This window comes from Boleophthalmus pectinirostris, unplaced genomic scaffold, assembly GCF_026225935.1.
Source record: "Boleophthalmus pectinirostris isolate CB_2022bp ecotype Guang Dong unplaced genomic scaffold, ASM2622593v1 HiC_scaffold_16, whole genome shotgun sequence".
NCBI classification, from domain to species: Eukaryota; Metazoa; Chordata; class Actinopteri; order Gobiiformes; family Gobiidae; genus Boleophthalmus; species Boleophthalmus pectinirostris.
Genome location: NW_026571095.1, coordinates 4,109,276 through 4,253,454, shown reverse-complemented (window position 1 = coordinate 4,253,454; position 144,179 = coordinate 4,109,276). Strand labels below are relative to the sequence as shown.

Sequence of the window (144,179 nt, the reverse complement as noted above, 5' to 3'; positions counted from 1 at the left end):
CACCGAAGTACATCTCTACAACTCTTAGCGCCATATGAACCATCACACTCTGAGGACCTCAAAGACTGGCCTGCTGAATCCCGGTGTGAGATACTATGTTGACCCCCATAGTATATTGACCCCAGGGTCAACATACCGCTATAGTAAAGTGACCCCCCCTGTAGGATTTTGACTCCCCTTACTTTTTTCTTTAGTAGTTACTTATATGATCATTATTTCTCATGTCATTGACTTTTATTATATATTGCTACATATTCACTTTCTTTTAAGGTATTTTAAGGAATGTTTTGATGGAGTCACTTGAAAGTATCTCACTATAATAAACATATTGGGGGGTCAGATTACTATAGTCATAGGATTTTGACCTCCTTTATATATAATAGATCATTGTCAATATTCAACTAACATTATTTTTTTACTTTACATCACAATAACTATAATATATAATATATATATATTGGGGGGTTAAAAATGTCAATGTTTTAATTAGCAGATATAGTATTAATATTCAAACTTTTCTATAGAATTCAAGTTTTTAATTAATAAAATATAGATTTTCATAGGGGGGTCAACATACCATAACAGGATTCTGACCTCGGGGTCACAATCCTATACCACACCAGTCTAGCCCCAGTCTAGCCCCAGTCTAGCCCCAGTCTAGCCCCAGTCTAGCCCCAGTCTAGCCCCAGTCTAGCCCCAGTCTAGCCCCAGTCTAGCCCCAGTCTAGCCCCAGTCTCCTGCTGCTGCCCAGAATCAGGTCTAAACGTGGGGAGTCAGAGTTTCAGTTTTATGCAGCTAAAATGAACCGTTTTGAGCCTGGATTTAAAAACTATCACAGTAGAGGCTTAAAAGTTTTTACTCTGCTCTGTTGGATTTTTTTTTTTTTTTTTTATTGTATTGTGAGTTTAATATCTTTCTTATCCTGTAAAGCACTTTCATTTACTTTGTGTATGAATTGTGCTATACAAAAAAAAGAACAAGAGAGATAAGATAATTGTACTTGTAATTGAGTATAAGTTATCTACTCAATAACATTTACTATTTGTATGTATTTTCTACCTTGACTATCACTCACCTCTTGGGCTTGACGTCTTTCTTTGGTTTCTTTTCGTGGGCGGGGTTTGCTCTGATGGCGGCGTGTGCTTTTTTGTACATTTCTTCAACCTGGTAACAGAAAAACTTGATGAGTTTTATGGGAAATCAATAGAATCAATCGAGACTTTGTAGAACTGCTGCCTCTCTCAGTCCCGTCTTGAAAACAACAGTAGCATCAGCCAAGATTTAGCTCAGCGTGCTTTCAGTCATCATCAAGAAGCAGATATTTAAGGAGATTAAGAAAACCACAACACTCATGAACGCTAACAGTCAAGTCTGGACACAGATTTCTTTATGTTTACTACTTTATACAACTTTTTGGTGCATTGTGTAACTTTTTTGGTGGAAGGTCTGTCAAATCCTCTTCTCCATGAAGATGATATTGCTCTGTCTGGAATGTTTCACAGTAGGATTTAAACCTTTCTAGCTTCATGGAGACCAAACCAGACCAAGTTACAAGTTTATTTTTGGTATTTTTGACACATAAAACCACCTGTAATTGAATAAATGTAGGGTAGAAATGATTAATGTCATACTGTGAAAAATTTCAGGCAGAGGAATGACATCTCCATAGAAACAAGCAGGTGACAGACCCCCAACCAAAAAGTTACATAGTGCACCTTTAACTCATGCAAGATATATGGAATTATGTAGAAAAGAAAAAGTGAAATAACTCAACACATTTTTAAATATGTAATTTATATTCAAAACCTCAAAGTAAAACTGGTTTTCACTTCAGCTGGGCAATGTCAGGGTGAAGAAAAGCCAATTGTGAAAAGCAAGGGTCAAAGCAAAGGGTGGCCATTTTTAAATATCTGAAACCTAAAATATAAAAAAAGTTGTATTATTATTACCGTGTTTTTTTTTTCTCTCTTTGTTATTAGCTAGTAGCTTATGTCTCTAAACAATTTCCCTTGTGGATCCATAAAGTTCATCTAAGTGCATTTATTTTGAGTTTCTCTTGTTTACTACAGTCCATACGTGTCCAATCATAGTTTTGATGCTTTCATTGAGAATCTAGAATTAAATCATCAATGAGGAGCATAGTGCACAGACAGTCAAAAGTTTGGATAGACTGTTTTCATGGTTTCTTTATTCAAACTCGTGTTAAACAGGCTGTCAAGAACCGAACACCTCAAGCAAAATGCAAATACAACTAAAATGTCCCCACTGCACCTTTTGAAGTAATGTTGTGTTACAGTGCTTGTGTATCGCTGCGTTTCACATGACATCACAGCATTCTATAGGCCAATATTTACAGATGGGAGCAGGCAGCTAAAATCAGTATTGTTCATCTGCGGATTTGTCTTGGATCTAGTCAATAATAGAAATGATCAGGTTCCATTTTGGGGAATTTACTTTTGATATTTCAGATTCTTGAATAGGATGACGTCATATTCCAAGATGGAGGCAAGGGCCAGATTTTCCTATTGATCACATTATACTTTGTCATGAAATATCCAAAAAGGAAATTCAGACGATTTTTCATATAACTTTCATATGATAAATAAAATTTAAATTTGCTATTCAGTTTCCTGTTTTGGTATCACAATTTTTTATTTATTTGATTTCATATTTTTTCATTCTAGTACATCTTATAGTTCCAAAAAGCTGTAACTCACCATTCCGTAACCCTTTTTTTATCTTAACCTAATGTAAAACACTTCATCATGCATCATTTTTTTCTTGTGTGCATGATCTTGAGGCAATTTTATCTCTCAAGATCTTGTCCCATCCCTACAACGTCATTTTGCATTTTAACCATTTTAAATTTTAGTTGCCCACATCTGTATTGATTAATATTGGCCTATAGAATGCTACCAAACTACCAACAGACTCGTACCGTGTCTGGCGTGATTCCGTTCTTGATGAAGCGAGAGAACTGCTTCTTGTAGGCCTCCTCGTCCTCCTCCATCAGGTATGACATGTAGTCAGCCACGTTCATGCCCAAGATGTGCTTTCTGTGAACCTCGGCGTCAAACTCTTTGCTCTCGGTGTCGTAACCAGGGAAACGCTTCATACTGAAACACACAAGAAAGACACAATGTAGGTTTGCCATTAATGACCTGTTCCATTTTAAATCTGCCTTCTATAATTCATAACAAAGATGGTTATTTGGTAGTTTCTCAATATCATCAAAAGTGAGAAATTTGTTGTTTTTATTTTTACACTCCAGCTAGTACTGGTTTGTTAGGGGTTGATAAGGATAATTCTTAAGTTTTTATTTCACCAGTAGATGGCAGATGTGAAACCTTTGCCATCTAACGAGAATTACAACTACAGCTCTCTGGAATTTCCCCGGTGTTTTTTATGATGTTGGTCAGGAGGGCCATGTGTTTTTAGGCTGACGTGAACCAAAGTATCAACTATAGTTTCTTCTAAATGAACCTTGCAATTGTAATAAAGTGGATATATCTGCGGTTTCAATTTTCTGTTTAAAAGGTGATATTTTGGAGGACATTTGACCATAAAAAAAAGTTTGTTTTGATTTGTCAATTGCTATGGTAACTTTTTTCCACTCTGAAATGCATGGATAGCTCTGCAACCCATTAGGCTGCCAATTAGCCATTCTAGTCCAATAAATTCCACTCCTTTCATTAGTGCACATGCCTGGTTTTCTTTTGGCTTCTCTCAGTCCCGTCTTGAAAACAACAATAACATCAGAGTTCAGTGTGTTCTCAATCATCACCAAGAAGCAGAACCAGGACTGTCAGCGTAAATGCTACATTGAATTATTTAATACACGACAGATGGAACAAATGTGTAAAGGGGTCAGGATTTATCATGGACACTTTTTCTTTGTCTAAGCAAATGATCAATTTTTTGTTACATTTGTGTACTTTTCCAAGCCCAAATGCTTTCTAAAATTCCTCAATTTTTCCAAAACCAGTAGACAAGTACAGAAAAATTAAGTTCCTACTAGTGATTCTAATAAGTTCTAATAACTAATGTGTCTTATTTTTATGTTTTTATTATTTATTGTTCTTTGATTTGACTAGTTTTATTCTCTCAATGAGGACTAGTGGAGTTAAATAGAGCTTATTTTATATTTCTATTGGATATGCTGTGTGTATTTCACAGCACTTTGAAAAATTTTGTTTATGAAATATATTATAGAAATAAGTGGATTTGCTGTCTTATGTCTCATTGTTTCATGTAAATTAACAATACAGTACATAGAGAACATTTTTGGTGGTAATCCTACTTAAGGGTTATAGTGTTAGTGGCATAATGGCATTAAATATTATCATCTATATATCTTTATTTTCTTCTGTATATGGTACTTTCAGGCCTGTCATAACAAATACTAGATCACTAAACACATGACAGATTGGATAATACTTTTTCGGGGTCGATATTAATCATAGGTACTTTTTTTTCTTGCACTAGTGGAAAAATATTGGTTATTTTTCTGTAGTACGATGTGAACAATACTGTAAATTAAAAGGTGCACTATAACTTCTCGGTTGGGGCTCTGTCACCTTGTTTCTATGGATATGTCATTGCTCTACTTCAAATGTTCCACAATATGATATTAAAGAGCTCTGCCTTACATTTATTAAAATTACAGGTGGTTTTATAGCTCAACAATACTTAGAAAAACTGAGTGGGGTCGCCTCTCCTCAGATCTGACCTGTAACTTGGTCTGGTTTTGGGTTCCATGAAGATAGAAAGGTTTAATACCATACTGTGAAACATTCCAGACAAAGCAATAACATCTCATTGAAGAAAAGTATTTGACAAACCCTCTAATAGAAAAGTTGCACAATGTACCTTAAGAATATTTTTGAGGTGATAAATTTGCTTTATCATTTTGGTTTCAGCATTATTGATGTCGTCTATATTTACTGCAAATTCTGTTATGACCCAGCAGAACTCGACCCAGCCCCAGCCCCCTCTCTCGCTCCTCTGTCTGTGCACTGACCTGTGTGGGATGGCCAGGCCTCCGTCGACTGCCCCCTTCAGGGCTCCAAACACCTTGTTTCCGGTGGTGGTGCGGGCGAGTCCTGCGTCCAGGTAACATGTGAAGGCTCCAGGCTGCCCATCCACACTCTCCACGTTAAACTCGTCTCCCGTCACCTCCACCTGGCCCTCGTACACCTGGTCCATGCCGAACTTGTGCAGGAGCTACAGACAGAGGGAACGTGGTAAGAAATAAAGATCGTCTGCAGAAGAAAAAATTGTCAGCATTATATGTAAAGCTGAACTTTAAATAAGCATTAAGCAATCTTAAATACGAAAAACAAAACTAGTTAATTTTAAACAATTTGGTCCAAAGTTATTCCTCATTCCAATGATTCACCCTGATGAGTTCAAAAGTAGAATTTTGCAGTCACCTCACTGCTAACAACGTTAAATTGAATACCCTGAAACTTACTTTGCATTTGTGCTATAAGTTGATTATCTTAAAGATTTTTTTTTTCTGGGACAATCATTCAAAAATGTAAATACAAGTGTGTATCTTGATTTGACAAGACTATGTAGGAGTTGGCAGGTTCATTCTATCGTCAAGCAAAGAGACTGCTTGACTGGAAAAATAAACGCTCTCTCATCTCACTAGGAGCTACTTAATTTGGTAATGACAGTCAGTTAAGCGCAGTGCATGTTTGTTTGCTTGCTCATCTTCCTGTCCCCAGTTCCTTTTGCTTCTCTCAGTCCCGTCTTGAAAACACAAATAGCATCAGCGAGGGCAAACGAAGGACCAACTCCATTTTGCTCAGTGTGTTTCAATCATCACTGAAAAGCAGGAACCAGGCACAGACCTCTTCTAGTTTAAATATGACATTCACATATACGTTTTACTACATCTACGAATACTCACCCTCCGGGCCAGCAGCAGCCCTGTGCAGTAGGCAGCCGCGTAGTTTGTCAGTCCCACTGTGATCCCATATTTGGCCAGTTCATGGGAGTAGGCTGCGCACACGATCTGGTCTCCTTCAATCTTTGCATAGGCAATCTACAGGTAAAAAAAAAAAAAAGACAAGTCAGGACTACACTGGGAATGGAGGGCTAGATTGAAACTAATAACTAAATCCCTAATCAACTTTTTTGCTACTGAACTCTGTATATGGTGTTTTCTGTGGTTCAGACTTTTTTTGTGTGGCAATTTTAGGTGCAAAAAGTAGGTCAAATCTGGTAAAAAATAGTCTTAAAACTGAGTGCATGTTGCCTCAAGTGGCCAGTGCTATTTCAAGTACTATGCAACATCACTCAGGACTGTCTGGATCACAGCCAGGGTGCTTTTATGACAAACACCAGGCTGTGGGGGCGGAGTTAAAGTGTGGCTATCTCTTAGACCAATCGCACTGCTCCTTATACTTCCAGACCCAGCCCCTCCTCTCTCTTACTCTCCTTTTTAGGCTTGAAGGCACTGCCCAGTTTAGCAGTTCTAGTTGAAACGTGGTTGAGGGAGGAGTTAAGTTGTTTAGTCTCACTTTAAAGAGAGGGAGTAGTTGAATGGGTCATGTTACAAGTGTCCACTCGGGGCACACTGACCTGACAGCAGATGTCTCGGTTGGAGAACCTCACGATCATGCGGTACTTGGGGGTGTTGTACTTGTTCTTGTCTTGCACCACGAGGCGTTTGCGAGCGAAGAAGTCGGTTTTACCCTCTGCAAGAAGATCATGTGTTATAGAATAGTCTCATGTGTAAACAAGGCTGTGAAATTATTATTGGAGATATGGTTTTTGAACAGAATTAGTTTTAGAATTCTGATGAGAGGTATTCATCAATAGTCTCAAATCAATCTTTTAATCTGACAGAAGTTGACCGCATCAGCGCACAAGAGCTGTTTTTTTTAAAATCTTTGCTTAGTTTATGCAAATTAGCGATGCGGTTTGAAGTTTCGTTTCTGTGAGAGTTGCGCAAAACTGAATTAAACACATCATAAACTAAAACGGGCTGATGTGGCTCTAGAGTGGTTACGGTTTATATGTCGTGAAGTTGAATTTATTTATGCAGATTAGTAGTGCAGATAGTAATAATAATGATGATAATTTTAATTTAAAAACATTAATGATTAATCGATAATCGATCGTTAATTCTTCCAATGATTGATTAAGAAAATTTCATCGAATGCCCACCCCTACTAAACACTTTGCTATGACTAGTATACTCTTGCTACACTGAGAGCATACTAAAGACAGCTGATAACATTAAATGAATCTGATAGGCGCTGGAACGCTCGTGTGTAAAGCAGCCTGGTTAAAGGTGCCATATGAAACTTTTGGAGGAATGAGCCACTTGCTTCCTTTTCCTGTAATCTGTAATAATTTGCTCAAACATCGTTGATAAACATGCAAGGTTGGCATTCCGTATATCTGAGCTGTAACTTCATCCGGTGGCGTCACTTGCTTCTTTCCATGTATATTGATTAAGTTTTAACTGTAAAACATTCTCAACTATGAAATGACAGATAAGCAGGTAGTGGACCCTACACAAGAGAAGTTACAAAGTTTATTAAAGACGAATTTGGTAAGGTTAGGTTACTGGAAAGTGTACGTCATTCAGTTTGAACTCAAATTCCAATTCTGACTACAGTTGGAACTTGGATACAAAATTCCAGGCAACGGAGCAGATTAGATAGAAGAAGTGTAAATAGGCTGCCCTGTACAGAGCAATAAAAAAACAGCCAAGTTCTGAAACACTGCTGAAGGTCAAATGTTTATTTAATTTAAGAGTCAGTTTAATCCACTTGTCCCCCTTTTTTACTGAGGACAGGTAGAGTAATTGTGCAGTCCAATTTTAGATTTGTCTTAATCCTAGTTTTGACCTGGACTATAACTGGTTTGGACTTGGTCTAGATCTGGTGGTACTTGGATTTTTTCTTTGGTAGAACTTGTGAACATAGAGTAGCGAACCACAGTAAATAAGATCCTACTAACACTATATACAAGAAAGCCATCTGTTCAGGACAGTTGTCAGTTTAATAGTAAATTTTGCATTAGATCTTATGTAAAAATATCTCACCCCTTCTTCTTCTGAATTTCACCTCATATCTCTTGAAGTACGACTTGTTTTTCACCACTTTTACGAAGCCCTGCAAGAAACCCAGAGCAGTGATCAATCAATGTCAGCTTTAAATAGCAAAAACTATAACACAACCACATTTACGTAATATTATCCGAGCTCTTTCATATGCATAAATTCTTGTCACTGTGCATGTTTTAACAGGACTTCCAAACGTGTTATACTTTTATTGGTGTTGGTTTCATCAGCCATTGAAGCGCCACGCTGGAGGCAAAGCAGACGCCGGTACAGAGCGGGAATTATCCGCGTCCATCCGTCATTATAACTGGACAAAATGAGCTATCAAGGTCCAGTACTAATCCACACACATCGTCTACGTGTATTACATTTCTATTGATGTTTTTACGTACCATTTTAGGGGAGTTTTGGGGCTCTTTCTTGCTGAATCTGCCTGCTTCTGCTGCTTCCGTTCACAAAGCTTGAGGATGTGCTGTTATAGTGTATCAGTGACAGTGGAGCGCCCTCTCCCGGTCAGGCGGAGAACACACGCCTGAAGTTCTGCAACGTGGACAACAGAGGGCGACATTCACCAGGTAAACTAATTTGTAATAGGCATGACTTGTGCCATCAAAAAACACCTCAAAGACAGAGAGAACAGCTTGTAGCAGCGTTGTGGACATATTAAACATTTCTGTAGCTGACGTTATGTGATTTGAGTCAATTTAAAGATCATATATTACACAAAGTGGATTGTTGTGAGCTTTAAGCAGTGTTATAATGTTGTTACCTTCTCAAAAACATGCCCATAGTTGTGTTTTGTTTCATTCCCACCTGTTTGAGTAATCCTGGATTATTAGTCTGTCTACATCTTCAAAGTTCAAAATGTTCTGTTCCACCTTGTGATGTCATGAAGTGTGAAGTTCAGTAGACACTGGTCTGAATTTCATCCAATGATTCTGATAAAAGTGTATGGAGTTAAAATCCTAGTGAAGCACTTTCTGTATTAGCATATGACATCACAAGGTGGAGCTGTGTGTTTTCAGTCTGAGAGAAGAACTCAGTCTAAATATGCAGGGTTTGAGTATTAAATGTGTGAATGAAACAAAACAAACTTCCAGGTATGTTTTTTTTATAGCAAACTATATACCCTTTAAACAAATATGTGTTACTTACCTTTATTTAAATGCTTTTAATAACTTTAATATACTGTACTTTAATACTTTTAAGGTAGTTGCATGTGTATTCTCAAGGATCCCCATACCCCTCTTTGAGAAAAATAATAATAATTGAAGAATTCGAAAAAGATGGAATGACAGTGAAATTAGTTTAAATCAGCTGTTTCTGATCTGTCTATAGTAATAATAATTTAAAAAAATTTAAAAAGAGTTTCGCCTATCTTACAATTTTGAATTTTCAAAAGCAATCAAGTGTTGTGAAGCTGGTGTGATGGTTCTGATGTGAGGTAGACCTGTTTGACTGTCAGTATATAGTTCTCTATTTTTATCCCATATCAGGTCATAGCTTTACATTTGCATTATGAGTAGGCTACAGAATAGATTTACATTATTAAATCAACAATGTTTACATAGTGACAAACTGGAGTTGACTCATGAGGAAATCTATCAAATGTCAAATAATGATACAAACAGATGATACAGATATTTTCAGTTAGTGGGATAGATGGACCTTGTGTCAGTGCACTGAATCACAAGCATTATTTACATTTTAAACATCCAAAAATGGACTAACTATTCCAGCGTTGCCATCCTGCACAGGTCATGTTTCACTCTGGCCACTAGGATGCTCAGCTGAATCCTGCTGACTGTTTCACACTCTGGAACAATGGGAGAATTCAAGGAGCTCCTGAGAGCACAACTCAGTGATAAGCCTCTTGCAAACTTCCCTTTTGAATGAGAGAGATGGAGGGGTTTAGAACAATTTTCTAACAGTCAATTATTGTATTCATTAAAGGAAAAAAAAATCTGCAATGTTTTTCAGCCCCTGTGATTTTTTTCCCTTTTTTTCCTATACAAAAAATATAAGGTAGCTCTTAACATGAAAACTACCACTACATGACATCACAGGGTGGAACAGAGCATTTGGAGCTTTGGAGATGTAGACAGACTAATAACACAAGATCACTCAAACTTGTGTGAATGAAACAAAACACAAGTCCAGGTCTGTTTTTCACAAGGTAACAGCATCTTAAAGTTACTCTGCGTAACTTCTAAGATGTTTGCTTGTCTCCATGGAGATGTTATTTCTTTACATCCCACATAATGACATTAAACATCTCCCTTGGATTTGTCCAGTTACAGCTGTTTTATAGCTCAACGATACCTTAAAAAACCTTCAAAATACCTTAAGAAACATGAATTCTCATCAATATCGCCATGGAGACAAGCAGGCGGCAAACCCCCTACCAGAAAAGTTACACAGTGCAGCTTTAACTTGGCTTAAAGCTTACATGAGTCAAGTTTGTGTGTTGTTTTTTTTTTACTAAAGCTTTCTTCAAATGAGGAAACCGAATCAAACTCTCTTCAAATGGAGAAACTGCTGAGTCACTCCTGGCGTGAGTATTCTAGTTGTGAAATCAGTTCTAGAGAAATTCAGTGAAGAGGATGAGGAGTGGTGCACCAAACAGTGACTTTAAATTTTCTTATCAGGGCCTTGAACATCTGCACGAGTGACTGAGATGGATTTTATCTGACAAACCGAGTGAAAAGCAGAAGGCGCAGTTCCTGTTTTAACTCATCAAATATTCACATGTAGTCGCACTGATACACGATTGTGGCCCTGTACACAAATTAGCATAAGTATAACAAGTGTTCGGATTGGAAATAGAATAAAGATGCATTGTTGCTGTCAGTGGGCTTGCCTCTCCACAGATCTGTAACGTCAACATCTTCACTGACTTGCAAAAAGAGGTAAAGAAATCAAAATATGCTGTGTGTGAGTGTGTGATGGTGAAAATAAGTAGCAAGAAGATTTAAAAGAAGCAGAGTTAGGAAGATTTAGGCCTGTGCAGACCGGACTGGCCACACCACCTGTTTGTCTCGATGGAGATGTTACAGCTGTGCCTGGAATCGTCTTCAGAATGGTATCAAATGTTTGCCTGCATGATATCTCTGAATCTTTTTTATACCAGTGATATGCATTGGTATGTTTAATGCCATATTGTGGAGCATTCCAGATAAAGCAATAACATACATCTCCATGGAGACAAGTAGGAAAAATTGGTCATCTTTAATTCCAAATAATGTCATAAGCTTGAGGCACTATTTATTTTAAATTTTTTTAATTCCACTAAGTATTTTTTATACCCTTACATTTCTGAGAAACCGAAAGGACTCGCCCTTTTTTTGGCAAGAACGGAAGGTCAGCTGATTAGTTCAGTTAAACAAGTCCCTCTGAAATAACAGTACAGTCCCAGGCCAACGAGCATCTGCCAAGTCTCACCTTTTTGTTGAAAATCAAACTCCTAAACAGGACCATGAGCGCTCGGACTGATCACAGACTCTGCAAAATGTGCTGTTTAAATCCATATTTGTATCTTAAAACCTCTGGCTGTGTTTGCTTGTGCCACCATACAAACTGCTAAACATTCAGCCATAGACATGGATGCAGAACACTCCAGTGTGATGTCACTGTAAAATACGAATATAGCTTCAGCGTAACATCTTGGTATAGCGCTGAAACATCTGAACAAACCCAGTGAAGATGAACTTTAAAAACACAGAGGAGCACTTCCTGAGTAAAACACAACTGTAGGTTTATTTTTCATTAAAGATACTGTGTAATATTTCGAGTGGAGAGTCCATCTCCATGGAAATATTACTTTGTCTAGAATGTCCCACTGTATAGATTAAACCTAGTGTGAGTGAGGCAAAAAGGTTACAGCACTAAGCTACATTACAGCTCAGATCTGTGGAGAGGCGCCCAGATTCACAGAAGGAATTGTTTTATTTTTGAGCAACAGAAACACCCGTGATGAATAAATGCTAGATGGAGATGTTTAATGTCATATCCTGGAACATTCCAGGGAAACCAATAACATCTTCATGGCGACAAGCATTTGATGGACCAGACTGTAAACATTGTATACTATATATCTGTGAACATTTGATATTATATATCTGTAAACATTGTGTACTGTATATCAGTTTCTAATTCATCCTTAATTGGAGTAATTTGGCCTTTGTGCTTCTCCCCAAAATTTTACACAATCAAATGTTAGAATGTGAACAAAAGGCAGTGCAGCAGAGTGACTAATCCCTAGTGTCGGGGTTAGAGTTTAAGTTCACGGTGAGGCCAGAGAAGTGAAAGGAGGTGAACTTCTGAGTAAAACGCCCATTATTGATGACTAAAGGTTCAAAAATAAACTTCATGCTCATGGTATAGCTGTCAACCACATCAGAACATCGGATAGCCAAAAAATGTTCTTGAGAATAGGCCTTCTGTTAGTCTACTTCAAAATAAAGTAACTGAAGTGGGCCTAGAGAAGTACACAGCAGTGGAGTGTTAAAATTGACTCTCACAGAATCAATTTTAACATTTTCTCCAATCTGTACTAGAGTTAATTTAACACTTTTGGAAACATTAAGTAACACTGGACCAAAGTTCCTATTTAACAGCAAAATCAAGAGTTAGATTAACAAGAGTAAACGGATAACACTTTGTAGGGTTATCCTGATTTAGTTAAACAACACAGAGGTGTTTTATTTTTATACTTTTAGTTAATTTAAGATTAAATTATGTACAAAACTGGTTCAAACTGGTCTTCTCTCGCGAGAGTTTGAAGTGGGTGGAAGGAGCAAATTAACACAAGAGGAAGTTGGATTAACTTCAACCATATCAACTTAAGCAAATAACCCCAACTCGAACCCCCATTTAATTTTCAAATAGTTAAAATAACACTTTTTGTGTTAAAAACAACTCAAATTGAAATTTTAACCCTACACAGTTTGCTGTGTAGCCTACATCTTTGGGAAGCTGTGTTAACAGTCCCAGGCCTTCAGTTCTAATTAGTTTTGTGTGCTTTAAATTATTTTGGTGGCCGTCCTGATTCCTGCTGTGGGAGCCCTGGTCTGTGATTGGTGGAGTACTTTTACACCTGGCCAATCCTGCCTCACCTGCAGACTCCTCCCCTTGTTTAAGGAGATTGCAGCAGCTGTTCAGGGCTGCTGGTCTTGGTGGTCAGGCTGTTTTTTTGTGTTTGTCTAGTTCTGTAGCCAAGTTCTGTTTTGTGCCTTTTTTATATCATTTTTTTGTGTTTGTGGGTTTATGTGGTTTACTTTGGGGCACTTGTGTTTTAGTTTTGTGCGTCCCTTAGTTTAACCTCGTTTTTGTTTAAGCCTGTGTGACCCGTTTTGTGGCACAAAACAGTAATTCTGTTGTTTTGTTTCTTAGTTTAGGTAATTTTCTGTATATATTTTAGTTTGTTTTGTTATTTAAAAAAAAAATTTTCTATACCTACATTAAAAATACATTATATTTATAAAATACATTATATTGTAATGTAGCCAGTCCATTACATGGGCCTAGGGCTAATTAACAGGTGAGGAAACAAAGTTTTAGAAATGTTTATTGAATAATTGAGTGCAGATTGAAATTACCTGTAAAAAGAAAAGGAAATAAGTAAAAGGAATAAGTGCATTTAAATCTAAGTAATTGTGTTAAGTGAATTGTACTTACCCTCTGGTGTGGTCTGTCTCAGGTGCTCCGGCCAAAAGAGTCCCCGGGGAGCCGGAGCACCTTAAGAAGGTTCCGGGCAAGCCAACCATGATGTTTGGAGGAGGGGAGCTCAGATTTTTTAACTTTTTCTATTTAGTATTTTAGATCATTAAACACTGCTAATTTAAATAAAGATATATATATTTTTTTAGTTACTGTAATTGAATATTTTTTGGGCACTGTTTTGATAGTTAACTTTTAAATATTAAATATAAAAGGTATTGGAGTGTACCTAGTCGTTAAAGTGGGCTCACCCAATTAGGACAGGGCCTTTAAAAGAAGCCAGCCTCACCTTGTTCAGGGAGAGGTGCTGTGTGAGCGCAGGTGACTGCCATGCCTGGTTTTAACCCTTTTTTTTTTTTTTTTTTTTTTTTTTTTTTTTTGGACTTTTGTAAATAGTTTTCTATCTTTTTGTCTGGAATAAATGCACTGGGATCTGCACTATAAATCAGCTCAACTTGACTCTGTTCCTCTAAAACCGCTAAGATTGACACCAGGCTATTACAATATATATTAAATACATTATTTAATTTATTCCATTATCCATTTTAGGTGTTTTTGTTATTTCCCTCATCCCAACAAGCTGGATCATAACAAGCTGTCTTGAGGTAAAAATAAGTGTCTGAACGCGAATTCTGGTATGATTTGAAGTTAATGTAAGTATTGAAAATGTTTTTTAAAGAATTTCTGTTGGGGTCAATAAAGTATCTATCAGTCTATAATGAAAAATGTCAAATCAGTTTTGCTAGCATTCTTTAAAAAAAAAACTACGAAGCAAATTGTTTGTTTTAAAGCCACAGTATGTTTGTTTATTTAATGAGACAGAGCACAATTTTTACCTGAACCTTAACAGGAGAGATGTTTGTACCAGGTTGTAGCATCAGTGCTCATTTCCATCTGTCGTCCCTGGGCAGGATCATTGATTGATTGATTGTATTTAACTGACCTTGACTATCAACTGTTCTTCCTGGAGACCTGTAGCATGTTTTGTGTTGATGGGGGAAACCAGAGTGCCATCAAGACTTGGGGAGAAACATGCAAACTCCACACAGAAAGGCTCGGGCGACCCGGGGATCGAACCCGGAAACCTTCTTGCTGTGAGGCATGAGTCCACTCAGTCACCATGCCGTAACTTTTAGTCAAAACTTTGGTTATAATATTCAGTCATATAACGTCTCACCTCCACAAAATGACATAGTGTGAACCTTTAAAATTGCTACATTCTTGTCTCCATGGAAATGTTTTTGTTTTGTCTGGAATGTTCCACAGTACAGGCATATTACAGCTCTCGGTTACATTATAATTCTGTGGAGAGGCGCCCCTATTCACAGAAGGAACGATTGTATTTTTAAGCAATAAACCCATCAAGAATCTCGGCCTTCCGGTCATCGCGCAATGCATACTGGGAAGGATTTTCCGAAAAAGTGAGCATCAAACCTCCATGTTTGTTTTCCCAGTGGGATGTGTCTATTGTCAAAGTCGATCTTTTCAAGTCTTTTGAACCATATCACTTTTGTTTCTGATTCTGATATTTTCATATTTTAGTTTTGGGATTCAGACATCGTAATTGTGTGGTTGTTGGATTCTAACAGCAGAAAACGGCTCAAGAAATTTGTTTGCGAACTCCATAAATGCAAAAGGGAATCAGATGTGTGTGACTGCAAACCTCTGTTCAAACTGTTTCCCTTCCCAACGGAATTGAAAAATAGTGAAAGGTGAAGGTGATGGGCAAGATTGATCCACGGGAAGGAGGAAAAAGGAAACCTTTGTCTGCCTAAGAAATCATCCTGAGTTTGCAGAGAACATTTTGTATGTGGAGCGACATCAAAGCAAAATCCCGTTTGTTAAGTGAGAGGTGCAGAAGACAAACAGGCTGAGCTTGCAGTTTCTTGTTCTTGTGGTTTTACAGAAATATTAAGTCTTGGTCGCTTTGCAGTGGAAGTTGTTTCTTGGTGAACAGCTGGTGCCATTTGCTTTGGTGTTGACTTTTAAAATTTGTAACTGAGGTTGAGTGAGGGATTGGGATTCTGCTTTGTTGTCGCTCCACCTACAAAATGTTCTCTGCAAACTCAGGATGATTTAGGCAATCAAATGTTTCCTTTTTCTTCCTTCCCGTGGATCAATCCTGCCCATCATCTTCACCTTTCACTATTTTTCAATTCCGCTGGGAAGGAAAACAGTTTGAACAGTTTGCAGTCACACACATCTGATTCCCTTTTGCATTTATGAAGTTCGCAAACAAATTTCTCGAGCCGTTTTCCACTGTTAGGATCCAACAACCACACAATTACAATGTCCAAATCCCAAAACTAAAATATGACAATATCAGAACCAGCCACAAAGGTGATATGGTTCAAAAGACTTGAAAAGATCAACTTTGTCAATAGACACATCCCACTGGGAAAACAAACATGGCAGTTTGATGGTCACTTTCTAGGACAATATTTCCCAGTATTCATTGAGCAATGACCGGAAGTCCGAGATTCTTGATGCGTCTATAGAAACTAGCCTGATTTATCAGCCAGTTTCACTTCATAGAATCCGTGTGACCTTGCAGTGTTAGAATTCGTTTGCTCGAGAGTAGGTGGGTACTTTTTTAATTTAACCAGTCGCTACTATTTGTTTGTGACGTATGTAACGCCCCACTAACGGGGTTAACTGGTATATTAAGCTTTTCCCAAATCCTGTAGGAAGAAGGACAATAACGTCTTTCCCCTTGATAAAATTCACCAAACATTCTCTTTGTTCCAGCTTTAAATCCTTGATCTTGGGAATCATTAACAACACAGAATGTCTGACTCTTCACTGATTGGCTGGTGCCTGAACTCACACTTCCAGGGTTTTTGCGAACCGTCTAGTGTATTCTGATTCCTGACCTAGTCGCTGGAGAGAAATTGAGTGGCGGCACTAGGTGGCACCAGCCTGACTAAATAGAAACACCCATAGTGAATAAATGTGAAATGGATATATTTAAAGTCATATTATGGAACATTCCAGGGAAACCTATAACACTTCTGTGGAGACAATCTGGTAGCTGACTTTCCACCAGAAACACTGCACAGTGCACCTTTGAGCTACCACAGACACACACACACCATTTTAAGATCTGTTTTTGATTTGATGCAAGATTAAGAATAGGCCTTTGTAGCAAAAATTAATCTGAGTTCTGCTAAGTCTTTGTTCCTCTTGACAGAAGGAAGACGGCGGTGGTGTGAGAGGAACTTCAGTTTGTCACTTGGCGGCCACTGTCTCACAGGCGTCACAGTCACAGCTCCGTCTCACAACAGCTTTCACACCAGCTCACATGAGAAGAGCAAAAACTGTCAGCCACTTAAGAGCTTTTAGGAGTTTGCTGCAATAAAAAGTCTGTAAAATGTAACTCAGATGCAAAACTAGATACACATTTGTAGAAACGCAGCTGCAGTCTTTATTCAGGACAATGTGAGAATAATGGACAGTGGAACCTTTCAACCTTTTTGGTCATATAATAAACACTGAGTTGATAGATGGAAGATAGATGGATTCAATAAATGTAAAAAAAAAAAATCATATTTTACTGTATCTGCCTTTGTTTGGGAATGGGAGCTATTGCACTGAAGTGACATTGTAAAATCAACAGTTTTTAAATTCAAACTAATAAAAAATTATAAGAGTTGCAGATGTGAAAAGTGATAGCAATAATTTCATTAGTCACTATATTAGTCACTCATTAGTCACTCATTTAGCCTTAAAGGTTCACTGCACAACTTTTTTTGGTGTAATGTTCACCACCTGACTGTCTCCATGGACATGCTATTGCTTTGATTTATTCATTACAGATCTTTCTATTGCTAAAAATACAACAACTCCTTCTGTGAATCACTACACGGCTCTTTGTTGTGAGGATGCTTGCAGCTACGTCAGCTCCAATTGGGCACTACAGTTTTCTAACTTTTTTCTTTGACTTTTGACTTTAAATTTTTTTTATTAAGTCATTTTAAATTTCCTAGTGAGCCAGAGTGTTGGAGACGTGTGGAGACACTTTTTGAAATATTCCATCCAGTCCTTGTATTTGCAGAGGTCACTGGTGCTAAGCTAGTGCATGTCAATGGCCATAGTTAGCCTGCCACTAAAAATAGTCTTACCCACTCCACAAAACACCCAAAACAAATCTATTATTACACCAGCCTGTCCATGGGAATGTCTGTACAGATGGAATAATTTTAGAAGTAAAAACAACTTTGCATTTGAAGGATTTCTGTCTGAGCAGCAGCAGTGAGTTGTACTTCCTGATCGAAAGCTCGGCAGCGGCAGACTGATGTCACCTGGCACCTGTCTTACCAGATCTATAATAGTTTGTTTACTTGCAGCTGCCATAGCGACACATAGAGCACATGAAGGAGTCTGTTCCAGATATGGCCACTGTGACAAAGTGGGCCTTTGTCCCATTTTAAACTACATTTGTTTAATTTTGCATTTTGTCATTCTCAGTATCCCAATACAGTTACAATAATTCGTGGTTCTTATTATCTTATCTTATTCTTATTATTATCACATTAGAAATTGTTCATTTAAATATACTTTATTTGTTAATTCATTTCAATTTTCATTCATCATACTCACCTGCAGCTCCACATGGTTCAGACAAAAGAGGGAGCGTGCCTCATGTCGGCCATTTTGAAAACCTTGGAGGAGGTCGGGGGCTGGACCATGTGGAGGGGAGAACTGGTTTAAGTTCTGTTTCATTATTTTTTTGTGTGTATATTTAACAGTCATGGACAGTCTGATGTAATAGTAGATTTGTTTCGGGTGTTTTGTGGAGTGGGTAAGTCTGTTTTTAGTGGAAGGAGAACTATGGTCATTGACATGCACTAGCCTAGCACCAGTGACCTCTGCAAATACAAGGACTGGATGGAATATTTCAAAAAGTGTCTCCACACGTCTCCAACACTCAGGACCTCATTTCCTAGTGAGCCAATGTCCAAAATTCCGAGCTGTCCCTTTAAAATGTCCAGATTGTACCATAATGATCCACGGGTGTCATAGATTATAACTACATCAAGCACAATAGATCTTCTTTAAAGCTAATTAAGGTGGAGTTGTTATGAAGTGGTACCGTTAAAAGATAGATGTGTGTTCAACCTTTGACCTTTAGTGTTTGCTGGCTCGGGCTCCCTGCACAATGAGCAGGAAGCCCAGTGGTTTTGAGCGGCGCGGGTCTGGATGAGGCTGAGGGAGTTAGAGGGAGATTTACAGCCTCCAGAAACAGCCCCCAGCACACAGCTCGTGATTTATGGAGTGTTTACAGCACAAATCCAAGCATTTGTTTAGCCCCTATCACACCTGCTTCCCTTTTCACACTTTGGAGTGCAGCTCTCAGAAATGACATCCAACATCAAGATAGCAGATGATATAGTTTTAGTTTTAAATGTTTACAAAAATATGATTTATTGTACAGTTTAACAGTTATGGATGTTTAACTGGATTTCATCTTTATCATTCACTTTTCAACTCTGACCTGCGACCTGACTGAAAAGGTAGAGGTTAGAGTTGGTAGAGTAGGTTTGAGCCACCGTTCCTCCACATCAAGAGGAGCCAGCAGTGAGGACCCGGGTATCTGTTCTGGATGTTGAACACCGCTCCAGGAAGGTCCTCCAGAGTCCCAACAATCCGTGTGTCATTCATTCATTCCTTTTTTCAATATAAAACCCAAAATAATGGACGGAGACTAGGACTGGACCAGGACTGAGACTGGGACTGAGATCGGGACCAGACCGGGGCTGGACCAGGACTGAAGCCGGAACCAGACCAGGACCAGGCCGTGATTGAGACTGGGACTGAGACCGGGACCTAAGATCGGGACCAGACCAGGACTGAAAATGGTTTAGTCCTGGTTTAGTCCTGTTTTAGTCCTGGTTTAGTCCTGTTTTAGTCCTGGGAAACGGGAAACGTTATCCGTTTTTTCCATTATTCATTGAAACACAAAATCGAAAACTGAAAAAATGAATCGTTGGAGACAAATAATGTAGAAAACTGTTTTCTTTTTTCATTTTCTTATTTTTGCTTTTATATTGAAACACGAATGAATGAATGGCACACGGATTCCAGACTAGTGTTGTCATGACACTAAAATTTCAAACTTAATAAGGAATAAACTTGATACGATGATAATAAATTACACTTTTTAATAGACAATATAATGTTATCTTCAGCATTAAACCATGTTACTTTCTTTATGTGGTCTTATATGTGTCCTCAGTGGTCCAGAAGGTTCCGTCGTGGTCCATGGGTGTATACTAGTCTATGTGCTCTTATACTTGTTCTGATACAGCTCAAAATTATACTAAAAGCAATACAAGAACCCTGTACATGTGACTTTTTTAGTATTGATACCAGCTCAAAAGAATATCTAGTTTCGATTCTAGTTTTAGTATTGATTACCATCTGATTTGCGATACTTTTGACAGCTCTACTGCCAAGAGCCCTATCAGAAGACTGTTTACTTTAGGGCTTCCTGGGTTCACCTTATCAATCACGAGCCGTTAGTTTAACTGCAGACACTAAATTGTACTCTCCCGCTCCTGAACAATGGCTGAGTGGTTTAGGGACCCTCTTAGTGAAAGCAGAAGCCCTCACTAAATCATTAGAAAGCATTGTGTGTGGAGACTGGCTCTGCGGCTTCAGATTGAAGCTGGGAGGCTGTGGCCAAACGGAGGAACAGTGGCTGATCAGATTGTGGCCGTAGGGGGCAGGAGGGCGTATCTCGGGGGGGAGGGGCGTGGGGGCAGCGTTGTCAGGATGCGGTCGGGGCCCCTGAAGAGGAACGAGTGAGGGGATGAGATAAAGCCACATGTGGTTAGTACTGGAACGCCACAGACAGGAGATGGACAGTGTGAACGCGAAACAGGAGAAGAAGAAGGCAGTCGGTTTAGCCACAAGTCATTTTATGAGTACTGGACAGGATTCAGTCTGAGATTTTATCAGGGTCTATTAAAATTAAATGTTGTTTCGGAGGGGAGTGGGTCTAACGCCTGGATAATGAAAAGTAATTGAAATTATTGTAGCTATTCACTCTTTAGTTAGGGTTGTCAAAAGTACAGAAAATCCCATACTAAACCAGGGGTGTCAAACTCATTTTGGTCCGGGGGCCGTATCCGACCTACAACCTACAAAACTCATGGCATATAAACCCCAAAAATAACAATAAGTTCAAATATTTACGCAGAGAAACGCAAATCTATTACAGAAATCTTTTTTAACTGATGAAATCTTTCTTTTACAAAATATTATAATATTATGAACAACCTGAAACTTTAAGAAAAATGCAATTTCAACACAAAGTTTTGACATGAACACATAGAATTTAGTCATGCTTTCTTTTTGCTCCTGAAACTTGGCGTCTTTTAGCCTGCACAAGTTCATCAATATCAAGCACCATGTCCTGACGAGCTGCTGTCTTCAGAATGTCATTCAAGTGTTTGTGTGTTTTGCTTTTAGCGCAGCTTTGTTTTATTAATGTTTTATTTTTATTTTTTTTATTTCATTCATAAAGCATAAAAAGACATCAACAGTGTCACAACAACAGACACACAAGAAATGCAGAGCAGAAAGAAGAAAAAATCTTATGTTATCTGCCCCCCTTTCCTTTTTCAAGACAATACATCAACACCGGTGGTTACTAAACATTCCATATCAGTTCAGGCACAATTACTGATCAATTGCAAACAGTAATCTTCATTATTATACACAACAACTTAGTTTTCTTTTTCATACAGACACACTGCATTCGATTTTATATGTTTTTTAAATGTCATCATTGTACTTGATTCTTTTATTTCTTTGTCAAGACTATTACATAAGTTAACTCCTTTCACAGCGACACTTCGCTCCATAACCTTGGTTCTGAATCTGGGTTTTTTAAACATGTAGGTTCCTTTTAAATTGTAGTGACTTGTTTTCATCTCAAACAGTCTTGAATATTTACAGGTAACACTCTGCACTTTGCTTTATACATGACTTTGAGGATACTTAAGTCAACAATATCCTGCATTTTCAACACTTTAACAACTATGTTCATTACTGAGAAAACCTGCTCACAAAGGTAGTAACTGTAAATCTATTATTTCTAGTTGCATGTCTGCGGGCACATCAGAGGTTTTGACTGTGAATGGTGTGCGAAAAATTGCAAATTCTGTCTTCAGATTTTAAAATATAATTAAAATATTTTAGAATATTGTAGAAAATCAGCCGAGGGCCAGATTAAAGGTCTTGGAGAGCCGGATCTAGCCCCCGGGCCGTATGTTTGACACCCCTGTACTAAACAATACTAAGACTACAGAAACTAGATACTCATTTGAGCAGGTATCGATACTAAAACACTCCTATTCCTGAATAGATTTAGAATGATGTTGAGCTGTATCAGAACAAGTAGAAGAGCACATAGACTATTAGACACCATGGACACTGTGGAACCTACCGGACCACCGAGGGATGACGCACATATAAGACCACATGAGAATAGAAAAGAAAATACTATGACTTAGTGTTGAAAATCGCATTCTATTGTCTAAATCCGTCTGTCTTGTTTTGTGTTTTTGATCCAGTTGACCTGAGTACAGCCGTAGTGATGAAGAAGGCCTAGAATCATCAGCTTTCTCCTTGTCTACAGGAATTATTCAAGCAGGAGAGTCAGTATAACCTTAGAAGAATAGGCATCTTTAAAATGAAGATAAGAACTAAGAAAAAAACTAACTATTTCTGATCGAGGGGTGAGTTTCTGGAACAACTTGAGTGATGATTTTAAAAAGTCTAACACTATAAGCCTTTAAAAAGAGTATAAAGCATCCTGTTTTGCTCTGGAATGAATAAATAATGCATCCAGTTTAGTTTGTTTTCTTTTATATTTTGTCTCTTATATTTGTAAGTTGTAAGTGAAATTGTAAATGCAAACTTCCTGTTCATACGCTGCTTTTCTTTCTTGGAATTCTGTCATTGTTTAAGAGGGTTTGGTGTTAGAAGTACTTTTTACTTCAGCCTAAACAGTTTCTGTCATGATCTATGGGGTCGTAGTCTATGTTTTGTTTTGTTTTGTAGTGCTGCAAAATGACTGAATAAACTACTACTACTAAATGTGTTTTTTAATGATCATTGTGGTATCAGAATCAGCACTGAGTATCGAGTTTGTTCCTTAGTATCGACATTGAGTTTTCAATTTTAGTATCGTGACATTTAGAATACAGCTCTGTGTATACTTTATAAAACAAATATGAACTGGTTTTAACTTATTCATTATTAAATATTAAATCTATTGTAGATGATAAAGATGAGTTAACTTGGACTCAGAGTTGTTCAATGAAAACTAATTCAAGGACTTCACATTAAGTTGAACTTCGAAAGAGTGACAAGAATTATGCAAGAATAATCTGTCAAATAGACTCTGAGTCAGTGATGGGAAGAATGCCAGTAGTCTCAAAATGTATTTAGTCACAGAACACTCAACATCAACTTTAAAATGTATTTTGTAATGTATTCCGTGACGTGCTGCAATGAGTGTACTGGGTTCTGAAAACTTAGAATACTACTGCACAGAGATGTATTTAAAGGTGTATTGTGTAACTTTTCTGATGGGTGGTTTGTCAGACGCTTTTCTCCATGGAGATGTTATTTCTTTGTCTGGAATGTTTCAGAGTATGGCATTAAACTTTTCTATCTTCATGGAGCTCTTAAGAATGCCCCTGTGACCTTTCAGCGTCTGATGAATGAGGTTGTTGGGGATAAACCCGGCAAACTCTGTACAGTTTGAAGTCTAAATGACATGATCAAATACTGTAATGTGTTTATGCGATTTTAGTTTAGTAACTGAATACCACTAAATAAAAAGGAACTGTACCAGAATACAGTTACTCAAAATTAGTTTTCAGAAGATGTATATTTGGTACATGTGTTCAGTGGTGGAACGTAACAAAATAAAAGTAATAAAGTACTGCACTTAATTATAAATTGTAGGTATCTGTACTTTACTTGAGTCCATTTTAAAGTTGATACTTTTTACTTTCACTTCACTTCTCTCTTTATTAAACTAAATACATTAAAATTACATGAAAAGTACACTCGTTGATCTAAATACTGCAGTAGACATGTTTAAGGCACATAACAATCTGCTCCCTCAGAGTATCCAAGACATGTTCAAACCCAGAGAGAGTGAGTACAATCTGAGAGGATCAGGCCTTTTTCAGAAAGCTCATGTGAGGACCAGCCTGAAAATGTGTCTCCATCAGAGGTGTTCATCTGTGGAATAGTCTTGATGAAACTTTGAAAGGCTCTAAAACAATTTACACATTTAAAAAAAAAAGAAAAAAAAGACTAAAATTACAGAGAAATAGAGAAATACAATAAATCATATTTTACCCCATCAGAATAAATAATAAATGTAACCCCCAATTATACTTATATATTTAAGTGTATATTATAAACCTGGGGTGTCAAACATATGGCCCGGAAGCCAGATCCGGACCTCCAAGACCTTTAATCTGGCCCTCGGCTGATTTTCTACTAAAATATTTTTATTATATTTTCTATTAAAATATTGGTAATTTTCTGTGGTGTTTATCACAGCAGCGTCTCCAGCGCCTCTGTACGTGGCCCCTCCCACCAGAGCAGCACAAATGAAGACTTGTCTCTTTCCAAACGCTCTTAAAGGACGATCGTTTTGACTGTCGACCGTGACACCCTCATCAGAAAAATGTCTAACATGAGAAAAGTGGAGCCGAGTGCAGGATTTTACAACAAAAATTGACTTATTCTTATTTACAAACAAATTCATGTTAAAACATTGTGTTGAAATTGTATTTTTCTTAAAGTTTCAGATTGGTCATAATATTATAATATTTTGTAAAAGAAAGAGTTCATCAATTTAAAAATATTTCTGTAATAGATTTGTGTTTCTCTGCACAAATATTTGAACTTATTGTTATTTTTGGAGTATATATACATGAGTTTTCTGATCCGGCCCCTTTGGGATCAAAGTAGGTTGGATACGGCCCCCGGACTAAAATGAGTTTGACACCCCTGTTATAAACCAATAGTTATAAATATTAACATGTACAGGGTCTGTGTGTGTGTGTGTGTGTGTGTGTGTGTATGGGGGGTGTTGTTTTCTGTAAATAGTTCTGCCATCTTGTGTCCTGTTCTATTTGTTAATAGGCTTTGGCAAAACAAGTGTTAAACTTCAGCCTAAACCCCTTCGGTCTATAAAATAACCTTATTGATATGTTTGATTGTATGTATGATTGATATTAACTGCATTTTTTTTTTTTGTTAAACCATTGTTATATGATGTATGATTTTGTTAATTGACCGAAGAAAATAAACTACTACTACTACTACTACTTCACAACATTTGAGAGCAGGTCTGCTACAGGTTCTACTCCACTACATTTCTGAACTGAGTTGAAAAGTACAAGTATGCATGTAAAAGCTTCTGTCGATGGCCCTGCTTGTGTCTCTAAACTGCTGTTGTTGTTCTATTCTAGTTTGAAGAAACAGCAAAATCTTACAGTGGATGAATAATTTCACCTCTACTTGTAAATCGGACCAGAGTCAGGCTACTTCTTTGTTTCCTTTGACAAAGACTGAGGTTGATCTGCGCTACACTGTAACTTCTCATACATGTGGTGAGCTGTACAGATTAATTATAACTCAGTGGTTTTTCTGATTAGTGGAGGCCGAGGTTTAGAGAAATACAAGACCTGACCAAACAAGGCTACATTTTGACACAGGTAACTTTATTTAAATCAGACAGAAGCAGCCTGCAGAGAATGGAGGCCTCAGATGTGACATGGTTGTGTTTAAGGTAGTTTAGGGTTAACTTTAGAGCTGCTGTGTTTGCATTAATCTGTATGTGTTTCCTGTTTGGACCCGGGGTTTACACATTTCATCGCTCTACCCAGATAAGGCTGTGAGAAGTTGCATTAATTCTATGAAAATCACACTAATTATAATGTCAGTTACTGTAATCCTTCCAAAATCTGTTATCTGTTTTAACAGTTGAAAACCGTGCATAATTAAGAACATTATAAAGCACTCAGTCCATTCTCCACTCACTTTTGAAGCTGTAGTCTACATAATCATTGTAACTGAGTGAATGTTTTGATCTTCTGGCAATATTCAAGCACAGTTTTCTATATTTAAACAAAAACATTTGACAGTACATTCCCCTTTTTACTAATTGTACCTATCAAATTGTTTTACAAAAGACATTTGAGTAGAGTGACCAGATTTTCCCAAGCAAAAACTGAGACACCCCTGATTTGTGGTGGTTGGTAATAATCAAATTGTGAAACGAGTGCATAATTAATGAGAATTGTTCAACACTCGGCCCATTCATGACTAACGTGAGTCAGTATAGTCACATTTTCTTTGTGTTTTGGTCATTTTTAAGCAGCTTTTCTGTATTTTACCAGAACAAGTGACAATTTATGCCTCTTTTTACTGTTGGCAGGGATCAAACAGGTCCAAAATAGGGACACTGGGACATTTCTTGTATAAAACTGAGACAAATCACTGATTTTGGATAAATCTGCTGGAACAGGGGACACACTGGGACTGTCTTGGGTAAATAGGAACGTTTGGTCACCTTACATTTTGGACTTTTCTTGTACAAAACTGAACTAAATGGAAGGAAGTGCTCCACTGTGTTTTTAAACTCCACACACCTTCATTACAGTCATTTGGATAGTTTCAGTCATAGTATTTCCAATTTCTACAGAACAAAAGCTAAAAGATACAGAAGTTGTTAACTTGAAAACTACCTCTTCATGACATCACAGGGTGGAAGAGAGCATTCTGAGTTTTAGAGATGTAAACAGACTAATAATAAAGAGTTACTCAAACATGTGTGAATGAAACAAAACACAACTCCAGCTCTGTTTTTGTTTTTTTTGGAGGTAACAGTATTATAGCATGATTTAAAGTCAATTTTGCATTTATATAGGACCTTTAATGTACTGCTTAACACTGGTGACGCTAACTGTAGGCACTGCTCTGTCTGAAGTTCTGTTACTCAAGTTAGACTTTAACCTGAGCTTCATTTCAACACAGCCTGACCAGAAAGAGCTGACTGATTTGGAACTACAGTAGGTGAGATGATTTGTGCTATTAAAAGATTCTCACAGAAAAGGCAGGCAGAAATTAGCGTTTGTCAACAGTTTTGCAACGTGAGAGACAATGTGCCAGTGTAAGAGATTAGGTCAACTTTTCAGTTTTTTTCAGCTAGTGTTACTCAAACCTTGACTGGTTTGTTAAAAGAAAACCAAATGACTCTTAGTAAAGTTACAGCAGTACAATATTTCGCTCAACAACTAATCTAGGAATTGAGATTAGAAATTTGAATACGCTGCATCTCTTTACATATGGCGACTAATGGCTCTAGCTATATACTGAGAAAACAAGATTCTTTATTTAGCAGATTGTTTTGTAAGATGTTTAATCATCAATAAAAAAGTGATGAAATTCTATTCCAATGTGTTGTGCAAAAGGAAGTGATCATCTCACAAGTCTCAAAGCTTTCGAAGAACTGGTAGAGAATATGAAAATTTGCAGCTGAAGTCGTCAACATTTGCTGGGGGTGTGAGGCTAACTGGAAGCACTGCTCTGTCTGAGGCTCTGCTAAACTGTAATCTGAGTTTTGGTTTAATACAATTTGGTCACGGTCACCTTTTGCTGAAAATCAAACTCCTAAACAGGATCACTCGTACTGATCACAGGCTCCTGAAAGTGTGTTATTTAAATCTTAATGGTTGTATAGAGGATTTTTTGAGGGAAAAGAAATACAGCGACAGTCCTTTTTCAAATGTTGTGCATGCGTGACAGTACCTTCCTCCTCCACAGCTCACTCAGTAGAAACACCCCCTCCTTACTCTAGAAATCACACTTGTTTACAGCCAGTGTGTGTTCAGAATTACCGTTGAAGTGACTTGTCTAGAAATAATTTAGTGACTGACATATCCATTTTTAAACCCTTTTTTTGCTTCGTTCGCACAGTCACTGGAAGAGATCTCCAAGAATCACCTCAGTTTGGCTTCGCTCCTTTTCCCCTTCTCTTCTTCTTTCAGCGACTTCTTTTGCGGCGAACTGGTCATGGATTCTCTTCCGCCATCGCAACAAACTTTGTGCAAACTGCAAGGAAACGACAGTTTAAAAAAGCTTCTAAAAAACGCTGCATAAACCATATAATCCTCACGCTCTGACGAGTCAGTTACACTAGAAACGTAGGGAGTTTGATTGACCACCTAACAGCCAATAGAAAATGAGGGAGCCTCCTTTTCTATTGGCTGATGTTTATCTGGCCTCACTACGTCCTGAGTTGATAGATTTTCATTCTTTTTTTTTTGGTCATCATAATTACAAGGCTGCTGCGTCTCTGTAATGGTATTTTAAACTTTCACTGACAATTTGAAACAAAACAAAAATCTTCCATACAACCTTTAAAGCATTTGTGTAGTGTTCGTGCTAAAGTGTCCATGGTAACTGCTTAACATTCCACCGTAGACATACGTGCAGAACACCCCCAGAGTGAAGTCACTGCAAAGTATCAATAGGCACAGAGCAGAGGTGTAACATGAGCGAGCAGAGGATAGAGGAGACCAGAGAGGAGCCTGTGGTGACTGCTCTACTCACAAACACACGCACACACACACGCAAATACACACAAAAACACACACACAAACACACACACATGTATAAGTATGTCCGCACTATCTGTGTTCCTGTTGAAGTGGCGCAGCTGACTCATACAAGCAGCGTTCACACGTGCAGCTAAATCAATACGTACCGACTTTGCTTTGGCCTTGAACCTGCTTAAATCTTTGTCTTGATTTGAACATGTTGGGACCTGTCTGATTTGAAAACATGAAGTTATTTTTGTGTATGACTTAGTATTATGTAATATGTATAAGGGTGTCGAAAATGAACATACTAACCGATACTGAGACTAGTTTCGAAACTAAACAATCATTTGAGCAGGTATTGGTACTGAAAAAGTCCCATTAACATTACAAAAATTTAGAATGATGTTGAGCTGTAACAGAACAAGTAGAAGAAGAGCACATGGACGAGTATACACCCATGGACCAACATGAACCTACTGGACCACTGAAGGATTAGAAGGTTGGCACATGGTAAAGGCAAAGGAGACATTAAAATTGGACAACTGGACAAACATTTTTTGATCAAATATGTTTCACAGCTGCTTCTTCATTCTGGTCAGATGGTGGTGGACACTGGTCAGATGGTGGTGGACTCTGGTCAGACACAGGTGGACGCTGGTGGACACTGGTCAGACACTGGTCAGACGCTGGTGGGCATTGGTCAGATGGTGGTGGACCCTGGTCAAACGCTGGTGTACCCTGGTCAGATGCTGGTGGACACTGGTCAGACACTGGTGGACACTGGTCAGACGCAGGTGTACACTGGTCAAACGCTGGTAGACACTAGTCAGATGCTGGTAGACACTGGTCAGACGCAGGTGGGCACTGGTCAGATGCTGGTGGGCACTGGTCAGACGCAGGTGGACACTGGTCAGATGCAGGTGGACACTGGTCAGACGCTGGTAGACACTAGTCAGACGCTGGTGGACACTGGTCAGACGCAGGTGGGCACTGGTCAGACAGTGGTGGACCTTGGTCAGACGCAGGTGGGCACTGGTCAGACGCTGGTGGGCACTGGTCAGACACAGGTGGACACTGGTCAGATGCAGGTGGACACTGGTCAGACGAAGGTGGGCACTGGTCAGACGCTGGTGGGCACTGGTCAGACACAGGTGGACACTGGTCAGATGCAGGTGGACACTGGTCAGACGAAGGTGGGCACTGGTCAGACACAAGTGGACACTGCCTTCTATCTGCCTGAAGGGAGGAGCTACACTGAAACTACTCTAAAACTAACACCATACTTGTTTACACTTTCTGTACATTAGTCTAGGTCCCCTGTGTTTAATTAATCATCAACTTTGGAAATACCACACTTTGCACATTACTTTGCTCCTCTCTAGGCTTCACACAACAGTGTCTGCCCACGAGCACGAGCACAGACACAGAGAAAAGGCCTCAAGAACCACCGTCCATATTTATTTTATGTTTTTACTGGTATGGATGTGAGAATGTGTTTATATTTATTCATTTTTACTGCTGCGGTTTTGCTTTGTTAAAGTTTTGTTTTATTTTGTACAACGACAATAAAATGAATAATCTAATCTTATTTGATGTTTTGTCTGATTATGTCTCATTATTATTATGAAATTATAATATTTTTATTTCTACTTAAAGGCGCTATATCAAACTTTTACTATCTTAAAAACCTGAAAAACAGAACTAGTTCATTGTAAACAGTTTGCAGTGCTCCAAAGTTATTCCTCACTTTATGATTTCAGAACGTCCTGAAGTTTCTAAGCACTTTTCACAACTTTTGGAGACGAGAGTGTAATTGTCATGATGGTAAACCTAACAACAATAGCATACTAATGTGCACATATAACATGCACAGAGTAGATATATTTTGATCTCAAGACCTACTTATACTATATATCTGTACTAGGGCAGAGTAATATTATGTTATTTTTGTGTTAAACATGTGTGAAGGAAACAAAACACAACTCCAGGTCTGTTTTTGATGAGGAAACAACATTAGATCAGAAAATTGTGTAATATGGTCCTCTTTGTCCTGACCACTCTTTGGCGAGTGAAGACCCCGTCCATTCTGTTCACATCTGTTTCTTATCACAAAGTTAGTTTCCATTCTGACATTTGTCCATGCGTGGAGCTCGTGTGTATTTGATGAAGTGAAGTGGGTGTAAGAGAAGCTGTCTATCCGCAGGCTGTTGAGCTCTGAGATCATCTTACACCTGCAGCTCTGGACCAGTCTCCTCAGCTACAGCCTCTAACAATGGACTAGAGGCAATTTTGAGCCTCGGTTTTAGGTTTTGTCACAAGCAGGGTTGCCAAGAAAAATCAAAAATCGGACACCAATCGATACTAAAACCAATATCGAAACTGGATACTCATTTAAGCATATCGATTCTACAAAAGTCACATTCACAGGACAGAAGTTAATCTTTTCCTGAATAGTTTTAGGTCTCGTCTAGTAGTATTAAGGTTAAGGTAAAGGTCAAAGGTCTTATATTACACAAAATTGGTTCTTGTGAGATTTAATCCATGTTAGAATGTTATTAAGTCGTTAAAAACATATTTGAGTTGTATTTTGTTTCATTCACACGTGTTTGAGTAATCCTGCATTATTAACTTGTCATAGGAATGTAACGATTTCCAAATCTCATGGTCCGATATTTTCACGATACACATCTCACGGTACGATATTTATTGCGAGGTTAACAAAATTGTCTTACTTAATTGTCTTAATTGACTTAACCCAAAGAACTAAGACTTAAAAGTGTTAGAACTGTTATTTCTTTATGTGGTCTGCACCTAAATGGAGCAAAGGATCATGGTCTATGTAGTTCCCTCTGTTTTTTTAGTTATTGCTGCACCGTAACTCTTAATTTAAGCAAAGAAAATTGTGATTCAATATATTGTGATATTATTGACAGACTTTTGACAATACAATATCACGATATCTTGGTTATTTTTAGTCTATCAACATCTCCAGCGCTCATTATTGTCCTCATAGAAAATGTGTCCACTGATTTTAATGGGACACTATTTTTTTCAGGGGTTCCACCATGTTCTTGTTGCCATGGAGATGTTATTTATTTGTAGAGAATGCTCCACACACAGGCTTTAAACTAAACTGATTTATCTGGTGTTAATTCAGTTCAATCCGATGTTTTATTGCAAAAAAACCCCCAAAAAAACAACTATTTAGGCTCGTCTCTCCACAGATCTGACCTTCAGTTTGTCTCTGTGGAGATAGATACTTCTAGCCTACTATGCAGATTGGTTTTGCGTGGTGATTTTCAGGGCAACTCAAATCTGTTTTACATAGTTTGAATATACCGTGTGACATTCTTGGCAAAGCAAGAAAGTGCAAAGAAAAGTACGCCTACATCTTTGCTGCACGCTACAATGCTGTTACTTCCTCAAAAACATACCTAAAGTTATGTTTTGTTTCGTTCACACATTTATTATTGGTCTTTCTATGCCTCCACAAGCTCGAAATGCTTTGTTCCACCTTGTGATGTCATATAGCTGCAAGTTTTACCTCTAGGTCAGTGGAGACTGGTCATTTCAGGGCTCAGATCACCCAAATGATTGTAGTGAAGGTGAATTTGGAGTTTAAAAACACAGTGGAGAGAAGAACTCATCCTAAATTATGTGAGATTTGCAGTGTCAGGGAGTAACAGATTACATGTACCAGAGTAATAATAATATAATCAGAGTACAAATTATGAGTATGAGTATGACTGTATCCCCCCCCAGTCTAAACCAGGTCTAAACCAGGTCTAAAACAGGTCTAAACCAGGTCTAAAACAGGTCTAAACCAGGACTAAAACCAGGTCTAAACTAGGATTAAACCAGGATTAAACCAGGACTAAACCAGGACTAAACCAGGACTAAATCATGCTGTGCGGACGTGTCTCCTCCTCTTCTATCAATAATATTTTTAATTTGGTTAAGTAAAGACTGGGCTTTTTATTTTCTTTTATCAGACAAAACATCTTATGTTGCAATGTCTTGGCTTCTTTACAGCAAATCAAGTAATCCAAAGTATTTAGATTACATTACTCACTTTAAGTAATTTAATGGACTACGTTACAAACTACTTTTTGGTGTGTGTAATCTGTAATCTGTAGGGGAATACATTTTAAAAGTCACCTTCCCAACACTGGAGATTTGTGGGTTAAACATGTGAGAATGAAACAAAACACAACTCCAGGTGTGTTTGTGATGAGGAAACATTATAAATCATCAGAAAATAGAGTCATATGGCCCTTTAATTTCATCACAGTTACTCATAGGCCTGTTTAATATATCAGTCCTGATTTTGGTAGCATGATTTCTGCTTGCTTTAAGTCTTGCCCTGAAGATAAACAGTAGCAGAGATCAGCCATACTCTAAAACCACTGCAGACTTCCTCTTTTTCGCTCCTTCAATTTAACTGCTCAGAGGCATGACGGGACAGTCCTCCGCAGAGTCCCGAGCAGCTCCCCGTGTCTTTACGCAGCGTCACCTGAGAACCAAAGACACCTGTTCAGCGGCACGGCCTTCTGCGCATGCGTAATAGCGCGCCGTGAATGCCATAAACCTGCCGCTGGCGTGGAGCGGGGTCATTACGCACGGGACAGCGCCTTGGAGAGGGTTTAAAAGAGTTTACGTTACGAATTTACGAGCTGAGTCCGAGCCATGCCGAGGTCTTTCCTGGTCAAGAGTAAGCGCGCGCACAGCTACCACCGGCCGCGCGCACTGGACGAGCCGTGTAACGGACTGGACACGATCCTGGCGCACGTCAAAGAAGGTAAGAACGCGTTATAGACTCAATGTGAGGGTTAAAAAGTTAATATTTTGTTCCGTTTTATTCTGAAAATCTCTAATTACTGGGCCTAAACCACATGAAACAAAATATATCTTATAAACTTGTCTTAAAAGTTAGGATTCATCAACTAGAAAACGTCAAGGCTATTCACAAGTTTGCCAGAGCCCTTTAAAGATGCACTACGTAACTTCTCTGCTGGAGACTCCAAAATATAGCATTCAGCTTAAAGATAAAGGAGCAACTTTTAAAGGCCAAAAGGTTAGGTTTTCTTTGGTGTTGCATGAATTGCTTGAATGCAAAGTGATGTGAGTCAGCTCTTCTAAAGTTGCTGTTTCAAAGTTGAAGTCTGATGAAGTCACTAAGAAGTTGACGCATCAATCAACCTCTGCTACACTACCCTGGATACTCGCTTGTATGTTATATTTTTAATGACATTTTAATAAAACCTTCAGAAATGTTCAAAAACTGATTTTTAGCTGCAGAATTAGACCCAAAACACACAACGTAGGTCTTAAACTAGATATTAAAAAGTAAAGAAAAGTACGATGTGACTTTCTGCACACTTTTTCAGTTTGACATTTAGTTTATGTTTTATTAAAGCGCTCACATTTGTAACGGGGTGCTTACTTTTCAAAATATGACTGACAAACCAGATGAAGAATGCCATAAGAGTAGAGCCGTTTATGATTTCTGAGATTTTCTAAATAATCCTACATGTAATTTGTGTTTACTATTAATACACTGCAAAACACAAAATCTAGTCACGTTAAGTTGACTTGAATTAAGAAAGTTTCATCATGATTTTAATCAATTTCACTTGACGAGTAAAATGATCTGCCAATGGAGCTTGACTTTTTGTACTTAAAATAAGAAACAAAATCAAATGTTGCTTGAATTAAGAAAAACACACTTACTCCACTGGTCGATCCTTTTACATGTCAAGTTGAATCGACTCAAATAAAGTAAAATGTTCTTAATTTAAGTCATTTTAACTTACCTAGATATTGTTTTTTCCAGTGTATGAGTGATTATTGCAATCAATATGCCAAACATGCACAAATATCGGACCGATTATATGTTGTTTATGGTAATTATCAAATAGTATGCTTGGTTTTTATCACGTAGAAGGTTATACTTTGGTGTAGTGTCCAGTGTTGGGAAGTTTGCTTTTAAAATATATTCCCCTACAGATTACAGATTACAGACCCCAAAATGTACTTTGTAACATAATTCATTAAATTACTTAAAGTGAGTAACGTAATCTGAATACTTTGGATTACTTGATTTGCTGTAGAGAAGCAAAGACATTGTAACATAAGATGTTTTGTCTGATAAAACAAAATAAAAAGCCCAGACTTCAGTGAACTGTATTAAAAATATTATTGATAGAAGACGAGGAGACACGTTCACGCAACATGGTTTAGTCCTGTTAAATCCTGTTTTAGTCCTGTTTTAGTCCTGATTTAGTCCTGATATAGTCCTGGCTTAGTCCTGGTTTTTGTCCTGGTTTAGTCCTGGTTTAGATCTAGTTTAGACCTGGTTTAGTTTCCAGCAATGAGTGGAATTACAAAAAAATAAATAAAAATGACCAATTACCAATTACTACTCATGGAAACAGTAACTGTAACCGAATACAGTTCCTCATAATTTGTACTCTGATTATAGAACTGCGGTACATGTAATCTGTTACTCCCCAACACTGGTAGTATTGACAGGATTCTAAAATTTCTTTCATTCTTCTCTTTCTTTAGACAGTAGAATGTGAATTACAGAAAGGAATGGTAGTACTTTCTTTTATATTCCCGTGTGTGTAATCCTTCAGTGGTCCAGGTAGGTTCCATAGTGGTCCATTGGCAGTGTTGGGGAGTAACGGATTACATATACCGCCGTTACGTAATCAGAGTACAAATTTTGAGTAACTGTATTCCGTTACAGTTACTGTTTCAATGAGTGGTAATTGGATTACAGTTACTTTGCTGAAATAAGTGGATTACAAGGCGGTATTTTCCTGTTTTCACATTTTGTGCTACATCCCATTTATTTATTTTTTATTTCGGTAATTCCACTCATTGTTGGAAACCCAAACAGAACGCGACAGTAAGAGCGATGTAAACGTCATGTTAACGTTGGCGGTGTCAGTCACACAGTGGAAGCAGCAGTGCATTGGTTAAAACGCATTTGTGTCTTGGAAATTCTTCTCCCGATGTGAGATATATATAAAAAAACAAATATAAAATCGCCTACAACTTAAATGTGAAACAGGAGCTACTGGCACTGGTGAAAACAACCTGCATAGACTCATGATGTCTGCACTACTGTCCTATAATGACCTGCCACATGAGGGGACGCGCACACAAACACACACAAACACACACCAACACACACCTTCATCATCGTCATCAACCTGAGAACTCGCGGACCACGTCTCCTTCTGTAGTTACAGCGTGGACACCACCGTCTCGTGCGCCGCGTGTGGACCGTGTTTTCTCGCGTAAACCGCGCTTCCTCCTGTGCGCCTCTAAACCAGAACTAACACCAGGACTAAACCAGGACTAACCCAGGACTAAACCAGGACTAACCAGGACTAAACCAGGACTAAACCAAGACTAACCCAGGACTAAACCAGGACTAAAGCAGGACTAAAGCAGGACTGAACCAGGTTTAAACTAGGACTTAACCACGACTAAACCAGAACTAAAGACCTGGTCTAGACCTGGTCTAGACCTGGTCTAAACCAGGTCTAAAATCAGGAGTAAACCAGGTCTAAAAATCAGGACTAAACCAGGACTAAACAACATGACACCTAACAGTAGGTTGACATAATTTAAGGTGATCTCATATAAAAAATAATTTCTCTATCAATAATATTTTTTAATCTGGTGAAGGAAAAACTGAGCTTGTTTCTGTCTTTTAACAGACAAAACCTCTTATATTAAGATCTCATGGTCTTTGTTTCTCTACAGAAAACAGTTGCTTATTCATGGAGACTTGGGCTCAGACAATTTGAAGACAACAAACAAGAATTTTCAGGATGTGGTTGCTACATTCATGTCGTTTAAAAAACATGACAATATCAAGTAATCCAAAGTAATCAGATTACGTTACTCACTTTAAGTAATTTAATGGATTACGTTACAAACTACATTTTGGGGTGTGTAATCTGTAATCTGTAGGGGATTACATTTTAAAAGTCACCTTCCCAACACTGTCCATTGGTGTTTACTAGTCTATGTGCTCTTATACTTGTTCTGATACAGTTCAACATCATTCTATAAGCAATTCAACTATTCAGGAATGATTCACTTGTGTCTGGATTGTGACTTATTAGTATCGACACTTGCTCAAATGATGATGAAATATCTGATTTTCCTTACTTTTCATAACCCATTTTGTTGTATACTACATACTGTGGAATTTGAAAATGCATTTTATAACAGGGGTGTCCAGCCTTTTTCCTCCGGTGAGCTACTTTTACAAAACGAAAATGCCAGAGAGCTACTGGTTTTAGTGATCACAAGGATCTGAGCAGATATAAGAGCCACATTAAGCCCTAGATGAGGTACAGTTAGATACTTATAAAAATAAACCTTTATCCTTTTATTAGTGTACAAAGTTTGGCATCAAAATGATACATGTACAAAAGTAAAAAGCATTTAATTTATCAAATTTGAGTTATTCAGCACAATATGTATAATTCAGAAATCCTTTGGCGAGCTGCTTGGAAGAGGGTGGAGAGATACTGATAGTTCCCGAGCTACAGGTTGGAGACTCCTGCTTTATAACTTTGAGCACCCTATTGAGTTAGAAGCAGTGTTGGGGCGTAACGGATTACATGTATCGGCGTTAGAGTACAAATAATGAATAACTGTATTCAGTTACAGTTACTGTTTCAGTGAGTGGTAATTGGACTTTACTTTGTTGAAGTAAATGGATTACACGGTGGTATGTTCCTGTTTTCACATTTTGGACTAAAACCAGGACTAAACCAGGATTAACCAGGACTAAACCAGAACTAAAACCAGGACTAAACCAAGACTAAAACCAGGACTAAAACAGTACTAAACCCAGGTCTAAACCAGGACTAAACCAGGACTAAGCCAGGACTAAAACCAGGACTAAACCAAGACTAAACCAGAACTAAACCAGAACTAAAACCAGGACTAAACCAGGACTAAACCAGGACTAAAGTATTCAGATTACATTACTCACTTTAAGTAATTTAATGTATTACATTACAAAGTACATTTTGGGGTATGTAATGTGTAATCTGTAGGGGAATACATTTTAAAAGTCACCTTCCCAACACTGGTTATAAGTGCAGTGTTGTATAGATCAGTGTTTCTCAAACTGTGGTAAGCGAGCTCTTTCAGGTGGTACTTGGAAAAATCTTCAGTTTTGGACTTGGCTAAATTCATTTTATTCACTTTTTCTTTTTCCTCATTCAGATAATTCTTGTTTAGAACTACAGTGGAGATTCTGTAGTCCACTTTTAGATCTGGTTTAGTCCTGGATCAGACCTGGAATAGTCCTGCTGCAGACCTGGTTTAGATCTGGTGGTACTTGGAAAGCCAGTTATTTTCTTTATTGGTACTTGGTGTACTTGGTATAGATAACGTCATGATATCCTGTCCTGTGTTTTTTTTGGTGCAGAGTCTCGGTGTCCCATGGGTGCCCTGTTCCACCAGCCCCCTCTCACCCCAGGCTCAGAGTCCTGCAGCCCTCACAGCTGTGAGCCCTCTCTGGACTGTGACCTTTGGAGACCCCCCTCTCCCTCCTCATCTCCAGGTACTACACTGCACACACACACACACACACTCACATGCACACACACACTCACATGCACACGCACACGCACACACACACACACACACTCACACACACGCATGCACACACACACACACAGAGTTGGTTAGAGTAGCCAAAAATTGTAAGAAAGTGCACAGAGTTCCAAGAAATTGCTCAAGTAAAATTTCAGGAAGCTTCTGCTCAAGTGAGAGTAACTTAAAGAGTCTGCAGGGACAAAAGATCTGATTTATAATTTGAAGTTAATGTCACCGGAAGAACAAAACATTAACCCTCCTGCACCCCAAGGAACATTTTTGTTCATCCAAACTTTTCTGTCTTGCATAACTTTGGTTATATTGCACCAAATAGCACCAAAATTGGCCAGTTTGTGTATTTTGTGATATATTTTTAATTTGTGTGTTTTCTTTCAAGGTCACATTAATTGAACAGTCTATAAACAAAATACTCACACCCATGATCCTTTGGTACATTTTTGTCCCATTGACTTCCATTTAAAATGCCTTTTTTACTGGCATAACTGTGCTAGTGTATTTTTATTTTTTGATTTATTTTTCATTGAAAAGCCTTCAAATTTGTTTTTGTTTTAGTGTCTTTTTTAATTTTTTGATATTTTCTTTTTATTGTGTATCTTACATTACACGGAAGTCCAGAGATGTGGATATTTGAGGTTAAAAAAATATTGTTTTGTTCTAAATGAGCCCCCAGCCTCTGATAATCCCAACACAAACAAATTAAAATGAGTTGAAAGATACAGAAAAAAATCTAATTAATTTATTATTATTATTTTTTTTTTTTATGCACAGAATTCGATACTTTTGCTGTCAAAAATGGCATTTAAGTGGTTAACATTTCAAAATATGATATAATATTTGGTATGTATGATTAGAGAAGAAGTAAATGAAGACACTGATATAAAAAAGTTGGACAAAAATCTGTACTGCATAAAAATAGTGTGGTATTCTTTTCCAGTGTACATTTTTGTCACAAAGGAGCTCAGGTGTGATTATTTTAAGGGGAGCACAAGGGTTAAATAATGCACAAAATCTGGTATTTTAAAAATGAGCAAACTAAATCATAATTGTCACTTGTAGACTTACTCACAGTGGGAAGGATAACTACAGCTTTTACTCACCTTTACCCTGGGATCAACTGTGCTGTGTAGTAGTGGATACCTATTATACCAATACCAATTATTATTAAAATGTATAGAACAGAAATGTGAAACTTTCTTCTACTGTTAGAAGAACTAGATTGAACTGTTATTTTGACTGAGACACAAGCATAAACAATCAAACTGAATCCTAACTTCTGAAGCCAATTCGCAGCACTTTATGTTTGCATATACAGTAACTTTACGGCATTATAAATATGAAATCATTTTAGTGGAGAAATCTCCCTTCACCTCTTGACTCTCACCTCTCCAGACTCAGAAAGCTGCTCTCTTGTGGCGGCAGATGAAGGCCCCCTCCCCTCCTCTCTGTTCCCCTGCTCCTGGACCTTCTCTGGGTCAAACCTCAGTCACTTCATGGGCAGATCGTACCACCCGCGGTTCTCACAGGGGGGTGCTGTCGTGGACTATTCCATCGAGAGGGGCCCGTACCAGGACTACACGCCCAGGGCCTTCCCGTCAGCAGAGGTCAAAACAGAGGAGGAGTTCACCGAATCTCACGGCACCTACAAATGCATCAAGTGCTGTAAGGTCAGTGTCGCTATGAAAGTATTTAACCAGAGAGGAGAGAGGGAAGAAGGAGAGAGAAAGGAGAGGAGAGAGAGGAGAGGGAAGGGGTGCATGTTTTTGATGAGATAACAACATATTAACATGGCCAGAAGCTCACAAGACTAAAGTTTGTCTCATCTTTAAAGGTTCACTATGTAACTTTTCTGTCCTCATGACGTTAGTGATTTGCCAGGAATGTTCCGCAGTATGAGACTGAAATGATCTATCTTGTATTTATCCAATTACAGGCGTTTTTATTTCCAAAAAAAGTAATAATAAATACATTAGATAAACATGCATTCTCACTTTTAGCGGGCTCACCTCTTCACAGATCTGACCTGTGACTTCATTGGATTCATCTGTTTGTCTCTATGGAAATAGATATGTGAAATGTCATAAGGTTAGGGCGACGTGACCAGGCGTCCCTGTTTACCCGGGACAGTCTCACTTTTGAGCCTGTGTCCCCACTCCCAGCAGATTTATCCAAAACCAATGATTTGTCTCAGTTTTATACAAGAAATGTTCCAGTGTCCCTATTTTGGGCCAATCTGATCCCTGTCAAAAGTAAAAAGAGACATAAATTGTCATGTGTTTAGGTCAAATACAGAAAAACTGCTTAAAAATGATCAAAACAGAAAGAAAATGTGACATGTTACATATGAATGGGCCAAGTGCAGAACAATTTTCCTTAATTACGTGGCCGTTTTTATTATTACCAACCACCACAAATCGGGGGTGTCCCAGTTTTTGATTATGAAAATCTGCTCACCCCACATAATGTGGACCATTCAGACACACCAATAACATCTAATCTATCAAAAGTAATAAATCATCTGCATGGCGCAATAGTTCTATGGAAAAGTAACATGTAGTGCACCAAGAGTTCATAAAAGTACTGACAGTTACAGCTGATGTCATCAACGTGAGGGTGTGACGCTAACTGTAGACACTGCTCTGTTTGGAGCTCTGTCAGATTTTAAGCTTTATTTTAACACAATCAGACCAAAGACCCGACTGAGCTGATTTGTGCCGTTAAACAAGTTTCTCACACCTAAAATTATAGTCACAAGTTATTGAGCATTAACCAACAGTTTTTCAGTTAGTCGCTCTAACCTTTCTGTGAACCCTCAGCCCTCACACTCTCAGCACTCACACTGATCACACCTCCTGAAAATGTCTCCTTTAAATACACTTTTTCTTGAGTTTTCAGACAATTTTTTAACTTTTTTGGCAGTATTTGCTAATGTGTGCTTCGTGTCTCCATGGTAACTGCTGAACATTCCACTATAGAGATACATGTAGGCCTCTCCGGCATGATGACACTGCAAAACATAAATCCACCATATTTTCACACATGAGACTAAATGTGACTTGTATGACATGGCGGTTGTGTTGTGTGTAGGTGTTCTCGACCCCTCACGGGCTGGAGGTGCACGTGCGGCGTTCCCACAGCGGCTCGCGTCCGTTTGAATGCAGCGTCTGTGGGAAAACATTCGGACACGCTGTGAGTCTGGACCAGCACAGAGCCGTACACTCGCAGGTAACCCTCCACTGCGCTGTCATCTGATCTGTGAACAGCTGTAAGCTCTGTCATTGTGTTACCAATGTCTCCACACAGAACTGGGAAAACATTCAAACTCATGACATGGACTGTGCAAAAAGTCTGCAAAAAAACAAAAAGCTTGGGCACGTTTTCATTGATGTCTCTTGTTTATTTCTAATTTCTATCATTATTTATATTGTAGATTCTTGCTGAAGGCATCAAAACTATGAATGAACACATATGGAACAACAGATAAACTTAGAATATCTGGTTTAGTTTTTTTTTGGTTTAAATAACACGCTTTGCTTTGTTCACTGGTTTGCACTCTTGACATTTCTTGACCCTGACAAGGCACATCTCTGTTCATCATGAAGTTCAAAGATGGAATACTAAATATACAGATATATTAAAAAATATGTAGAATATATAAAACATTTTCTTTGTTGCACACTTACACACATGTTTTATCATTATCATAAATTTAACTCTTCTGTATGTAGAAAGTATGAATGAGAAGGGATTTCAACTTTTGACTGGTAATAATATAATGTCATTTGAGCTTTTATTTTTAATTCAAGCAGAATTCTTCCTTGTTTTTGTCTGTCTGGTTCCTGACCATGCTGTCCCTGTTTGTATCCTGTAGGAGCGCAGTTTTAGTTGTAAAATCTGTGGGAAAAGCTTCAAGCGCTCGTCCACTCTGTCCACTCACCTGCTCATCCACTCAGACACCAGGCCCTACCCCTGCCAGTTCTGCGGGAAGAGGTTCCACCAGAAGTCCGACATGAAGAAACACACCTTCATCCACACTGGTGAGAGTCCAACAGCTACAAAACATGATCGAGCAAATCAGAGGCTACTACTGTATTTTCCGGGCTATTAGACACGCTCTTAAGCCTCTAACCGCATCAAAAAACGACTGGCGCCCCGCAATCCAGAGCGCCCTATACACGAATCCACTCAGGTGTTCCAGCACAACTTCAGTAAACTACAAAGCCGCACCACCCGCAGCGCACGCAAACACACTCATCACTCCACGCCGACGAGGAACAGAACGGAGGAACGAACCGAAAAAGCGAGTGCAATGTGCCACTTCTAGACACATCTGAACAACTGAGTCACTGTGAACACGCCGACAATCCGTTGGTCCCAGACAGCACCCTCCCTACACGCCACAACTGAACAAAGCCCAGAGTCACCGTGAACGCCACAAACAAACAAAACCACTCACCCATCACACTGTTGTGTTTCCTTTAAAGTCCAGTGTGGTTTATTTGTGAAAAAGTTTGAAAATAGACCATTTAATGACAGTGCGTCTTATAATCCAGAGCACCTAATAGTGCGGAAAATACGGTACTTACACCTCACAACAACAAGGTTCCAGGTTCCTGAGTTGCCCAGGTAAAATCCTCCTGCTAAAGTAATCCTGACTCCTGACCAAGCCTGGCTCAAGATCTAGAGATGGGTCCCCAAGGGTTGCACTTGTTCCCTCTGTTCCTGACATGTAGCCCCAGCGGCACTGAAAGATGCAAATTGCTAATTTTCCAGCAGGGACAATAAAGTATACATTGAACTTAAATAGAAAATATAAGAGTTCAAATATAATACAGACACAGAGTAACTGTGACCACGTAAATACTCATCTTGGAATGACTTCCTAGATGATCAAAGTGGTTAAGTTTTAAGCATTAAGTTGCATTGTTGTATATCACAATTTTGCAACAATAAATGCCTATAGTATAAAGCTGAGAAAGAGGACAGGTCAGAGGAGAGGAGGACAAGACTAAATGTGTGAATGTCACATTATTCTACCATAATGTAAGCCATATTCTGTTTAAGGAAAGATAGTAGTAATAGTATATTTATCTAATCCCTCATGAGGCAAATTCATTTTCTGCATTTGACCCATCCTTCAAACAGTGCTTCTATGGCATCTCCTCTGGGACCCATCTCCAGATCTTGAGCTAGTCTTGGTCAGGACTACCTTAGCCGGAGGATTTTACCTGCTGTGGCTGTTTTAGGTTGATGGGAGAAACAATTATTTACCAGGAAGTCACACTCAAACCCTTCCTGCCGCCATACCCCTAGTTAGTTTATTAGTTAGTTTTATGACCAACTCTTTCTAATGCATTCTGTTTAATGGCACTACTGACCTGTATTACCCTTTTTTATTGCAGGGGAAAAGCCTCACAAGTGTCAGGTCTGTGGAAAGGCGTTCAGTCAGAGCTCAAACCTGATCACTCACAGCAGGAAACACACGGGCTTCAAACCGTTCGGCTGTGACCTCTGTGGAAAAGGCTTCCAGAGAAAAGTGGACTTGAGGAGGCACAAGGAGACCCAGCACGCCCACAAGTGAGCCACCTGAAGCCACCCAGAGCCACCCAGAGCCCCCAAAAGACTCCCCAAACCAGCCCCTTCAAATGATTTATAGACAAAATGGTAAAATAAAAACACCAGGACCAAAAGACCAGCCTGACAAGAGCAGAAACAAAATTCAGATTCTGTTTCATAGATAGTGAATTGGAGCCAGAGTCGATGGAGCCAGAAGAGTGCCCGTGCTCACTTCCTATTTGAAATGCAGTGGGCTAGCAGAGGAGCCATGTCCATGTATAAACACAGTTTATGTAGCACGCTCCCAAGTGACCCGGACTCAAAACTGGACTCATATTTAATGACCAAAGCTTGGATGTATTCTAATAACTTAATATTTAAGGAGTGTTGACACTTTTTGCACTATGTTTGTATATATATTTTTGTGAATACTTTTACTTTTACTTATTCTGATTAAATAAACTAATGTGAGTTGAATGTGTCCATTGAAAGTACACAGTACACAGTACACAGTACACAGTACACAGCACTGCTCATTGGTGGAGGACTAAGAAATAAAAGGTGATTTTTCGTAGTAACTGGAGTAACTGTCTGGTTGAGACATGTCATTTATAATTTGAAAAATATTTTATTATTTACAAAATCTGGCTTTTGTCACTTGGAGACTTGCTCACAGTGGAAAAAGTAACCAAAATCTTGACTTAGGTAATAGTACTTTTAAACATATATCAAACATATTACTCGAGTAGAAGTAAATGTGCAGTATCTGAAAACTTCAATCTCAACTTCAACTTCAAAATCATCTGACGCTAGAGCAAGATTTTAAAACAGCCATAAACTGGTTGAATGTTAAGTAACAAACCCAATCTAATTAATGCAAATACATACACATTTGTGTGTAATGTTTCCTCATCACAAACAGACCTGGAGTTGTGTTTAGTTTCATTCACACAAACCCTGCAGGTTTGAGAGTTTTCTCTCAAATAAAAACACTCTGTTCACCTTGTGATGTAATATGGTTCTACAGGAAGTGTGCCTCTGTGTTTTTAAACTCAACTTAAAATTTTCAGCCTTGGAACTGACATCTCTACTAAACTAAAGATAAAAAAGGAGCTGTTCACTTGAAAACTCCTACTACGTGACATCACAACAGAGCAGAACAGAGCATTCTGAGCTTTGGAGATGTAGACAGACTAATAATAAAGAGTTACTCAAACATGTGAATGAAACAAACTCAACACAACTCCAGGTCTGTTTTTGAGGAGGTAACAACATCCTAACATGGCTTAGAGATCACAAGAGTCAGTTAAGCATTAGAATAAACAAGATCTCATAACTTCTTGCTAATTAGTGTTCTCGTGTTCTTGCTAAGTGAGAGTTCTTAGTCTGATCTGAACCCAATGGCCTTGTTCAGTCTGAAAAAGAGAAGCAGTACAGTCATCAATCACATCCCTGTTTTTAACTCAACAAAATTATCAACTTTTGCACAGACATCGGGCACCATCTGTTCACCGGCCATAACATTATCAGACTACACGGCGTTACGGGGCTGTAAAGGGCCATATTTAGGAAGTACTCTCAAATACTTGTACACTTTTATGATACTGCATAGAGTCTGGGTGTGATTTATTTGGGCTATGGCTTTAAAACAGGGAGGATCTGATTTGGACAAGGCCTCACAGATTGTGTACACATGGCTGGCTCCCACATGTCAGCACATAGAGTACTGCATGCTCTAAAGAGTGGGCAAATAAGGAAAAGTAAACAACAGTTGTTACTGAACTCTGATAAAAAAAAAAAAAAAAAAAAGTTAGTCAGAGTTTCATACTTTGATGAGTTAATGTTTAATTTATGTTAGGATTTTGGTATTTTTATTTATATATTTTTTTCACTAGCACATTGTTTTGTTTTGTTTTTTTTTTACACATATTTAGATATATTCAGTTCTGATTTGGTTTAAAACATTACTGTCCTCTTTAACCCTCTCCAGGCAGGTGTTGCAGATTTGCAACAGCTAAATTCCAATTACCTACTTACTCTAAATCCATATTTTATGAGCTTTTTTTTACTCAGGAGCCTTTTCTCCCATCCATGCTGATAAACGTGGGTGATGCAGACTGTGCAAAAATGGTTACACACAAACGGCCTGTCAGAAGTGCAAAATACTTTTTTTGTTTACAAAGGATAAAAAAGTCAGGATTGTATATTACTACCCCATATTATAATTTTCCCCAAATATCAGATTTTTCCTGATACTAAAAATTTATTTGAGCCTGAGAGGGTTAAAGCCCACTGTGCATCTTTTTTTAAACTTGCGTCCTTACTCTGAGCGCGCTTGCATCTCCACAAACCTAATTGGCCTGGAGGAGGGACTCTTCCTGCTTGTCTTCATCTAAATATTATTTTTTTTAGCCATTATAATCGTCTACAACATGGCATGATAAAGGGTCAATCTTACAAAAAAGTCCTCCACACAAAGTAAAAGAATGCAGCTGATTTTATTGTAACCAAAATCAGTTCTCATATTGTCTATTAAACATTTGAAAAGCAGAGTCAGGACTGTGATCCAGGGTCTAACTGTGTGTGTGGTTTGAACAGGAGCACTAGTCTAAGAAGGTCCTCCTCGCTCAGGCCCAGCTCCTCCATCAAAGTGCTCAGATACTGCACCGAGGACGGCTGCTCCAACGCCCTACGAACCACCGGGGACACTTCAGATAACCTGCAAGAACATAAGATACAACAGAGTTAGATAGTGTACTAAAAAAATAAATAAAAATCGAACTTGATTCTAATACTAAAAAATAGCAATACCAATTTTGATACCGTGCGTTCTTCAGACAATAGGACGTGATTTTTAACATTAATTCATAGAACTTTCTTTTATATTCCCATGTGGCCTTATATCAATATAATCCCTAAGTGGTTCCATCTTATACTTGTTCTGCTCATAGACTGGATAAAGAAGTGGACTAAGGGAGACTTACGCTACCAACAGCTTTAAGCTCCAGTCAAATGAAGCTCACGAGGTTAGCAGTTAAAATAGATGAATTTGGAGCCAATATTAAATTGAATCCATATTAGGAAAAGGAATTTATTGCTAAAAAAGTGAAATAAAAACACCAGGATCATGTAAAAGTTAATACAAACATTTTAAAACAAAATGACAAGGCTCCCGGCAGCAGTTACAGAGAGAGGGGCCACAATTTTTCAATGTGAATTGTCCCATGAACACTATTTGGAACGTGGTGGTTATATACAGTCTATGGTTCTGATACATTCTAAAGCTATTCAGGAAAGATTCATTTCTGTCCTGTAGTCAATGAGACATTAAGGTACTCTCAATTCTGCTCCTCTCCTCTCTGGTCCTCTCCCCCATCCTCTGGTCCTCTCCCCCATCCTGGTCCTCTCCCCATCCTCTGGTCTCTCCCCATCCTCTGGTCCTCTCCCCATCCTCTGTCCTCTCCCCCATCTCTGGTCCTCTCCCCCATCTCTGGTCCTCTCCCTCTCCCATCCTCTGGTCCTCTCCCCATCCTCTGGTCCTCTCTCCCATCCTCTGGTCCTCTCCCCCATCCTCTGGTCCTCTCCCCCATCTCTCTGGTCCTCTCCCTCTCCCCATCCTCTGGTCCTCTTCCCATCCTCTGGTCCTCTCCCCCATCCTCTGGTCCTCTCCCCCATCTTCTGGTCCTCTCCCCTCTCCCCCATCCTCTGGTCCTCTTCCCCATCCTCTGGTCCTCTCCCCCATTCTCTGATCTTTCCCCCATCCTCTGGTCCTCTTCCCCATCCTCTGGTCCTCTCCCCCATTCTCTGATCTTCTCCCCCATCCTCTGGTCTTCTCCCCTATTCTCTGGTCCTCTCCCCCATTCTCTGGTCTTCTCCACCATCCTCTGGCCCTCTTCTCCAACCTCTGGTCCTCTCCCCCATCCTCTGGCCCTCTCTCCCATCCTCTGGTCCTCTCCCCCATCCTCTGGTCCTCTCCCCCATCTTCTGGTCCTCTCCCCTCTCCCCCATCCTCTGGTCCTCTTCCCCATCCTCTGGTCCTCTCCCCCATTCTCTGGTCCTCTCCCCCATCCTCTGGTCCTCTTCCCCATCCTCTGGTCCTCTTCCCCATCCTCTGGTCCTCTCCCCCATTCTCTGGTCTTCTCCCCTATTCTCTGGTCTTCTCCACCATCCTCTGGCCCTCTTCTCCAACCTCTGACCCTCATCCCTTTCCTCTGGTCCTCATCCCCATCCTCTGCTCCTCTCCCCTCTGGCCCACTCCCTTATCCTCTGCTCCTCTCCCCTCTGCTCCTCTCCCCTCTGCTCCTCTCCCCTCTGCTCCTCTCCCCTCTGGCCCTCTCCCCTCTGGCCCTCTCCCCTCTGGCCCTCTCCCCTCTGGCCCTCTCCCCTCTGGCCCTCTCCCCTCTGGCCCACTCCCTTATCCTCTGCTCCTTTCCCCTTGTCGTCCGGCCCTCTCCCCCTCTAGCTCTCTCCAACCCTTTAGTTCTCTCCCTCCTGTGGCCTTGTCCCAGTGTCCAGTGTCCAGTTCAGTTGGGGCTAGGGTTGCACAGGGTCCATGCATTATTGAGACTCCACACAAAAGGAGGCCAGAGAGACTACAGCTGCCACTCGCCTACAGATAAGATGCACAGCTAATTATTAATGAGGAGGAGCCACAGAGCTGAATCAGACCAGCTCCAGTCAAATCTGAGGGCACATGGATTCAAGGCTGTAGAAATATTGTGAATATACTGTTAATGTCTTTAGAAAAAGAACAAATATGGTGAGGCTGACCAGATATTGCAAATTACTACTATTTTTTAATAACATTCTAAAACATCTTTTGAATGCTCCTGAGCTGTATAAGAGCACATGGACTAGTAGACACTCATGGACCACTGTGGAACAAGTGAAAGATTACTCAGATATAAGGACATATGGGAATATAAAAGAAAGTACTATGATTTAATGCTGAAAATCACATGCTATTGTCCAAAGAATAAATCATTATTATTGTGATATCAGAATCGGTATTGAGTATTGAGTTTGTTTCTTTGTATCAAAATAGAGTTTGAAATGATAGTATCCAGACAGCACTAGTGCTTGTACATGTGTTAACATCAATAAAGTTAAATCCAATCTAATCTTAAATAAACAAATATAAAGTGGTATGATGATAGGGTCCACAGGCATTCTGTATCCTACTAGAGCTGTCAAAGTCCAGCTTTAACTGTCGAGTAAAATAAAAGAATCCACCATTGTTAAAACTGTTGTGGATGAAATTCCACAATAGCTGTTTATACTAAACTTTTGGCCAGTTTTGTTTCTTATTGCAGAGTTATTACATTGATAGTCTTGATGAAAATGATAAGTCCTGTTAATAACATTACAACAATGCAGTGTTTAGAGCATCTTATTCTGAAAAAGAAAACAGAGGCATCCGCACAGAGCAGAGCAGCAAATCTAACATGTTTTCATGAGTTACACTTTGTTGTAGTCACGATATTAATATTTCAAACTTGATTTCAAACTTTGAAAATGTCAAAGATGAATAGACTCAATGCTCAATACTGATTCTGATCCCATTATGATATTAAAAAACTTTATTTAGACAATAACATTTTATTTTCAACGTTAAATCATATACTTTCTTTTATTTTCCCATGTGGTCTTATATGTGTGTAATCCCTCAGTGGTCCAGTAGGTTCCATGTTGGTCCATGAGTGTATATTAGTCTATGTGCTCTTCTACTTGTTCTGATACAGCTCAACATCATTCTAAAGACATTCAGGAAAGGTTCATTTCTGTCTCGTCAATGTGACTTTTTTAGCATCAATACCTGCTCTAATGAATATCTAGTTTCGATACTCATTTTATTATCGATTAGCATCTGATTTTCCATACTTTTATCAACCCTGCAGTACTTTGTTTATCTTAAGTGAGGACTTGCCAACACAGCCTGTATAAAGTCATGTGTGTGGAGAGTGTGTGGACAGAGAGGGCGTTATAACAGGCACACGGATCTCCTCCTGCTACAATCAGGAGCCAGATAAGAGCCATGCGGATCTGAGTCCAATAGCCCTGAGTCCATATGGCAGCCCTCAAACAAAAGCTCACACTACAATCAAACTGGGGAGAAGGAAACCAACAAAGAGACTGCAGACTGAAGCCAGGCCCACAGTGATTGAGCCAGCGTGGTTTGGAACATGACACCCACTGATGCTCATTGAAATTCTATTGTAAACTTTGTGATTTTGACCCAAACTGAACTAAAGTGGTAAATATTTTATATGCAGGAAGCAGATGGACATAATTGTAGCATATGTTGAGTTTTTACTGGTTAAAAGGTGCACTAGGTAACTTTTCAGGGTGATGGTGTGCCCTTGAATGCTTGCCAACAGTTACCAATTCTAATTAATCTCTATCTTAGTTCAAGTGCATAGATCTACAGTAAAAATCTGCCCCACTGAAACTATTTGGAGGTACTGCTGCATTAAAACCTGACTGTCTTAAGGGCGATGTTGTTGCTTTACCTGGAATGTTCCACAGTATGGCATTAAACTTGTCTATCTCCATGGAAACATAAATAAAATGCCATAAATAAAATGATAATTTATTTTCTATCACAATGACAACAAAAACCTGTAACTTGGCCAGCGTTAGGCCAGGTTACATGCCAGATCTGTGTAGAGGCCGCCCCACTTACTATGAAAATTCATGTTTTTCAGGTCATTTTTATAGAAATCGCTGTTAGTGAATAAATTTAAGATGGAGAAGTCAAATGAATTCTTGCAGCCTCAGCACCTCTGTAGCTCCATGTGCAGACTGAGCACCGTACCTGAGTGTGCCATCTTTATGTGTAACAATAGAGTGTATTACCATCTTTATTTTTTACTCTTTGTTATTATATTATATTAGGGATGTAACAATAACCAAAATATAGTGATATCGGGTCATCAAAGTTCTCACAATAATATCATGGACCGTCAAAATATATTGAATAAATCTCTTTGCTTAAATGAAGAGTTATGGTGCAGCAACATAAAGACCGAGAACTACATAGACCATGATCCTTTGCTCCATTTCATTGCAGATGTCATGAAGAAATAACAGTTCTAACACTTTTAAGTCTTAGTTCTTTGGATTAAGTCTTGTCAAGGCATTTTAAGAGGAAAAATCAGCATATTATTGTTCACCTGTCTGTTCCTGTGAGATGTATATATCGAGAAAATATCATACAGAGAGATTTGGATATTGTTACATCCCTAATCATGAGCCTCCCCTTCATATCATGAGCTTTTCCGTGATATCTCAATAAATATCGTACCATGAGGTTCATACCGTGACAATATCGTATCGTGAGACTTGGATATTGTTACATCCCTATATTATATTGTGATGTCTGAGCTGTGTCCAAATAATTTCCCTTGTGGATCAATAAAGTCTAAGTCTAAATGAGTTCAGATACAGAGATTTACAGTAAAAACCTGTTGCACTGAAACTATATGGGCGCACTGAACGTACATTTGCATATCTATTGTTTATTATTATTGTAAATACAAAAATACTTGCTTCCACCGCTCTCTGGTCAGAGTCTGCATTTTGTTATAGTGTGACTGTATTTGTGTCTAAAAAAATTACTAAAATAAACAAATATAAAGTCTGTCAAATCTGGCTTTAAATGTCAAATAAGATCATAAAATCCACCATTTTAAAACTATTGTGGGCCAAATTTCCACCACAGTTTTTAATACTATACTCTGGGCCAGTTTTGTTCCATATTGCAGAGTTATTACGTAGATAATCCTGGTGAAAACTATAAACTCTGTTAATTACATCACAACAATTAGAATGTTCAGTGTTCAATAGACTGTATAAAGAATATATATATATATATACAGTCCATCATGTGTGTGACTTACAGATGGAGCAGCACCACGGCGATGAGGCTCCACTCTGGGCTCTTGTGAACGATGTTTCTGTTGGTGAACCTGGCAACACAACACAACAGAATGCTCCGTCACTGCTCACGAACACTGGATCCCTGTTACACTCTGTACACTCTGAGGCCTGCTACATGATCTGTGAGGTTTACAGCTTCTCAAAAACAATCCCAGGAAACACTGTGGCTCTCAGTCCATCATTGATTTAAGAAGTGCTCTGAGGAAAACACACACACACACCTATACACAAGCTAAAGAGGCGAAAGTAGCATTAAAATCTTACACGCTGAAAATTAACAAAAAGACAGACCAACGGGCAGGTGATATTGACAAAAACGTAACAGTCCCAGTAACAATCTATTATGTAAATCCAACAGAAATGTGTTTAAATGTGTCTTGTTTAGGTATCAGACCAATGTTAAATGACACTAAAATTACCCACAAAAGTAAAGAAAATAGAAATGATTTTATACCTTATTTAGAATTTTACCCTATTTGATATTATTATTTGATGTCAATGTTTTGAGTTGTTGAGATGTTTTAAGTTCAAAACAACATTCACAGCATGAATTATTTGATGTGCCTTTGTGTAATTTTGGCCTCTAGATGGCAGCAGTGCACAGCTGTGGTGAATGTAATGCAGTAGTTTCTGACCTGAAAGTTCGGACCAGGTTGTTGAGGTCTGTGGAGATGATGCTCATCGTGAGACCAAGAGGACCAACAATGTTCTTAAGGCTGAGGAAACAAAAAAACAGAAATTATTTAAAGGTGCATTGTGTAACTTTTCTGGTGGAGGGTCATGGAGACGTTATTGATTTTTCTGGAAAGTTTCACAGTATGACATTAAACCTTTCTATCTTCATGGAGACCAAACCAGACCATGTTATAAGTCAGATCTGTGGAGAGTCAACCCCGCTCACAAATTTAATAATTGAATAAATGTAAGGTAGAGCTGTTTTTTTTTTATGTCATACTGTGGAACATTCCAGGCAAAGCAGTGACATATAAGGTGACAGACCCCCCATTTGAAGAAAATAATAAATCAACCCCACTTATTGGCCCAGAGCTTCTCGCCCTTTGGTTTCTCTGCATTTTTAACAATCTGTATCACATTGGCATCGGTCAAGAAAAAAACAAATATTAAAAATAAGTTAAAAAGTCCACATAGTTTTACCTGGCGCTGAGTTTCTCTACAGTGATCTTCTTCTGAATGACGTGCTGCGCTTTAGAGTCCACCAGGGGGAGTATGGGCTCTTTAACAGGCTCAGTGGACTCCTTTTGAACACAGACAATAATAACATGTGAGGAATACAGTGAAATCATTTGATTTTCAGAATTAGTCTTTTATTACAATTTAAGGTGACTTTTAAAGGGCCCATATTATGCCATTTTCTGAGCTATGTTATAGTGTTTCTTCAACAAAAACAGACCTGGAGTTGTGTTTTGTTTTTCATTCATGCATGTTTAACTCATGAAACCAGCATATTTAGGCTGAGCTCTTCTCATTCAGTTCTTCTCAAACTGAAAACACTCTGTTGCACATTGTGATGTCATGTGGTAATACAGGAAGTGCTCCACTGTGTTTTAAACTCCACACATCTTCACTGGAATCATTTGGATGATTTCAGCCCTGGAACTGCCCGTCTCTACTGAACTGAAGGTAAAAAGCAGCTGTTAACTTGAAACCTACTACTTTGTGACATCACAAGGTAGAACAGACTAATAATAAAGGGTTACTCAAACATGTGTGACTGAAACAAAACACAACTCCTGGGATGTTTTTAAGGAGGTAACAACATTCTATAATGCCTTAAAGCTCACAAGAGTAAATTTTGCGTAATGCGCTTTAATGTTTGAATGTGGATACACTGTTCTTTATACTCCAAAACCTCTTTCAGTCTTTCCTTTAGTCCTCCAGGAACTGCACAGTTTTGCAGTTATTTGAAATGTGGTTGTGAGCAAAGTTTAGAGTTTAAATTTAAGTTTAAATAGAAATTCAAATCAATTACCAGCTTTCTCTGCTCATCTTCTTCATGCAGCCAGGTGCCTTTATAAAACTCCTTCACTTTCAGCTTCATCTGCTCCGCCTCCCTCTTCAGCTCTTCATAGTCCGGAGCTGCTGCGGTTACCGTGGTTACCCCTGTTGCGTTTAGCTCCGCCTCCTCTTCATCATCGATATCATCCTCATCCAGCTCCTCTTCCTCCTTCCCTTCCTCTTCCACTTTTCCGAATGACATTCCCACTGAACGCTCGGATCCGTACAGAAATTCCAGTGTCTCATCCGTCCCCCATTCTTTAAGTGTTTTCATCAAGTATTCTAAAAGGTTTTGACGAATCGAATCAGGTTTTGTTTCGTGTTGTTTGAGCAAATTTCTTAAAGCGTCTGCTCCTTTTTTACTCATCCCAACTTGAGTTATATTTAATTTTGTATTGTCGCTATTTTGGGTTGGAATGTTTTCTTCCTTGCTTTCGATGTTGGAATTTTCCTCCTTAGAATTGATTTGGGATTCGGAATTATTCTCAGGCAAGCTACACAAATTTAACTGCTTTGTAGCTTCGTCCAGTGTCACCTCATTGCCATTTATTTCCCGTTTACCATTTTCTTTAAATTTCTCCTCACAGGCCACTGTACTTTGCATACTTTCATCATTGCGTTTAGGCAGATCACCCCAGTGCACCTTGGGACCAGTTTTCTTGGAGACCACACTTGAGACAAAGTCCAGCTCATTTTCACTATCTCCAGATTCAGATTCTTCAGGTTTTGAACTGGATTTGAGAGGTTCTGTTTGGGTGGAGACTGGGTTTTCGATGTCGTCTTCTTGCAAAGGTCTCTCCGAAAGTTTGACTTCTTCACCAGAGCTCCCACTAAACACAAATGGTTAATGGTGTATTGTGTAGCTTTTCTGGTGAAGGGTCTGTCAAATGCTTTTCTTCACTGCTCTGTTTGGAATGTTTCACAATATGGCATTAAATCTTTCCATCTGCATGGAAACCAAACCAGACCAAGTTACAGGCCAGATCTGTGGAGAGGCGACCCCGCTCACAGTCAAAATGCCTTTTTTTGTGGATGGTTTTGAGCTATAAAACCACCGGTAATTGAACAAATGTAACCTAGATCTTTTTAATGTCATATTGTGGCACATTCTAAGCGGAGCAATGACAAACAAGAATGTGACGGACCCCCAACCAAAAAGTTACACAGTGCATATTTAAATTGCAAGATATAAAACTGTACATGAGGCGTGTTTTTAAATATTGTACTTACGTGTCTCCTTTCTTCATTAACGTTATTTTGGATGGGCTGTGGAAAGAAAAGTAGTATTGAAACTAGATACTCCTTTGAGCAGGTATTGATACTAAGAAAGTCACATTCACAGGACAGAAATGAACCGTTACTGAATAGCTTTAAATTAGAGTGATCTTGAGGTATATCAGAACAAGTATAACAGCACATAGACTAGTATACACACCCATGGACCACTATGGAACTAATCTGGACCACTACTACAATACTAATACTACAATTTAATGTTAAAAATCACATTCTTTTGTTTAAATAAAGAGTGTTTTTATTATTATCATTGTGGTATCAGAATCAGTATTGAGTATCGAGTCTATTCCTATTCTGAAATAGAGTTTGAAATTTTAGCATCAAGGGGCAACCCAAAATAAAGCTTTCTGGGTGCATATTTTGTGTGCCTGTTCATAAATTAGACTCACCTCTCATGTTTCCGCAGCCAAAAGGGCGTCTTTGAAATTTGCACCTCAAACTGCTTAGACGCTTTATAGCAGAAATTACTGCAATACAACTATAGGAAAACAAACATATTTTAATGAATCAACCCACAAGAAATATTTCTTGTAATAAGGTGCAACCATGTAACTTTTTGGTTGGGGGTTCATCATCTGATTGTTTCTATGGATATGCGATTGCTCTGGCTGGAATGTTCCACAGTATGACATTAAACAGCTCTACGTTACACATTTATTCAATCACAGGTGTTTTATAGCTCAAAAATACCTAGAAAAGCAGCATTCTGATTGTGAGCGAGGACACCTCTCTACAGATCTGACCTGTAACTTGGTCTGTTTTAATCTCCATGAAGATAAAACGTTTTAATGCCATACTGTGGAACATTCCAGACAAAGGAATAACATCTCAGTGGAGAAAAGCATTTGACGGACCCTCCACCAGAAAAGTTACATAATGCACCTTTAATGTCCACTTATGTCCACTTACTTTGCGTTCTGTGATGTCATACACCTTATTGGTCTTGGTGGAGATTCTGTACTGTTGAGTTGGGATCTTTCCGAGTTTATTCGGACAAACGGGATAGCCGCACAGTTTGGCAATGGACCTCTCCTCTGTTGTGTCTTTATAATTGGCAGGAGTAATGAACCGTGCCTGAATAAATAAAAACAAATGACCAAAAAAATAACCAAACCCAAAAGCTTGAGAATACTGCAGAGATATTGTCGTGATAAACATACACAATCTGTAAGAAAGTCTTCAGTCACACTCTCCTCCAGGAGGCGCTCTACGATCTGCAGAGCCCTTTTTTCAAGTTCAAGCTTCTCACGCAGAGCTTCTTTTATGGCCTCCCTCCTTGGACAATAAACACAAAACAATTCATTCACAAAATTTCCAAATATTGCTTAAAATAATGTTGTGATTGTGTAAACTTCATAATGATTAGGGATGTATTCTTATGGTAGTCGACTAAGGACATATCCTGATGATTAATTGGTCGACTAAAAAGGAGGCGTGGCAAAAGCTCTCAAAACCATTATGTATCTCTATGTATCTAACCCAAACTGCACTCACAAGACTACACCTGCACTGGAGTTCAAGGTGTGCAGGAAAAAATACTAGGAAGCACTGTATTCATATAAAGACAGACTGAACTTGTGAATCATGAGTTTAATCTTATTTATATATAAATAAATACTCTAAAAATAACTCGCTCTCACTACTTCTCCTTCCTGCAGTTGTCCAATATAAATCCTTAATATCAAAATAAAATGATTAGTTGGCTGATACAAATCTTGGTCGACTAAGACTCCATTGATTGATTAATTAACTAAAAGACTAACATCCTACAGCCCTAATAATAATATCAAAGAGTGAATTCACTGAGGCATTACCTTCTTGCTTCCTCCTCAGCGCTCAAAGCTTTTGACTTTTTTGCACCTTTGAAAAGAAAAGCATTAACAAACATTATTCATTCACTTACTACTGGGGTTGTTAAAAGTATTGAAAATCAAATAGTAATCAATACTAAAATAAGTACCGAAACTGACTAATCATTTGGGCAGGTATCGATACTAAAAAGTCCCATTCACAGGACAGAAATTAACCTTTCCTGAACAGCTTTAGAATGATGTTGAGCTGTATCAGAACATGTATAAGAGCACATTGACTAGTATACACCCATGGACCACTATGGAACCTACCTGGACAACTGAGGGATTACATACATATAAAACCACATGGGAATAGAAAAGAAAGTATTATGATTTAATGTTGAAAATAAAGAGTTTGTTTTTTCATTGTGGTATTGGAATCAGTATTGAGTATCGAATCTATAACTTAGTATCAAAATGGAGCTTTTGTATCATACTCCTTCAACCCCTCTGACCACCACGAGTATCAGTCACACACATAGTAATACAAGGTGACTGTGAGTGTGGTGTAATGCCAAAGGACACAAATTTAATAACATTCAATTTAATTTTTGAAAAGAAAACAAATATTTTGTCCACATTTAGCTGACATACAATTCCTAAACTCATTCAAAAATAGCCAATTTCATTCAACTTCTACATAGGGGTAGGTGACCACAATTTCAAAATCAAAAACTGGAACACTGTCGATTTGAGTTGGTTGATAATTGTTGAAAATGCGTAATTACAGAGAATTGCTCTGCACTTGACCCTTTTATGACTTACTCAAAACTAACATGAGTCAGTATAGTCACAGTTTCTTTGTGCTTTTCTATGTTTCACAGATAAATGTCCATGAATTTACTGTTGGCAGGGATCAGTTTGGTCAAAAATAGTGACACCTGGGACATTTCTTGTATAAAACTGGGCCAAATCTCTGGTTTTGAATAAATCTGCTGGGACAGGGGACACAGGGCTCAAAACTGGGACTGGGAAGATTTCAAAACTTATATCGGGTTATTCATCTTGTTTTCAGATTTATTATATACTTATTAGTTTTGAATTGGCTGTATAATCTTAAAAATTGTCACATATATTTCTTTCATGACTCAGAAAATGTCAGAAGATCTTAAATTTAGGCAATACATGTTTAAAAGAAGCTACAATCCATTTATCACTGTTTTCTTCTGCAGCACTTCACTTGTTTTTAGATTCAGTCATACAGATTTGCTTGATATTCGAGGATGTTTATCTAAAACTAAGCCTCCATCAACTTATTTGCAGCCCATGAACACTTATCACAGACTGCTTCATTCTAGTCCAGAGGTCGTTTATTTTAAGATAACTTGTCAAGTAAGATGATCCCGCTGCATGGACAGAAAATTTCACTACTTTTAAGCCATTTTCTGATAGATTTAAGTGTTTATATCAAATTTTGGCCAAGTTTTTTTGCAGTGTAGGAACATCTGGTCACACTTCTACATCCTCAGAGGTTTTCCTGTAAGTGCCGCTATACAAAACAAGCATTTTCTACTTCGAAATAAGTTGATAAGGCAAATACACGCAATAAGACACACTTTGATAGCCGATCGTACCCTTTTTAGATGTTTTTAAGATGCCAGAAGCGGGTTCCTTGTCCTCTCTCTCCTCCATGCTGTTTCTGTTTATGTCTATTAACGGAAGCACTTCAACTTTGACCCGTGACGTTTTAACTACGGCAAACCAAAATAGACAATCTTCACACACCGGGCAGACACGGCGTGCTTATTTCCTTCCAAGAGTCTTAACATTAAATTAGTGACGATTCAAGTCCAGTTCATGTATATTTTTTCAGTTATAAACATCTCAAAACAGTGTTCATCTTTAGCAAAAAATCTTAGCGTTGTGAGTCTTAAAAAGGTAAATTTAGCTTAACGGCTAAGCAAATTGCTAACGCGATTCATTCATTTTGCTTTGTTTACATCGCGTTTTTATGGCAATAATTTTAACGTTCAAGCTACAATTGATACCAGCCTTTAGGTAATGCATGTTAACTCTATGAAGCTGTATATAAGAGCAGATCATTTAGAAATACGAGTGTTTTGATTGTGCAAACGGGACGAAAGTATTAAAAATGGCTTTGGAGCAGCTCAGTGAAGTGGTGCAAAGATGTGTAAGTTATTTCACTTGTTCCTTACCTATATAATAATAGTAAAAATCAACTAATAACATCAAGATGACAGCGGAGTTTTGTGGAAAAGTCTAAGAAATAATGACTAAAATGTATGATGGCTTATTGAAATCAGCTTTAATTTAGTCAGAATAGACATAACATTAGAAAGACTAAACTATTTTTAAGGATATCATACCATATGATGTGAATGTAAGGAATGAAAAGTAAATGGTTAGATTGTGGTAGGTAGGGAATACATTCATGTCACAGCTTAAATAAGGACCACGCCCCATCACTGACAAGAGGGGCCATCAAATCAGCATGCAAATTGTTATTATTACTGTATGTATTAATGAAGTGTTTCGTTCTTTGATACTTTTGAGATATGTTTTACAGCCCTATTTTGATATAAAGGTGCATAGTGTAACTTTTTTGGTGGAGGGGCCATCAAATGCTTTTCTTCATGGAGATGTTATTGTGTTGTCTGGAATGTTTCAGAGTATCATCTTAAAAATGTTTATCTTCATGGAGACCAAATCAGACCAAGTTACAATCAGATCTGTGGAGAGACAACACCGCTCAGTCTTGTACTTGTTTTTCTATGTATTTTTGAGTTATAAAAAAAACCACCTGCAATTGAATAAATGTAAGGGGGATTTGTTTAATTTCATATTGCTGAACATTTGAAGCAGAATAATGACATATCCATAGAAACAAGCAAGTGACATACCCCAAACCAAAAAGTTACACAGTGCACCCTTAACTTAAGTGGTGCATCAGCAAAGATGTCATAGCACACCATTAAAACATGTTTGCTACATTCAGAATTCTAGTCTTATCTTCTCAATTCCAGCAAGACCTCCCCGAAAACTCCTACACCTCTGAGGACTATGATGTGTTCAATGTCGCGGGACGGACCTGTATCGAGGAGGGCAACAGTCTGCAGCTGCTCAGCATTGTGCTTGATGAAAAGAACCAGGTGCACATTCATATGCATTTATTTAAAGATAGTTATGTTGTCATACTGAAATAAAAAAACATCCTTTAGACAACAGAATGTGATTTTTAAACATTAAATCATAGTATTTTTTTTTATATTACTGTGTGCCCTTTATATCTGTGTATCTGTCCATGGGTGTATACTAGCCTATGTCCTCTTGTACTTGTTCTGATAGCTCAGGATCATTCTAAAGCTATTCAGGAAAGGTTCATTTCTGTCCAGTTGATGTGACATATTTATCAATACTTGTTCAAATGAGTGTCTAGTTTCAATACTAATTTTAGTATTGATTAGTGTCTGATTTTTAATGCTTTTGACCCTAAAGATAGTGTTGGAATTGAATTAGTTTAACCATTAATCTCTGTTCTTTTTCAGGAAATAGTGCGATGCATGGGCTGGAACCTGTTACCACCTCTGATACAGGTTTTACTGAAGAAAGAAGACAAAGATCTCCCTCACTGTCTGGCTATTTTCAACCACCTAATTGAGGTTTATCAAGCAAATAACAAAATATGTACAATATATGGAGGAATGATTTTAGACTGAATGTGGTGGTGTTTTTTTTAGTTATGTCAGCCTAAAGAGCTGTTGATTGGTTTGTTGGAGCAGCTGGAGCACGATGACCCAGACACCATCGCAGAGAGCCTCCATCTGCTGCTTACACCTCTGCAGAAAGGTAATTGGATACAACTTAAGATAGCCCCTAGAATATGATGAAATTTATTTATTTTTTCCTATTATTCTGACAACTAAAAACTAATCAGAACAATTTAATCCCCAACTATCAATAAGATTTTTTTAAATCTCTTGAACTACAGCTTTAAAATTTGGGAATGTTTAGTATCAGTACAGGTGATTCTGTATGGTGGGTATACGTTGTACACAGCCCCACTTGCTTTCATAGGTGTATCTTCATAAAAAAACAGAACTTATTGTGTGAATAATTTATATTATCCTAAACCTCTTAAAGGTGCATTGTGTAACTTTTCTGGTGAAGGGTCTGTCAAATGCTTTTCTCCGTGGGCATGTTATTTCTTTGTCTGAAATGTTTCACAGTATGGCATTAAACCTTTCTATCTTCATGGAGACCAAACCAGACGAAGTTACAGGTCAGAACTATAGAGGCAACCCCACTCACAGTCAATAAATGTAAGGGAGAGCTACAGAATTTAAACTCATACTGTGGAACACTGCAAGCAGAGCAATGACATATTCATAGACACACACTGGTAACAGACCCCCAACCCAAAAATGACATAGTCCAACTTTAAAGCCGTATTCAACATATTACAGGGACAGTTCGGAATTTTGGACATAGGACCTCATTTCCTAGTGAGCCAGAGTACTGGAGCTGCATGGAAGACACTTTTTGAAATAATCCATCCAGTCCTTGTATTTGCAGAGGTCACTAGTGCTAGGATAGCGCAAGTCAATGGTCATAGTTCTCCTGCCACTAAAAACAGTCTTACCCACTCCACAAAACACCAGAAACAAATCTATTATTACACCAGACTGTCCATGTAAATGTCTGTGTCAATAGAATAATTTTAGAAGTAAAGCCAACCTTGTGTTTGAAGGATTTATGTCTGAGCAGCAGCAGTGAATTGTACTTCCTGATAGAAATTTTGGCAGTGGCGGACTAATATCACCTAGCACCTGTCTTACTGGCTCTAAAATTGTTGAACTGCAGCTGCCATAGCGACACATAGAGCACAGGAAGAAGCCTGTTCCAGTTATGGCCACATTCATATCAGCACAACTAACTAGAGCAGAGTAAAATTCCGCTGCTGCTGAGAAAATAGTCCCTCAGCATGCGGCAATTCAAGCGATGCAAGGTTAGTTTTACTTCTAAAATTATTCTATTGACACAGACATTCACATTGACAGTCTGACATAATACTAGATTTGCCTTGTGTGTTTTGTAGAGTGAGTAAGTGTTTTTAGTTGCAGGATAACAGTGGCCATTGACATGCACTAGCCTAGCACGAGCGACCTCTGCAAATACAACAACTGGATGGAATATTTCAAAAAGTGTCTCCACACATCTACAGTACTCTGGCTCACTAGGAAATGAGACCCTATGTCCAAAATTCTGAACTGTCCCTTTAATCTAATATAATTTTTTCATCATGTTATAATGTATTTGTCTATTTTGTCGCTCAGTGCTGTTGCGCCTGGGTGTGCGTAAGGCCTCCTCTCTGGGCATGGCTCTGTCCTCAGTGTTGGAGCAGCTGTGTAAACTGCCTGTGCCCGGGACCGTAGAGCAGGAACAGGACGATGTGTTCTCCCTTTGCCGATGCTGCTCTGAGCTCAGTGCTTTCATTCAGCCCTTTGTGGAGGAGGTCCAGCGGAACCACACCAGGGGGAAAGACAGAGCACAGAAGGTGGGAGACCTGCCCCAGAAAGAGGACGAGCTGAGGGCTGAACTGCTCAAGTTGTAAGTGTCGGAACATATCAGTATTTATATTAGGTCTCCAACAACTGTAAATGCCTAAATATATAGTTAAAGGTGCATTGGGTAACTTTTGTGGTGGAAGGTCCATCTCCTGCTTGTCTTCATGGAAATGTTATTGCTTTGTCTAGAACAGGGTCTCCAACCTTTTTCCTCAGGTGAGCTACCTTTACAAAACAAAATAGCCAGAGAGCAACTAATGTTAGCAGTCACAAGAAAATGAGAAAGTAGAAGAGCTATGGCAAGCCTTTAATGGAGTACAGTTAGATACCTAAAAACATTAACCTTTATCCATTTTTTAGCACACAAATTAGGAATCAAAATGATACATTTACAATGGTAAATAATCAGATTTTAGTTATTAATAATTCAGAAATCCCTTGGCGAGCTACTTGGAAGGGGGTGGAGCGCTACTGGTAGTTCCTGAGCAACAGGTTGGAGACCTCGATCTAGAATGTTCCACAGTAGAGATTAAACCTATCTGTCACAAGGGGGACAACTATAGGCTACATTACAGGTCAGATTTGTGGAGAGGCAACACTATTAACAGAGAATTATTGTATTTTTGAGCAATAGAAGCACCCGTAATTAATAAATTCTTGATAGATACCTTTAATGTCATACCATGGAACTTTCCAGGCAACGCAATAACATCTCCATCTCCTTAGACAAGCAAGTGACGGATCCTCCACCACAGAAGTTTCACAATGACCCTTAAAGCAGAACTAAGTAACTTTCAGTGATAGAGCTCCCCCTGCAGCTTCCTTATGAGATTACACTATCAAGGAACATACTTTTTTTTTTCTTTTTTGCTGATATAAGGCAGTAAGAAGCACATAAGCACATGAGTGAGGCATGTAAGAAGCATATATTGTTGCCAAATATAAAAAAAAGTGAGCCAGGGTTACCAAGAAGAACTCTCTGTGGGCCGTGTTCACAATATTGCAAGTCTGGTTTTCCAGGGGGAGATGACGGACACGTCAAACGCCCCGAAAATTATATACATAGAATTACTTAGACTATAAATGTTACTTATTTCTGCTTTAAGACTAACTGTAGAGTAATTTGATGTGTATAAACTTTGATGTCTCTCTTGTGTACAGCTGTATGCAGGTTCTGAGCCGTGTGCTGTTGGGAATCCAGCTCAGAGATACAGATACTTTACCAGAGTCTCCTCTCAGGGACTTTGCCTCCAGCATTCTGGTAAAAACCTCCATAACATCCTCTTATAAAGTTCTGTTTGCATTCTTTCTAGTTCCAAGATATATATTTTCTCATTAAAATCTGAATAAATACAAACCCGCCAAAAACTTGATAAATTGTACAGAAGATAGTCAGGAAAAAGAATCTATGAACTCCAGACAGAACACTATAACTTCAAGGGAATAAAAAAAATAAATCTTTCTTTGGTATAACAGTACTATCTGATATTTCTCCTTGTCTCTCTCTTGTTTACACTTTTTTCATATTTTTATACCAATAGAAAAAAATATATAGTTGTTTCATCTTTTTGATTTGTTGTATACTCCAGTTGAGTCTGCGTTCCATCGGAGAGTCCCTCCCCGCTCTGGTTCACCGGCCTCTGCTCAGACACAGGCAGGTCCCGGGGTTTTTAGAAGAGGAGGTGCGATATCCCAAAGAGTCTCTGGCCTGTATCGCTCACCTGCTGTTTGTGCACCACCTGCTGGCCGATGTGTTTCCTACAGTTTACAGGTGCAACAAAAACTTACATATACACAACACATGAAAACAAGTGAATTCAATATACAGTAGATCTAATATACATGTTTTGTGGCAGCCCTGTGTACTGTCTGCGGGCCAATATGGAACACATCTGCCTCCTTCTGTCCAGGTAATGAAACTGCAACAGATTTCAAATAATATTGGCTGTTGTAAGTGTTATATTAGACTTGGATTTAGACAAATTTTATTGATCCAGAATTATTTTTGGAAAATAGTAGCTCAGACATCACAATATATTATAATATCAAAGAGGAAGAAAATATAAATGACAGTAACTGATTCAAAATAAGTAGCTAAGAAAGAGATTGGTATCAAATCAAGCATAATTACACAAATGTACAAGTAAAAATAAAATAGAGAAATGTAATATACAAAATATATCAGCTATATATAAGAGGAAAGGAGAAGGAGAAACAGTGCAAAGATGAAATAGTGATTGACAGGGTTATCTACTGTTTATTGGGATCAGATCAAATAGACTTGTAAGAGACCAAATTCTATAGAACCAATTTGATAATCTTTTAACCTTATTATACTGATATTTCTCATTTCAAAGTTGTATTTTCATTTGTTGTTCATTGTAAATCACAAATGTAAAATAAATAAGCTGTACATGTTATTATTAATACTAAATGCCTTAATTACTAAATGTGTTACGCATATATCATCTCTATATTACTAAATTACTACTAGTACTTATTATTGTTTATTACAGTACATTTGAGCTGGTTGGTCTAAAATAGTGTGAAGGTTTACATTGTTGACTTGTTATCAATAACAGCAATAGGAAAAAGAAAGGATATTTGTGTCATTTGAAATTAATTTAACAAAATTCATGATGTGCCTTGTCATTTAGAACTGAAGAGTCCAGAATACAAAAAGGACTGGTGAGTGAGACACATTTTTATTAAGATTGAAACCTGCCATTTTTGATATTACCGCCAGTTTTGATAGTCGCCTCCTCCATCCTCCACATGTTGGTTGTAAATATACTCTTGTTTATATCTTTCCTCAGGAGCTGTATGAGAAGAGCCTGGTGAGAGTAGAAAACTGTGGCCTCACAGTGGATCTGCTGGAGATCAAGAGCTTCCTCTCTGTTCCACAGGTCAGCTCTTCACCAAATACAAACATGACATTCACTTTAGAATTACTACAGTTTAATTAGTCCTCGTAAAGCATGAAGAAAGACTTAAAATGATAGTACCGTATGTAACGTTTTGTAAAGTCACACATGTTTCCATGAAAATAGAAAGATGAAACCACACTTCAGAACATTCTCCATGGAGATAAGCAAGTTTTATGTAATACTGTGGAATATTACAGCCAAAGAAACTATATTTCCATGGAAACAAGCAGAACGGGGCTTCAGGCAAAACAAGAGTCAGTTTTCTGATTCAAGCCCCCTCAGAGAAACATGCATGGTTTTCAGTGCTATGAAAGTGTCCAGAATAAGAACACATGCTTTTATTTAGTGTATTATTTTTTGTTAAATGAAATGAAATAAGTCTTTGTTCATGCTTTCGTGAGGCATGAATATTTGTAGTTATTATAAAGTGTTACCCCTTCATATTTATAAACTTAACATTATGTCATTTAAGATTGCAAGAGTAATTGCAATCAAATCAAAATTGCAATTTGAATGTGCCATAATTTTCCTCCACACTTTTTCCATAAAAATTGCTGACCCTGTACTTTAGATGTGTACAAACATATTCTGAAATGTGATTCTTGTATTACCGTAGTTTGTCAGTTCATATTTCAGTCTTTTTGTCTGTTCTCCTGGACATGTTTAAAATGTGAATTTCAAACAGAATCCTTTTAACATACTTAAAACAAATCGAATCACAATCACAATGCTTGTCAGAAAAATCTGTATTGGATCTTTTTCCAAATCATTCAGCCTCAATATTAAGTAAAACTGTCTCTGCTTTTTGTGTTTCAGAACCTGGTAAAAGTCATGACAATATGCCCACATCAGAATTTGGTGAGTGACACTTTTCAAATTAAATCTGTTTCTGCTCTACCATTTTACTGTATCACTAATGATGAAAATTGGTTCCAGAGACATAGAGGTCTGAAGGTTTTTCAGCTAAGCATAGACAAGTTTAACACAGAGGCCAAATATAAGTTCTTCCAGTAAGTGTTTTATATCTAATTGTAATACAAATACTGAGTGAAGGTCTGAAAATCTGATTTAAAATGTGTTTCCCAGGTTAATGCTGAAGACCAGTAATCACTCAGGAGTGGAGGGATACATCATCAAGAACATCAAGGATCAAATCGACTCCGCTCTTAAGGTACTTTTATACTTTAAGGCCAGACATTTAACATATTGCAAATAAATAGTTTAAAAGGCCTGTATTACAGTGTTTTTCGATCTACGTTATAATGTTTCCTCATCACAAACAGACCTGGAGCTGTGTTTTGTTTCATTCACACATGTTTAACACACGAACCCTGCACATTTATGCTGAGTTCTTCTTAAACTGAAAACACTCTATTCCACCTTGTGATGTCATGTGATAATACAGGAAGTGCTCCACTGTGTTTTTAACCTCCATACACCTTCACTAGAATCCTTTGGATAATTTCAGCCCTGGATTTGCCAATCTCTATAGAACAAAAGGTAAAAGGTAACTCTTAACTTGACATCACAAGGTGGAACAAGGGCATTTTGAGCTTTTGAGATGAAGACATATTAATAATGCTACTCAAACATCTATGAATGAAACAAAACACAACTCCAGGTCTGTTTTTGAGAAGGCAAAAACATTATAAGATGGTTTAAAGCTCACAAGAGTAAATTTTGTGTAATATAAGGATTTTAAGTTTTGTAACCAATATAGTAATGCGCTGTAATGAGATGTATGTAGAATGATTCATGTATGATCAATGTATGTTATAATTTAGTATACAAAAATGACCATAAGTCATGTGCATTAAATGTGATTACATAACTTTCTGTCTGACTCGCTGCTTGTTCAGACAGGGGGCGGTAACCTGTGGTTTGAGGGTCTGCACCTGCTCCCTCTGCTGCGCTCAGTGCTCATGCTGCCGGATGGACCAGAGACCGACCTGCTCCAGTACATGGACAGGTGCGCACACTGTCACTTTGCACCTGTTGCACCTGTTGAACTGTGGACAGGCTGAGCTGTTAAAAGACTTTAAAACTATTTGTTTGTTTTGATAGAATAATGGAGTCTCTGAATCTGCTGCGGTACCTGGTCATCAGAGACAAAGTCACCGAAAACCAGGTGAGAACATGACGACTAACATGTAGTAGTGATCCAGTCCAGTGCGTGTACCCCCTCTGGTGGTCATCTGGGATTTATAGATGTGTAACTTCTGTTGGTCAAACCCTTGTAGTTTTGGAACTGATTTGGAACAAAGTCATTGGGGAGTTAGTCAAGGTAAATATGGGCAAAGTTTTCTTGGACTAACTGTAATTTTCTACAAACACTGAAAAGTTTAGACTAACTGAATATATAACGTAAGTAAATATAGTTTGCATGTTTTGCTAATGTCTGGATGGGGTTCCTATGGGTGCTGTAGTCCGCCTCCCTTTTAATTCTCCCTCGCTGTGCCTGTAGACTGGGATCTGGACAGAGCTGTATAAGATCGAGGACACGTTCCTGAAGCCGCTCAGAGTCGGCATCAACATGTCCAGGGCCCATTACGAGAGAGAGCTGCTCATCACCCAAGAGGACAAGAAGACCAAGGCCAAAGGTGCAGGAAATACACGAAAATAATGTTCTATTTATCTGAATAAATAACAGCCTAAAACATGAGTCAAGTCTGTATTGATATTTGACTTGAGGCATTCATCACGTGTTCTGTTTTCCACAGAACCGTCCATTTCTGTGTCAGTCGGAGATGAGAAGCTGCCGAATATGACGACAGACAGACACATCCAGGTTTGTCATTTCAATGAAGAAATCTATAAATTTATGGGTAATACTGAGATACATTTACTTGAGTAATTTGTACTTTTCAGAGTACTTTTGTAGCATCGTATTTTACTCCTACTTGAATAATATTTTTATTGAAGTTACAGTACTCTTACTTGAGTAAAAGTTTTGGTTACTGTGCCACTGTGAGTAAGTGACAGAAGCTTTATCATGACAACTTTAGATGTTACGTCCTGACAGTTACTATTTAAGTTACTTATTTAAGTAGTAGTTTTCTCAAATACCTTTTTACTCTTTCTTGTACCACTAAATTTGAATGTATGTGTCTGGAGGATAGGCCCCCTGAGATATCACTGCCATTTCATTTTCGAGGGGGGCTTTAGAAGAATACTTTGTACTTCTACTTCAGTAATATTATTCTGAAGTACTGTTATTCCTACATGAGTACCAGTTTTTAGTCTAGTTTACTATCTCTATTTTAGTCTAGTCTACTATCTCTGCAGAATATAGTAACAATGTCTGACTTCCCCGTGTGTTCTTTGTAGTAAAACCATTGACTGTTTCAGGCTCTGCACTCAGCTCTGCACACGTTTGACATGATCGAGAGCGTCCTGGTGCGGATCGAAGAACTCATCGAAGTCAAAGAGAGCACTTAAAGAAGCACTTTGTAACTTTTTGGCTGAGGTTCTGTCACTTGCTTGTCATTGCTCTGCCTGAAATATTCCACCGTATTGTTTACATTTACTCAATTCCAAGTGGTTTTATAGCTCAAAAACACCTAGAAAAACAGACATTCTGACTCAGAGCGGGGGTGCATCTCTACAGATCTGATCTGTAACTTGGTCTTGTGACGATAGAGCTTTAATACCATACTGTGAAACATTCCAGACAAAGCAATAACATCTGTATGGAGAAAACCATTTGATGGAACCTCCACCAGAAAGTTACACAATGCACCTTTAAATATTGTCAACAAGATCAGGTGTTATAGCTGATTATCTGTTTTTTGGTTTTTTTTTCTACAACTGTAAGATTTTGAATATTGGAATAAATAAGACCAAGCTAAGTAAATTCACTTTCATTTTTCCAGCAGACTTAAAAATTGGTGATGATGGACCAACTGCTGCTGCTGCTTGTGGTTTCCTGGATCTGAGAGAGAAAAGGATTTTGAAACATCTGTTTATTAGAAAAGTCTGTAACATTGAAAAAAGCTTATCATTTCAAAGTTAATCAATGTTATGTGATAGGTACACTAGAAGTAAGACCAGCGTATAAGTAAAGAGTGTTGTAAAGGCCATTTAAAGCTTTGACTTTTTTAGTTAATGTCCTAATTATTATTTGAGCTGGAATATAATTATGTTTTTGGTGGAGTAAGGGGGATGGCAGGAGGGGGAAGCCTACAGAAAGAGGTAATTGTAAATAAATCCAGTTTGGTGACTGTACCAGCAGCAGGTCTCAGGTCTCAGGGGCAGAGGCATGTCCAGCTCTGAAGAGGAATTTCACCTCTCTTTAACAACTGACCCTTTTCTCCAATTCTCTTAGCCAGCGTTAAGATTTGAGTCGACCAACCCCTGGTGCTGTTTCTGACAAGGATTGAAGCCTGACTGGTCAACTGTGAATGTATTAGGGCTGCACAAGATTAGACTTTTATTGTGTGTACTGAAGTTAATTTAGGATTTATAAAAAATACACAGTACTAGTTGGAGTTATTGTTTTGCCTAGAATGTTCCACAGTATGGCATTAAACTCTGGGCTCGCCTCCCCAGATCTGGCTTTTAACTTGGCCTGGTAACCTCATTTATTTGTCTGTATGGAGAAATGGCAACATCTCTGTGAAAACGGTTAGGTGGAGGACCCGGCATCAGAAAAGTTACATAGTGCACTTTTAAGGAAACCCATTATCTGCATTTTTGTACATTTTCTATTAAAACGCCAATATTTTCTCAGCTCAATCTTCGGTGTTGTGATACTGATAGGTGCATTTGCCAAAACTGGAATGTCAATACTTTTGTGATGTATTGTGCAGCCCTAATATGCATGTCAATTAAGAATATTGTTTCTAGTTACTTCAGTTTAAATTGTAAACCTCTACTAAAGCACTAGCTTGTCCACTTATGACACGTCTCAAGTCAGTGATCTCAGCCGTCATTCACACCAGTCCCTCAGGTTAGCGGTCTCAGATCTGTAAACAGTGGGTGTGTGAGTGCATCTGCCGCTGTGATCCTTGTGGCAGGATTCAGCTCCAACAGTCTGTCCAGAAGGTCGTACGCCTCATCTGGAACCCTGCCCCATCCCCCCTCCTCTTCCTTCTCCGTCTCCATGGTAACCGCCTCTGTGCGCTCCGTGTGCAGAGGCGTGTGCTCATAACTGTCCTCTTGTTTGATTGCGGGGCGGTGAGTGGGCGTGTCTTCTGGTATTGATGGTTTTCGGGAGATGGCGCCATTGTGTTGAGGCAGAGGTGTGACATCATCGTCATCAGGGGACGGTCTGCGCGCTCTGAGCGTCTCACACAGCACTCGGAGGTCCTGACGAGGCAGCTCCCGGCTACATACTATGGATTTACCTGAAACAAATGAAATGCAATTACTCAAACCACATGCTAGTTTACAGATTAAAGTGCAAATGAGTTTTGAAGTGAGTAATGTAAGTAGTAGGGTTGTTAATAGTATCGAAAATCAACTAGTACTAATACTGATACTAAACTAGTATCAATACAATATATCTGAGCAGGTATAAAATGTCACATTCACAGGACTGAATGTCTTTAAAATGATCTTGAACTGTATCAGAACAAGTACAAGAGCACATAGACTAGTATACACACATGGACCAACACTGAACCAACTGGACCACTGAGGAGTTACACATTGGACACGTGGGAACAGAAAAGTGCTATGACTTAATGTTAAAAAGGACATCCTATTGTCTAAATAAAGAGTCTTTTTAATTATCATTGTAGTATCGGAATCTGGAGTGAGAATTGAGTCTATTTCTTAGTATTAAAATCGAGTTTCAAATTTTAGTATCGTGACACTAGTAGGTGTCAGTTGTGGGTGTAAGTCAATTTTGGTTTGGCAATATGTGCCAAAATGTCATTCTGTACTACTTTAAAGGACAGTCTGGGAGTGGAGCATAGCGTCAATGAGTGCGTTTACATGCACATCAGTATCCCGGTTCCATCGTGGTGCATGTATACACAGTATCCCAGTTTTATTATCCCGAATATCCCGGTTATGTGAAACTGAGACATTGCAGCTACAACAGTAACTGGGATACTGTGGCATGTATACGCAGTATCCCGAATATGGTAACATAAAGTTGAGTGCATTTGCGTCCAAAAAAAGAAACACTTACTATTCTTTTCATCACAACGGAGCCAACATAAATAAAGTGACCACGCATGAGTGAAATGACTGTTAAATAAAGACCTGCACAGGTATGAGCTCTGAAAAGTTTAACACGAACCACCTCCAACGCAATATACGCACAGAACAGTAACATGTAAACAGCATATCCCGAATCCTGCGATAACCAGGATATGGATAATAACCAGGATACTGATGTGCATGGAAACACACTGTGTCATCACACAGAAGGCATGGGACGATATTGAAATTTGATGTTACGATTACCATGGCCAAAATATTTCAATTAATGATTATATCACAATTATATCAAGGATATTAATAATTTAATAATAATATAATTTTATAATAATTTTAAGTATAATTTTAATATTACAAATAAGTTCCATATTTAAACAGTTGTTAGTAGTGCACTTGTGTGTTTATAAGTGAAAATAATAATGATCTAGAAGAGACCATGATGGAGAAGTATGAAGTATGAAGAAGTTTTTCTGCACATTCTAAAGATAAAATGGCGATTATTTTTGTTGGCTATTCTCACAATTATATAAAATGTCCCATGAATGATCAATGTATACCCTTTATATCACGATAATTGATATTATTGTTTATTGTCCCATCCCTGTCACACAGGCACACTGAACATTCCTGGTTCTTGTCCTAACACACAGAGTAGATGTAAAAACACAAACCGAATGCTTTGGCTGCCTGGATGGTCTCTCTGGATCCACGTATGGTCATGATCTGACTCAGAGCGATGAGGTCGTCGCTGGCTTTAAAGAACGGATACCTCCCGCTGAGCAGAGACAGCAGGATCACCCCAGCCGACCACACGTCTATGGCTGAACAATGACAAAGACACATGTCAGGGCTGCACTTAATAATATTACATTTTATTTATAAAGCACTGTTCTAACCTGTACGAAGAATATAATTAAAAAGAGTTTAATAAAAAAAAAATTTAAAAAAAGATGACAGACAAAATATAGGCATGATTTAAAAGCAAGTTACACATTAAAAGCAGTTCTAAATAGATGGATTTTGAGAAATTTTTGAAGGTAGTCGACTAAAGACATGTCCTGCTAATCGATTATTTGACAAAAGCTCTCAAAATTATTATGTATCTCTATGTACCTGACCCAAACTGCCCTCATAAGAATACACCTGCAGGGGGAGTTCATGTAAAAACAGCAATTTAAACAAATAACAGTCCTAAGAAACAAAGTATCTATATAAAACCAGGTTAAACTTGTGAATCACGAGTCTTACATACACATATAAATAATAATAGAAAAAGAAAATTCTACAACAAACAATAATACCAAATATTCAAATAACTCACTTATTCTCCAACTCCTTAAGAACTACACAAACTTTATTGAGCCTTCATGCTGTTGTCCCATATAAATCCTTATAATCGAAAAAATCCTCATAATCGACTAACACAAATTTTGGATGACAAAGACGCCATCGATCGATTAATCAACTAAACGACTAAAGGACTACAGCCCTATTACACAGCGGCCCGTTCAAACACTAAACATACCCATGGTTTTAAACTGACCTGTGCCTTGGTTTGGACACTTGGTGAGGACCTCTGGAGCCCTGAAGCCTGGAGTCCCAGCCCGAGGAGCGATCTGCTGCTTTCTGTGAGGAACAAATCAATGGAATAATAATAATTACCATAACATCGCTTTTACACTGATTTTCCATGAGTTTAAATAGCAAGAAGAGGCATGACACTTGGAGCGTTTAACCATGCTGTTTTTTGTGATATTACAATTTACAATAAACATATTTTTGTTGATGTTAAGCAAAAGCATAAAATGTCTTCTTTAAATTGCTCTCTACTTTCACCGTCATTTCATTCATTAAATTATAAACCAACTCAACATCTGTATATAATTTCACACTTAAAATTGCTTAAAGGATCCATATTACACTATTTTCTGATTTATGTTATATGCATATTTAGGCTGTGTTTTTCAATCAAACAGAAAACACTCTGTTCCACCTTGTGATGTCAAACTCCACACACCTTCATTAGAATCATTTGGATAATTTCAGCCCTATAATTGCCAATTTCTATTGCCTGGACGAATCCAGACTCATCGCTGTACCAGCGGCTGACAAGTACAGAGAAATATCCTTCTGGATTTCCAGGCAACAATTTCTACTGAACTAAAAGTAATAGGTAGCTGTTAACTTGAAAACTAGTTAACTTGAAACTTCATGATATCATAAGGTGGAACAGAGCATTTTGACCTTTGCAGCTCTAGACAAACGAATAATAAAAGGCTTACTCAAACATGTATGAATGAAACAAAAGACAACACTAAGTATGTTTTTGAGGAGGTGACAACAATATAACATGACTTGAACCTCACTCAATTTTGTGTAATACAGGACCTTTGAAAAGTGTTAACTGTTACGGTTGCAAAGTTTACCTGGACAAACAAATGTTACAGACGCGGTCAGTATTGTAGCAGCTACAGGTAGCACTGAGAGGCACAGCTCTCTGAGGCTTCTGATTGGCTCCCTGAGTCTTGAGGGAGGAGCCACGGCCAGTCGACGAGTACCTGCGATTGGCTGGGTCCTCTGCTTTTACAACCTTCACCAACTGGACAGAAAAGAATTAGAGCTCAGACCAGGAGTGTGTTTTGTTGATTCCATATAATCAGAAGGCAGCTCACTTCAGTTTGAGCAGATGAGGCTTTGGTGGTGGCAGAGACCAGGGTACAGCTGTTCATGTTCCTCTCTCCAAACACCGGCCGCTGCACTTTACGAAGGCCTGATAAGTCCTTTACAAAAAACGGAGGATTTAGCCCAAGCTGTAGATTAACATGCTAAAGGACGGTAAGCAAAAGTAAAATTGTTATATTTGATATCCATGATAAATATTTTGACAGTTAAGATCAACAAAATGAAATGATCTGAGTCTAAATACATTTTCAAGATATTGTGGGGCTATAGATCATGAACAAAAGGTAGTTTATGTATGAATTGGATAACATAATTATCCAGTTAGAGATCTGATACAAAGTAATACTTGGCCAATAGTCCAGTGAAGTTCATATGGTCTTCCAATAATTTATGTTACTGAGTTCATTTTTCAGACCAAGAGTTTGTTTTCATACCTGACAGTTTGGACTGCTCACTAGAGGTTTCCTCAGAGTGGTCATGTGATGTTGCTGGAAAACCTGTCTATATTAACATCACGTGACTCTGAGGAAGACCACTAGTGAGCAGTCCAAACTGTCAGGTATGAAAACAAACTCTTGGTCTGAAAAAAAGAACCTAATAACATAATACTTGGCCAAGTTTAGCAACATTGCTTCAATTCCAAAGAGTGTGAGGCCTGGCAGCCAACTTTACAGCTCTACAGTCAACAACAAGGTTTCTACAGATCCCCACCAGTGACACAGACCCACACCAGTGAGAAGAACACACCACCTTTGAGTGCTTGGAGCGTGCAGTGGAGGCCCCGGTAACAGTGCGGCGTTTGGGGACCACCTTCCTGCAGAGAGTGGAGGAGGAGGTGGAGGAGGAGACAGGGGCAGGAGGGGGGACAGGGGCAGAGACAGGGGTAGAGACAGGGGCAGAGACAGGGGCAGAGACAGGGGCAGAGACAGGGGCAGAGACAGGGGCAGAGGAGGAGGGGCAGAAGTGGAGGCAGTGGGGAGGGTATGAGAGGAGTGAGGGGGGAGAGGTCGGCTCTTCTGACTGGCTCTTTGGGTTTTGGCAGGAGACCCAGCGCCTCTGTGAGATCTGCCAACCTTCAGGAGGTCGATCTGTGTGTCCGCAGTGCCCTGTGCCAGGCCAAAGTCTACCAGGGCGTATCTGAAGGACAAATAGGTCAAATAGTTAAGTACGAACAAGAGTGAATGTTATGATGTCTTCCACATGCTACACATTAGCGCCTGTGGTTGGACCATTCCAAGTTACGACTAGGCCTGGGTGGGCTGGGTATCATTAGGAAATAGCTGATACGGTACATGCCTCAATACACAGGCCCCGATACGCATCTCCATACAGTACACTTTCTATAATATAGCATAAGACATTATATTTCAAATCAATTCGATATGGCTCAGTAAAAAATAAAGGCTAAATCTAAGCCTTTAGAGTTACCAAGTCTTTATTAAACTACTATCTGGGCAAAGTGAAAATGAAATATATCCACTTTCATCATTGAAACATTAAATATGTTAAATCTATGGCATAAACAAGTTTCCTTTATCTAAACAAACAACAAAATATTCCGATAAAACTATACCCAAAAACACTCCTGCAGATATATATTAATACAGCAGCCCACGGTATTGATATGGTATCAATACTGTATAATCAAATTACAAAAAAAGATTGATATTTTTGTAAAACCTTTAGTTAAGTCAGAGGTTTTTCATGCTCTATGGCCTGATCACAGACTCTTCTGGACAGGCTGGTCAGGCAAGGTCAGTTTCTTATTATAGCTAGTAATGTTATACGCTAGTTATACTTCCAAAGTAACTACAAATAAATTACTTTGCTAAAGCTACAAACTACTCCTGTTCTGTTGCATGATAAATACGATATGATACGATGTAAAAACACTCACTCTTTGGTCTTCCTGTTGTAGAGGAAGTTGTTTGGTTTTATGTCTCGGTGGATGATCCCAAATTGGTGAATGTGCTTCAGAGCTCTGAGCAGGTTGTAGATGTAGAGACGGACTTCCTCAAAGCTGAGAGAGCTGATGATGTCCTACAGATAGAACTACAGTTAAACCAGTGTTCTATTCAAAAGACAGGAACATTAAAAATCTGCTCGTACCACTATGGCTCTGTGCTCCAGGTAGGGCATCACGATCACCACATGATCCTCTTTTCTGAAACAGTACGTCACTCCCATCACATTCTCTCTGCCTCTGAAGGAAAAAACATTCGTGTGTAGGTATAAAGAATGTTATGTTTTATCATCTTGAAGTAGGGCTGGGCAATATGAGAAAAGAAAGTGTGTTAAATAGTCTAACAGAGCTTCAAATGCAGCAGGGCCTACACATCACACTCCCAGAGAATGTTGACCAGCTGCAAAGTATCAATTGGTAAAACTTCCCAATATATCAGGTAAAATGCAACTCAGAAAATACAATTCGATATATTTTTTTTTACAACAGGAAGAACTTAATTTGTAATGCTAACAGTTTTGGTCAAATTTGCAGGCATCGCCATGTAAATAAATAATCTAATATTCAATTATCGCCATCTACAGCAAGACAAATATTGGAAATGACTGAAATAAAAATTCCAAATCAAACCATCCTCACTTAAATGGAAATAACTTACTCAGACTTAAACTAAAGGCTAAGTCTAAGTAAGTTAAAGAAGCATTATGTAACTTTTGAGTTGGGGTCCATCACCTGCTTGTTTCTATGGATCATTGCTCTGTCTGGAATGTTCCACAGCTCTATCTTACATTTAATCAGTTACAGGTGGTTTTATAGCTCAAAAATACCTCAAAAAACAGACATTCTGACTGTGAGTAAGGTTGACTCTCCACAGATCTGACCTGTTAGTTGGTTTGGTTTCCATGAAAATAGAAAGGTTTGATGCCAGACATTTCAAAACATTTCAGATAAAGCAATAACATCTCCATGAAGAAAAGCATTAGACAGACCCTACAGCCTCCACTAGAAAAATTACATAATACTCCTTTAAATGGAATAATAGGAATAATAGGAAAAGGATGCTTAGAAATAAACAGTTATAAATCTTGCTCTAACCCGGCAACGGTGAGGCATTGGAGCTCTGCAGCGATCCGCGTCGGGTGGCTTGTGGGAATCAGATGTTTGAGGGCAAATTTCTGTCGACTCCTATCATGCATCTGGGCCTCTCCCAGGTAAACGGAGCTAAAGGTACCTGCAAACAACAACAGTTACTGTACATAGGTATAATGTGATGGTAACGTGCAGTGATCAAAGTGCGTTGTACTAACTTAATAATAAATAATGAAAGTGTTTTGGTTCCAATAAAATCACAATATAACGTGTTTTAAAGGTGTTCTAACTTTTCTGGGAGGAGGATTTGTTACAATGGGATGTTAATGCTTTGCCTACAATATTCCAGAGTATGATATAAACATATCAATCTCCATGGAGAGGACATACCTCCAGGCCAAGTTACTGGTCAGATCTGTGGTGAGGCAGCCCTGCTTATAGTAATAAATTGAATACATGTTTGTCAAGGTATTTATGAGCAATAAAAACACTGGGGGAAAAGCAAGACAAGTCTAATGCCATACTGTGGTATATTCCAGGCAAAAGAATAACCTCTCCATGGTGGAAGACCTTGCATACATCTCCACAAACCTGACTATTATTTCTCCTGGAGGGAACCTCCTGCTTATTTCCATGGAAATGTTGTTATTTTGACTATAATATTCCACAATATGTGCTATATATCACCTTTTAAATTATAATAATTAATGTACCTTCTCCAATTTTATCAATGATGCGGAACACTTTCCCAATTTGAGGAACAGCTTTGTAAAGGAGCTCAATGTCTGTTTCTACATCTCCTGGAAGAAATATGAGGAAAAAATACATATATAATACACATTTATGCATATTTTTACTCGTTTAGTGTCACATAGTCGTTTGTCTCACTTGAAACTTTACTTCTCCTGTTTGTTCGTTCAGGTTTGAGGCATTCCTCTGTGCTGATGATGGTTTCAGTGTGAACAGGAACTACCTCCATCTGAAACACAGCAATTATAGGATCGTCATCGTATCATTGACTTAAATTAATTGAAAATATTAGTATAGCACAAAATATTTGATCTTATGGCAAAACGGTGTCAACTTAGGAAATTATAGCCGTTCAGAAGTGTATACGAAATTAAGACAGTGCATACTTACCGTTTCTGTCGATTTAAAAGTGCAAATATCCCGAAATTAACGTCTTAAAAACACGTCCACAAATGGTTACACATTTGCGTTACTGTTTTGATCGTAAAATACGTAATACATGTCAAATAAAGTGCAAAAAACTGTCAAAAAATGCAAGATAAGAGCTGTAAAAGAAATAAGTTCCGCCAACAACAAACCCCGCGCTCAAAGTGACGTAAAGGTGTTCTCGCGAGATTTGCGTTGAAGTCACGGGGTAGATGTTTGTGAAGGATTTTTATGAATGAAAATGCCATCGTTTCTTCTCTCATTTCCCCAGAAGTGTGTAGTACCCAGTTATATTTACTTGAGTGACTTTTAAAAGAAATTGTACTTTTCAGAGTACTTTTCTAGCAGCATACTATTTTTATTGAAAAGTACTCTTACTTGAGTAAAAGTTTTGGTTACTGTTCTCACTGTAAGTCTACTCACTTTGAGAAAGTGACAAAAGCTTTATGTTGACAATATTTAATTTGTCTCATTTTTGTGTCTGTCCTTTGAAAACACCACATTTTGTGCATTATTTAATTAATGTTTTGTCCTTCCAATTACATGTACTTCAAATTATAAATCAGATGTTATGTCCTGACAGTTACTTTTTAAGTTACTTTTATTTGAGTTTACCCAAATACTTTTTTTATGCTTACTTGAGTCATTTCTTGAACCACTACTCTGTACTTCCACTTGAATAATAATATTTTGAAGTAACATTACTTGTACTTGAGTACAGTTTTAGGTTATTCTACTCACCTCTACATTTCCACATTTTTATGTTCTGTCTTTATCCATTTTGCATTGCAGAAAGCTAAATTATAAGGATCAACCTATTCCCAAACTACAACAAACCAGACAGTTAAAACGAGAAATAATTTAATACTGAATCTTCAACAGTCAATGAGGCAAAGATTGTGAGTGACAACATTTACATGCCTCTGTATTTATAAATAATACAGATATTTGATTTTTACTTGACAACATAGACACCATGAACTTATCTGTGAACAATGCAAACACTTGGTTAAATATCAATGAGTATAACAAACAAACAAATAAATAAATAAATAAATATGTAAAGTGAACCATTAGAATCATAAAGAACAGTAGTTTAAATACACATGCAGAGCTAAAATATTCCATCAAAAATTCCAAGAAATGCGTCCTCTTCTTTAATCACAACACTGCAACAAGAGACAACAGATTAAAGTAGCAAAGTTGGTGTAATTATTTTTTTATTACTCATAATAGATGCTGTGCAGCTGATGTCATTAACACTCCCTGGGGGTGTGATGTTAACTGTAAGCACTGTTCTGTCTGAAGCACTGTTATTCAAGTTGGGGTTTTGTTTTACCACAATCTGATTTAGCTGATTTAGTTGGAACTACAACAGATGAGCTGGTACAGACAAATTACCTAGCATTAACCAACAATTTTTCCATTAGGCACACTCACTATTTTTGTTGAACTATCTCTATCTAACTACTCGTATTGATCACAGGCTACTGAAAATGTGTAGTTTAAATCCATTTTGTATTTTATCTTGAGTTTTCGGACTTATTTTAACTGCTGAACATTTCGCCATAGATATACATGAATACAACCCCAGCGTCATGTTGCTTCATAGTATCAATTACCTGTTGATCTCCGTTGACTGGTCATATACTGGTGTATTATTCACTTTTGAGAAGAAACCAAAGCTGTTCGTCAGCGGTATCTGACGTTGGGTGATTTCTGGAGTTTTTACTGTCACCTCATCTCCAAATATTCCCGGCGTTTGTCCAAATATCTACGAAAAGATAACATGATTCACAAATACTTTTATTAAAGGTGCATTGTGTAATTTTTCTGGTAGAGGGTCCGTCACATGCTTTTCTCCATGGAGATGTTATTGCTTTGTCTGGAATGTTTCACAGTATGGCTTTAACCTTTCAATCTTCATGGAGACCAAACCAGACCAAGTTACAGATCTGTGGAGAAGGGACCCTGCTCACAGTCAGAATGCCTGTTTTTCTAGATATTTTTGAGCTATAAAACCACCTTTAATAAAATAAATATAAAATAGAGCTGTTTAATGTCATACTGTGGAACATTTCAGGCAGAGCAACGACATATGCATAGAAATAAGCAGGTGACGGACCTCCAACCAAAAAGTACAAATAGTAGTTTACATTTTGCACATAACATGATTACCTTTTTACTTAAGTTAAGAGTGAGTCTGCTGGCTGATGGAGAAAGCCGAGGACTGGGCAGATCAGTCTTAATCTTACAGACAGATGACCTAAAAATATAAGAAATAAATATATACATTCATAAAGAGGTGATTAGTACTAAGTAACATTTACTTAATACTTTAAAAGAAATTGTACTTTTCTGAGTAATTTTCTAGCAGCATACTTTTACTTCTACTTGAGTAATACTTTCACTTAAGTAAAAGTACTCTTACTTGAGTAAAAGTTTTGGTTACTCTTCCCACTGTGAGTAAGTCTACAAGTGACAAAAGCTTTATGTTGACAAAATTAAATGATTTGAACATTAGTTTCTTGCTGCGCTCCTTCAGATATTATATAGTTTTTCTCATTTTTGTGTCTATACTTTGAACATGGTGCATTATTTTTTAGTGTTTTGTCTTTCAAATTACAATAACTTCAAGTTATACAACAGATGTTATGTTTGAGTAGCAGTTTCCCCGAATAGTTTTTACTCTCATTTGAGTCATTTCTTGGACCACTACTTTGTAATTGCACTTTAGTAATATTATTTTGAAGTAACACAGCTCTCACTTGCGTATGATTTTTGACTATAGTACTCTACATCTAGTACATCTATTTTTCTTACCTCACTGGTGTTGCAAAAGATGTCACACAGGGCACTGACGGAGCAACAAAGCCTTGGTAAAAATAGATTTCAAAATTACATAATAGTTCAAAAATAGTTTAATAGTTTAGTTTATATAAATGTGAAAATTACCTGTTTTGTTGTATTGTAAAAATGGGGCACTTCCTAATGTTTCGCTGGTGTTGATCAAGTTCTCCTCGTCAAACTCATCCCACTGGTTTCCAAGGTCGAAGTTGATATTTGGAATTTGAGAACTCTGTTGATAGTGTAGATCCTGGATGGGATCTGCTGCCGGCCATCTAGTACTGGGTGTAGGAATGTAGGACTGATCCATGGCGACTCCTGGTTTAGAAGAAAAACATCAAAGTTAAATAGGCACTATGTAACTTTTCTGATGGGGAATCCGCAATCTGGCTGAATTTCCATCAGAAAAGTTACACAGCGAGCCTTTAAAACAAGACTTAAATTACGGCAAAATGGGTTGTATGATATGGTATTTTATGTCATTAGCCATGCTGTAATAAAGACTTTTTATTTTTTCTTAAAAACAACAGTGTCTTGGATTTTTCAAACATTTTTACTACAGATTATACCCAAAAGACAGATCGGTTTTCCCTTAGGAGAGGCCAAATCTATGAAAACATATTACTTTGCAGGTAAATCAGGGTGCAAGGCTTTTAGAGTGAAGTCGCTAACAATACCACAGGCTCACAACTTGTTATCTCACAACATAATTTTCAACTTTGCAAAAGGTGCAGCAAAAGCATATGAAGTCTATTTAGCTTTCAGTGCCATCTAGTGGTGAAAGCAAGAAACTGATTTTTTTTCATAAGCTCCTTGTTTTCTCAGTAATGTTATTAGAAAAAGTTTTTTTTTATATTATATTATTGCATACATACTACATACATATTACATATTACATACATATTATAAATATTACATTTTATTTTAGTGTGTTTTTATAGTACCTTTTTGGTATGTTTCATAAATGGGAGGCTTCTGGTCAAAGACTTCAACTTCTTCGTGATCTTAAAAATAAAACAATGCAAAAGTACAGTATTAAATGACGGATTAAAAAAAGACAATAAAAAGACAAATTACAACTGAAGACAAAATGAACATTAGTCTTTCTTTACCATCATAAAAGTTGTGTGAGTCCTGTTCTTGTGTCAAATCCACAGTCTCAATGTAAGGTCTGGACGGGACCTCATCCGAACTTCCTTGATATCTTGAAAAAATATATGAATACAAAATAATACAAAATACAAAAAAAATTAAATTAAGGGCCTATATTGGACTATTTATAAAATCTATGTAATAATATTGATTCCTCATTACAAACAGACCTGGAGTTGTGTTTTGTTTCATGTTTAACACACAAATTCTGCAGATTTAGGCTATGTTCTTTTTTTAACCTGAAAATACTCGGTTACTCCTTGTGATGCCATTAAGTGGTAATACAGGAAATGCTCCAATGTGTTTTCCATACACCTTCTATAGAATCAGTTTGATCATTTCAGCCCTGGATTTGCCCAACTTTTGTTTTAGCCTCACTGAAAATTGGTTCCCTTCTCAGCGCACCATCAAATATGAGAGACTTCCTTTTGGCAGTTTCAACTGTACAAAAAGGAAAATAAAAAATATTTAAAAATAAAAGCAACAATTTAAAGCTATTCTAGAGTATTGAAAAGTAAAGCAGTACAGTTAAGACTAAAAATAGCTGTTAACCTTAAATCTATCTGTAATTTTGAGCTTTGGAGATGTAGACACACTAATAATAGAGGGTTAGTCAAACATGTGAATGAAACACAACACAACTCCAGGTCTGTTTTTGAGAAGGGAACAACATCATAACATGGCTAAAAGCTCACAAGTCAGTTTTGCATAATATAGGACCTTTAAAAACATTTACAATTTTTGATGAATTGGCATTTGTAATTTACCTTGGCACAATCTGCATTTTGTCTTTGGGTTGATAGGCATACTCCTGCATTCTGCTATAGGCTGGTTCCTCCGTCTCCATTTTCATCTGAAAAAAGCACAAGAGTTTGCTTGTTTGTAGTTCATTTGCGTAAGTTCTGATTTGCTTGTGTCACCTTCAGGCGTTTGGCTGGAGTCTGGATCATTGTGTCACATCTCGTTTTCAGGTCATTCAAATATGAAGAGAACTCCGGTTTTGCAGCTCGCCTCTTTGGAATGGTTACTCCTATTTTACCTAAACAAGATTTCCGTGTATGGTATGAGTGTATGGGAGTTCTGGGGATAATAGGAATGAAGCACAACAGTGACCCATCCCGTTTCCAGATGTAAAATTCCCATTTATTTTGCCCATATACTATAAGAACAAAAATAATAATAAACGTTTAAAAGCTTGCTCAGGGTTAATCGACTATTTCGTAACTAATGACCGCAAGATCAATGTAAAATCTCTTTCAGAAATTTTATAAACAGCAAAGTTATTACAGCATTTAGCTGAATCTTACATTTTAAATGTGCTTTTTGGACTTAGAACAATTGCTTTATGGACATAGTCAACACATAGCAGCTGGCTTAGCCTCTGTGATGCCTTGAACTCTTTATATTTAATTTTTCGAAAAGTTTATAGGAAGTTCATAGGAATTAAAATGTACTTCTGGAAACAGAGCGGACTTAGAAGTGGGTGGGACAGTTCAGCTTCATTGTCATTGACCTTAAAGCCAGAACCACAAGCTTTGACAAAACTTTACAAAGACGAGAGGGTCTGGTGTCTTGTGTCCTGTTTCCTCAACTTCTGTGAGGGTGATTGACAGGCACATTAAAACAATCAGAGACGCGTGGCCCATTCATGTCAAAACAAACATGGCGGTTTAGGAGTAAAAAAGGAAAAATACAACACAGAGGACTGAAAAACAGCGCAGATTTCTGCAGGATCAACAACTAAAGCACCAAACTATCTCAGGTAAAAGAAGTTATATATTTTGTTCTGAATGATCTGAGAATTTTCAAAAGGAGTCTTCTGCATTTGTAAGACACATGCTACAAATTAGCGGCTGCGGTTGGACCATCCCAGATTAGGATGCAGGTTTGTCACGCTCTATGGTCCGATTCCAGACCCTTCTATTGCACCCACTATCGCATTTCCAAGCTGTTTTAAGTCCTTTGAATATACATCATGATCTAACTTCACACACAGCAGTCGTGGGCACAGAGGTCCTTGTTCTTGCAAAAGTGGTTGCACTCTCTCATTATGCCCAAATCTGTTTTAAATAACAAAAACAAGATTATGTTCAGCATTCATACAGTTTGAATGGGAGACAGAAAAACCCAGTATAACCAGACCTTGTGGAACAGTGCCATATTCTCTGTGCTCTCTTCTCACTGTTGTTTGTGGGGTATTTTGTGTGTGTCTTGGTTTAGAAACACTTTCGCTGGCTGCTCCAGAGTAAAACACGCTGAACTTGTGCTGAACATCCAATCCCACTGAAAAAAGTAGCAAGTTCACCATTTTTCACATAAACTGGTCAATTATATGTGATGCAACATTCATGATTGAATCTAATTTTTCCATACAGAGTTGAGCTGAACTAAAGATGAAGCAAATCATGAGTTTTGCCCATACACTATATACAGTATGTAAATGAACACAGCTAACCTGCTAGCCACCGTTTCCCAAATGAGAAGCGAGCAGGGCTGTTGACTTTACATTGAACAACTGTCACCCCTGTCTCTGTAACTACTGTTGTGAGCCTTGTCATTTTGGTCTTAAAATGTTCATATTAACCATCCCTACATGATCCTGGTGTTTTTATTTTACTATTTTGTCTGCAAATAAATTCATATTCCTAATACGGAACTGGCTTGAAATTCGCTCCTATGACTGCTGGCCTTGTGAGCTTCATTTGGCTGGAGCCAAACACGATCTTAATCCACTTCTTTATACAGTCCAGGGTTTTGACTAGTCTTTTCTTTGTTTTTTCCAATTACACTTAATTTCTAAGGGTACATAAATGAAGTCCCAACCTTTAAATTTGCACAGTTTGTGACTTCAAAATATAACAAAAATAAATATAGAAAGAACCAGTTTTTCGAACTTGAAACTGACAGATCCCAAAGATTCATTAAAAGCATTAAAGTCTCATCACTTACATTAAACAGATCTTACCATAATCACAGCTAATGAGGTGCACACTGATCTCTGATCCTTTTGAGGCTCTGCTCAGTTCAATGCGCTTTGACCATAACCCGCCTTTTAACAGCACCAAGTCCCTGAAAGACACAGTGGAGACAGAAGTACTCAGTTATGTCATTTAAGGAAAACTTAAAGGTGCGCTATGTAACTTTTCAGTCAGGGGCCTGTCGCTTGCTTGTTTCAATGGATATGCCATTGCTCTGCCTGGAATGTTCCACAGTGTGACATTAAACAGCTCTACATTACATTTATTTACTTACAGGTGGGTTTATAACTAATAAATACCTAGACAAACAGGCATTATGACTGTGAGTGGGGTTGCCTCTATAGTTCTGACCTGTAAATTGGTCTGGTTTGGTCTCCATGATGGCAGAAAGGTTTAATGCCATACTGTGAAACATTTCAGATAACGCAATAACATCTTCAGGACAAAAAGCATTTGACAGACCCTCCACCAGAAAAGTTACACAATGCACCTTTGTAGTATAGTAGATAGTTGCATATCAATGCCAAATCAGTACAATACAATGCATAAAAGTATCACTTGAATAAACCAAATAAAAAAATATCCATTTAAAAAAGCTTAATAAGAGTAAAAAGTAAAAGTTTTGTGATTATTGTTCAACACAAACAAAGTAATCAATTTCAAATTTGTAGGTGTTTTAATATGTAATTTTTATTTGCTCAAACTATGAACTATGGGCTAAAAAGTAAACCCTCAGCCATTTCAGGAGGTCTCAAACTATAAGAAAAGCACTTATAAAATGTAGTGGAAAGTAGAAAGTATAGACACCTGGGCTTAGATGTAAAGTAAAAAGTATCCCTTCCAACATGTACTTTGCAGCTTTATGTTCAAAAACAGTTAAAACCAAATGTGTGCTGCCTCTATTGGTTATAAACACCTGGTTGCAGGGATGAAGTTTGAAGGGTTGGATACCTGTTAGACCAATCACAGTCTTCCTTATACCTCCAGACCCCGCCCCTCTTCTCCTCTCACTCTCCTCTCACTCTCCTCTTTAGTCCTCTAGGTTCTTTCCAGTTTTAGCAGCTGTATTTGAAATGTGGTTGTGGGTGGAGTTTAGGGGTATAACTTTACTGTAAAAGGGTCCACTTGTTTGTATCTATGGAGATCCTATTGCTTTGTATTGTATTGTAATAAATGTGTGTATCTCCAAAGAGGCCAAGCAGGCCAAGTTACAGGTCAGCTCTGTGAAGAGGCGACCCCAATAACACCAAGAAAGCATGTTCTCAAAGTATTTCTAAAAAACACGTAGTTAAGGAAATGCTAGACTGATGTTTGATGCTATACCGTGTAACATTTCAGACAAAGAAATAAGATGTTTTTAGAAACAAGCAGGTGAGAGATCAGAAAATATATCCAGTGCACCTTTAAGTAAAGTACAGGTACCTAAAAATTTTTATTTTTGCACTTAAGTTCCACCACTATAATTACAACTACTGGTTAATATGTTTTTGTACAATAATCTTACGTGACTTTCTGTAGATAGACCACATTGTTGTCTGCGTCTCCGATGATGAGAGACATGTAGTGCTGGTCAGAGGCTGTTCTTTTAGTTTGCAGTTGGGAGAGATTTTTTAAGTTGACTTTAACCACTATCTCTGCAGTGGTGGGGCTGTAGCGGGGGAGCTGTGGACCAAAGCAAAATAACATGATTTAATACATGATAACATTAAACTAGTGAATAAAAAATAATGTCATGCCTGTTCGATGGCTAGCTCGTATTTAGGCAGGTGAATGACAGCTTCTCTGATCTGGTTTCCAAATGGTGGATGCCGGTTTAAGATCTAAAAAATATATATTTTAAACAGAGAAACAATTTCACAATATAATGTTTTTTATTTTATTTTTATTTAATAATAACATATTTTGTACATTAGATACAGATATGTTTTGGAATGACATAAAAAGTGTTAAATAACCAATATTGTCAACATATATTCTGTCTGTTGAACTAATTTCGTCAACATGTCGAAACAACTCACCAGTTCTATCTCTCTGGCATTAGTATCCTCAATTTTGCTGAAAGTAGTGAGTCCAGCGTTGACCATGGCAGCGGACAGACTCGGGCCTGAAAATGTTACACACAAACTTCAGTCACAGAAGTATAATGTATCTGTAATAATTCACTTGAATAAACCTGATTATTAGAAAAGTTGTGAAAAGATATTATGAAGAATTGATACTTTGCAGTGACATCACTCTGAGGGGGTACTGCATGTATGTCTATGGAGGAATTTCCAGCAGTTACCATGGTGACACAATGCATACATTATAATACTGCCTAATTAATTTTCAGAATGTTTGGAAACTCAAGAAAAAATACAAAATTAATTTAAACTTTTTCAACAATAAAAGTGAGAGTGACTAACTGAAAACCTGTTGGTTAATGCTAGTTAATAAGGTTATTGTCACAAGGAGTAATCTTATTTGAGAGGGACTTGTTTAACAGCACAAATCAGATCACCTGTTGTAATTCCAGCTGAATCAGTTCTTTCTAGTCAGAAGCTCAGACTAAAGTCTAACATGAGTAACAGAGCTTCAGACATAGCAGTGTCTACAGTTAGCATCACACCCCCATGAAATGTGGATGACATCAGCTGCAAAGCATCAATATGTTATGTAATAACGCATATATAAATCTTAGCAATACCTATCTTCTCTAGTTGTTTGGAGACAAAGGGAGAGTTCTCCCACAGTTTGGCTCTGAGACACTTGGAGAGGATGAGAGCTCCGTGCACAGCAGAGAAACCTGTCTTCAACTTCAGACTTAAATATTCACACAAACCTTTGGAGATGAAAATACATTCACACCAAAACTCTTTTATATCATTTTTCTATTGCATTTAAAGCACCTATACCTGATTTTTTTCCATGTATTTGAGAAATGTTTGTCTTGCCCCAGTATAGACATCGAGGTCAAAATCATTTTAAAGTGTATCAAGAAGTGCACAATTAGCATCCTAGTTGTTGTTAGCTTTACCTTGATAAACTCCGCTCTAGTCTCTGAATGTTTTGAAAAGCACTTGTAAACTCTAAATTAGTTCTGTTAATAATCAGGTACAGCGCCTTTAACCACAAAACTGAGGTATATACACAAGAATGCACTGGTTATAAATGCCTTCAGAGGTCAAAATGGCAAATGTCAGAATGCAAGAACTGCAAGGGTAATTCTACATTATTTGTACAGTAACTACTCAGACCACCAAAGTTAATCATACATCTCCCAATGCGCAGCCCAGTTCTGAAGATCTTTGCTGTGTCCTGGGTCAGTCCAAACTCCTGGATGGTGATGGAGCCGAACTGAGCCTGGATCAAACTATCAAACAAAATACAAAGAAGAATTATGTGTGGAAAAACAGCTGAACAATGCACAAACCCTGAAAGTGCTGAGGAACAAACCAGTTCACTTTCATGTCATTGGTTCGGATCTTTCCTTCCATTGGGAACCTGCAGAATAACATATTAGAGTCTTATAGTCCTGCAACAAAAAAAGTTAAATAGCACTACTTTTTATAATTACACCCAATACAACAAAGTCAACCATAGATCTACATATCGGTTCATGGTGCCTTAGTCGACCAAAATGTGATCATTAGATTTTGATAATAATGATTTATGTAGGACATATGAGATGTATAGGTTTAATCTGTCTTTTTAAATTTGCATACACATACACCGTTTTCTAGTACTACTCCATGTTAAATGTTTTTTCGTGCATGAACCTCTGTGCAGAAAAACTACAAGAGCTTTTGTCACACCCTCATTTAGTCAACTAATCGATGCTATATGTTTTTGTAAGCTTCATAATTAGTACTTTTGCTAAATGTTTTTGTTTTTGTAGTTGTGTGGCTGTTCAGAGCCTAAAATATGAATGTGTTTTCTAACCTAATGGTGGTGCGGTTCTTGTCCCTGTTCAAAGTGTTCAGCAGCCTTTTCTCATTCATGCGCAGCTGGATGTCACTGAATTCTTTGCTTTTTGACACCAGCTGGGTCTAAAAAATACAATAAATACAATACAATAGTATAATAAGTGTAAAGATGTATTTAAGTGTAAACTAACCGTACCAGGTCAGACAGAGTTTCTGTGCCTAAAATTTGGCTGAACTGTTTCATCGTCTCAAAAGCAACGCAATAACGAGCCATCAGCCGCCCGGGCTCTGGGAAAATACAATTAAAAAGTAGAATTTGTAATGTTTGTACTGTGCAATAGATAAAAAATGACCCATGTCTGACTATATATTAGACTATATATATTACTATATATAAACCTGTGGGCTTAATGTTGATATCTTCATCCATGTGAATCAGCTCGATGGATGACAGAGCGTTCAGGTTTTTGAGGCATAGTTCTGTACAGAAGGGACAAAACTTGTTATATAAATATGTTATTATATTATATTATTAACTTGATGTGAATTGAAAACATTAAAACTGTTGCTTAAAAGAAATTTTGCTTTTGGATGAATAGAGCAATAAAAATACTGAGCCTTAACATTAGAGTCACTGATAATTGTCACTGATAAAGTACATTTTATAAAACATTGTGAGACAGAGCAAATTAACTAAAATAATACATGACTCTAATCAATTGTGTGTGTTTTTTCAGGCCAACCTTGTAACTTGGACTCAATCCCTCGTCTGTCCAAATCAGGAGAGAAACCTGAATAAAAAGAATAACAATCAGATGCACAGTTTATCACAAAAATTACAGACATCAACTTATTTCTATTGTATTTAAACCCCCAAAAATTCAGGGTAATGTTACCATATTTTAGAGGGCACAATAGAACTGACTAAAGTGGGACTAAACACTAATGGTGTTTTAATAGCCTTATCAACTGTACCTAGTCATTCTTCAGCAATGTTAACACAAACCAGGCTAATTTGCAGCTTTCTAACCAAAAATGCCTAAATGTAAGTGTGTGCTGCCCCTAGTGGCCTCTGCAATTCTCAGTAGTTGGTGACATCACACATGACTGCCCTGATTACAACCAGGTGCTTCTGATTACAGTCTGTTCTTTGAACGTCCATACCCCACCCTTCCTCCTCCTCCTCTCTCTCTCTCTCTCTCTTCTTTAGCCCACTAGTGTTTTCTTTTCCAACTTTTCAGGTGGAGGGTCTCTCAAATGCTTTTCTTCATGGAGATGTTATTACTTGGTTTGGAATGTTGCACAGTATGGTATTAAAGCACCATTTGGAAACCATGGAGCCCAAACCAGACTAAGTTACAAGTTAGATCTGTGGAGAGACAACCTCACTCACGGTTAGAATGCCTGTTTTTATTAGCTATTTTTGGGCAAACCTGTAATTTAATAAATGTAAGGTGTAGATGTCTAATGTCATACTGTGGAACATTTCAGGCAGAGCAATGATACATGCATAGAAACAAGCAGGTGACGGACCCCCCCACCAGAAAAGCTACGTAGTGCACCTTTAAATTATTAGTAACTTGAATGAGAGAGCATACCAACTTCTTCTTTCTGAAGAGTACTCACCATAGTGTCTGGGGTTCTTTAGAGCTCGGATGTAGAGAAAAGTAGAGCGGATCCAGTCTAAAGCCATGTTCACGTCACTTATGGTGTGGAGGACAATTTCAGCGTTTAGGTGCTCCACTAAGTTACTGTGTAAACTGTGAAAAAAGACCCTGATTAGTTCTTTACGGGAGACAGTTTATGTGGAAGCTTCATATAAGAAGTTCAGAAGAGCTATGAGAGACAGTACCTGCTTTCAATGATCTCCATCCCATTCATTAGAGACATATACTTGTCTTTGTTTTGGTTCTTGGTCATGATCACAGCAGTCGCTGAAGTGTCAAACTCAGGGGGAAACATTTTGTGTGTTATTAATTAAAGGTCAACTTGTAGCTTATCATTACAACTTTTAAACACTGATCTTTAAACCATTTTTTTGCATTCCAAAATGTATATTAGACTACATTGCTTCAGATATCTATACTTCATAAAACAAAAACTTTGAAAACTGTCTGAAAATGTATATGAGCTTCCTGAGTGTGTAGAACAAATGCAGTCATTTAAACAACATATAGTAACATATAAAAATACTGTAGGAGTTATCTGAACTTACTTGTGGACGTCCAGCTCGACCAATCATCTGCAGCAGGTCGGCCTCACTGTACTCCTCACAGGCTCCGCCCACATACTGCATCGTGGACTTTATCACCACCAAGTGAGCGGGAAGATTCACCCCCATTGCTAAAGTCCTGGTAGTAACTGTAAACAAAGAAAAAATACATGACTCTAAAGTTACAACATTTTAAATACATTTTTTAAATTAGTAAAATGTTGTCAATGTTAATTAATATGTACTGTCTTTGAACCCACTATGAAGAACATATTAGCCCACTCTAAACTTGTTTGATGAGAAATGTAAATAAAAATTCTTCGTACAAAGAACTGGAAGATCTCCCTTAGTGAAGGCTGTTTCGATCAACTTCCTATCTGACAAATCTACTCCAGCGTGATGATAGCCCACTCCAAGCACCATCATGTCTGCAATGGAGAGGGGCTGTAAATTATGAACACAACTTTACCCTGTGTGAAAACTGACTGATCCTACCTCTTAGTTTGGAGTCCAAAATAGAGTTGGCATACTGTATGAGCCTGAAAACATGAGCAGATGCAGTTGTCGCCATAGTAATCACCATGCAGATATGAAGAACTTGAGACAAACCTCTGCTTGTGCTCCACAGTCAGCAGAAACCGAGCATCCTTTGCCAAAACTGCAGCTGCCTGTTGGGCTCCTTTCCGAGTCGTACAAAACTGACAAAACATCACATCATTCAAGACATGTTTGCGAAATCTATTACAGCTAAAATTTGAGAAAAGTTTAGAGGTACAATAGGTAACCAACACAAAACATATTTTTTATTTTGGCTAAAAAGTTACATATTGTAACTTCAGTAATTAAAGCCTGTCAGTCAGTGACTGACTAGAGGGACATTATAGCTTTTATATGAACTTAATCAATCTTGTTTATTATTGGGGCTTTGTTTTCATCAAATCACACTCTATAGATGAATTTCCTCATCCAGAAGATGGGATCATTCAAATATGATCAATACATTGGGAGTTTGGATGATGTATTGAAAGACAGCACCTACCACTAAAGTGGGCTTATGGTCTGAGTAGGTCTGGATGATGTTGGCCATCTTGTAGTTTAGAGTCAGGTCAAACCTGAACTCGGTCTGACTCGGATTACAGGGAAACCCCAGCACCACCTTCCTCAGCTTTACCGGGCGGTGGCTCTCGTCCATGTTCAGGTAAGTGGCCGGACCGCTGTTGTCACACAACCAGTCTGCGATCTGAACACACAACAGTCCATATGACCTAATCATGTCAATGTTCATGTGTAAAAACAATTATCTGTACTTCCTCAAATCACTCTGTTTCTAATATTTCCCAACTATGTCTAATGTTATGAGCAGATGGAGAGTTTAGCTCAAACATACATAAACATATAGATATATTTGGGGAGGTTTTTGCATAATTTGAATTAGGGCTACATAATATCAGCAAAGACGTGATATTCAATAACTATGTATTGTACTGGGACAACTATTTTTTTGTGATATTTTAACATACCTTTTGGCATAACTTAATTTAAAAAAATGCACATGCCTTCATTTACTAGTTGAACTGGGTCAAAATAAAGACTTAATCAAGATAAAACCAAGACCAACTCTAATGTAGAACTTCAATTTGCTTTTTGTCCATTTGTGTTGGCAACTTGGCACAATATTTGTGATATTTTCTTGTGATCTTGATTATAGCATGAGCCAGTATTGCGATATCAATATATTGTGTAGCCATAATTTGAATACTTTCACATCTGAGCCTCTGCCACCCAATAAAATCTCACTTAAATATCTGTGTGTTAATCCTGTGCTTTCCAGTGTCAGAGTCTTACATCAGTGATATTTGGGATTGTGGCCGAGACCGCCACAAACCTCATGGATGCGGTGCCCTCTGGGTCCTGAGCGCTCCTGTAGGCATTCACCGTCTTCATGCGACTCACCACCACCTCCAGAGTGGCTCCACGGGTCGCATCTTTCACCACATGAACCTACAGCATTAGAAATAGACAGTTTTAATGTGTTGAGTCACATAGCCAGTGAGAATTCAAATGGCTAAATTAGATTTCAACTAAGTCTTAGAGAAACTTAGACAAACTATTGATCCACAAGGGAAATTACTTGGACACAGTAGCTCACACATCACAATATATTATAATAACAAAGAGAAAAAAAATATAAATGGTAACAATAAATTCTAAACACATAGCAAAAATAGCAAAGGACTGGTGTCAAATAGGGCATAATTATATAAATATATATGTACAAGTAAAAATAAAATTAAATATAAAAATAAGTAAGAAAAATATACCTCAGTTACATACAAGAGGTCGTAAGGAAAACAGCGCAAAGATGATATGATGAACCTACAGCATTAGAATTAGGCAAGGCAAGTTTAATGCATAGCACAATTTGTACACAAAGTAATTCAAAGTGCTTTACAGAATAAAAAAGACATTATAATCACAATACAAACAAATCAAAACTTAAATAATCACCATAAAATTAACATTAAAAGAGAACAGAGAAGAGTATGGAATAAAAACCTTTCAGCCATATGCACAGCTAAACAATTAGACAGCTCACAATTGAGACTAGTCACTATACAACTTAAGCACAGTGTATATTCATATATTCACAAGATTTTCTTACCTCATCAATAAGGAAAAGTCTGACCAGCTCCAGCAGACAGTTATCCTTCCATTTCCTTGTCATGCTGTCCCACTTTTCCTGAGAAACAAACATAGAAACCTTAACCTTAACATAGAAATATAGAATAAACATAAACATGGTGTAAATGGTGTATAAATACTACTGAAGAAGTTTATTTGACATCTTTCAATTCTGATTGGTCTTGTCAAGACTGAACAGAAAAATTTTAAATGTTTGGAATGGAAAACTATTGTTATTTGGGGTAACTTCTAGAACAAGTTACAGGTTAGATCTTTGAAGAGGCAACTCTGGTCACAGTAAGAAAGCCTGTTTTTCTAGGTATTTTTGAACTATAAAACCACCGGTAATTGAATAAGTATATGCTAGACCTGCTTAATGTCATACTGTGGAAAATTCCAGGCAGAGCAATGACATGTCCATAAAAACAAACAGGTGATGGTGCCCCAACCAAAAAGTTACATAGTGCACCTTTAAAGCAGATTTCAGATTTAATAATAAAAAATAAAATAAAATTGAAAATTGTCTCTGGAGTATATTTTTTTTCCGTCATATGGAGTATTTTTTGTCATATGGCCTAGTCCTATTTTGGCTTAGTCCTAGTCCAATTGTATTCCAATTGTATTTTCTTGAGTGGTCCGTACAGGAGTGGTCAGGATGATGTGTGAATCTTGAATCTCGAAGAAGTCATCGATCTGTGTGTCTCCCGTCAGTTCTTTGCACTTCAGTCCCAGTGGGCCGAACTTCCTTTTCCAGTTCTCGAAGCACTGACTGCACAAGGCCTTGATAGGTGCCACTGAAACAACAGCACATCTCATAACAACGCTCTGTACTCTAGAACACAGCCTTGAAGTAGGGCTGTCAAAAGTACGGAAAATCAGATACTAATCAATACTAAGACTAGCATTGAAATTAGATACACATTTGAGCAGGTATTGATACTAAAAAAGTCACATTCACAGGACAGAATCAACCTTTCTTGAATGGCTTTATAATGATCTTGAGCTGCATCAGAACAAGTGTAAGAGCACATAGACTAGTATATACCAATGGACAACACTATGGAACCTACCTGGACCACGGAGGGATTACACACATAAAACTGCATAGTGATACAATAGAATGTTGTATGATTTAATGTTGAATATCACATTCTATTGTCTACAGAAAGAAACATACACAAGATACCAAATTATCATTGTGGTATTGGAGTCAGTATCGTGTATCGAGCTTATTCCTTAGAACCAAAGTCAAGTTTGAAATTTTGATACTGTAACAATACTCGCTAAGTGTTGAAGACATTCAGAAGAGATAGGATAGAGGATTTATTTAGTTCTCATTTAGATCTTGTATAGTCATAGTTCAGTCCTGATTTCTCAGTGTTTCTACTTTCAAGCTACCAAGATAAATTTGAGGTATCCACGAACTAGAAGAGCAGGCAACTGACACCTGCTGTAGTCCAGGTTTAGCTTAGTCCAGATTTAGATTTTGGACCCATTATAGTCCGGTATTAGTCCTGTTGTAGACCAGGGTTAGTCCTTAGAATATTTACTGTATACAGCCTTGAAGTCAGCCCATGGCTCTGAGGTCTCCATAAGCTGACGAATGATGGCCAGCTCAAACAACACAGTTTTCCCAGATCCAGTCGGAGCTGAGGCCACAAAGTTCCTCCCAGTGTAAAAAACCTGAAAATATGGACATTTTTCATAATAAATAACAAATAAAACTGTAGGAAGAATTTGTATTAGCTCTTACATCATCTAAAGCGCTGGACTGTACATAGTTGAAGAAGGGGAAGTCAAAGACACTTCTGAACTTGGATGCTGATTAGAGTTAAGAAAGTCACTGTAGGTAATGTTAATTAAAGGGGCTTGGTATAACTTCAGGTGGAGGGTCCATCAAATGCTTTTATTCATGGAGATGTTATTCCTTTGTCTGAAATGTTCCACAGTATGGCATTAAACTTTTTAACATTCAGTGAGAGCAAACCAGACCAAGTTACAGGTCAGATCTGTGGAGAGGTGACACCGCTACAGAATGCCTGTTTTTCTAGGTATTTTTGAGCTATAATATCACGTGTAGTTTAATAAATGTAAAATACAGCTGTTTAATGTCATACTGTGAACATTCCAAACAGAGCAATGACATATCCACAGAAACAAGCAGGTTACAGCCCTCCCAACAAAAAAATATATAGTGCACCTTTAATGTATTTGTAAGAAGAAATTATAGAAACTAGGAATTGTTTATTATAGTTAAGGATACGTACTTCGGCCACTGATCTCAACACTCCAGCTGCTGACCCTAGGAAGAAAACAACATTAGACTATTACATTAGGCATTGGACTACACATAACCAGCAACTGGATATGACTTGAATTCATTAGCAAAACAAGTGTGGGAGATATTGTATATTTTCATTTAAGGAAAACATTCCCATAACTTAAATTTGAACACTTATCAAGTATAAATGGCTTGCAATATTGGAAAACTAAATGTTATGTATTTAGAAACGTTAAATGAAATGTTGACTGAAATGAAAGCCACAATCTGTAACTTTCTGAATGTAGCATATCAGCAGGGAAATTCCATTCTCCGTGCCATACTATAGCCATATTATAGCCAAAAAACAATGATTTCCATGGAAATAAGTCGAAGCCCTACTCCAGGCTGAGAGCTAAGAATCAAGTTTGTGGAGATGCAAGCTCACACAATACCATAAGGACACGTTTTTCAAGCTTTTCACTGCAAAAAACACAATAAAAAAATAAAAACTACTTTTATTTTAGTAAAAAAAATATTTTTAGCAAAAAGTTACAGTGGCAGACTTCAAAGCAAAAACAATAACATCAATTTTAACTTTCCTCTCATCATGATTCATTACATCAGCAGTAAATGGGTATAGCTCACCTTATTTAACCTCCCGAGTAACCTCCCTCAAACACATTGTGGCAGCTGCACTGGCTAGACACGTGCAATCCATAGACTGTATATATAAATGAACATAGCTAACCCGCTGCGTTCCAAATAGGAAACGAGCATGGGGGTTCTTCAGGCTCCATTGACTCTGGCTCCAAATCACTTTGTATTGTAACTGCTACAGAAAGCCTTGTCATTTTGGTCTTAAAATATTCATATTAACCCACTCAACATGATCCTGGTGTTTTCATTTCACTGTTTTGTCCATAAATAAATTCCTTTTCCTAATATGGAACTCAGCTTGAAATTCGCTCCTATAATGCTAGCATCACAAGCTTCATTTGACTGTAGCCGAACGCTATAGGTGACATCACACTAGCTTAGGTCACTTTATACAGTCTATGGTGCAAGCCCTTTACTACGAACTCCACAGAAGCAACACATTTAATAATCAGCGCTAGCAGCCAGTGAGCCCTGTGTGAGCTATATGTAATGTAATACCACCTTGTATGCAGAGGGGCTGAGGTGTCATGGGAGGGACTAGCACTCTCTTTGTGTCCCCGATCTCTGGCGCTGGTTGGAGGGGTGAGTCTGTGGGGGGCATTGGGCGGACCGCCTGGCGCATTGTCGTGCGTAGCGGCTGGAGCGGAGGAGGTGGTACCGGTGGGGCTGTAGCCATGGCAACTTGCCCAGGAAAACTTTGAGGTCGAAATGCTGTTTGACTGACACTACAGGTGTTTGATAAGTCACCTCCATTACCCAGCATCTGAGATTTAAACAGGCTAAAAGAGGACAGAGAAAAACATCTGATAAGAAATTATAAAGGTGGAAGTTGAAAATTATTAAAACAGCCATGTATAGAGCTATTCTTCATAAATGTCATTTCAGTCATGAAAATACAGTATATGGTTGATGAATTTTTAAAGATCCTACATTACACTAAATTGGTGCTTGGGAGCGTTAAACCATGTTAGAATGTTGTTACCTCCTCAAAAACATTGTGAGTTATGTTTTGTTACATTCACACATGATTGATCAGTTCTTTATTATTAATCTGTCATCACCTTGTGATGTCATGTAGTGGTAGTTTTAAAATTAACAGGGGTTAAGACCTGGGTAATTCCAAGATTGAAATCACAGTGTTGCTGTATTGTCCCAGTTTATGATTAATATCTCTGTAATTACTGAGCCTCTCCACTTGAAACAAAAACTGGCACAAAGTTCAATGTTTTTTCATCAGATGAAAATTTCATGCAAAACACAGTGGAATTATTCAAACTAAAATGCGTCATTGTCAAGTAAAAATTCCCTTCAAGGTTAATATGGATTACTAATACATTTTTAAGTGCAAATTCTGACAAATAATAATCTTGTTCAGCATATGTGAGTTTTTTTATTTCAAATATTTTATTGAAAAACCTTGCCTTTCTTATAAAGTTATATAGGTCACTACTGCCTAAAATAATGCCATCACATTATTTTTGTGAATTTTGTGAAGGTAATTATAGCCAGTCATCTTTTATCCTGCAATGGGACTTAAATGGGTTATATTTTTATAACTGTGCCTGGTATAACACAGAGAATTTTTCAAATGATTCTCTAACTGGCACAGCAGGTACCAAAGCAATACATAAGCTTTTGAAGTAAATTTTATTTATGTTTATGCTTGTCCTTTTTGACCTACTTTAGTAGACATTGGGCTCACATTCAAACTTAGCTGAGTTTTGGTTTTAGCCCAGGTCTGAAATTAGATTTTATTTAGTTATATTTCAAGTTTAAATTTAGAAAAGGATTTGGGAGGCTCTGACACGTGACATATGTATCACTGAGTCTCCATTGATACATATGTGGTAGTGGAAGGAAGTGGTATCTCCACAGGAAAAGTAGTGAACCTTTAAAGTCCTATAAAACAGTTTAACATGACTTGCCTTCTTCGCAGGAAAGGGCTTTCACTGTCATCCAGGGACAGAATCTTCCCATCATCAATGATATGCCCAGAGGCCTGTGGGGTTTTGGCTCTGGTACTGCCAGCTTCAAAAAACTCCCTGAAGCCCTTACCTCCCCACAGATCAGCAGGAGAGTTACAGCCTTGGGTGACACTACTTTGACCAACTTCAGTTTCATGGTCATCAGTGTTAAGATTGTAGGAAAGTTTGCTGACTGATGGCAAGATGTTCAAGTCAGAAGACTTTTTAAAACGGGGAGCAAATTTCTTTTGTTGAGGTGCCTGTGAAAAACCTGCAAGAAATATAAAAATGTGTACTTATGTGAATATGTGGTTAATAAGTGTATATAAATAATTAAATTGTTGAGTCAAACTCTGAAAAACTGATACTAACTGTCTTATACAAGTTAAGGTTAAAACATACAATGTAAAAAAGAGAAAGCCTCCTTCTGCATGTCCTGAGTACCAGGGATCTGAGACAAAGACGGAGGTATCTCCACCTGCCATTGACTCGTCTCTTGCCGTAAAGGCCTTCTATTGAAATCAAAATATTTTCATTAATAAATAAATTAAAATAAACATGTGTTATATATTTTTTCTTTTACTCACACTTCATGAACAATAGGTTTCTCAAAAAAAAGACTGTCCAGATATGACGTAGAGCCATCTGAATCCAACATTCTACCACACAAATAAGGGTATAGTAACAACAGATTAAACAAAGAATATAGTTATAATTTGCATTAACTTGATTGATACATGAATTGAATAATATGTTTAAGTAATTGCTTCAATTTTCTTCACAGAATTTCCCTACATTATATTTTAATCATATTTTTATAGGTTTTCTGATTAAGAAATAAAATTTCACTACCAAATTAGTAAACACATTGATGAAAAGGGTAATTTTCACACAGTACATTTTAATTCTAGTAGTTTTACAGAAAAATCATGCTAAAAAACGGTATTGTCTGATTTGAGCTAACGTAGAACAGGAGCTAATTAGCAATTAGCAAAATAAAATAAAAAAAAACAGTTTAACTAATACGTTTATGTGTACGTTGTTAATAGAATAAGATAATAACAGGTACTGACATATTTACTAATAAAGACTTGTAATTACAACGCGTTTATTACCTGTCTGTATACTATTAGGTCAGTCGAGGCTCCATGAGAATTGGATTGGACGTTTGTTGGAGCCGTCGGCTTTACCTGGAGCCACAGACTGTATATATGCTTATGGCTAATGGCTATACGGCTTAATGGGGAAAGTGGAAAAAAAAATCCTGGAAGATGCGGTGTAGAGAACTCTTTGTACCAAGCTAAAATTAACCCAGATTATTGACATAAAGTTAAACCCATTCTCATTGACCACCGCCTTATTAACATATGAATGAGAAATCACGTCTGTGCGGTTTGAAACAACAAAGACCAAGAGCCATAGAGAGTGGGCAACATCACCCCTTTGGGGCCAACCGCACCAATGTTTTTACAGTTAAGTTTACAGTGTGAACATAACCGTGATCTGTAAAAACACAATCAAACAAAGTATCAAACCAAATATAGTGTGTTTGATCAATGAAATCCGTGGACAAGCTGAGAATGTGCTAACCTAAACCTAAAGCACAAGAGATGGTCATTAACTGGCTTTTTATGCCTCCTTTTTGGACCGTACCATTGTCTCGTCTGTGGGGGTGCGCGGCGCTAACACATTACAATACACGTGGATGCATAACGCTATTTTGGGCATTGGGATTAACGATTTAAGATTTATACCATACTTATTTATGTGTACCGTCATTATATCATTGTGTTTCGGTATTGTATCCAAACCAGGACTTCTTTGTGCTGGTGCCTTTACAAAAATGGCTTGACCCACACCAGACCACCACGGAAAATGGCGACTGTGAAATAGATGGAAGACGAAAGTAAGAAATTATTCAATGCTGCATTTAAATTGTTCCTTGCCTGCATCTACACCACTCGGAGGTAAGGTTTAGTTGTTTTTTGCTGCTTCATCGGGGTGTACGCGGGTTGTGACGTGAAATAAAGGTTATTAGCTGGGTTTTAGCCTGAGGAATAGGTTTTGGTGTGGAATGGTCTGCAGCTCCTGTAAGCAGCATCCAAAAACACGGGGTGATACACACGCTAATAACGTGTAATAAAGCCGGTACAGACATGCAAAAGAAATCTGGTCTAATGTGCAAATATAGATCTTTGCGGACACCGTGCAACTTTGCTTTGTACTAGCTTGTCCCAAACTACTGAGCTGAAAGTTGTAGAAGCACATATCTTTTTAATTTACAGCCATTTTCACAAGGCGTTCAAAAGATCTGCTTCTTTGTTTATTTGGTCACACTGTGCAATGTTATAAAATACACATGTGTTTTCTATTGGACAGCATCCTCAACATTTGACACTTTTATTGCCCTTCAAAGCCTTTTCAATCCTGTCACCTTGTTCTGATAAAAATGCTATTAATCCTGAAACCATGTGAGAGGTTGGGCTTGTCTGTTTGATATTAACCTCCTCATTATTAATATGAATTTTGGAGTTTTACTGTAAACCAAACGGAATGTAGAATCTATTGTAATAGACCCCATTATATCATATTAGTATCACTTTTTCACCAAACTGTTTTACTAATTTGTATTATTATTATTATTATTATTATTATTATTATTTATTAGGTTTTTATGGGAAATTACTTCTCTGTGAAAAAAATAAATAAAAATCTGTGTTACAGTACCACTCCAAGCCTATGATGGCAGTGTTGAAATGTAGCCATCAATGCCCAACTAAAATCCAAATACAACTTGGGCTCAAGCTAATCAATTAAAGCTTCATTGTATAACTTTTTTGTGGGGGCTGCTCCACTACCTGCTTGTCTGTGTAGCGATGTGATTGTGATCGATTAGCGTTTATTCAATGGAGCTCAACTGTCTCGTTTGCACCAAGGCCGGAAGTACATTTTCCATTATTTTTCACTGTGAACTTTTTGACAAAAATACAAATATTGAGTAACCAATAACCAAGATGTGATTATTTTGTGTTTAAAAACCTACTGAAATTCTACAAATCTGAAATTTATTGTATTATATATGACTTAAGCACATACCACGTACATTAATAGCAAGCATTACCTTACTACCTGGAAAAACATGCCTTCTTACAAGGGGTGTAACGATATCCAAGTCTCACGATACGATATTGTCACGGTATGGACCTCACGGTACGAAATTTATTGCGATATTGTGGAAAAGCTCACGATATGGTGAAGAGGCCCATGATTTGTAATGTAGCAATATCCAAATCTCTCAGTACGATGTTTTCACGATGTACATCTCACGGTTTATTTATTGCGATATTTTGTGGCGGATAACAAAACTGTTAATATGCTACTTTTTCCTCTTAAAATGCCTTGACAAGACTTAATCCAAAGAACTAAGAGTTAAAAGTGCTTAGAAATGTTATTTCTTTATTTAGTTTATACTGTAATGGAGCAAAGGATCACGGTCTGTATAGTTCCCTCTGTCTGTCTTTTTCTAGTGCTGCACCATAACTCTTAATTTAAGCAAAGAGACTTGTAATTCTATATATTCTGTGGGTCCACGATATTATTGTGAGAACTTTGACAATACAATATCACGATATTTCGGTTACTGTTACATCCCTACTTCTTACTGTGCACTGGGTTTCTTCTCCACCCTGTCTGAGGTGGGAGAGGAAGGGTCTCAATATGAAGATAACTTGGTGTAGCCTGGTCAGCATCAAAGTTTGGCACTTCATTGTTAGGTCTGCCTTTTATAAAAGTAATCCCATAATTGATTTTCTTGCAGGTCATGGCAGCAGAAATGTCATGTCTGACAGGTGTTGATGCAGAAGACAAGGATGCTGACCCTGAGATCAATGCTCTCATGCTCATGCAAGAGCCGCTGAGAATGACCTCCTGCACAGATGCCTTCAGCAAGTCTCTGGGCCAGCCAAACAATGTCCTAGATGTTCTCTCCAGTGAAGATATGTTATCCCCTGTTGGTTTGGGGAACGGACCTTCTGTACATCAGCCAACTGAGGCCCATGAGCTCAACAGCTTCTCCAATGACAAGGAGGAGGAAAAGAACATCACACCACTTAAAACGGTGCAAGAAATTGGTGGGATGTGGGATTTTGACATAGACTCTCCTGAAGATTCTTCAGATAACTTTAATAGCCCTAATAATATTTCTTGGGATTCTCAAAAAGAGCTTATGCAATTTTTGTGGGATAGTCATGGAGACTCTCCAGGGGAAGAACCTAAAGAGGAGGTCTCTCCCACTGATATCCCAAAGAGACGGAAACGGAAAATGGACATGGTTGTAATGGTAGACCCATCGGAAGAGCTGTTTCCCTCAGAAGACCAAGAAGATGAAATTCCAGTCATAAAAGTCTGCAAACCAAGGATGTCACCATCAAGGATGTCTCCATCCAGAAATGTTACTAAGTATACCAATGGCACAACAAAGCCCATCAAGCATATTCTTTATAGTACACCAACAAGTAATTCAAAGCAGAACAGTATAAATCATGAGCTCTCGCCATTGAAAAATCGACTCACAGTAAACTCATATTCAGAGAAGTCTCTCGAATACTCTTGCACAAAATGCAAAATTGTTTTTAAGAAACAGCATCTGTTAGATTATCATATGAAGTCGCATACAGAACAGCTGAAGCCTTATGTTTGTAAAGAATGTGGAAAGTCTTTTAAAAAGAGCGGTTTTCTCATCGAGCACATGGCAGTACACAAACCCAAACTTGAGAAGAAAAGTAGCAGCCCTCAGTGGCTTTACTGCCCCCAGTGTTCATTTGGAACCACATGCCCCAATAAATTTGTACATCACGCAAAAACACACCAGAAAGATAAAAGAAAGATAGTGTTAAAATGTGAAAAATGTCCCTTCAAGACTGAAGATGAGTCTGATTTTAGGAAGCATACTCTTATGCAACACAGTGTTCCTACTTCAAAAAAGCATGAAGAGAAACCCTCATTTACTTGTAATATTTGTAGTTCATATAAAACATTTAGCAAACTTGTTTTCACTAAGCATTTACTGCGACGCCACGACCAGTCTCTGGAAGTCTATGAAGCAAAATATGGCTGTCTTACATACACGCAAAAACCTGTACCCACTTCAAAACCTCACTTGAGAAATGCACAGTTTCCATCTAAAATATCTGTTGGAAGTCCAAATTCTACTAAAGTATTGTCGCATGATTCCAGCAACATTTCAGATTTATTAAAAAATGACAAAGTTAGAAGAGGTCCAGCATTGTTTCAAATAGAGTCGAAACTTGACAAATCTATCAATGAACTTTTATCTCGACAAAAGAAAGGACCAACGGCCAATGATCAAAAGAAGGAATCCAATGGCAATACCAGCGACAAAGATCCTTACGAGTTGCCCGAGTCCCCTTTGTCTGAAAATGACCAAGTGCAATCAGAAAGTGATCTTGATCCTAGCTATTCACCAAGGACGAGAATAGTAACAATTATCCAGAACAAAACCTACTCCAAACGCAAAACTGCCACTCCAATTAACAGCACATCCGAAGAAGACTCAGCTCAACCAAAACCTTCAAGTCCCAATGGTATGGAAGAAATGAGGAGGAATTTGAGAAAAGGGACATGTCTCCATTTAGGGATATTGACAACAACCACGTAGACATCTTTAAACGACAAAAGCAAATCATTTACACATACAGTAGAAGAATGTCAATGAGGGGAGCCATACAGGCATCGAAAAAACTATATGAGAAAATCAAAAGTGAGGAACAAGATGATGTTGAAATAAAAGACGAGGACACAGATGAAGATTTGGTGATTGAAAAAGAAACTGTCCAACCTCAAAATTCCACTGAAGAGTTGCCAGAAATGGATCTCAACCGCAAGAACTGTCCATACTGTCCTGCTGTTTTCGAGTCGGGTGTGGGACTGTCCAATCACGTTCGAGGACATCTTCATAGAATCGGACTGAACTACAAGGCTCGTCACAAACTGTCAGCTGAAGAGGTAGCTACCACTGAAGAGAAGCCTTCCATTGGACCCAGATTATCAACGCTAATGAAGAAGAGAGGTATGTTTTTATTATTCTCTTTTGTGTTTTAAGATATATAGCCTCACTTCGATGTTATCCCAATTAGCTCTGTTTTTGAAGGGACAGAGACTGTTTCTACAAATGTGGTGTTAGGCTTTGTCTGCGTTCCAGGCAACTCAAGAGTATTCCAGTTCCAATGAACTTGTATGCAAACAGCATATCCAATTTTAAAACTTGGGTTAAGAAATTATTTGATTCAAATGTCTATTCACTTCATTATGGTATAAAACATCTTTATCCATCCCTGAGTTTGCAAGTTTGAATGGTGTTCCAAGGCATTTTCCCAGTCAGAGGTGGGAAATGTCCCAGTTAGCAGTTGCCTGGAATACACCAATAGATCCCAGTGACTCTCACATTGCACAAACACCACATAAAACCAAGAACAAAACCAGGCCTAGACCAGGACTAGACTAGGACAAGTGTGAACCAATCCTTAGGTCATTGACTGCTGAACTTTCATACTCACTACATACATGTATATGTTCACTGCTCCACATTAGTAATTTGACCCAAAGTGCACTGACAGGACAAGAAAACCACTAATCAGTTGCATATTTATATATAAAAAGTCACTCCATGTTAGGGCTGCATGATATGAGAGAAATATGCCATATTTGATAACTATGTTTTGTATAGCAATAAAGATATTTTTCTGATTTTGAATATACTTAATATAAGATCAGTGTAATTAAAAGAAAATCTTACATGCCTCATTTACTAGTAACTAAACCAAGACAAACCCAAGTCTAAAATAAGACTTTATAAAGAAAATCATGAATACAATCTGCCCTTTTGTCAATTTTCATTAAAAATTGTGCTTTCTGTGAAATGAAGAACCTTGTGTTGTTGCGATATACGTATTTTCTTTTGATATCTGTTATTGCCTCAGCCAAAATTGAGATATTGATATTTTTGCACTATATTGTGCAGCCATACTCCATGTGTTCTCCTTTCTACTGTTATCCATATAAAACTTTTATAATCCCAAAATAATCTGTCAACTAATAAAAATCTTGGTCGACTAAGAAATCATCAACCAACTGGATGACTAAAGGCTAATCTCCTAATCTCTAGTTAGTATAATGACCACACACAAACTGTTTTAACATAAGCCATCCTAATTTTTGAATGAGTGCCTTTTTCCCATCTTTCAGAAGAACTACAGCAGAACACAGACTCTGAGACTGTGAAGATGGTCCACTCCTGTCCGTTGTGTGGGGATTCCTTTGACAACAGGACAGGGCAGGCCAACCACATCCGAGGCCATCTGAAAAAGCTCGGGAAAGGCTTGATATCCAAACACAGATCGCCAATACTTCTACTTCGGGAGCTGATGCGTGACAAGAAGGAGTACCAGAGGGCGCTAGAAATCATAGGAAAAAACAACCACGTCCAGTACAACAAAGCATCGTCCAAGCTGTCGGATTTTCGGACTTTTACACCACGCTACATAGATTCTGTGAAACAGGACTGCCCCGACACCAAACCACTAACACCCAAGTTCTCGTTTGACAATATAGTTTCTGAAAAAGGCCAACTGGACACTCATTCGGATATCAAAAACAACTCTGCTTTGATAGGAATTCTCAAGAAAAGGAAGTGTCAAGAAGACAGTGAGCAATATTTAGGATCAAGATTTGCATCATCACTGCCCCATTCAATAACAGGTGAGTCATAACTTGTGAAATACTATTACACAGCTAAACAGCACATGTATGAGCATGGATGTGGTTGTGGTTGGCTGAAATGTTTGCTCATTAACCCTTTTTATATTGGGCACCAATAAATGTAGAGAAGGTTTCATCGGTGGTCATCTGGACTTTGTTTTTGCAATCAAGACATTTCGGCTCCTGTCTAGAAGCCAGAAGTCATTTTCAGTTGATGATGGACTTAGTTACTCAGAGTAGAATAAATTCCCAGTGCTTCTTCCAGTATCATCAATTGAAAAATGGCTTCTGGATGGGAACTGAAACATCTCAAATGCCAAAACAAAGTGCAGATGACCACTGACTAATCCTTTTCTACATTGAATCACTCCTGGATGAATGAAGGGCTACACTGTCTCATTACCAACAACCATTTTGAGGATTTTTCACCATTCAACTTTTCTTTGAATGGATAATTGCTTAGGCAACAGGAGTATTCATGAGTTTCAGACAAATTACTCTTGATTTTAAGGATTTTGGGACCTTTCCACATTTAAAATAAGTAATATTTTAATTAGAATTGTGCTATCGAGGACCATTGTCATAGCAAATAGCAAATTCTTCAAATCAGGAAGGAATCCTTTGCCTGAAACCCAAGCAAATGTTCATATCAGCAGGTTTCTGCTTCCTGTTGTATGCAACATTTTAAGGACTTTTTTCCCATTCATTTAGTTTTAAATTGTTATTGTGCCATACATTTTGAAATTTAAGTCAATTGGTTGACACTGTTAGAAGAAATCATATTTTTTTTACTATTTGTGCTGTATCCTGATCACAGAGAAAGATGGATTCAAAAGAAAGACTTGCATCCATTGTAATGCATCGTTCCACAGTGGAGTCAGCCTCTCCAACCACCTTCGAGCATGTGCCAGGCGCAAGAAGAATGGCCTACCTGATGGAAATGGTAAGTTATAAAATGTTTCTATTGTTTTTCTTTTTTTTTTTTTTTTTTCAGTATTAGTAGTACCATTACAGTTGTTTTTAATTTTGTATATCCCATTGCTTATAGCCTATAGTTTTTCTCAAAACTTTTTAATGTTAAAATTAAGTATTTGTTGGTAGCTAATGAGGATTGTTTGGTCTTTCAGCACTTGATGGTAAAGTGAGAAGACAACGAATGAGGCCAGGCCCAAAGAAGAAAACCCTACCCCTGCCTCAAACCCCAGAGGAGATGTACCGTCTCACCTGCAGGTAATACTTTCAACCTATAGTATATACAATGTACAAAGTACCTATATTCTTCTGTCACACCCATGTTACTCATTGCCTGCTGCGTTCGCGTTAAGTTGACAACAGCTGTGCTGCTAAAAGTTCACTCTAACAAGCTTCGTTCCCCATTAGTGCCACAAGAGGGTGACAAATATCTACTGCATGAGAACATTTTCCATACATGCATACAAATTATAAACAGCATTACATTACATTGTTACTCCTCTGGAAAACCAGTTATTAAGGTTATTAAGTGCATAATATAATGTAAAAGTGAAAACATTATGTACGAATATGATTATGCACTTTGCCAGATGTTTAGTTCAAATACCAGAAAATATCCGAACACTTGTTCTCAATTACGGACTTTTTCCTTTTGTAAACAGTCTGTCTACATTTAAAACTTGTATTTTATTGGAGTGTCTCCCAAGGATCAGTGCTAGGGATTTTTGACATTTTGAAAGTGCCTGCCTGACAGAACATTTCATGACTATGTTTAGATCTCAGTGTAGTTAGTGATGATGTCATTTCCGGGTCCAACCAGAAACTTCTCAGCTGATTTCTAGCTTTGTTTTTGTTTCTTATTCATCAAACAAGTGACACTTGCCTTTCAAAAGTGTATGTTGAAACACAAATATGTAAATAATGTAGTAATAATTAGCAGTGTTAGCAGCATTTGTCACTGCCAGTCAACGCTGACTCTAGTTTGACCTTGCGTAGTTTCTTAGCTCAACCTCCCTCATACACTTTGCAGTGGTTTAAAACCAACAAGGTAATCTCTTTTTAACATGAGATCTGTTGTCACCAAAAAAAAAGAAAGAAATTGTAAACATGTTCATTGTTGTCAGTCAGATGATTGGCCCGGACGTGACATCACACTTAACTTCTTTCTGACTGTTGTGGAGGTGAACTGTCATAACTCACCTGTGCTTACGGTTCCTGTAGGTTCTGTGACCTGGTGTTCCAGGGCCCTCTGTCAGTACAGGAGGACTGGGTCAAACACTTGCAGAGACACATTATGAACACTAGTGTCCCCCACACCGGCCTGGCCATGATGGAGGTCAGCTCTGTGCCCAAAGAGCCCTACACCAGGAAGTATGAGCAAGATGGCAGCACCAGCGCTCTGTGCTGAGGCTACTGGACCTGTTTGCTTAAGACTGTATGTGTATGTACATTGGATGGTCTTCACTTTTATTAGATTCTGAATTTTGGCCAAAACAAGATCTTGAACTGGACATATGTGACATTTTTTGATAATGCCAATCTGCTCATGTTTTACATGTTTTGGGGGAGGGGAGGGTTCATCTGCAACTGAACGACTGTTTTGTTTTATGCAGTAATGTAGTGTGGATCCATTTTTAACAAGACAACTTTTACCTCAGATTTTCATGGACTGTCCAGCACTCTCCTCTGTATGAATTTCACATTTATAAAGATGTTAGTGAATACAAGCCAAATCATTCTCTGTTGTAGACTGTAATCTGAAAGGAACCCCGCACAATGAGAACAAACTTGTTACATTGACTTTAGTAACTACATTTTAATATAGAATCAACAACTCCTAATACGCACAGACTGCTCTTCATGTCACATATTTAATGTTTTAAATATACCTTTTGGATAAATTAATTTTCAAATGTACTATATCACAAAACATTTGTGTTGTTCTAAATAAAAAACAAAAAACATTTTGGATTTCTTCTGTAAACATTATCTCTCTCTCTCTCTAAAACATTTCTATTTCCATGGAGAATGTTTCAAAGTATGATTTTAACTTATTTCCTTGTAGTCATGCTGATGGCATTCACCTCCAGAAAGTTACATACTGTACCTTTAAAGTGAACAACATGAATTGGGTCTAAAATAAAAGACGTATGATGGAGCGGCTATGACATCATTCCTCAACATTTGTACATAAAGAATATTCACAAACAAAACAGCCAAACCGTGCAGTGAGAAAAGTTTTATTTAAAAAATATATATACAAATTAAGATAATGATTCCACTCTTCTTTAGGTTTCCAGTCATTCAAATGGACTTACACCCTGTAGAAAAAAGAAGAGACGTTGGAATCAAATGATATTAAAATGTTGTACTTAATATGGACAAATGCTATCTAGCCATTGTTTCTATCATAGCAATCTCATATGAAACTGTATTAAATCTAAATATTTCATTGTAAAATAGAAGCTGTGAAAGGTTATGTAACAAATACTGCATCTTCACAACCAACACCAAAACATACAAATGGAATTAAAATACTACCCAATTTGTAACAGGCTGGGTTATACTTTCCAATCTAGTAAATTTTGGAAACTATTATTAAAGTCATCCAATTATCCTGATACTAAAAGTGTGCAGTAACGTGTCCAGAACCACATGCCTCCCTGCTCAGACTGCTGCCCCAGATAACGTGGAAGAAAATGGATGGATAGGTAAAAAAAAAAAAAAAAAAACCTTTATAAAAGACTGAAACTGTGGGGTGAGCTCCTTCATCATTGTGTTGGCTTTATCCAGACACAACCGTCTCTGTCGATCTTTGAACTCCTGACAAAAAAGAAGGGATTTTATTTTTTTCTATATTATGCAAAATTGACTCCTGCAAGCTTTTAGTCATGTTTGAAAGTCATCAAAAACAATGGAATTGTGTTTAGCTTCATTCACACACATGCTTGAGGAATCTTGCGTTATTGGGCCCAGCTGTCTGCATCTCACAAGCTCAAAATGCCAGTTCCACCTTGTGATGTCATTAAATGTCAGTTTTAAAGTGAACAACTATACAACTGCTTTACTCTACAGTGCACTAGAATAACCTAAGTTGTTTAGCTTTTTTGTTCAGTTGAGATTGTAACAAAAAAATTACAGTTTCTCTTGGTGCACCAAGAAGTGAAAAAGTTTGAACCCACAGCAATTTTTTAGCCTTGTTCAGAGTTTTGCAAATCCTGGGCTGAACGTTATTCAAATAATTCTAGTGAAGGTGTATGGAGTTTAAAAATGCACTGGAGCACTTTCTGCATTACCACATGGCAAGGTGAAACAGTGTTTTCTGTTTGAAGAACTCACCCTAAATCCACAGCGATGTGTGTTAACCATTTGTGAAAGAAACCAAACACAAACCCAGGTGTGTTTTTGATGAGGAAACAACATTCTAACATAAATTAAAGATTAGCATAATATAGCCCCTTTAACCTCAGTAACATTTGTATTAAACTGGAGTTAACAGCAGCAGTATTTGGAGCTACCTTTGTGTTATCGATATGTCCTTGTGTGGTGATGTGACTCTGGACAGCGGAGGCAGACGTGGGGACAAAAGCGTTACAGGCTGCACAGTGGAACATTTCCACCTTGGTCATGTGATCGTACTCCTGCAGAGCTGAAACACACAATGTGCATTTTGTCACCTAAAAGTACTGCAATATTAAACGTCTTATATTATCCAATATTGACTCTTGAGAGCTTTAATCCATGTTAGAAAGTTGTTTCCTCCTTTAAAACATACCCAGAGTTGTGTTTACTTTCATTCACATGTTTGAGTAACTCTTTATTATTAGTCTGTTTACATCTCCAAAGCTCGAAATGCTCTGTTCTACCTTGTGATGTCATGAATTGGGAGTTTTCTAGTTAACAGCTACTTTTTACATTTAGTTCAATCGAGATTGTCATTTCCAGGGCTGGAATTATACAAATGATTCTAGTGGAGGTGTATAGGGTTAAAAAATGCAGTATGCACGTGCATTACCTCATGAAGGGGTTGTAAGTCTTTTAAGTAAGTCTTTATTTATATAGTGCTTTTCACAGATATATGTCACAAAGACACTTTACAGAGCATTATTCAACATTATTCATTCACTCTATACCTGGTGATGGTAAACTACTATTGTAGCCACAGCTGCCCTGGGGCAGACTGCCATGCCAATCAGTGCCATAAGTCCCTCTGACCACCACCATCACTCACACACACACACACACACACACCACTTTAATACCAGGCAATGTGGGTGAAGTGTCTTGCCTAAGGACACAACGACAGTGACTGGTGCCCCACTGTGGCACCTGATTTTCGCAGTGGTACTAACCAGGCCCGGCTATGCTTAGCAGTATGGTTGTGTAGTAAACATGTGTGAATGAAACAAAACATAACTCCAGGCATGTTTTTAATGAGGAAACAACATAATAGCATAGATCAGAACAGAGATCTTTTAAAAATTATATGGATAATACAAGCATTTCTGTTAGTTAGTTAAACCATATGATGGCCATTACTAAATTAACTTACCTTGAAGTGCAGTTTCTTCCATTGCACGACTACACTTCCGGCTTTTGTACAGCATCACATCCTGGAGAAACCATTTTAAAATGGTTATTAATTAAAATGTTAATTACAAACTGTTGAAAATGACCTACACAGTAAAATTCATAAGCTGATGTGATTATGCAGTGTAAACGCCTTACTAGAGGATATAATTACTACCACTTACTACTGATTTAACAAAATGGAGGTGTTTTTCATCCAATTTTATAAGTCTAATTATAACTATTGTATAATTTAGAGTGGTTTGGCCCTTGGTAACAGTTTTGGAATTATCTATCTACATATGTTATATCTGCTGCCCATGTCCAACCAGGAAGCAAAAACATTAGTATGAACTTAAAATTAAAAAGAAAATCAGAAATCAGCAGGATTTTAGTGAAGTGTTACCTGGAGGAAGGCTATGGCCATGTCGTCATAGTTGTTGTGTTTCTGGATGAACTCCAGAGTGTCCCAGTGTGTTTTACTGTCCAGGTGCTCCTCCAGTTCCTGCCCATTCGACACCTCCACCTCACAGAGGTCACAGCTGATCAGGTTTCTACCAAAAATATAAAAAAATTAATGAAAGCCCTTCTCCATCTGCATACTAGTAGAAAGACATGATCTTTATTTCACAAAAAACTGTTTAATAATAGAAACATTTCCATTAACTTCTTGTTCAAGACCACAGAATTGATGTCCAACTTCTTCATAGTGGCATTTTTAGTTGAAATGTGACCATTTTTAAGATAAGATAAGATAATCCTTTATTGTCTCCCATGGGAGAAATTTGATTTAACTCTTCGTATATGATCCAATATATGATTTTTTGGAGTAGTTATGTCTGTAACTATGGTTCTTTCTTCTGACTGCCAGAGGCTGAGCTTCCAGCTCTGAATGATCACTCTTGCCTGTGCTTGAGACACTGTGCCTCTGGCCGTCAGAAGTGATTAAACTGAAGTGAAATTTTTTGAGTAGTCAGCATAAGTACTTACTACTACTAGGACAATGGATCACTCAAGCATGCATCAATCAATCTAAACACAACTCTAATCTAATGAAGAGGAAACACTGTTATAACCTGGTTTGAAGCTTATGAAAATACATTTTGCATAATGCATCTGGACATAAACACGAGGATACTGGGCACAAATTCCAACTACGGAAAATTAAACGTATCTTGGCAAAAGTGGCAACCTAATCTTCCCGACTGAAAATGAAACAACACTGTGACATTGAGAGCTTTAGTGTAATAGCACACTTAACACTTACTTATCAGTTAGTAATTCATTTTTGCCAGGGTCCTTCACTTCTGGTCGAGGAGGTGGCAGCAGATCAGGGCCTGTATAAAAAAAGCAAAGTGTTAGTTGAATGACTTTGAGGAAATTTCATTACTCATATTCACCTGAAAACCCAGATGACTCTTTGTAGTCACGTTCTGACGGTAGCTGTTGGGGTGGTTGCTGTTGGGGTAGTTTTTGTGGTGGTGGAATTGGGGGTGGTGGTTGCTGGTGTGGCAGAAGTGGGGGCGGTGATAATCGAACCGTAGTGACAATCTTAGAAAAGAAATAAAGAAAGTCAAGGCAATGTGACAAATCATTTCTTAGGTATTACATAATTAAGTTGATGATTGTTTTTAGCAGCAACTAAAATTGATCTTTATCTGAGAGTTCACATTAAATTAGGATTGGTTAAATCTACCAATATCTCATTCAGAACATGATGAAGACATAAACTAAGTGCAGTGGATGAGAAAAAGTACTAAATCAGAAATAAATTTAAAAAAAATCAATATTAGCAGATCACAGTTAGATATGGCATTCAATGTAATATCTTTGTTACCCCAGATATAACTTTACTAAAAATATCAAGAGATTGTGTTCACACTCCAGAATTAGATAATGTAATGAGGGTGAATTTCAGGTGGAGAGGCCCATTATAAGAGAGATTTCCTTTTTTGAAAAAAATATTCAAATCTACGGTCAACATATTTTGAATCTTATCATTATGTGTTTGTGATTGGCATCATAGACTTGCCTTATTAATTCTTATGTTCTTTCCACTTTCACAACATCTTTGGGGTTGGAAAATTGCAGCACCTTCTGAAACTATAGTGAAAAAGTAATATGATCCTGATAGAGAAGACATTAAACTTTCTGCCAGTTTTTGTTTCATGTGGATAGGCCCAGTAACTGCAAAGATATTAACCAGGATGATAAAATCTGCAATCTGAGTTAAATGGCAAATTCCACAATAGACCAGCGCTCCAACTCCATTATAAATTATGGGGATTCTAGGATGTTATGATGTCGTGAATGCAACTTTATACACTTACCTCTGGTCTGTAGTCTTCCACCCTGTGTTCTGTTGTTCTATTTCCAGAGTTGTATCTGGCTCTCTCCGTAGGTTCAGAGTCTAGTGAAGCTCCTGAACTTAACATGTGCCTCCAAGCACTGGCATCGATGTCCCAGCGGCCACAAGACGTCTGGAGTTCCTCTGGAGGTTCTGGGGATGGGTGGTCATCGGAGTCAGACTTTATGGATTCGTAGGGGTCGTACAAGTGAGACCTGATAAAATATGAATGGGGAAAAACTGCGTAAATTGAATGTAGTTGTTAGAGCCATAATTTAATTTATTAAATAGTTATTTTATATTTTACTATAAATTCATATTTTATTATACCTTAAAAACAATTATTAAAATATTATTCTTAAAATTATAGAAATGTTAAAATGATTTATTTTCAGTCCCAATTTAAGTTACTTCAGTCAATTAAAGTCTTTAGGTTTATAGCGTAAGAGGGTGGGTCCACGTAAGAGGGTGTGTCCTAGGTAGGTAAATTAGGTCAAATAATCAGGTCAAATGGGGAGACAGGTGTGTGGGGACGAGGGCATTGTGGAGGGCGACCGACACGGTCTTTGACTGCACCGCACTGCACTGTACTGCATACGATGAAAATCTGCAAATAAAAGAAATCAAACGAACTACGGACTACGTGAGTTTTTGTACATTTCATGTGAGTCAAGAAGCGGACGCCCTAAGGATGGCTATTTACATATGTTACAGCTCATGTTAAACTAGAAGCCATAACAGTAGTGTTGTCACAATACTTGGTTAATAAACGTAAAGAATTTATTGTCTCCATAAGGAAATTTGTCCTCTGCATTTGACCCATACTTTGTAAATGCTCACATTTGTGTACAGCGCTTTTCCACCTTCAAGACACTCAAAGTGCTTTACATTGAGGAACCACTCACCCATTCACACACACATTCATACACCAGTGTGTACAGACACTGGGAGCGAGGAGGGTTGAGTGCCTTGCACAAGGACACAACCACAGCATTCATTTGTGGGAGCTAGAAGCCAACTTTCAGGTCAGTGGACAAATACTCTACCAACTGAGCTACTTTTGAATCCTTCATTGCTGCTGGGGAAACTTGTCAGGAGCAGTGGGCACTGCAGTGCCATGCCTGAAAACCAATTTCCAGATCTTGACCAAGGCTTGGTCAGAAACTTAGCTGAAGGTTTTTACCTATGGTGCATACTTCGGATTGATGGAGAAAACTGGAGTGTCCAGTGGAAACCAACCCAGACATGGAGAAAATATTATGACCTTAGTCTAATGTTTTTTGATATTTGCTTTGTATCTAGTTTCAATACTAGTTTTGTTCTTCTTTTGACAACCAAAAATTTTCATACTGATGCTTTTTTGTAAGGGGAAGCTCCAGTGTTGCAACACATAGTACAAGAACAGCAAAATTAACACATAATTTTGTAGAGAAATTAGTCAGTTAGAAAATTAGTCAAGTGTGATTTTACCTGGGTTTGTCTGGAGAGCTTCCTTTGTCACTGCTGGTTTTTGTGTCTTTGTCATCTTCACCGACCACTGTGAATGACGATTTCCATTTGTTAACCTCTGGGCCAACTGTAGGCAAACAAGCAATCTTATGGTTACATTTTTAATTTAAACTGTATAGTTGTGATTGAAATAGTTATAACTCACATGTTTTTTTAAGAGCTGATGGTAGTGTCGGAGCTTGAGGTTGATTAGATTTGCCTGCGTCTTTGCTTTGACCGTGTGGTGGCGGTGGTACATTCCTTTTGAAATCTTCTGGTGCCCTGTTTGAAACATCATGCATGAAAAATACATCTTTATAAAATACAAGATAAAGTAAAGACTCTCCAGATGGTGCGGTGATGGTGGCACTGCCCTCATTGCAGTTACTAGTTAGAATACATTTATGATATGAACTGAGTGTGTGCCTTGTTGAGATATTTGTTATAAGTACACTATGTAACTTTTCAGCCACCTGGTTGTGTCCACGGAGCTGTCACTGATGATTTGTCTACAATATTCTACAGTATAGCTTTACACTTCTATATCCACAGAGACAAGCAGGTGATGGAAAGTTGCAGGTCAAATCTGTGGTGAGGCACAGTAAGAATACATGTTTTTCAAGGCCTTTTTTGGACAATAAAAACATGTGCAATTGAATGAATGCAATATATTAGAAATAGGTTTAATGCTATACTGTGTAACATTACTACTCCTTGGCGACAGGAAGGTAGCAGACCCTCCACCAGGAAAGTGGTGCACCTTTACTCATTTTGACACTGGGGGAAATAGAACCCTAACCCTAACCCTGAGTAAAACTTGCAAATAAGGTGCAATAAAATATAAATATGGTATATATTTTAAAATATATATATTAATAGTAGCAATTAAATAATGGGAGGGAAGCTTAAGTGCACTTATTTAGTTTTGACCAATGGAAACTTCAATGCTGTTGAATGAATGAGTTTGTTAATAAGATAGCATGGAGAGCTTAGTCACTTTTGCTATTAACGTGCCCCTTTTGCCCCATTTATTTCACAAACTATTGCATCTGCTAATAGTTCCATGCATTGTAAGTCCACAGAGAAGACCCAGAAAAACTCTAAACATAGCATGAAAGTTAATGTGCAGTGAATTCTTTATTGGTAAGCTAATGTTTTGCTAGCATCCCGTTAGCTTCCGCGTCCTTGTTTGTTTTTTCCTCGTTACCTCCAGCTGTGTCTGGGCTCGAAAGACTTTCTTCTGTTAGCGCCAGGTGGGGCGTTAAAGCGTGGGTTATTTGGCCGGTACATTATTTAAAATATACTCAATGTAGTCGCAATTTTACTGTTCTTCTGTTAACTTCTTCCCTCTAATAGCTGCAACTTAGCTGATTATTATAATGTCCACTAGATGGCAGCATTTAGTGTTATTGTATCTGCAGTCACAGCCGCTCAGCGTCCAGGAAAAAAAACAAAAAACAATTCTTGGATAAAACCAATTTTGACAAATAAAATATAACAAACTTCCTTATTTTTATTATATATGTTTAATTTGTTAGAGAGAGAAATGTGCTCCTTGTGTTAAAGTGTTACTACATTTTGGGAAATAAAATGAAATAAAATATGAATCATGGATATAATAGAGGATTCCTTTTTATCACTCAGTTCTCCTTTTGCTACATGTTTCTATTCGTTTTCTCCAATTCCCTTCACAAACTATCACTTGACTGATGTAAAACTCTAACCTTGGTCATCAAAATGGATTTTTGTAATATTTGTGAGTTCACAAACTCACAAAAATGTGGTTAGTAAAACTATGATTTAAATACAAAACTCATTTGTAACTATGATTTAGATACAAATGAAACTTCAAGTTTCCAAATACCCCAACACTGAGCCGTCTTGTCTAATCCAAGTTTCCAATAAGACTTCTTAAGATTCCACGAAATGAAATATGTAATCTAAAACTGTGATGTCGGGACATGCAGAAGAAGGAATGTCAGTAATCCTTTAATGCTGCTTCTTTCAGAATAGAAACATTTTTATTTACAGTTTTTAAAAGCTATAAGATCTGGTATTTTCTAAAGACAGACACAAAAAACTGTGAGAAAAACTAAACCACATCTGAAGGAGCGGTGCAAGAAACACAAATGTTGAAAAAATTTCATATTGTCAACATAAAGCTTTAGTCACTTGAACACAGCGGGAAGAGGAACCAAAATTTTTACTCAAGTAAAAGTACTTCTTCTTCAAAAAATATTACTCAAGCCGGAGTAAAATTATTCTGAAAAGTCAAATTTCTTTAAAATATTACTCAAGTAAATGTAGTACTAACCAACTCAATGAATACTATTCTCATCATTGCTTGTGTGTTTGTTTCCTGTTTGTGAACTTGCTCATGGGGCTAACCCAGTACATTATTAATAGCTTGAGGTTTATGTTTTTATTGTGTCATAAAATTTGAACTTTGAGTGTAACAGGAGCAGAAAGTATAGCCTATTTTTATACATATGTTTCTATACATGCTTTAGTTAATGAATCACACATGTAATTTTATGAATCCAGATTGTGGCATTGTGGCCTATAAACTATAAATAACTTTTTCACTAAAACCTACTTCACAACATTGTATTCATAAGATTTGACAAGAAAAATGTACTTAGTTGTGTCTACTTGTTAATTCTGATGTTTGTTTTTTTTAATGCAAGATTCAGCTATTTTAATAATTTAAAGGTTTATAAAGTTTCAGTAACAGATTTTACATAAAAGTATAGGTCTTGTGGTCAGTACATAGCTAATTAGCCCTGAGCAAGCTTTCAAACCTTTATTTTTATTAGATTTTTTTCAGACAGTCTATGGGGAAAATGAAGAGGATTTTTACTTCTGGAAACAGTGGTGATCACTTTTGAGCTTCCTTCCATAACTGTTCTAGCGACCATTATGTTAAAAAGGGCCAAAGCTTGTTTAAATGATGCCGTAGTTATGATTAGATAAATAAAAATAGAGAACAATGGAGTTATTTTGTTAATTCAGTGTTTGATCTGTCTGAAAAATATTGTGCGTAAATTGTTTCTGCATTTTGGATTGAATTTTTAATATTGATTTCATAGGTATTTTGATACAGGAATTTTGTTTTAGGAGTCAGTGCTATTTCCTATTATGCTTTATTTCAGATTTTTTTTTTTTTCAACAAAGTGACACTAAACTGATGTAAAACTATTATGAATACTAGTTCACCACATGACATGTACTGTGCCACCAAACCAAATAATAAAGTTTTTTTTTTTAAAACATGAAACCCTCTTAAATGTACTTAAAGTCCATTGGCCTTCCTTATTATTAAAAGCATGTTGTCTTTGGAGGCCTAACAGCTTTTTGAAAATGTATTTATTTTAATATTGAACAAAAAGAACAAAAGTTAAACAAAAAATAAAACCCTCCCACACCTACATCTCTATTCACACTGAGCTAACAGCTTTTAAATGTTCACTATACTGGAATTGTGCTTGTTTTTACAATGAAAAGTTCAAACAAAATACAATAAAAACGTTATTTGGAGACAGTTTATTTTATCTTTTTACACAATGAATTATAAGAAAATCAGTCCTATTCATTTCTAATCCTATCTTACATTAAAACAAGAAGTAAAATATTTCCCTTTAGTTGCTTGTGCCAGCTTTGGACAGGCCTCATCATGACATTCATTCTTTATATTGTGCATCTTGATTATTATTACAGGCTTTACAAGGGTTACAATCTCTATTCAAAAAAGTGGTGTGCTCTTCTCCTGAGTTTGACAGTCTGATAGAAGGTCCATGCAGAAATGTAGGGTCGGGAGGGACGGTCTGCTCTGATTGGCTATTCAAAGTGATGAAGGGGATTATGGGTAAAGAAATGGTTAAAGGGCCCATATTACGCTGTTTAATCGCATGTATGTTATAATGTTGTTTCCTCATCAAAAACATAATCTGGAGTTGTGTTTTGTTTCATTCACACGTGTTTAACACACAAACCCTGCAGATTTAGGCTCAGTTCTTCTCTCAAATGGATAACACTTTGTTCCACCTTGTGATGTCATGTGGTAATGTGGATAAGTGCTTCACTGTTTTTTTAAACTCCATACACCAGATGTTTCCAACGTGTAGCTCGGGAGCTATCAGTAGGTCTCCACCCTCTTCCAAGTAGCTCGCCAAGGGATTTCAGAATTATACTATTGTGCTGAATAACAAAAATGTGGTTACATTCCTATTACGATTGTAAATGTATCATTTTGAAGGTCAACTTTGTGCACTAACAAATGGACAGTGGTTAATGTTTTATAGGCGTCAAACTGTACCCAAAGGCTTTCCCTCTTTTTATAATTATCTCAGTTTCTTACAGCCGCTATAATGAGTAGCTCTCTGGCATTTTTGTTTTGTAAAGTAGCTCACCGGAGGAAAAAGGTTGGAGACCCCTGCCATACACCTTCACTTGAATCAGTTGATAATTTCAGCCAGTCTCTACTGAACTAAAGCTAAAATGTAGCTGTTAACTTGAAAACAACCACTTCATGACCTCGCAAGATGGAACAGAACATTTTGAGCTTTGGAGCTGTAGACAGAAAGGATTACTCCTATGTAAATGAAACAAAACACAACTCCGTGTGTGTTTTTGAGGAGGTAACAACATTCTAATATGTCTTATAGGTGCATTGTGTAACTTGTCTGTCAGATTCTTTTCTCCATAAAGGTGTTGCTGCTTTGTCTGGCACAGAATAATATTAAACCTTTCTATCGTCATGGAGACCAAACCAGATCTGTGGAGAGGCGACCTCACTCACAGTCAGAATGCCTGTTTTTCTAGGTATTTTTGAGCTATAAAACCACCTGTAACTGAATAAATTTAATGTCATACTGTGGAACATTCGAGGCAGAGGAGTGACATATCCATAGAAACAAGCAGGTGACAGACCGCCAACCAAAAAGTTACACACTGCACCTTTAAAGCTAACAAGAGTCAATTTTGCGTAATATAGTACCATTATGAATAGGAAAGTGTATTGGGTAGTTAAAATGTTAGCAGAAGTAAACTCAGAAACAAGTTTGTCACCCACTCAACTCGCTCTCAACTTGCACCATAAAATAAAACATAAAACTGTCAAAAATAAGTTTTACAGCTGTTTATAGCAACATAGCTAACATATTACCGTGGCAACCAGACCTACGTGATCACTTCCGTCCCTCCAGACCCAACTGTCCAGCACTAACCCTGATCAAATAAAATGTGTCACTGGATTCTCTTCCACTGTGGGAGGAGGTTCATTCTGGTGCTGGAATATGGCATTTGTGTAGTAGTCCTTTTCTCATCAAAGCAAAGGTAGCAGCAGTTAAGGCAAAAGACTGTTCCCATGGTGTGCGTTGAATACCTGAGTACCTATAAACAGTGACAATGACAATGGAGCAGTTTTGGTCTTAAAAGCAGTGCAAAGCTAGTTTTCTAATGTTAAATACTGTGCACATAAAAATATAATGTGAAGAAATTATTATTAGTCATGGTCAAAATAATGATTAAAGGTTTAAAATCATATAGAAATACAAGATAACAATACAAATACAATGAAAGTGTTTTTTTTGTTTTGTTTTTTCATGAATTGTAAAATCTACCCTGCTGGCTTGATCACATGAACACCAACAGAAAACGTGGACTACTACATTTAAATTGTAGGACACACATAGATCCTAACTAGCAACAGGCTACACTATTAATAAAAAATTAAGACTGAAGGGGATTGACTCTTTTAAAGAGTACTTTCCCTTGACTCTTGATTTATGAAATCGGAGATCCAGAAAACACACTTCTTCAATACATTATGAACATGTGAGTCTGGTCACCGGTGAATCTCTAGTGTTTTCACATGGGTGTGATTGACAGGTGGATTAGCCAATCAGGGACATGCGTGGCCCGTTTTTATTAAAACAGTTATGGCAGTTTACAAGGAAAACAGAAAGGGAAAGAAATTTCACAAACATCACAAAAACATTGCAGATTTCAGCAGACTCAATGAGCAAAGCATGTTTACGTTTGGGTTTGAGATGCAACACAGGGCGTGGGGACCAAACTGATATCTGTATAATCCAGATATCATTTTGTATTTGCCAGGCAATGTCTAAGATCCTCCTACATTCACTTCAACAGAAAGAGATGAGAACTATTTGAAAGTTTAGAAAACATGGCAGTTTATTGTTGGCTGTTTTTAGATTCTGTGATGCAAAGATGTCACACATGGGATTTTATGTTTGTCATAAAATTATTAATCAGATCTGTGATATCACTTTCATGAAATATACACACCAAATTCTGCACTTATTCATACATTTTCCTGCCCTCCATCTCAATTTAAAATTAAAGGCTCTAGAATATTGAAATTAAAAGTACATTACACAGCTTTTCTGGTGGAGAGTCTGCTACGTTCTTGTCTCCATGGAGATGTTATTGCTTTACCACAAATGTTCCATGGTATGATATTAAACATATCCATCTAGCATTCAATCATTATGTGTGTTTCACTTGCTCAAAAACAGAATTCCTTCGGTGAAAAGCCCGCCTCTCCACAGAGCTGAACTGTAATGTAGCATAGTGCTGTGACATGCTTGTCTCCTTCATGACAGATATAGGTCTAATCTATACTGCGAAACATTCTAGACAAAGCAATAATATTTCTATGGGGAAAAAAAGGTGACGGACCCTCGACTAGAAATGTTACGCAGTGTTCCTTTAAGTAAAAAATACATTATCGTGTTCAACATCTGTGGTTTTACCCTTTGCATATTTAGACCACAACTGAAAGCTTCCACAGAACTCGCTCCTGATCGTCATCTGAGTGAATGTGACACCATCACAATCTAGAATCTATAAACAACCCACACCATAAGGGTACCAGCAGGATACAAACACCTATATCAACACGATTGCGTCTTTATAAACCCTCATTAAAACATTTACAGAACATTTCAGCCAAACTATAGGCCAAAGTGTAATCATTAACGGTGTTTTAGTTTTTAAAAAGCATGTGTCCTTACTGTGAGCAGGCTTGCCTTTTCACAGACTCGTAACTTGGCCTGGTCTGGGCACACAACCTGCTTGTCACCATGGAGATGTTATTGCTTTGCCTGGAATATTCCACTATATGGCATTCAACTTAAATCTCCTTTTTGAAGTATTGCTTTCACTTTCTACCTCCATGGAGTTGTGCAGGTGGCGTGCCCACTATCAGAAATGTCACACTTAAATGTTGTTGAAGTGTCTAAAGTGTTACTCCGTTTTTACTAGAGATTGTGGGATTTTTCATGGGAGATGCTGATTGTTTAGAATCCAGAGCCGTCGATATTTTTGGGCCGATATATAGGGCAGATTTTGATTATTTGCCCGAACTTGTGCATTTTATTTGATTTCAAACTCACCCACAGCCTTTTTTTTTACCACTATCTTTAAGGGAGCTGTGTAGTCACGTTTTAGCAGATATGTCTTTGCACTAAAGTGTTCAAATAAAGCTTTATGTGTATTCTTTAGAGGTTTAAAGTGCATATGACAGATTTTTATGATTCTCTAATTTTGACTTCATTTGGTGGGATAATAACTATTGTAAGTGTAAATTATAGTTTGGCACAAATCAAGAAGCAACTTGTGGAGAAACTGTGAAAAATATGTTGAAAATGACAGGAAGTAGACTTTTAAACACACTGATAACGTCAGTACTGAGAATTCTATACAAACGTTCAGCACAGTTTACACTTAAGAAACTTTTTTTTGTGTTTCCTTGTATTTGTCAGATAATAATTTCTGTGTACATTAGAGGAGTTTTTTTTTTCTTCTGGGTAACAGTTATGGAAAAAAATTAAACCTAACACATGGCCAAATTGGAAAAACAAATGCAAAAATCTTAAATATAATGATGTTAACTGTGTTTTAGTAAAATCAGCAGTCCAAACCTGTCATAGGCACTTTAAGACCGATATCTGATACACTAAAAAGTATAAATATCAGCAAACCAACATATCTGTTTAGCCCAATTTTTTTACTACAAGCCGCTGGTAAAGGACACATTGGTCTCCCTGCTGATGCTTTCTTTCACCTCTAGGGGCAGTGTGTCAAAGAGATGATCCTCCACCACCAGCCCACTTTTCCGGAGCAGTCGGCAGTTTCCGAGCGTCGCCGGAAGCCTGTCCAGACAATTCCCTCGGAGCTCCAGCTGAGTCAGTTGAACCAGCTGCCCCATGGTTTCCGGCAAGGTGGTGAGCGCGTTGTGAGCTAAGCATAAAACTTTCAGCTTAGTGCATCTGAACAGTTGCTTGGGTAGCACTTCGAGCTTGTTCATATTGATGGCAAGGTACTGGAGGCTGTGAAGGAGGCCAATGTCCGGGGGGAGTACCATGATGGAGTTGTGACCCAGATCCAAGTGCCGAAGCTTGGGTAGAGTGAACAGCGCGGGGGGCAAGGACTCCAACTTGTTGTGGTTAAGATGGAGCGCTTCTACAGATTTGACTTGTCCAATCGATGAGGGAATACTGGTGATTTTGTTATGCCAAAGTTTCAAACAAGCTAGTCTCTTAAGATGCTGAAAACTAATGATTTCCTCAATAGTCCTGATATTGTTTGCTTTCAGATCCAACTCTTGCAGGTTGGTCAAGCTAAAAATAGCATGAGGAATCCGTTCGAGTTCGCAGTTGTGAAGCTCTAGTTCAATAAGACTAGTCATTTTCTTTAGACTGTTCAAAACCAGTAATTTCGTGCCATCATTGTGGATAAACAGTTTGATCAAATGTGGCGAAAGTTCTGTGATGTTCGTAGGCATTTTTGTGAGGTTGCTTTTCAAACATAAGGTCTTTAGGTGCCTTAAATCGCGCATGGATTCGAGTCCGATCATTTTGTTATTTTCCGAGTTCAAATTCCCGACCAGATTCAGCTCACGCAAACTTCTCAGTAAGTAACCCAAGCTGGGATCTCAGCGACATCAGTGAATTTGACGTGAAGGCACCTCAAGTGATCTCGAAGAAAAGCAAAGCCGGTCTGCTCCACCTTCGCCGGACAGTGGCACAGATGTAGCTCCAGCAGACTTGTCATTTGTGATACTTTAGCCGTGAATCTCGCATCTGGAATAAGCTCCAGTTTAAGTACTTCCAGATCTGTCAGGTCAAAAACAGCATTTGGTAGACCAGAAAGCATGAACAGATGGAGCTCTTGTTGATCTTGTGCGTTGCGGATCACAAGTTGTCTCAGTTTTTCAAAAGTCCATTCGTGGTTTAAGCTTATCTCTCTCAACTTGTTCTCACTAACTTCGGATAAGAAAACGCCGAACCTTTTAGAGTAGAGCTGGTCGTATTGGTCGACCATGTGTAACAGGAATGCAAAATCGTTCTTGACGTCTGGAATGTCACTGAAACTACTCTCTTCTCGTACTTTTTCGAATGAGTATTCCTTAAGCGGTCTACGGAAAACCCAAAACAGCGAATACAAGCAGGTCATCCCGTAGATCAAAATCAACGCCATGTAGCTAATTAGCAGCTTGTTTAGCATAAAAGCCATGTTGTGTGTGCAGAAGAACCTCCCGTAACCTGTAAGATGCTGAATATCTGGTTTACATTCATGCTTGAAGTTGATTTTAACCAAAAACGTCGAAGTGTACGACAAAATCAAAATAAACTTGGCCGTTTTGACGATAGTTTGAGCCACGTAAAGCTTGTAAATGAAGTCACTGTCCTCTACGTGAGCTCTGAATTTCCGAACTTTCTCAAACAGTGCCTTGGCCTGCTCTCCATCCTTCTTGTCCAGGATTGTCATAGTACTTGGAACCTCCGTTATAGGTTTATCAGCGGAAACTTTCACCCCTAACATTGGCGTAGTGGGGCTTGGAGTGGCGTTGTCCTCTTTTTCTTCTAGCGATACTTGCTTCGGACCAGATGTGGCATTTGTTAGCCTCTGCTTGTTCTCCTCTGAGTCCTCACAAGCAGTTTCAGATAACGCTTTTGTAGTCCAAGGAGATTCAAAGCAACGCCCCAGAATGGAGACGAAATGTTCGATCTTTGAGCTAGTTTTGGGATACTTGAACCAAAAGTTGCTGCTGACCATAAGAACGATCGTATGGATAAGAGTCAGATATGGGAAATACTTGGAATACCAGGGCAAGGCAACATGGTAACAGATTTGGTTGATAAAAACGTACTGTTGAAAGTCTAAGTTGGTTTTCTTGCCTGTCGGTTGAGGTTGAGCGGTGTATTGACGAGGCTCTACGTGGGTGTTGTGGATTTCGTGAACAGCCGAATCCGGTAAGTCTTTAGTCTCCATGGAAACAGGGGTGACCAGGGGGGTTGCTGTGGCCGGTGACGTTGCCTGGGGTGTGGATGGGGCGTGCGGGCTGTTATGAGGTGAGCTTTCGGACTCTTCCAGGTAAGGCAGACACGCCACCTGGTCCTTGGTGATCTGCATGGTCATAGCAAAGATGGCCAACATGAGCATTACCAGCCCCAGGTAGTCCATGAACACGTCCCACCATGGCTTCAGGATGCGGTACGTGGGCTGGATGTCGTTCAGCGAGGCCACCTCCGTCAGGGTGAACATCACTGCAACAGACAAACAAGAGCAGTTTAGTGACCCAACTGTGGTCTGTGGTGCCTCGGGAAAAGTTCAATTTCTAATAAGACGACTTATAGAAGCAGCAGAGGGTTAGGCTTCTAGGTACAGTATGTATGTTGTTTGTATGTTAATGGAGGAGGTGGGATGTCACCTGCATGATTCCATGGAAATGTTAAGACCATACTTTGGAACGTTCTCCATGAACATATTGAAGTTTTACGCCATACTAGTGAAGATTATAACCAAAGGAATACTTTTATGGAAACAAGCAGGAAAAGGCTCTCCTCCAAAATGAAAAAATAGTAGGGATGTAACAATAACTGAAATATCGTGATATCGTTTTGTTTGAGTTCTCACAATGATATCGTGGACCATCATAATATATCGAATTACAAGTGTCTTTGCTTAAATGAAGAGTTATGGTGCAGCAATAGCTAAAAAAAAACACAGAGGGAACTACATACACCATGATCCTTTGCTCCATTTCGGTCTAAACTACAAGAATAAATAACAGTTCTAACACTTTTAAGTCTTAGTTCTTTGGATTAAGTCTTGCCAAGGCGTTTTAAGAGGGAAAAGTAGCATATTAACAGTTAAAATATCACAATAAATACTGTACCATGAGATGTACTCTATATTGTGAAAATATTGAGTAAATATCATAAGAGATTTGGATATTATTGCATTCCTAATAGTGAGTCTCCCCACCATATCATGAGCTTTTGTACGATATCGCAATAAATATCGTTCCATGAGGTTCATACCGTGACGATATCGTATTGTGAGACTTGGATATTGTTACACCCCTAAAAAAATGCTTTTATTTTAGTAAAAAGTTACATACTGTAGCTTTAATTTTAACTCTTAGAGCTCAGGACTCCATAAAATAACCCTTTCACTTTGATAATACTTAGGTGTCCACATTAACACAGAGTGAAGTAGACCTAAAAAGCATCTTTATTTTAAACTGTTTAAATATTTACTAAGTACCTGTTATGCTTTTTGGATGATGATACATAACGGGTATTTTTTATCTGCTAAAGCTACCAATGAGTAAATAACTACTTCTACCACTGGGTGCCACCATTATTACTTATTTGAAATGCACCTGAGTATATTACACAGATTAAATGATAGGTGATATAATTAAAAGTACTTTTTTTTTTCACTGTAGAGAAAAGCTCAGTGTCTTTATGTCTTGTAGTACTTGTAATGTTTATTCCATGGTATTTACAGTAGTTTCTGTTAAATACTTACAAGCTACAACACAGAGTAACACCACAGTGCCACAGAACCAAAGGGCAAGTAAAAGAGCAAAGTGCACTTGGCAATATGACAACAACAATCCAGGCCTGCAAATCCAATGTCTGGAAACTGTATTTTAGTGATAAATTACTATAATACACTTTATTAGCAAGGCTTAGTGTTGTCACAATACTGAAATGTCAAACTTGATTTAGATACGAGGGAATACACTCAATACCAATGTTGATACCACAATGATAATAAAAACACTCTTTATTTAGACTTTTCAACATTAAATAGCAGTACTTTTTACTTGTTTATTATACTAGTCTATGTGCTCTTATACTTGTTTTGATACAGCTCAAGATCATTCTTAATCTACTCAGGAAAGGTTTGTGTCTATCCTGTGATGTGATTACCAGTTCAAATGAGCTACAGTACTAGTTTTAGTATCAATTAGTATGTGATTTTTTATTTTTTATTTTTTTGGACAATCCTACAGGAGAGGAACATTATCAAATGTATAGAAACTGCTATACAGTACATACAGATAAATTACTATACTAAATGGGGGAAAAAAGTCTTGTGGCATGAGATCTTGTCCCATCCCCGGACAATAGAATGTGACTTTCAACATGAACCAATAGTACTTTCATTTATACTCCCACATGGCCTTACATCTGTGCAATCCCTCAGTCGTCCAGGTAGGTTAGTGGTCTACAGTCTGCATTTTATGATAAATCGCTATAATACTCTTTATTACCAGGGACCAGAATTAGAGCCTGTTATAGATCTTGCCCCTTTCGCTGTAGGACTTTGACAAATGTCCCAAACTGGCAGAGAGCAGAGACTGTGTAAGGGGTAGATAGGGAATAGAAGAGTCATTGTTGTCATTATATATCATTGGAATGCGTCTACATACTGCCCCATTGAAGAGGTCATACCCCAATACAATGGCATGAAGGATTAAGAGGTGTGTGAACCAAACTCACATGACTCTGCTCATTCTGAACAAATTAGTGTCAAATATTGTGTAATTCATGAGTTGGAAGTTTAAAGGTGCACTGTGTAACTTTTCTGGTGGAGGCTCTATCACCTGTTTTTCTCTGTGGAAATGTTATTGCTTTGTCTGGAATGTTTCACAGCATGGCATTAAACCTTTCTACCAAATCATACCAAGTTACAGGTCAGATCTGTGGAACCCCGCTCACAGTCAGAATGCCTGTTTTTTGAGCTATAAAGAACTGTAAAACCACTTGTAATTGAATAAATGTAAAGTAAATCTGTTTATTGTCATACCGTGAAACATTCCAGGCAAATTGCTCTAATCAAATCCCCTTGTGTAGTAAAAGCTGAATGGATTTGTTAAGTTTTTGGAGAAATGGCAGCGTGACCTATATTCTTACTGCTTTATGTTCCACAGCCATGTTTTCTCACATTTAAAAGAATCCATGACTCTCACCCTGGTCCTGACCTTATCTATAACTCTACAATCCAGAAAACGTGCGAACATAGAGCTGACACAGAGCTGACAGATAATGTGCACTGCAGTAACCTTTCTGTAACCTTTGAGCAATAAAACCATCTGTAATTGAATAAATGTAGAAATATTTAATATCACCCTGTAGAACATTCAAAGCAGAGCAATGACAAGAAGCTGATGGACCACCAGCCGAAATGTTACACAGTGCACTTTTGGAATATTTTGCAGTATGACTTTAAATATACATGCTCGTCTTCATGGAAAGAGGCTACATTTAATGCCTGTCACTGTCAACTGTGTGGCAGTGTTTCAAACTCGATGTCGATACTAAGGAATAGACTCGATACTAAATACTCAATAGGGATGTATCAATAAGAGAAATATCGTGATACTGTATCGTCAAAGTTCTCATAATAATATCGTGGACCATCACAATATATCGAATGACAAGTCTCTTTGCTTAAATGAAGAGTTATGGTGCAGCAACAGCTAAAAAAAAAAAAAAAGACAGGGAACTACATAGACCATGATCCTTTGCTCCATTCCAGTGTAGACTATAAAAAAAAACCAAAAACAGTTCTAACACACTTTAAGTTTTAGTTCTGTGGTTTAAGTCTTGTCAAGGCATTTTAAGAGTAAAAAGTCACATATTAAGTTTTGTTAGCCTCCACAAAATATCACAATAAATATCAAACCGTGAGATTTATATCGTGAAAATATTGTACCGAGAGATTTGGATAATGTTACTTTCCTAATCATGAGTCTCTCCATCATATCATGAGCTTTCCCACGATATCACAATAAATATCGTACTGTGAGGTTCATACCGTGACAATATCGTATCATGAGACTTGAATATCGTTACACCCCAGTGACTAGTATCCTTCTTGTATTACAACCATAGACTGTATATGAGTGGACATTGCTGATGTTCTAGCTGCTGTGTACCAAATAGGAAGTTCTCCAGGAGGCTCTTCCAGCTCCTTCTGACCCCGTCTCCAACTGACTTACATTAGGATCTTGTTGCTCCTCTCTCTGTACCTGCTACAGTGAGCCTCGTCATTTTGGTCTTAAAATGTTCACATTAACCTGCTCTACATGATCCTGATTTTTTTTTTCACTGTTTGGTCCATCAAAAAAATCTTATTCATAACGTAGAGCCTGGGTCCAGATTTGCTCCTGTAACCATGAACATCACGAGCCTCATTTGAGCGGCGCTGAACACTGGGTGATGTCACACTTGCTTAGTCCACTTCTTTTGTACAGTCTATGGGTGCAACAATCGCTCAAAAAAGACAGAGGGAACTACACAGACCATGATCCTTTGCTCCATTTCAGTGCAGACTACATGAAGAAATAGCAGCTCTAAGCACTTTTAAATCTTAGTTCTTTGGATTAAGTCTTGTCAAGGCATTTTAAGAGAAAAAAGTAGCACATTCACAGTTTTGTTTGACTCCACAAAATATTGCAATAAATATCGTACTGTGAGATATATATCGTGAAAATATCGTTTCACTAGCTAGGACCACGCCAACAACAACATAGTGCAAAGAAGTTTCTTGATAATGTACGAAGCGGGGCAGAGATGGCTGGTTCAGACTATGGGTGGGGGCTCCGTCTAAATCTGCAATTGGCCCAGCCGGGACGGGGACACCCCTTGTAGGAGTCTTATGACTGAAAGACAAAATAGGGGATGGGAGGGTGGGGTCGAGTTCGCCAAGACAAACTGGGATGATGGGAAAGGCTGCTACATATAGGCTTCTGGGAAATTCGAGGCGTGGTCGAGGTGAGTTGTGGTTCGCTGGTGAGAGGAGACGACGGCTGAGGCGTGGTCCTGCTCCTGAATCTCAGTTAATCATATTAACTACATACAGAGAGATTTGGATATTGTTACATCTCTAATCATGAGCCTCCCCACCATATTTTGAACTTTCCCACGATATCGCAATAAATATCGTACCGTGAGGTTCAAACCGTAACGTGACCGAGACTTGAATATCTTTAAACCCCTATCCAATACAGATGCTCCTTATTTAAACAATAGTATGCCATTTTCAACATTAAATCTATTTATTTTTTATTCCCATGTGGTCTTATATGTGTGTAATCCCTCAGTGGTGCAGGTAGATCCCATAGTGTCCATGGGTGTGTACTAGTTTATGTGCTCTTATACTTGTTCTGATACAGCTCAAGATCATTCTAGAGCTATTCAGGAAAGGTTCATTTCTGTCCTGTGAATGGGACTTTTTCAGCATCATTACTTGTTGTAGTGAGTAGGCAGTTTTGATACCAGTTTTAGTATTGATTAATATCAGATTTTTGATACTTTTGACAATCCTACTGTATAGTTTCTCAGACAAAGAAATAAAACAGTACAAAAACAAATCACCACATGGGGGCCGCAAGTGGTTAGCGTGTGGCTTTTGTACCCTGGTTTTGGTTTTCCATTGTTCATACTCTAGTCTATGCTGCGTGCTGTTATTTTGTCCTTATCATAAGATTAAATCACTATTTTGTTGAGTCTAGAATTGCAGTTTCAGGGGCCTGGTGTGAGGTTTCTATAAATATTTGGACACTCATGCGCTGCCAAAATGATTTCAAACAGGAAGTCGTCACTGGAAGCTTATAAAGTACTGATTTATACAGTTTTAGCGGGGGCTGTCAGTCGTGACGGTTCACTTCCTGTCTCCGTTTGTCATGTTATATTGGGTTAGCCCTCTGTCTAGCCATTACCACATGTTACATAAATGCTACAAAAATAGTGCACAGGCTTTGGGCAATTTATACACCTGACACAATAACAATAATAACACAAGATAATCCCAGTTAAACATTTGAAAACATACAGTATCGTTAAAAAGCTTGTGCGACAACAAATAAGCAGAAAAATACATCAATAATCAGACATAGTTACATTTTCAACACTCCGTAGATCTATTTTTTTACATATTACAACTAAAAAAAAACAAAATCTCCCCACTATTGCAAAGAAATTGTACGTACTATAAATATTGAGCCCCAAACACATGCACAGATTAAAGTTAAAGGGTTAGTATAATCACTTTGGAGCATAATGTTATAATACCACATGTTACATAAATGTTACACAAATAGTACGCAGGCTTTGGCCAACTGTTGAATCTAACAGTTTAATTCCAAGCACAGTTAGCTGCCTGTGTCTAATGCGTCATAGAGATAGAGTACTTTCTAGAATCTTTACTTCAAAATGATTATAATTTTGATATCAGTATTGTCATGATCCAAATTGTAAATTGTAATAGTAAACTGACTGAATAAACTGGTACTACTACTAATATTTTAATACACTGACAGTTTGTGACTTACTGATCTAAAATTGTCTTTAGGTTTCTAAACAGGTTCAGCTTAATTAGAATATAAAGGCTGAAGTTTGTTATGCAACTACACTATCAAAAATGCAAGAAGTATTAGGGCTTCACATGAACCAAATTTAAACAAAAAGGGGAAATCGCAAAAGCTGCAATTTTTACCACAATTTCCTCCCAAATAATCAAACATCCTGTCTAATTCTGCATAAAAACTGATAACCCTGTACTTTAAATCTGTACAAGCATATTCTGAATGTGATCCTTGTATGAGTTTATCTTCTGCACACTTTTAAAATGTGAACTTTGAAAAGAATCCTGTAATTAATAAATTGCAATTAGACTTAGACTTTTTTTTTTTGCAAATCTATAAAGTTTCCTTGCTTAAGTAACATTATTATAGTCTATAATAATGTTCAGACTGATGCTTAATGTAGACGATTCACACTATAACAAACTATAACACTATAATAAACTATGGTATAATGAGACGTGTACTCTATGTTTATATCATGCTTTTGCTTTTGTCATGGTGATGACAGACATTACAGTTCTCAGCATTTTGGAAAAGTTCATATTAAGGCTGGGCACAAATCAAACTGAATCGAATTTTAAGTTTAAATCGATTTGTCTGGGAGAAAATCAATTTGATTTCCCCTAACTCCCCTCTAGCATGTTCCTCTGGGCTTCCGTAGCTCAGTTTTGTAAACAGTAGGGCAGTGTGCAAAGAAGAGCGAGTTTCCACAAAAAGCACAACATGGATTACAGTCAAAATGATGATGGGTTAATATCATCCAGGGGTGTCAAACTTTTTTAATTGAGAGCCACATACTGAAACTTTTACAGAGCGAAGGACCACAGACCACGGCACAATGAAGTTAATACTTTTGTTAACAAATGTGCGGTGGCTCAGTCAAACCTCTGTTAATGAAACATCTTTAATAAGACTATGCACATTTATGTTAAGACTGTATCACAATAAAATGTTTGTTATAGACTTAGACTTAGATAAATGTTATTGATCCACAAGGGAAATGACTTGGACACAGGAGCTCTCACATCACAATATAATATAATAACAAAGAGAAAACATGTGAATGGTAATAATAAATTCTAAATAAGTAGCCAAAAGGGGCAGGTGTCAATAAGGCAAATTTTGAACATTTCTGTTACATAATTTATGTAACAGAAATGTTCAAAATTTGCTGTAAAAACTGCTACTGGTACTTTGGGCCTATTCAGCAGCAGGGCAGAGGGAGACCACTGATGTGATCATTTCTGAACATACTGTATATAGTAACATCACATTCTTTTCTTTTAGCTTTTATACTGTGTTCAAGGATTTTCCATTTAGAGCGCACAGCAAAAATTATAATTTGACCCAAAATTATTTTACTATACTGCACTACAACTTTAACTGAAATATTTTTTTTTTGTTTTGACAATTTTCTACAGATAAAAATTTTGAAAAAAAATAATAATAATTTTAATCTAGAGAAGGCAAACTGTCCCAGCTCTAGTTCATATTCTTTGTGCTGGTATTGCATGGCACTGTTGTATCAACTCAAAACAAATGAAACCAAAAGTACAACCAAACCAAAAAGACCAAGTGGATATCAGGGCTGAACGTCTTTGGTAGAGGTTAGTCCATCTTTATCAAAAGTGCCAGTTTAACTAAAGCACATACCCAAAACTAGAATACTAAAATACTAAAAAACTGAAATTTATTACCACCACTTTCATCCATTTCCCTTTTTTAGTCAAGTTATTTGTTTAAGTCTTGTTTGTTTACTCTTTGTTTAGAGAGCAGGAAACAGTAAATTCTTTGTTTAGTTCAGGTCCTGACTGTGATGTAAAAAAAATCTTCATTATTCAAATCAGAGAACCCACAACCAGGCCATAACAGCACTTTAGGTCTTCTAATCTATACTATATTGCTTTAAAGAGGGTCATTTGCACTTTCATTTGTTTCTTTGTTTTTTTTATTATTTTATTGGGTCTGTGTGTGTGTGTAATGGTGAACATATGTCAGCCCCGTGTCTTAACAGCTGTAGACTTCTCCAATTATCATCTGTTTTTGTGCCCTGGGGCCGCCGCACCTTTCTCTCCTCCAAACCCTTTGTTCTGGCTCGTGGTAATGACTGTTTGTGGTTTAGGGTGGCCCCCGGAAAAGGGCGGGGCCAAAGTCACGGGCGCGCGGGTCCTAAGTCCCTATTAACGAGTTACGACGAGTTACGACTACTTTACATATTTTACGCACGCACAGAAACTCGGGCAGATGCGAAATCTGATGGAGCAAACACTTTATTTTGCTCATAAAAGCCATGTTTTAGAATTTCCAACACATTTATTACGGTTTTTTTTTTTGCTCATAAAGAAAGATGCCATATTTCCTCACGTGAACGGCACTTACGCACTGCCGTTTGAAGCGCAGCGGAGTCAGGTGACTTGTTGAAACATGTGAAACTGGTAAGAACTGCTTTGTCTAGCGTTAAACATTGACACTGGGTACCCATTTTCTATATGCACTATCACAGGTTAACATAGGCCTGCAGGCTAAAAGAACAGGCATCAACTGTTACGCGTAAAATAACGTCCCCAACTATAAGAAATTTGAATAACTAAGAAACGTTATACTCACTGCCTCTGTGGGGTTATCTCAATCCAATTACTTCGGCCCGCATACCACTTTGCACGCTCTCCTCAGGTGCGACAAAACCTAATTCACCTCCCTCTTCAGATATCCAGACGTGGGGGGTGAGCTTTCCTTTCTCATAGCGGCATCACTGGCTCCATTCGCCGCGAGGCAGAGCCGGTGCGTCGGCCCTGGCTGAGCTACCGCTATCTGCGCACCAGGAACGTAAGGTGCTTCCAAGAAAAGTCAACCAACATGGAGCCAAGCAGCCGACAGTGCGCTCGCGGGGGCGGCGCTACCGGCACAGGGGCGCGGCGTGATTGGTGGAAGAGGCGAAGAAGGACCGACTGCGAGATTAGACCGTGATGCGTTTAGGTCAGACGCAAGAAATGGGATAGCAAAAGTTACAAATAAATAGAACATTTTCTCTCCCAGAAGTTACACGTCCTAATAACTTTGAATGAAGAAAACATCATTACCCAGTATGCACATCAAAATACAAAAATCGAAAAATTAATTAATTTATTTATTTTTCTTGGTAAATACCACATACACAGAGCAAAATTCTCAAAAACAAAACCTTATTTTCCATGACTTCTAACAGAAATTAACCATTACTTTCAGTCGATCCAACATTTATCCTGCAAAAAGGCCACTTCAATATCCAACATCTACAGAGACTTAATTCATTGTTAGATAAATCTTCTCCTCATCCCTCAGTTCAGTCGCTGATGCCTCGGTCAGTTCAGATTCTTTTATTAGGTTTGATTTACTGTCTTATGTTAAGTTATGTTTACATTCTTTCTTTCTTTTTTTCTCTAATTTTCCTTTTGTGTTTTCTGTTTCCAATGAATCTGAATGTCTGCTTTATGTGTGCGTAGTGTATATTACTGTATATATGTATAATAATATATTTTTTTTTTTTAAAGATAGCAAAATTTAGCTGATAGGTCTTGGGGAAATGGGGGGAAATAATGTAATCTGTTAGCTGTTGCCAGTTTTATACATTATTTAGGCCAAGTATTATTTGAGGTTTCTACATAGATACAAGAGCCCATTGAAGACATTGACTACTGTATATATACTAGTATTCTGGGCATGCACTGTAACTCTTGAACTTGCATCAAAACAGAAATTACATGATACTTTGCAGCTGATGTCATCAACATTTCCTGGGGTGTGATGCTAACTGTAGGCACTGCATTGTCAGAAACTCTATTATGCTTTAAATAGGACTTTATTTTAACCAAATCTGACCAGAAAGAACTGACTTACTTGGGCCTAGGGTACAACAAGTGAGATGATGTGGGCTGTTAAACAAGTCCTGCTCAAATTATATTGGTGTTTTTCAGGTTCTAGAACAGGCATGTCCAATCTATGGCTTGTGGGCCAAATGCGGCCCTCAGATAATTTTTTCTTGGCCCTCAGGCTTCCAGGTGAATTGACCCACATTATCTTGCATCAATTCAAACTTAACTTTTTACTGCAAGCTTTTTTTTGAAAAATCTATCTTGATAAAGCTAATATTTAATATTTAGTGTGGGGTTTTATGATCTTAGCATGAATAAAGACTGATGGCTCATTCTAACGTGTTAAATATGCACATATTTCAATTATTCACTGCATTGAGCACCAGTCTACGGTCGTCGATCGACCCTCTGCTTCATCTGTGTTTAGAAATGTGGCCCTTGATGAAAAAAGTTTGGACACCCCTGTTCTAGAATGTAGTGATGTGTCCCAGATGAAGAGTTTTTCCTATTAATTACATTGTACTTTACCAATCCAATCCAATCCACTTTATTTCTACAGCACATTTCACAAACAAACAGTTTCCAAAGTGCTGCACAAATACATAATAATAACAACAATAATAAAATGATAAAATAAACGCTTTAATTATATTATTATTAGTCTTAAAATAATAAAAAACAGTCAAATAAAATAAGAGCAAAATCATAGAATAGCAATAAATAAATAAAGCCAATAAAATACATTAAAAATAAATAAAAGACACAGAGGACCACATAATTCACGCGAGTACCACAAAATATCAGAAAGGTAAATTCCCTTATATGGAACCTGATCATTTCTATTATTGACTAGACCCAAGGCCCTGCTACATTGGAACAAAAATCTGCAGTTGAACAATATTCACTGTAGCTGCCCCAGTCTGTATTAAATAATATTAGCGTATAGAACGCTGTGATATCACCGGAAACAGTCACAAACTGCTAACATCAGCCAACAGTTTTTCACTTAGTTTTCTCACCTTTTGGTTGAAAACACCTAAACTGGACGATTAAGGCTCGTATTGATCATAGCCTCTGGAAATGTGTTGTTTAAATCTATTTTTTATTGTGAATATATCGTTTTTAATGTTTTTGGCTGTTTGCTCATGTTTTCATTGTGTCACCATGGTAACCACTGAACATTGGACCATACAGATATATGCAGGACACCCCCAGCCCGATGTCACTGCAAAGTATCAAAAGCTTCGTTATCTCAGAATCCTGAATCTAGGGCAAGACTACTAGACTTTATAGGTCAAGTTGTACATTTGCAGGCAGTTAAAGCACACGATAAATTAGACCATAAACTGAGCTGCTGACAAACCTTAAAGATGTAAATGTAGTGTATGTATTTGTACTGGTTCAAATTGCGACAACAGATATTTGAAGGAACTGGATCCTAACACAATACTGGGATGTTGTTGACCTGAAGTTGTGCTCTTGCCCACTCCACACCTCCACTCTGTTAGTATCCCGCCTAAAGCCCAAAGTTATCAGTAAATTAAACAAAGCTGATTGATTATAATTACCTTCACAAGCAGAGAGGGATGTACAATTAATATAGAAAAAAAGAAAAAAAAGGAAAAGAAACAACCTTTGACCCTGCCTGTCAGCCCAGAGTAGGAAATTATTAGTTCATAGTACCATACCTTACTTCTTACTTCTCATTACTACTACTACTACTACTACTACTACTACTACTACTACTACTACTACTACTACTACTACTACTATACTACTACTACTACTACTACTACTACTACTACTACTACTACTACTACTACTATTACCACTGCTGCTGCTGCTGCTGCTACTAATACTACTACTACTACTAATACTACTGCTACTACTAATACTACTACTGCTACTACTACTGCTACTACTGCTACTACTACTACTACTACTACTACTACTACTACTACTACTACTGCTACTACTACTACTACTACTATACTACTACTACTACTACTACTGCTACTACTACTACTACTACTACTGCTACTACTACTGCTACTACTGCTACTTCTACTGCTACTACTACTACTACTACTACTACTGCTACTACTACCACTACTAATACTACTACTACTACTGCTACTACTGCTACTACTAATACTACTACTGCTACTACTACTGCTACTACTGCTACTACTACTACTGCTACTACTACTACTACTACTACTACTACTACTACTACTACTGCTACTACTACTACTACTACTACTACTACTACTACTACTACTACTACTAGTAGTACTACTACCACTACTACTTCTACTGAACCAACTGGAGTGACTGCCTTTGGTCACAAAGTGGAATATAATTAATACCCTACTGCTGCTACTACTACTGCTACTACTACTACTACTACTGCTACTACTACTACTACTACTACTACTAGTAGTACTACTACTGCTGCTACTACTAATACTAACACTATTACTACTGCTGCTAGTAGTACTACTACTACAACTACTACTGCTGCTAGTACTACTACTACTACTACTACAACTACTACTGCTGCTAGTAGTACTACTACTGAACCAACTGGAGTGACTCCCTTTAGTCACAAAATGGAATGTAATTAATAGCCTACTACTACTAAGACTACTACTATTACTTCTACTACTATTACTACAACTACTGCTGCTGCTGCTATCTTTACTAATGATGTCAAACTTCCTAAAATTGTTCAAATAAAGTATATTTTTAATTCATGACTATTTGATGAGTAATATTTTGCTGAATGCTGAATCTAACTCTACTCTCGGCATTACAGGAATTTGTTTGGTTGCATTCCACTCCAAATATATTTAGCACCTGTTTCTGTGAACGTATGACCTATACATTTCCTCTGGGTTCTGCATTTCTCACATAAAAACAAGTTCAAGTTCCCTGTGACGTCTAGACTCACTAAACCGACTATCAATCTAATGGAGACATTCCTGTTTAAATAAAAGTCAAATAAATTGTCAGCAAAATGTGTCCGTTAAAGGTGCATTATGTAACTTTTTTGGTGGGGTGTCGGTCAAATACTTTTCTCCATGGAGATGTTATTGCTTTGTTTGAAATGTTTCACAAAGTGGCATTAAACCTTTTTATCTTCATGGAGATACTAGAAACTAAACCAAAGTACTGGTCAGATCTGTGGAGAGTTGACCCCGCTCACAGTCAGAATGCCTTTTTCTCTAGGTATTTTTGAGCTTTAAAACCACCTGTAATTGCATAAATGTAAGGTAGATCTGTTTGATGTCATAATGTGGAACATTTGAAGCAGAGCAATGTCAAGAAGCTGATGGATCTCCATGGCATCTCCATAAGCAAGACAAGTTTATTTGTACAGCACAATTCGTACACAAAGTCATTCAAAGTGCTTTACAGAATAAGGAAGACATTAAAATCACAATAAAACAAATCAAAACATAAATAATCATCATAAAATTAAAGCTTAAAATTTAAAAAGAGAGAGAGACATTAATTACATAAATGAGAGAGAAGAGTGCAGAATGAAAACCTTTCAGTCAGACACAGTTAAACAGAACTGTTTTGAGTCTGGATTTAAACAGAGTCAAAGTCGAGTCTGTCTCACATGTTCAGACTGTTCCAGGTTTGAGCTGCATGAATCTGAAACTCTGACTCCTCTTTTTTAGTCGTGACTCTGGACACCAGCAGGAGGTCGATCCCTGAGCTCCTCAGAGTGTGAGATGTTCATATGGCACTAACATGTTAGAGATGGACTTTGGTGCTCGGCCATGGAGAGACTTGTACAAGCAGAGCTGCTTTAAAGTCTCTGAGCCACAGGAGCCAGTGCAGAGACCTGAGCACAGGACGCATGTGCTCGTACTTCCTAGTTCGAGAAAGGACCTGAGCTGCAGCGGTCTGGATGTTCTGCAGCGTCTCACAGCTCGTTTGGAGAGACCAGTGAGCAGAACATTACAGTATCTAACCTACTGGAGACAAACGCATGGATAAGTCTCTCTAAGTCTGCTTTAGACAGTAAACCTTTGATTTTTGCTGTGTTTTTAGATGGTAAAAGGCTGCAGATGTTATTGATTTGATGTGGTTGTTAAAGTTCAAGTCTGAGTCCATTATTACCCTGAGATTTCTTGCCTGATTTGAAGGTTTTAGAGAGAGAGACTGAAGGTGATGCTGACACTGTCCCCTTCTGTGGACCAAACACTATGACTTCAGTCTTATCAGAGTTTAACTGGAGAAAGTTGTTTTGCCACACACTCATCTGTTGGATGCAGTGGCAAAGTGAGTCCACTGGTCCATAGTCTCCTGCTGCCAGTGGGACATAGAAACTAGAAGGTAACCGACCCCCAACTTTAAAGTTACACCTTAAATACCAGTACTTGTTCAAATAAGTAGGCCTGCCTATTTTCAATACTACTTTTAGTATAGATTAGTATCTGATTTTCTATACTTTTGATCACACTAATTCAGGGAGTACCGTTTAACACAATAAAGTGAGTGAAGTGTCTTGCTCAAGGACACAACAGCACACTGCATTGCCTTTAGCAGGACCATTCTGCCAGTCATTCCATTTGTGAACGTCTCTCCAAACTCCAAACTTACATACTTGTACTTTCTGATAGCGCAAGTATTCTGGACATGACGTGATGTAAGAGGCTTCTGCTGATCAAGAATTCGACTTCTGTTTTATTAGCCCTATTTCACCCTAGTTCTACATTTTTTTGCTGTTTTAGGAAAAAGCTACGTAATGCAGTTTCACTTCTGTATTTCTGAGTAAATGTACGGGTATTTGTTGTCACTTCATGGCTACTATTTTCTTAGCAGGGAAATATAGGTTAAAGGTGCACTTAAACAAACAACAAAAACTTAAACTTAAAGGTAAACTTAAAACAGCCCTATCTACATTTATTCAATTACAGGTGGTTTTATAGCACAAAAATACATTGAAAACAGACATTCTGACTGTGAGCGGGGTCGCCTCTCTCCACAGATCTGACCTAACTTTGTCTGGTTCGGTTTGATCTCCATGAAGATTTAATACCATACTGTGAAACATTCCAGACAAAGCAATAACATTTCCACAGAGAAAAGAATTTGACGTGCTCTCCACCAGAAAAGCTGGTCAGACAGACAAAACAGTAACGAGGAGCAGTCATGTGTGAGGGCTGCAGGTTCTGAGGAAACGGTGTGTTTGTGTTTTGAGCAGGTTTTTGAAGGTGTTTATTGAGTTTGTGATGTGAAGGGGAGAGAGTTCCAGAGGGTTTAAGCTAAAGAAAGTAGTTCCCAGGAAATGAATATAAGTCAGTGTAATGTCCACAGCAATGGAAACCTGAATAAGTGTAAGATGCAGATGTGGCCAAAGTCACTCTTCATATAAATAGAAATAAAACAATAGACACTGCTTCAGTACAGTAATAATACAATTTATATAAGCTGGAGATAGACCGTTTTTACCTTTTAACCTATACATTAATTTATGAGATAGAGATATACTTAGGAGTGTGCAAAAATATCAAAACATCGATGCATGGTATCATTGTGGGCTGCTGTATCAATATATCATCAAGAGTATTTTTTGGTATATTTTACTAAATTATTTTGTTACAGCTACAGTTTTGTTGTTTGTTTAGAGAAAGGAAACTCGTTTATGCGACACATTTAACATTTTCACTGTTTTGAGGATTAAAATGTTTGTGTTTCATATGAACTTTGCACAAGAAGTGGTTTAACAAACACTTTTACTATCACAGACATGATTTAACCTTTATTTTTATTGAACCATATTGAATCGATTTGAAAAATATCGTATCGAATGGAAAGCGCACTGTATCGAGATATGTATCGTATCGTGGCCTAGGTATCGAGGTATGAATCATATCGTGACCTATATGTATCAAGGTGTGTATCGTATCGTGGCCTATGTATCGAGGTATGTATCATATCGTGGCCTATGTATCAAGGTACGTATCGTATCTTGGCCTATGTTTCGAGGTATGTATCATATTGTGGCCTATGTATCGAGGTATGTATCGTATCGTGGCCTATATATTGAGGTATGTATCATATCGTGGCCTAGGTACTGAGGTATGTATCGTATCGCGGCCTATATATTGAGGTATGTATCATATCGTGGCCTATATATCGAGGTATGTATCGTATCGCGGCCTATATATCAAGGTATGTATCGTATCGTGGCCTATATATCAAGGTATGTATCATATCGTGGCCTATGTATCAAGATGCGTATCGTATCATGGCCTATGTATCGAGGTGTGTATCGTATCGTGGCCTATGTATCAAGATATGTATGGTGTCTTGGCCTATGTATCGAGGTATGTATCGTATCGACTACTTCTTAATGATACTCAGCCCTCGATATAATGGGACGGTATTTGAAAATGCACACTTTTAAAGCAGCTATAATGAGTAAGGTGATATAATAAAAAGAGTAGGTCCAAACCAGTCCAAGTTACAGGTCAGATCTGTGGAAAGGCGACCATGCTCACAGTCAGAATGTCTGTTTTTTAGGTATTTTTGAGCTATAAAACCACCTGTAATTGAATAAATGTAAAGTAGAGCTGTTTAATACGGGTTATACTGTGGAACATTCCAGGCAGAGCAATGATGTATCCATAGAATTAAGAAGGTGACAGACTCCCAACCAAAAAGTTATATAGTACACCTTTAAAAATACAATTATTATAGTCTCTGTGTGTTTTGTGGTTTGAGTGCAGTGAGGAGGAGCTTATATTGTGCATGTGCTGATTCACATATTATCAAATTATTCTAGATGGACCAAACATAAAAGTAGAGCATTTCCTTTTGCTCTGCTCCTTTAAAAGTCTCTCTGTGTGTTTTGTAGCTCGTGTGTGCAGTGAGGAGGACCTTGGCGCGCGCTCTGTCTCGGATATTGTATTGTTGGTGATGCACAGAGCGAGAGGCGGAGGTAGAGACAGGTCTGAACCGGTCCGGAGCAGCTCTCACCAACCCCAGCCCTAACAGAGGTGGGCACTGGCCTGGCGCAGACTGACACGCAACTGAGCAGGAAACACAATACACTTTAGAAACTTTCAGTACTCTGCAAGATGAAGATTAATGGTTATGTTTGAAGGGGCAGTATGTAAGAGATTAGATTATAAATTTCATAAACTTTAGCTCTTTATGTTCCCGGATATGAGGTAGTGATGTTCAAATATAGTACTTACTGGCAACAATTGTAATCCTGATTTAATCTTAATTACAAACACATTGGGCATAATGGCTTTGTTGTTTATGTTACAATTTGTTGGTTTGGTTTAATCAGAAAGCAGAACCTCACAAAGCTCTCATTTGGGTTGGGTTGTTCAGTGTTGTAATCCAGTTCCTTTAAACCTAAAATGCCTCTCTCTGAGCTGAATCACCACTGACTAAGCCCCAACATCTTGCAGTCAGTCATGAGTCAGTGCTAGTGCAGCCTTTGCAGCTCAATGAGGGAATTCTGGGAGTTCCCAAGCTTTCACGTGAAGCATGTCCTGCCCATATA

General features: G+C 37.9%; 9 protein-coding genes and 1 long non-coding RNA gene across 13 annotated transcripts in view; 4 read left to right on the top strand and 6 right to left on the bottom strand.

The window, feature by feature from the left end:
* The window catches only part of rpl5a (ribosomal protein L5a), a 9,243-nt gene extending 620 nt beyond the window's left edge, over positions 1-8,623 (bottom strand). The window contains exons 1-8 of one of the 3 annotated variants that reach the window (XM_055151869.1): positions 8,476-8,544; positions 8,290-8,390; positions 8,066-8,135; positions 6,592-6,707; positions 5,918-6,052; positions 5,021-5,223; positions 2,939-3,116; positions 1,076-1,164 (exon numbers count right to left, since the gene is read on the bottom strand). In XM_055151869.1, coding sequence (XP_055007844.1) covers positions 1,076-1,164; positions 2,939-3,116; positions 5,021-5,223; positions 5,918-6,052; positions 6,592-6,707; positions 8,066-8,135; positions 8,290-8,310 — 812 coding nt within the window. In that variant the 5' untranslated portion in view covers positions 8,311-8,390; positions 8,476-8,544. Of the gene's footprint in view, positions 1-1,075; positions 1,165-2,938; positions 3,117-5,020; positions 5,224-5,917; positions 6,053-6,591; positions 6,708-8,065; positions 8,136-8,209; positions 8,391-8,475 lie in introns of those variants that run through there. The other 2 variants (XM_020917217.2, XM_055151870.1) reach the window with 2 other exon arrangements.
* Positions 8,553-13,419, top strand: LOC129408366 (uncharacterized). Its single transcript, XR_008631914.1, has 3 exons — positions 8,553-8,658; positions 10,571-10,637; positions 10,732-13,419. It is a non-coding gene; the product is annotated as an uncharacterized LOC129408366 (long non-coding RNA).
* Positions 13,420-32,907: 19,488 nt separating this feature from the next.
* Positions 32,908-44,130, top strand: gfi1aa (growth factor independent 1A transcription repressor a). Its single transcript, XM_020917240.2, has 6 exons — positions 32,908-33,241; positions 37,910-38,044; positions 39,490-39,764; positions 41,185-41,322; positions 41,969-42,134; positions 43,500-44,130. Exons 1-6 carry the CDS (start codon positions 33,130-33,132, stop codon positions 43,676-43,678), a joined length of 1,005 nt encoding a protein of 334 aa, XP_020772899.2. The 5' UTR covers positions 32,908-33,129; the 3' UTR covers positions 43,679-44,130.
* A 2,002-nt stretch (positions 44,131-46,132) lies between these two features.
* Positions 46,133-58,422, bottom strand: rpap2 (RNA polymerase II associated protein 2). Its single transcript, XM_020917241.2, has 11 exons — positions 58,331-58,422; positions 56,718-56,763; positions 56,064-56,178; positions 55,813-55,977; positions 55,293-55,381; positions 54,838-54,873; positions 53,582-54,437; positions 52,747-52,847; positions 52,227-52,307; positions 51,552-51,620; positions 46,133-46,372 (listed from the first exon to the last, which is right to left on the bottom strand). The coding sequence occupies exons 1-11, from the start codon at positions 58,386-58,388 to the stop codon at positions 46,207-46,209; spliced, it is 1,782 nt and encodes a 593-aa protein (XP_020772900.2). The 5' UTR covers positions 58,389-58,422; the 3' UTR covers positions 46,133-46,206.
* Positions 58,423-58,471: 49 nt separating this feature from the next.
* glmna (glomulin, FKBP associated protein a) lies at positions 58,472-69,061 on the top strand. Of its 2 annotated transcripts, none has more exons than XM_055151842.1 (18): positions 58,472-58,634; positions 59,741-59,866; positions 60,263-60,376; positions 60,455-60,563; positions 62,051-62,324; positions 63,443-63,542; positions 63,871-64,052; positions 64,138-64,191; positions 64,939-64,969; positions 65,098-65,187; positions 66,025-66,066; positions 66,145-66,218; positions 66,295-66,379; positions 67,068-67,177; positions 67,273-67,336; positions 67,673-67,808; positions 67,929-67,996; positions 68,557-69,061. In XM_055151842.1, exons 1-18 carry the CDS (start codon positions 58,554-58,556, stop codon positions 68,644-68,646), a joined length of 1,830 nt encoding a protein of 609 aa, XP_055007817.1. In that variant the 5' UTR covers positions 58,472-58,553; the 3' UTR covers positions 68,647-69,061. The 2 variants fall into 2 exon arrangements, with proteins under 2 accessions (XP_055007817.1, XP_020772927.1); XM_020917268.2 differs by having other exon boundaries at positions 58,492-58,887.
* Positions 69,062-69,152: 91 nt separating this feature from the next.
* cdc7 (cell division cycle 7 homolog (S. cerevisiae)) lies at positions 69,153-78,458 on the bottom strand. The gene is made up of 12 exons (XM_055151843.1): positions 78,251-78,458; positions 77,999-78,089; positions 77,824-77,910; positions 77,117-77,252; positions 76,168-76,261; positions 75,956-76,098; positions 75,132-75,195; positions 74,049-74,156; positions 73,803-73,975; positions 72,920-73,002; positions 72,048-72,197; positions 69,153-70,553 (listed from the first exon to the last, which is right to left on the bottom strand). Exons 2-12 carry the CDS (start codon positions 78,087-78,089, stop codon positions 70,153-70,155), a joined length of 1,530 nt encoding a protein of 509 aa, XP_055007818.1. The 5' UTR covers positions 78,251-78,458; the 3' UTR covers positions 69,153-70,152.
* Positions 78,459-79,283: 825 nt separating this feature from the next.
* hfm1 (helicase for meiosis 1) lies at positions 79,284-100,116 on the bottom strand. Its single transcript, XM_055151879.1, has 40 exons — positions 100,062-100,116; positions 99,534-99,605; positions 99,349-99,458; positions 98,908-99,217; positions 97,481-97,761; positions 96,326-96,364; positions 95,816-95,883; positions 95,613-95,745; positions 94,705-94,856; positions 94,043-94,120; positions 93,226-93,381; positions 92,420-92,620; positions 91,990-92,078; positions 91,876-91,919; positions 91,707-91,808; positions 91,384-91,529; positions 91,021-91,115; positions 90,795-90,928; positions 89,912-89,959; positions 89,568-89,648; positions 89,365-89,456; positions 89,185-89,291; positions 88,699-88,746; positions 88,518-88,615; positions 87,950-88,084; positions 87,282-87,367; positions 87,000-87,083; positions 86,768-86,925; positions 85,251-85,354; positions 84,428-84,568; positions 84,280-84,345; positions 83,206-83,324; positions 83,053-83,138; positions 82,246-82,337; positions 82,078-82,137; positions 81,242-81,451; positions 81,110-81,161; positions 80,465-80,552; positions 79,909-80,060; positions 79,284-79,455 (listed from the first exon to the last, which is right to left on the bottom strand). Exons 2-40 carry the CDS (start codon positions 99,602-99,604, stop codon positions 79,401-79,403), a joined length of 4,371 nt encoding a protein of 1,456 aa, XP_055007854.1. The 5' UTR covers position 99,605; positions 100,062-100,116; the 3' UTR covers positions 79,284-79,400.
* A 544-nt stretch (positions 100,117-100,660) lies between these two features.
* On the top strand, positions 100,661-109,550 carry znf644a (zinc finger protein 644a). The gene is given in 7 exon segments (XM_055152151.1): positions 100,661-100,913; positions 102,764-104,558; positions 104,561-105,034; positions 106,210-106,722; positions 107,540-107,665; positions 107,850-107,952; positions 108,916-109,550. Coding segments are annotated over 6 exon segments (3,195 nt in total). The 5' UTR covers positions 100,661-100,913; positions 102,764-102,766; the 3' UTR covers positions 109,103-109,550.
* Positions 109,551-109,918: 368 nt separating this feature from the next.
* Positions 109,919-119,519, bottom strand: LOC110153366 (zinc finger RNA-binding protein 2). Its single transcript, XM_020917245.2, has 11 exons — positions 117,306-119,519; positions 116,265-116,380; positions 116,081-116,186; positions 114,594-114,825; positions 113,664-113,814; positions 113,531-113,600; positions 112,670-112,817; positions 112,247-112,307; positions 111,213-111,343; positions 110,428-110,517; positions 109,919-110,015 (listed from the first exon to the last, which is right to left on the bottom strand). The coding sequence occupies exons 1-11, from the start codon at positions 117,386-117,388 to the stop codon at positions 109,995-109,997; spliced, it is 1,209 nt and encodes a 402-aa protein (XP_020772904.1). The 5' UTR covers positions 117,389-119,519; the 3' UTR covers positions 109,919-109,994.
* A 2,486-nt stretch (positions 119,520-122,005) lies between these two features.
* Positions 122,006-135,681, bottom strand: lrrc8da (leucine rich repeat containing 8 VRAC subunit Da). Its single transcript, XM_020917222.2, is given in 3 exon segments — positions 122,006-125,038; positions 125,041-126,672; positions 135,399-135,681. Coding segments are annotated over 3 exon segments (2,538 nt in total). The 5' UTR covers positions 135,400-135,681; the 3' UTR covers positions 122,006-124,133.
* Between the last annotated feature and the right edge of the window lie 8,498 nt (positions 135,682-144,179).

Bases quoted from the DNA above. Each gene is read 5' to 3' on its own strand.
- glmna (XM_055151842.1), top strand. From the start codon at position 58,554: ATGTATATTTTTTCAGTTATAAACATCTCAAAACAGTGTTCATCTTTA. The intron at 59,867-60,262 runs GTGCACATTCAT...GTTCTTTTTCAG, and splicing joins TGCTTGATGAAAAGAACCAG to GAAATAGTGCGATGCATGGG. The intron at 65,188-66,024 runs GTCAGCTCTTCA...TTTGTGTTTCAG, and splicing joins GCTTCCTCTCTGTTCCACAG to AACCTGGTAAAAGTCATGAC.
- rpap2 (XM_020917241.2), bottom strand. From the start codon at position 58,388: ATGGAGGAGAGAGAGGACAAGGAACCCGCTTCTGGCATCTTAAAAACA. The intron at 55,382-55,812 runs GTAAGTGGACAT...GTTTTCCTATAG, and splicing joins ATGACATCACAGAACGCAAA to TTGTATTGCAGTAATTTCTG. The intron at 46,373-51,551 runs GTAAGTCACACA...ATGTTCTTGCAG, and splicing joins GCCGTGGTGCTGCTCCATCT to GTTATCTGAAGTGTCCCCGG.
- LOC110153366 (XM_020917245.2), bottom strand. From the start codon at position 117,388: ATGTACCGGCCAAATAACCCACGCTTTAACGCCCCACCTGGCGCTAAC. The intron at 113,815-114,593 runs GTAAGTGTATAA...TTCTTTTCTAAG, and splicing joins TGGAAGACTACAGACCAGAG to ATTGTCACTACGGTTCGATT. The intron at 112,818-113,530 runs GTAAGTGTTAAG...TATTTTTGGTAG, and splicing joins AATGAATTACTAACTGATAA to AAACCTGATCAGCTGTGACC.
- hfm1 (XM_055151879.1), bottom strand. From the start codon at position 99,604: ATGTTGGATTCAGATGGCTCTACGTCATATCTGGACAGTCTTTTTTTT. The intron at 87,084-87,281 runs GTGAGTTGTTTC...TATATTTTTTAG, and splicing joins ATGCCAGAGAGATAGAACTG to ATCTTAAACCGGCATCCACC. The intron at 82,138-82,245 runs GTAAAGAAAGAC...TTTATTTTTAAG, and splicing joins CTCACACAACTTTTATGATG to ATCACGAAGAAGTTGAAGTC.
- gfi1aa (XM_020917240.2), top strand. From the start codon at position 33,130: ATGCCGAGGTCTTTCCTGGTCAAGAGTAAGCGCGCGCACAGCTACCAC. The intron at 33,242-37,909 runs GTAAGAACGCGT...TTTTTGGTGCAG, and splicing joins CCTGGCGCACGTCAAAGAAG to AGTCTCGGTGTCCCATGGGT. The intron at 39,765-41,184 runs GTCAGTGTCGCT...TGTTGTGTGTAG, and splicing joins AATGCATCAAGTGCTGTAAG to GTGTTCTCGACCCCTCACGG.
- cdc7 (XM_055151843.1), bottom strand. From the start codon at position 78,089: ATGGAGGTAGTTCCTGTTCACACTGAAACCATCATCAGCACAGAGGAA. The intron at 77,911-77,998 runs GTGAGACAAACG...TATTTCTTCCAG, and splicing joins CAGGAGAAGTAAAGTTTCAA to GAGATGTAGAAACAGACATT. The intron at 73,976-74,048 runs GTGAGCTGCCTT...TTTTCTGTCCAG, and splicing joins CCTCATCTGCTCAAACTGAA to TTGGTGAAGGTTGTAAAAGC.